This window comes from Rhinoraja longicauda, chromosome 15, assembly GCF_053455715.1.
Source record: "Rhinoraja longicauda isolate Sanriku21f chromosome 15, sRhiLon1.1, whole genome shotgun sequence".
Lineage (NCBI taxonomy): Eukaryota > Metazoa > Chordata > Chondrichthyes > Rajiformes > Arhynchobatidae > Rhinoraja > Rhinoraja longicauda.
In genome coordinates, this window is record NC_135967.1 from 37,125,179 (window position 1) to 37,269,357 (window position 144,179).

At 42.5% G+C, this 144,179-nt stretch overlaps 4 protein-coding genes across 4 annotated transcripts; 3 read left to right on the forward strand and 1 right to left on the reverse strand.

Annotated features, from left to right (window-relative positions):
• Positions 1–251: 251 nt before the first annotated feature.
• LOC144600652 (ubiquitin-like protein 3) lies at positions 252–29,319 on the forward strand. Its single transcript, XM_078412501.1, has 5 exons — positions 252–1,025; positions 19,724–19,832; positions 21,699–21,785; positions 23,045–23,122; positions 23,981–29,319. Exons 1-5 carry the CDS (start codon positions 1,002–1,004, stop codon positions 24,031–24,033), a joined length of 351 nt encoding a protein of 116 aa, XP_078268627.1. The 5' UTR covers positions 252–1,001; the 3' UTR covers positions 24,034–29,319.
• A 6,911-nt stretch (positions 29,320–36,230) lies between these two features.
• On the forward strand, positions 36,231–61,856 carry LOC144600653 (cysteine and histidine-rich domain-containing protein 1-like). The gene is made up of 11 exons (XM_078412502.1): positions 36,231–36,584; positions 42,179–42,228; positions 43,331–43,387; positions 45,881–46,044; positions 47,186–47,289; positions 49,600–49,661; positions 51,007–51,077; positions 54,594–54,699; positions 56,237–56,356; positions 59,988–60,050; positions 61,345–61,856. Exons 1-11 carry the CDS (start codon positions 36,377–36,379, stop codon positions 61,648–61,650), a joined length of 1,311 nt encoding a protein of 436 aa, XP_078268628.1. The 5' UTR covers positions 36,231–36,376; the 3' UTR covers positions 61,651–61,856.
• Positions 61,857–63,698: 1,842 nt separating this feature from the next.
• Positions 63,699–84,391, forward strand: LOC144600655 (ras-related protein Rab-38-like). The gene is made up of 3 exons (XM_078412503.1): positions 63,699–64,419; positions 80,882–81,162; positions 82,833–84,391. The coding sequence occupies exons 1-3, from the start codon at positions 64,218–64,220 to the stop codon at positions 82,986–82,988; spliced, it is 639 nt and encodes a 212-aa protein (XP_078268629.1). The 5' UTR covers positions 63,699–64,217; the 3' UTR covers positions 82,989–84,391.
• Positions 84,392–89,924: 5,533 nt separating this feature from the next.
• LOC144600656 (serine protease 23-like) lies at positions 89,925–114,824 on the reverse strand. The gene is made up of 2 exons (XM_078412504.1): positions 114,532–114,824; positions 89,925–97,554 (listed from the first exon to the last, which is right to left on the reverse strand). Exon 2 carries the CDS (start codon positions 97,533–97,535, stop codon positions 96,411–96,413), a length of 1,125 nt encoding a protein of 374 aa, XP_078268630.1. The 5' UTR covers positions 97,536–97,554; positions 114,532–114,824; the 3' UTR covers positions 89,925–96,410.
• Between the last annotated feature and the right edge of the window lie 29,355 nt (positions 114,825–144,179).

Genomic DNA, 144,179 nt, shown 5'->3' on the forward strand with positions numbered 1-144,179 from the left:
CAATATCTTTAATTCATTTGTTCTATGTACCTTCTAAATCTCTCAGCTCCCTCTCCCCTGAATCTCAGTCCGAGGAAGGGTCTCGACCCGTAACATGACATATTCATTTTTCTCCAGAGATGCTGCCTGACCCACTGAGTTACTCCAAGACCTCGTGACTTGACTATCTATATAATCACCCAGTCCCTTGGCAACCCAGAGGAAGAATCGGGGACTACATTTCCCAGAAACCGTGCGGGCATGAGCGGAAGTGGCGCGATGGTTTCCGGGGTCGGCGGCCGCCATGTCGCTGGCTCTCGGCTCCGGCTATAAACAGAAGGGGGAAGGCAATGGGAGAAGGAGAAGCGATCGGGCGGGCGAGCGTACTGGTCGCTCCTGAGAAGGGCTCAAGCAGCCTGTGACCGGGAGAGGGGAAGGAAGGGGTTTAGTTCTACGGGAGAGGGGCGGGCAGACAGTGCTGTCAGGATGAGCGGGGGTTGCTGAGCTGAGGGAAGGTAGGCGGCGGCGGGCAGACAGTCAGTGCTCGGGGCAGTGGACTGGGACCGGCTGCTCCCTCGTTTTACCACAGCTTTTACCTCGGGTTAACGTGGATTGTATAAGGTTTCCCCCCCTCCCCCCAGAGAAAACAATCCCCACCGATTAAAATCTAGCAACGTCAGTGCAGAGAACACCTACCCACTAGCTGGCCTGCCTGTCTACCTGCCTGTCTACCTACCCACCTATCTACCTACCCACCTATCTACCTACCTACCTGCCTACCTGCCTGCCTGCGGACCTACCTTCCTTCACTGTGAGTGTCCGCAACCAGATTGCTCCCTGGCTGCTAAAGCGCTTCCTTTTATTCCGAAGAAAGAAATATCATAGTCCTTCATAGATTGAATTTGGGTCTGAGACTTGTCTCTCCACGCCCCTACTACCCGCTCTCCAACGTCGCAGTAAAACCCCCTTGCTGCCTTCTCCCTTCTATATTGGCTGCAGCAAAATTTTAAAACATCTGCAAGATGTCAGCGGCACCTATTGATAAGGTAGGTTTCTGTTTTGTGATTTTAATTTGGTTAACTAATTTGGCATTTTTATTCTCGTAGGTTTGATGGCTTCTAATTATTTTGACTAGAGGAAGATAGGGGGGGGGGGGTGTTGGTGTTGGTTGATTGAAGTGATGTTACAATAGAATTATTCAATAGCGTGAATGAGGAAATAGATGTTGTTTAAGGGTGTAATTGTTCCGGGACGGATGAAAATGGAAAGTTATTGTGTTGTTACTTGGGAGGGGGCATCAATATTTATCTTGATAAACCCTTTAGAAAACGTCAATAGCCACATTAAAAAAGTATTTCTCTTCCATTGTGGCTTTGCTGTGTAGTAATGAGTTAGCCCAAGAAGCAATGAAATGTTTATAGATGGGGAGTATATCACTTGAAGGAGAGGACCATACCTGCCTGAAGAGCCCTATCCAGTTATGATATTTGTGTAAATAGAGGTCCTCCTTGGGTTATAATGCCCAATGTATGGACACTCTGTATATGAATGTGCATTTGTTAAACCAGTGGGATGGATGCAGCTAGATTTGTTGGTTGCTGAACAGCTTCCTTTCAGTGGAGAATGGGGGTATTTGGTCCAGTTCAGTTTCTTGCAGAACACGGTTCTTGGTCTCTTAGGAATAGCTTAGGTGCACTGCCTTTTGTACATTCTGGAACAGAAAATGTCAACTGAAAAGTAAGGCCTTGTGAGCTTGTGCTTTCTCTGCTCAAGTTCTGAAACCTGTGGAAAAGAACTTAAGGTGCAGGTTCATGGTTTTATCTTCCTTTCTACAAAGACAAGAAAGTATCTGTGATTTTGGGGAGACTGTAATTATGACTATCTTTAGAGAGGACCCAAGGAATTGTGGTAGTCGTAGTGGGGGAGTAGTTATAGTGGGGGAGTTCCTGCTGTCTGCTGAAGGGAAGGTCATTGCAAGGGTCCTCAATCGCCTCTCACAGTGGCTGAAGAGGTACTGTTGAATCAAAGTGTTATTTCCATCCATTTGAGTTCATGGCTGTGTACTCCACCACACACAGAGAAATTCTGATAGCATGGTGTTCTACTTTTGACGTTGATTCAAAGGAAATGCAGTATTCTTTTAAAATTTAGCAACTGTCAGGGGTTTGTCTATCTCCTTTGCAGCATGATGGTTTTCAAACCACTATTTTAATCAATGGGGCCACAACAGACTTTTTTGGTCAAGGCTTTTGTGTGAAAGATTGCTCATCACCCTATTTCTCTCTCTGTCTTGATTACTATATTGCTGCACTTTCCCCCCTTGTTTATTGCTGGAATGAAACCAATCTACAAGATTCTTGAGGAAACAGTGAATGCCATTTCACTCCTGAATGAAGGTCATTCTAAGCTTACCATTGAAGAGCAATATATGTGTGATGCTTTTATATACATGTGTTCAGAGGCTAAGCTCCAAGTCATTGTCACATGCATTGCAAGCAATATGCCAATGGGGCTTTCATAATGATACACAAAACAAATGTCCTCTACCAACCTCTCCCTATTGTGCAACAATAATCCTGACGATAAAGGTCCATAAAGGAACAAAGGAGGTGGCAGAAAGTGGTAGATGTTGCCTGCTCCATCACAGGTACTGACCTCCCCACCATCAAAAGGATGTACAGGAGACACTTCTGGCAGCTAATATCATCATAGAACCATGTCACCCTTCCTCAGCAACTATGATCTACAATGGACTTTGTTTTGACTGTACCATGTACTTTGGTCTTGCACTACAGTGGTCTGTTAACCTAGTATCACTGATCATTGTATACTTATTTGCTTATTATTGTGTTCATGAGCTTGTAAACCTGTAGCGGGTATGAATTTAATTGTTACTTTGTGATACATATGATTAATGAGTCTTGATTCAATGAGAATGTAGAAAACATGGACCACTTTCCATATCTCAGGAGCCGAATCTGAGTGAAGATGAAATTCACCACTGACTTGTGTTCTGATACAGCAACTGGCTGTTTGAGGGGAAAAGCAATTTGAAGATCGTGCCTTCAAAGCCAGCACTGACCTAATGGCCTTCCGGGTACAGGCATGCTTCCCCCCCCTAAACAGTTTTGACATGAAATACCAACAATGGGTACCTTAAAAACACCCAATGTAGTCTGCACAATCCTCCAAATTCATTGAATCAATGTCTGCATCCTTTCCCAGGCCAACATTGAGAATGTAATTACACTATCTAGAGGTTTGGGAACCCTGTGTCTGGAGTGCAGTTGCTGTGGAATGAACAGGTTCCCATTTATTCTGAAGATTATCTCTACACCAAGAATGAACACAGTACAGGAGTAACTCAGCATGTTTGGAGAACACCAGATATGTGTCTGTTTGGGTCAGACCTTATTTCAGAATCAACACCACGTTTCTGCACCATGAATGTTTTCTTTTGGAGAAGAGGTGTAACATTGTGACGAGGTAGATTGCCCCCAATTTTTTTTACTATGTACAAAACCTGTCTCTCCCCTATTATACTTCTGACACTGGAAACATACCATCAAAAGCTACCCAAAGTCATCCCAATTACGTGAAAAGATGAGCAAACCAATGTCAGCGTCCTCTCTCAATCAACATTCCCAGCATTAAAGTCAAAGTTATTCTATCAGCTGCATTGGGCTAGGCATGGCACTCGCATGGCCAACACCAGAATGCCAAACCAGGCATCCCTATTCTATCATAAAAGGAGGTGTTTTGGTGGTCAGAGATAACAAGGCTATTATCAAAACATAAAGTGCAACATCTCAATTACTCCTGGGAACAACGGGTCCGTGTCCACTCCTGCGTAGAAGAGGCGTTTTAGGTGAAATACTGAGAAACTTGGTCATCAGGAGCACACAGACGTTCTGCAAAAGTAGTCAAAGGAGCATTGCAGCTTTTAAACTACCCAGTTGCCTGTCTTGTTAGTTGCCACCTGCCCTCAACATGGAAAAGTTATCCATTTCAGAATTTACAAAACTAGAATGGAAGCAAATTATGTTTGATCTCAAAAGCTGCCTAATGAGAAGAGGTCGGGGGGACTGAATTGCTGGCAATATAAAGCCATACTATGGAGTGTACACAGCAAAAAGTACAGTCTGAAGAAGGGTCTTGAAATGTCATCCATTCCTTCTCTCCCGAGATGCTGCCTGTCGCGCTGAGTTACTCAAGCATTTTCTGTCTATCTTCGGTTTAAACCAGCACCTGACGTTCCTTCCTACATGCTTACCAGTTTGATCCTTTTTTGAAGCCGTGGTGTTTGGATTCTTTGTATAATGAATGGCACCTTTAGCAGTAATTTGTAGTTATGTAACCAATGCATTAAAATTTGGTGATTCAACCTGACCTAATTGCATATTTTTACTTGCAGATGGAGAAGTAATGTAATCTTGTGTTATAACTTCAAAATGGCCAATGTCAATAACTGTACCACCTCAACACTGAGACTGTACATTAGTGTTGCCTAAGCAGAGGGGAAAATACAATTTATGGCTCAAACTTTTAATGCTGTCTCATAAGGGAGCGGAAAGAGATTCTTCATAACAAAGTGTTCAGTTTTGCTTAATTTCAACTTGAGAATTAATCAAGAGAAAACTGTTATAGTGTATTTTGAAACCTTATTCTTTAATTAGTTGTGGCTTAATGACACTAGTTTTTTGTTTTATTTTTGAAATTTTGTTGAGTACTCACAATTGCGATAATTAAAAGGGCAGGAGTTTCTGTATTCATTGTACTTCAAAGCACGGCTGGATCTAATAGAACAATTCACAAAGGGAATTTTAACTGCTTGCACAATTTGCTGTGCAAGGTTTGTACTCTTCTCACAAGAAATAATGACAAGGAAGGAGTTGCAGAACTTGACATTGTTACAATTAACACCGATAATAGTAAACATTTGTTTTGAACTTGTTCCCTTCTGCACTTTGAGAACAATAACAACATTTCCTTATCCTGTGGTTCCTATTTCAAAAGTATTGGGGGTGGGGATGTTGAAATAAAAGATCAAGGAGGCGCTTAAACTTGTTTGACTGAATTTGCACTTGGCTTTTTCTAAAGCCTAGAGGCAAAACATTGAAGAGATCATGAGACACTTAGACATAAGTAGTCAAATTTCATTATGCTAGAATTTTATCTACCTGATTTTCATGTTTTTCATTCCATTGGATGATGCTTGGGTAGAATTGTTTTCTTTATGAAATACCATCTCATACACATGTTGGAAATTAAAAAGTGTAAGAAGTCCTAAGAGATGCAACTGATCCTTTGAGGTGTCTTGCATCAACCATGAGGTCAACAAATGCCATGCAATCTCGAGTACAGTTGAAGTGTGATTGTTGAATTGGCTCAAATTTTTTTGGGGGGGGCTTTGGCTTTTGCCTTTCCTTCACAAACTGTTGAAAATACTAAACCACTTTCTGATTTACTGTAAATTGCTATGTACAGAAATGGGGAAATGCAAGTGCCATGAGCACTCCATAATGTTTGCCCAATATGTGGTTAAAGGCCCCATAATGCGTGGTGTGCTGTACAGTTCTACATGGGTTATTTTACAATCTGTTAAACAAGATGTCTGGGGAAATTGATTAAATTTGGCAATCAGGTTGGACCACATTTTAGTACGTCTACTTTAGGCTGCGGTGTTGCATTCAAATTTGTTGGAAGATGGTGTTATAAACTGATTACTGGAATCAAGGTGTTTGTCCTTTATAAATTAGGCATTTCAAAAGCTGTCATGGGGGTCATTTTATGGAGATAATGTTTCCTCCATATCCTTTAAATTAACATCCAGTTTAAAATTTGAGGGTAGTACAAGGATTTTCAAATGTTTTAAGCTGGCGAGGTATTTTTCTTTGTTTCAAATGACAAAAGGTGACACGGTGCTGAAAGTAGTTCTGCTGCCTCACTACTCCTGCAACTCTGGGTTGATCTTATTCCTTGTCTGTATGGTATTGGCATGTTCACGGTGTAGGTGCTTGAGTTTCCAATCGCATCCCAAAGATGTACTAATTCTTAAAGGTAATTTACAGCAAGTAGCTGGTGGCAAAACTTAGTGTTCTTAATGGCCATGAGTTGGAGTGAAACAAGTGGGGGAGTAGGATTGCTTTGAGAACCAGCATAAAATCAATCAGTTGAAATTTTGACAAATAGTAATGCATATGGTATGTGCTATACTTTCTTCGAAATACACTTGATTAAGGGAAATGTTTGGAGTATTGTATCCGCTGCTCTACATGTCAACTTCTTTACATTGGCGAAACCAAACGCAGGCTCGGCAATTGTTTCGCTCAACACCTTCGCTCAGTCTGCCTTAACCAACCTGATCTCCTGGGGGCTGAGCACTTCAACTCCCCTCTCCTACTCCCAGTCTGACCTTTCTGTCATGGGCCTCCTCCAGTGCCATAGTGAGGCCCACCGGAAATTGGAGGAACAGCACCTCATATTTCGCTTGGGCAGCTTGCAGCCCAGCGGTATGAATGTTGACTTCTCCAACTTTAGATAGTTCCTCTGTCCCTCTCTTCCCCTCCCCCTTCCCAGTTCTCCCTCTATCTTCCTGTCTCCACCTATATCCTTCCTTTGTCCCGCCCCCTGACATCAGTCTGAAGAAGGGTCTCGACCCGAAACGTCACCCATTCCTTCTCTCCTAAGATGCTGCCTGACCTACTGAGTTACTCCAGCATTTTGTGAATAAATACCTTCGATTAGTACCAGCATCTGCAGTTATTTTCCCCCAGAAGCAGTATGGAGATGATTTCATGCTGTTATTGGAAAATGGTAGGATCTTGTGCAAATTATGCAGTATATCACTACGGAGGATATTTGTAATCATTTCTGTTGCCTTAATGCAGGGGCCTCCAAACTTTTCAGCATGAGGGCCACATTATATATTTGGCACATTTTTGTGGGCCGTAGGAAAAATAAAGAATGGTGAGTTTTATAAGTTTAATGAACTCAAAAAAAGTTTAGACTAGGTTACGTTTGATTAGATTAGGAAAGGTTAAACTAGGTTAGGCTAGATTAGGTTAGTTTACATTAGATTTATATGGCAACAAATAAATAATATTTAATTTTTTTAAAGAGCTTGAAATATTGGAATATATATATACCATAGGTATTCAATTATTTATAAAAACAGAAAAAATACAGCAACCACCACTGGGAGAGAGAGTGGGGGTGGGGGGGGAGAGAGAGTAGGAGGGGAAAGAGTGGGGGGGAGGAGAGAGAGTGGGGGGGGGAAGAGAAAGAGGGGGGGGGAAGAGAGTCGGGGTAGAGGGAGCTGTGGGTGAGAGCTGGAGCGCGCAGAGGGGGAAGGTGTCGGATAAGAACAAACACAAGTGTAGTTGTTGTTCAGAAGCCCCGCATCCCTGGGGTGAGCAGCGGTGAGGAGGAACGTTTCACTTGTGTTTGTTCGTATTTCGCTGCGCTAGAGGGAGACGGGGCCGGGGAAAAGAGTGGTGCAGCGGAGCAGATCTCACTGGCTCTGGGAGAGAGAGGGGGGAGGGAGCAGCCCCCGCAAGTGGCGGCGCTCCTTCACCGGACCTTCTGACACCTTCCCCCTCCCTGCGGGCCATAGTTTGGAGATCCCTGCCTTAATGGGTCTGAATTGCTGCTTCAGATCTTGGTAATTTGCATCTTGCCTTGATTTAGAAAATGTATTCTTTTTTGAAAAGAATGTCATGAGGATTTTGATTTGGGAATTCTGTACAGTTTATTAGTCTATTGCGCTCCTTTCAAATCAGTGGAAAATAGGATTTTGGATTTATAATGGTAACCAATATACAGGGGTTCCCCAGATAACAAATCGCCTGACTTAAAAATCATCTGACTTTTTGAAAATTCTCCTATTCATTTTTAACACATTTTCAAGCCAGTAATAATAGAGAATACAGAATACAGAGCTTTATTTGTCATTCGGTACTGAGGTACCGAACGAAATTACTTTCCAGCAGTCACACAAGTAATAATGTCTCATGATCTGGTATTATTAACTGGATACAGTATATATTTCATTAGTTTAATTATGTTTGTATATTTAAGATATTGGATGGAACCGAGGAACTGCAGATGCTGGTTTAAAGTGCAAAGATAGACACAGTGCTGGAGTGACTCAGCGGGTGAGGTGGCATCTCTGGAGAAAAGGATGGATGATGTTTTGGGTCGGAACCCTTCTTCTTCAGAAGGTTCCCGACCTGAAACGTCACCCATCCTTTTCCTCTAGAGATGCTGCCTGACCCACTGAGTTATTCCAGCACTTTGTGTCTATCTTAAGATATTGGGGTTCATTACTCCAATAAACTAGTATTTTACATTTTTTTGTGTGTGATCTGACCAGTGACTGAATCATTCTGCAAATAACAACTGGGAAAGTGTTGCTTAAAATTTAAGGAAGCTGGAGAGTGAGGCAATATTTGCAGTGAAATCTGCCACATTTTGTTAAGTAAGCTGAGACAATGCTGATACTGGACTTATCATGTGTTTCCTGCCAGTTTTCTTCAGCTGGTCATCAGATTAGAAGGATGGGACATTATTGCAAATAGCGTTTTAGGTACATTGGGTCTGCAAAATCTTTAAAAGCTGAACCTCATGGTCTCGTCAAAGGCTGCCTGTTTAAACCAACTCTGGTCCAACAACTAAATTCCCACTGATTCACGTTTTATTGCCTTATACTTTTGCCCCATTGCTGAAAGAAGAGCTATCAGATGTTGGATCTATGATGTGGAATTCATTTTGCTTAGGATCATTGGGAGTTCATTTAGTATGGTGATGACTACTTGTGGTTTGAAAATGGGATATTTTCAATGTTCATTTGAGTACTGACTGCTCTTTTGATTAAATATAGGGTAATACAATGCCATCTTTTAAATTTTATCCTACTTTATTTGTTAATGCTAAAATTGGAGCAGATGGTACACACAGCCACTGGCCATGTGGAGAATAATTTGCCTGCCAAAATAAGGGAAGTTGAGAATCTCATCTCTTAACATATATACTTTCTTGTATTAATAGTGTTACAAGTCCATGTAAGAATACTGCATAATACTGCACAAAATAAAACAAAGTGCTGGGTAACTCAGCAGGTCAGGCTGCATCTCTGGGGAACATGGATAGGTGATGTTTCGAGTCTGGACTCTTCTCAGTCTACAGTTCCTTGTATCTCCAAGAGTACAAAATATATTGCTTTTACGGTGCTTTTGCCTCGGCCTATTCTAAGCAACAATCAACTGTTATTTTGTGTGGGATTTCAAAGATCTACCTAAAATTGAACAATATCTGATCCTCTAAGTTTTGGAGTCGCTTCATTTTGAATTTCTATATTCTCCTTAGTTGACAAGTCTAATGCTGTACAATGAGACAGTTTGAAATGTGACCTTTTTGATAAAATGGTCAATGCATTTCATCTTCAAATTAAACTATGATCTTCAAATTAAAATATGACTTTACTGTTATTTAAATGTCATGGACAAAAACATCAACAACACGTGTTAGGGAAGTTAAAGGTAAAATAGCTTGTAAAAAAGAGAGGCTGAACAATTTAGATCTATTATTTGGAGTTTAGAAGAATGAGGAGTGATGAAATATTTTCTTTAGCTGGAGAGTCTTAACCAAGGGGCAGTAATTACAAAATAAAGGGCTAGTCATTTTAAAATTAAATGTAAAGACATTTCTTTTCAGGGTGGTAAATCTCTTGGAATTCTCTGCTGTAAAGGGTTGTGGCTAGGTCTTTTATAAGTACTTAAGGTGGAAATGAATTATTCAAAGGATCTTCGAATTGAGGACAAAAAGCATAAAAACATAGAAACTAGGTGCAGGAGTAGGCCATTCGGCCCTTCATGCATGATCATCCAAAATCAGTAACCCATTCTGACTTTTTCCCCCATATCCCTTGATTCCCAAAGCCCCAAGAGCTAAATCCGACTCTTCAAAACATCCAGCGAATTGGCCTCCACTGTGTTCTGTGGCAGAGAATTCCACAGATTAACAACTCTGGATGAAAAAGTTTGTCCTCATCTCAGTCCTAAATGGCTTACCCTTTATTCTTAAACTGTGACCCCTGGTTCTGGACTCCCCCAACATCGGGAACATATTTCCTGCATCTACCCTGTCCAATCCTCTAAGAATTTTATGTTTCTATAAGACTCCCTCTCATCCTTCTAAATTCCAGCCTACATAGATTACCCATGATTATGTTGAATGGTAGGGTAGGCTGGAAGAGTCCGCTGGCCACTTCCAGCACTCAATTTTTCCTGTTTTTGTACAAAAGATGAATGAAAGTTTCTTAGAAAGACTGGTGCTACAGATACTGAGATCTTGAGCAAGAAACAGTGCTGGAAGAACTCAGTAGGCCAGGCAGTATATGTGGAGGGAACGGAAGACAACTTTTCACTTTGGATCCCTTGTTCAGATATACCTAATTCTCCTACTGCACCAAAATTGTGCCTATAACAAAAAAGTCCCACAAAGTAAATGGAAAAAGATAAGGAAATGTGTGAACACTGAATTAGTAATCAAAGGTGAATTTGAAGGTAGGTAGTAAAGACTTTTTTAGGAGTCAAAATGTAACACCGGACAATGTTTCCCCCTCTAACCTCAAGCTCTGTGCCGAATAGCCAGCACCAATCTACACAGACATTTTCAATTGGACCCTGCAAACCTACTCTGTCCCTGCCTGCTTTAAAGTCTCCACTATTTTACCCAAAAAGCCAAGAATTACTGGTCTTAATGACTACAGGCCTGTCGTACTGACCTCTGTAATCATGAAGACCCTTGAAAGACTTGTGCTGGCCCACCTGAAAAATATCACAAACCCCCTGCCGGACCCCCTGCAGTTTGCATACTGGGCAAATAGATCAGTGGATGACGCTGTCAGCCGAGGCCTGCACTTCATCCTCCAGCACCTAGACCGCCAGGGTGCAAGGATTTTGTTTGTGGATTTTAGCTCTGCATTCAACACCTTTGTGCCAGAGATACTACACTCAACTCTCCCAGTTGACTGTGCCTGAACCCCTCTGCCAGTGGATCATCAACTTCCTGACAGACAGGAAGCAGCATGTGAGGCTGGGAAAGCACATCTCTGTCCAGCTGACCCTCGGCATAGGAGCACTGCATAGGAGTACTCTCCCCTCTCTACTCTCTCTACACCAACGATTGCACCTCCACAGACTCCTCTGTCAAGCTTCTCAAGTTTGCGGATGACACAACCCTGATTGGACCGATCCAGGATGGGGAGGAATCTGCTTACAGACAGGAAGTGATGCAGCTGGCGTCCTGGTGCCATCGCAACAATCTGGAGCTCAATGCTCAAGACGGTGGAATTGATTGTAGACTTTAGGAAAGCTCACCCTCCCCTCCCCCCACTTACCATCAACAACACCACAGTCGCATCTGTGGAGTCATTTAAATTCCTTGGAACCATCACCTCCAGGGACCTTAAATGAGGGGAGGGGCATCATCAACTCCACAGTCAAAAAGGCCCAACAGAGCATGTAATTCCTGCGGTATCTGAGAAAACACAATCTGCCACAGGCAACGATAGTCCAGTTTTATACTGCCATCATAGAGTCTGCCCTCACCTTCTCCATCATGGTCTGGTTTGGCTCAGCCACCAAGCAAGGCATCCGGAGACTGCAGCGCATCATTTGATCAGCCGAGAAGGTTGTTGGCTGCAACCTTTCCCCCCCCCCTCCATTGATGAACTGTACACTGCAACGGCCTGGAAGAGAGTGGATAAGATCATCTCTGACCCCTCTCACCCTGGCCACAAACTCTTTGAAGTACTTCCCTCTGGAAGGCGACTCCAGCTTGTCAAAGCCACCACAGCCAGATATAAAAACTTTTTTTTTCCACGAGCAGTTGCTCTACTCAACAGCCAAAAGTCTGTAGCCTCCTTGTGCTCTGGTATTTTATTTCATTCTTCACGTGTTTAAATTATAAATGGGTTATTTTTAATTTACTACTGTATATCGTGTTATTACTTGCGAGCAAAGCAACAAGGCAAATTCTTTGTATGTATACATATTTGGCTAATTTATTTAAAATTTATTCAATTCAATTCAAATTAAAATTCCAGGAAGCGCCAGACAACTGGTTCTGATACGTCTCTGGTGCTGAAACGTATGTAATGATGACTTTGAGGTTTAAAAATCAAATATTTTTATATTATGAAGCAATGATCTTTACAAGATAAATTAGGAAAAAATTGAATCTAAGATGAATGAGTAGCTTAGGTGTGTCCATCATTGTAAATCATGCATGACCAATGTTTTTACAATGACACTTTTGTATCGTAACTGTGATATGGAAAGAAGACATTTTAACTGTTTCCTTTTGAGTTTGAATCCAGAAGAGACAATGGTGCCTACGGATCGTGATCTACAAATCCAGCAACCTAGATTTGATTGTGAGCTCCAGTGCTGTCTGTCTCAAGTTTGCACACATTCCATGTTTGTGTGGTTTTCCTCCAAGTGCACTGGTTTCCCTCCCTCACTCTAAAAATGTTGATTCATAGGTTAATTGGCCACTGTAAGTTTCTTCCGTGTAGGTAAGTGAAGTTAAGTATTCTTAAGGTATAAATTCCCAATGGATTTTTGGGGCTAGTTACGAGAAGAATAAAAAAGATAGGGCAAGATTTCCATGCGGAAAAATTCAGCATATCAAGTGACGACTGAAGAGAAATGGCCTCCATATTTTGGGTCAATGATCATTCATCCACTGTTATAAGAATGCATAATCATTAGTGGTTTTGAGAATGGGTGATGCATGTTTGGTATCTCCTTTACGATATGGAAACAAGCAAAATATTGTGTACATAATTTTCAATGGACTGTTTCAACGGAACGAGAAAAGGTCACTTTCTGATCTTGGTGAAATCAATTACACATCTTTGACATCAAAGATGTGTTTGGTTTTCCAGAGTTTGTTGACAACTCAATGTGTTGTGAACCATAAACGAGTTTGAATGCTTTTTGTATCAAAGTAATTGGATGGTAATTGAGTTGGGTGCATGGTATGTAATTTAAGTATGAATTCCCCATGGATTTATACGTCTCGTTATGGTAATGTCATTGATTGCAGGCTTTTTGGTTTTTTTCTCCTCTGAATTCAACAAATTGTTGCTATTCATTTACCACACAAGTCACCACTATCCCATGGTGATGTACCTAATTGCTGACTGCATTTAAATGCAGCACATAAATATTGATGCGTCCTGCTCTACCAATAGGACAGTTGCTTTTAAATCTGTTTATAAAGGAATGGGAGAAAATGCAAGTAAGAATTTTATTATTGAATCTGGGACACGTGACAATAAAACACTTGACTCTTAAATCTGTGTCCACTACAGCTGTTCAAATCCCATTGGTATAGGTTTTATACACTTACTAGTTTGTTTTTACATTATTGATCATGCTTCAGTAGGTTGAATTATTTATAGCTGGCATTCTCAAGTGTAGAATTTTGGATTTAATCATAAAAGGCACTTGATTAACTTTCTCCTCTTTCCTTCCAGGAGGATCAACAGTTGATAAGATTTGGTGAAGGTTTCTGTGATTAGTGGTACACAGCAGACAGCATTTAACTATTCATAATTTGTAGTTCTACTTGCAGTGAACAGTGTAAATGTATTAGCAGCGTACTGCCAACCACACCATCTTATAGCTACTAACTCATTTTGAGGTTCAACAAATCAACCCACTGTCAAATCTCCAGCATTCCCTTACCAGTAGCAGTAATTTCAAAATCTAAACAGTAGATCAACTCCAGCATGGCATTAACTTCTGACAAACCAGCTGTCATAATATTAGTACAGTTGCTTCTCAATCTTTTGATTTGCCTAGTCACAATGAGAGAACTTTGGTAAAGATGTGTTAAGGCAGATTCAATGACTGCTGAAGAATTTGATTAATATCTGACAATGAAACAGTGTAGTTTAGAGATACAACACAGAAGCAAGGGAAAAAAATGGCCCACCGAGTCCGCACCGACCAGCGATCACTGCACATTAACACTATCCTACACACACTAGGGACATTTTTTTTTCATCTATACCAAACCAATTAACTAACAAACCTGTGCATCTTTGGAGTGAATCTGGATAGCATGCATTTGGACAGAACCCATAGCCTGTCTTATCTGAACAGGTGTAAGTAAGAGAATTTATGATGTTGATTTCTGGTGGAAAAATGTTTTGGATTTTTTTAATTAAGGAGAGACACAAGCATGAGCTTTAATTGACCTCTGATTTGGCAGGTTGCTCGGCTACCACTTTGGTTCTACACGGAACGGTTCTACTTTGCTCCACAAACTATAACATCATTTACCTGCCATTCCCGTCATCCCTAAAAGAAAGAAACTAAAGTTGCACTCTAACAGAAACAAAGAATTTGTCCTGCTGGATATGTAGCATCTGCCATCTGTTAGTGTGAAATGAAATTTGTAAAACAAGGGAAACGCTTTGCCTTAGATTTGTGATTATTTGGAATTGAATATCCCAGCACCCTTTAGTTTGGATATTATAGCTAAGGCTGGATCTAGATCAGGGCATAAACTGAAGTCTGTATTCCAACGCACAGCTGCTTTAAATCTTAATCTTTTGCATGTGATTGGGTGCATGGGACACAGACACTCATTAAAATGCTAGTTGCATTTCCACACTACTGCTGCTGAGATATTTCACCTAAGAATGTGTCATTGTGTTGCAGTTTGAGACTACTCGTTGTCTGCCAGTAACAGATGGTACTGCAAGGACCAGTGAAATGGGCTCTGACTTCGCCTGAACCTATTGTTCCCAGATGCTTTGCTTTTTCGGCTGTCTGCAGTCAATGGTACCAGTTAGTTGGTTGACTATTTCACTTTTTCTTGTATTAGTCAGCTGCTCTCCCATTCTCCTCTTCAGCCATTCTCCCCTCAATCTGAAGAAGGGTCTCGACCCGAAACACCACCCATTCTTTCTCTCCAGAGGTGCTGCCTGTCATGCTGTTATTCCAGCATTTTGTGTTTATCTTCAGTGTAAACCAGCATCTGCAGTTCTATCCTACCCTCCCTGTTAACATGTTAATCCTAACATTAAAGTGAGAGCTGGGTAAGTGTCCTTAAATTTGGAAAATCCTTCTCTCTTGCACCTCCTTGGTAATAACATCTTGCAGCATAAAAGACAGCCATTCTGCCCATCAACAGGTTGTGGCTTTCTGAAAGAAGATGGGTGAAGAAGTTTATAGTTTGATTCCAGTTCTCGGGTGCTCTTTTTCCACTAAACAGACTTTTTTCTTAGTTCAGTATGTTGTGATTCTCTTTGGTTCCCTTTTGTGCATACTAAAGCTATTTCTGGTCTTCAGATCGTGCATTGTAGGTTGTTGAATTTAAATTTGCTTTCTTTGCATCTCAAACAAATCACAGTCACAAGTCAACATTTTGGCGTGCAGAACTACTAACAGTTTGAACCTTGATGACTATTGACTTTTTTCCTCGGGGACACAGAAGGTTAATGGGAGACTTGAACATTTCTTCACATTAAATGTCTATTTATTAGGAGAATTCTAGCTTGCTAACGGTCTCCCGTGACATTTCAGGATATTGCAGTACCAAAATGAAATTTAATGCTTTAAACTTGAGATTTTCATAATGTAACCATTTTTGGCTGCAATTTGTTAACTAATATAAACCATTGTTAAGCATAGTCCATCAATTTGTTAACTTTGCAAGCAGTGCTATTAACCCCTCCGTACTTGGATCCATCTATCACTTGCCAGTTCTTGCCCCAACCCTTCCACTGGTCTTTCTACCAACCATCATCTCTCTACTCTCTCCATCTGAAGGGTCCAGGTCCAATATATGATCTGCCCGCTTCACTGCACATATGTTGTTTGACCTGCTTAGTTCCTCCAACACTTTATTTGTTTGCCATTAATTTGTACTATTTTTGTATACTGTCATGCAGCTTTTCTGATTGTTAACTTGCCCCAAAGCAGACTAAACCTAATACCAAAAGAACACTTCTGATCTTAAAAATTGGATGTTTTTTGGTGCCCCATGTCTGTCATCAACATAGAGCAGCACCACAGCATAGGCAATGGGCTGTTGAACAAAATCAGTAGAATGCATTCATAGGAAGTTTAATTATATTGTAATGCTGGTGGCAGTATATCGAAAAGGCTTGAAATTGATTTAACAAATTTAATTTTGAAAGCATGACATTTTAAACCAGTACTTTATAAATTTTAAAAATACCCAAGAAAATGTTTTGGGGACATAATTTGGAGGTACAACATGGAAACAGCTTATCAGGTCCATGTTGACCTTAGATCACCAATTCCCATAGTTCTATGTTATCCCACTTTTCTCATCCACTCCCTACATATTAGGAATAATTTTATTGGGGTGAATTAACCTGCACATCTTTGGGATGTTGGACATAACTGGAGCACCAGAGGAAACCCATATGGTCACAAGGAAGACGTGCAAATCGTCTTCAGGACTTGATAGAATTGGGGCTTTCAGTTGACTTGGCAAAGTCGACCTCGTACCCATCTGAGGGACGTTTTTTTTAAAGGTATAATTCTGAAAGCTTGGAAGACCAGATTCATTGCTTGTAGATTCCTTACTTATCAGATTCCCTTGCACCATACTTGACTGGCAAGACAAACCAATATGAGTTAGTGGTCGAGTGTATGGGTGGGAAGAAGCCTGAGAGGCCTTGACATCAATTTTAGACTGTATGAAGGCTTGTGAATATTGGTTAAATGTGGGTAAGCGAACCACCACCTGATTGCTATCCATCAGCTGATAAATTGGTGCTCTTGCAATATTTAGAAGCCATGTTGAAAGGAGCCAAAGCACAAACTGGGTTGGCACTTCATTATCTGTCACCAAAGTGACTTGGTAACAGCCAGCTTTCAGTAATGTCCTGAAGGACATGGCTGGCTAACTAGGTCCAGAGAAGGTAGTGAGTAAACCAGAATAAACTTTGACCTCATTGTTGCTAACCTGCCTGTTGCAATGACATTGTCCATGATAGCATTGGCACAAATGGCCAATGCACAGTCCTTTTTGGAACATTGCTCTGTCTTTACATTGAGATGTTCTCCCCAATGTGTAACACCACAATCATAATGTTGAGTGGGAGAATCAACAAGATCTGGCTGTTCAAAATTGGGCATCAGTGAGACATGGTCGACCATCAGCAGCAAAACGTACACCAGTCTAGCTTTCATCTGCAATATCTCTCACCGTGTGATGTTAGATGCCACAATCAGGAATTGGAAGGGCTTACTGGGAGCAGCACAAGGTAGACCTAAAGACAAGGCATCAACCTGGTAAAGCAGCAATGTAAGATGATCTGCAGGAGACAGAATGAAGCGATCATGCAACCAACAAATCTCATTGAACCTTTGTATACCTGTCATGTCTAGGTGTGGTATTTAAATAGTTAATGGGCATCTCCATCATTTAGCAGAGCCCAGCATGGGAGTGCTCGACCAGAATAAAACATTTGGAGTCACCATCAGCCAAAAGTGCTGAGTGGATGATCCATCGGTTTCCTCTTGAGATGCCCAACATAACAGAATTGGCAGAAGATTGCCTTCTAGTTATGAGAGTGTGACTTAGCCAGCTTCTATTCCCTAGAGCATTGAACAATGAGAAGAACCTTATTGAGACATACATTGTCAAGCCCTCTAAAATTGTCTTTTTGTATCCAAATCCTCTTGCAGTAAAAGATGTTTACCCTGGCTGGATGGTCTCAAAATAAGAAGTTATTAAGGACTGAAATAAGGAGAAATGGCTTCAAAGGAAAGTGAGGTTGTGAGTTTTTCTCCTGGAGAGCTAGGAAAGCAAAGTTGTTTATTATGTTGTGATGAAGTCGCCAGTGTGCAAGAGAGGCAAACTTCAAGTTTGGTTATGGAACTTGACTCGCAACTAGACAAGGGCACTCTGAGCTTGATGTCAGGGTGTGATGACTCTGCAGATCCCTACTTGTCAAATAAGGAGGGGTTGTATAGGAAGGAACTGCAGATGCTGGTTTACACTGAAGATAGGCACAAAATGCTGGAGTAACTCAGTGGGTCAGGCAGCATCTCTGGAGAAAAGGAATGGGTGACGTTTTGGGTTAAGACCCTAAAGACAGAATGTTTGTATTTTTGTACGTCAGCAGGCTTCTAAAGCCCTTGCCACTGATTACACTACGGCGACTCATGGATTGAACCAGATTGTTTGAAGGGTGTGTATCCCTTCAGTATGGGCTACTCTGCTCAGAAATATTTGAACATGGCCATTTACCCAAGCATTATATATCTACGTGATGCTGTATAAAATGTAATCGTTGTTGAAGATCTTTTGTTTATTTGGATTATATTTCAGATTAATGTGCCCATTTTATGGTAGTTTCATGTGCACTGTAATCTTTTGATAGCCCAAGATCTATTTCTAAGCTCCTGTGTAAAAGGGACCAGAATTCAGTAATTGGACCAATTCTGAATTTCTTCCAGTCTTGATAGATTTTTGTTTGATTCCTGGCAACTTCCCAAGGGTCAAACTTTATTGTCAGTCCTGATGTATTCTTTGCTCATTAAATTCCATTCAGCATGCTGCAGGAATCATTATATTAATATTTAATACCTACTGTCAGCCTTTTCTGTAAGCATAAATGTAGAATCATTGTCTTGACTTTGAGGTATCCTATTTTATTTAATGTGTTGGTTTCCTGGAAAGCGCATCTGCCCTGAAGTGAAAAAGAAAGCATCAGGGCAACTCAGCAAGCCAGGCAGCATGGAGGGAGAAGGAGAAGGACAGTCAATGTTTCAGCTTGTTGGTCCTCCTTCGATGTCTGAAGAAGAGTCCTGCCTCGATACATTGACCTTTTCCTTCCACAAATCTTGCCTGGCCCGTGAATTCCTCCAGCATTTACTTGCTGAAGATGACGTCATCTGCAATCTTTTATGTCTCCATTTTATTGCTCCATGATGTTTGGATAATGTATTACAAACTATTTCCTTGAATTTTACCTCAGTGAATTCAGTCTGCAGGGAATGGCTGGATGGGTGTTGGGTGCTCTTTGCTTAATTTCAACTTTGAGTGACAAATGGTACAAGTAAATAACCATGATCTGATTGGTGGAATGGTCTTTGGGAATGATGGTAGTGATTGATGCTGTTTCCCCTCTCCATAAATTTACATTGTCCTGTGAATATTATATTAATTGAAACCAGGACGAACAAGAAATGCTGGAAATATATAGCGGGTTAAGTCGAGAGAATCAGTTAACACTTTAGATTGGCAAAATGACAGCCTGACACATTGATTTTTTTTCCACCCTGTCGGTAAAGTCTGGCTGAATGAGGATTTCTCGTGCTCTTTATTCAGATTTCTGTCACCTAAGCTTATTTTCAATTTTGGCTACAAGAATCCTGACTATTCGATTCCTGCCCACAGTGCCTAGCTTGGATTGTTACAGTTGAATTTTAGCTTTGACAGTCCAAAGATCATTTTTGATATAGCTTGATGCATGCAAATGTGCAAGTACACAACACGACTGTCACTGTCTGGTGAGGAATGTCACAGTTTGTTCTTTGACAGAAATGATTGTTAATTTGCAAGAATGTTTAGTGAGGTTTGTACACCTCTGTCCAACATGGAATATTGATTTTGGGCCACATTGGGTTTCTTTGCTTCATTTAGTCACCAGTTAATTTCTGTCCGTTTCTCTGATCTACAGGTAAATCTGCGCCTTATTTTAGTTAGTGGGAAGACTCAAGAGTTTGTGTTTTCACCGAATGATTCTGCCTGGGATATTGCCAAACATGTCTATGAAAACTGGCCCGTGGGTAAGTGTCCCAGATATTCCACCAGGTTTTTATTGTGTTAAATATTCCACATATCTAAATATCATGAATGTGACTTGAAGTAATATTTAAAAATAAAAGCAAGATGATTCATGATCTAACTGAATTGTAATAGATTTTCTGTTTTGTCGTGCTTTTCAGATGAAGAGCTAATTGGTGTGTCTTTTTGAAACCAATGTCACTATGATCCAGTCAACCTTTTTTTTAACTTTAACATTTTAAGCCTAGAATATTACTAAAGCTAATGATATTAGTAGAAAAGGTGAAATAAATTGACAAATACTGCAGTAATAGAAGGTATCACAAAATGCTGGAGTAACTCAGCAGGTCAGGCAGCATCTAGGAGAGGGAATGGGTGACGTTTCGGGTCGAGACCCTTCTTCCAGTGATGTGGCACCACATTTTAGTTTAACAATATTCATGGGAAATGAAATAAAAGTGAATGAAGCATTCCTTTCTTTTCTGATCTGAGTTAAGGTGGCTGATGGGTGAAGCTTTTCAATTTATTTATGCAGTGGGAAGAAGTACACAAAAGGTTTTTGAGTTAAGGGAGGAAATCTTTAGAGAAAGATTAACTTTGATAGCCTAACTACAGTTGGTGAAAATTTAAATTTACAACATGGGTGAAACATTTTATCAAATGGCTTCTATTGATGATGCTGCTTAATGGGTCTGTTTTTTTTTAGGTTAGAAATTTATTGGCATCTGAGTTGAACATATTTACTCTAGATCAATGCATTGCTTGTGATTGATCAGCCAGCTTTCGTTCTGAGAGAATCTAGACATTTGGACTTTTATGGGACTTGGAGTTTTCACCTGTCTGTGCAAGGCGGCAATTTGTCATTTTGCTGTGTGGTGACTGGGCATCAATGGCAATGCTAGCATTGAGTGGCCACTCCTAACTGCACTCGAGAGGGTGGTGGTTGTCCTTGTGCTGGGGGTATTCAATGCGGCGGAGAACAAAAAGGATTTTTTTGGGGGGGCAGGGGGATTTATTTCTTCTGGAGGAATTTGAGGGGCTTTATGGTAATCATTTATTTTTAACTTTAGATGCACTAAATTAAAACTTTTTGTTAATATGCATTGAGCATAAGTTTGAGGTTTGTGTCTCCAAGATTTTGAGCATCCAAGGAAATGAAGCAAACATCAAGGTTGAAATGTCTTGCTCTATGCCTGTGATTGTGCTGTATTACCTTTATGGAGGAATGAGTGGGTCGTTGGAAGAATCCCTTTATAGTGACCATTCTTAATGTGAATACATGATGTTACTGAGAAGATTTAATTGACTTCTACAATCTGCAGGAGAAACTCAGTGGGTTGAGCAGCATCAATGGATGGTAAAGAATGGTTAACATTTTGTGTCAAAACCATCAGAACTGAATTGAGAGGGAAGATAGCTGGTATAATGAGGAGAGGAATTGTGAGAAAGAAGCGAGAGGTGGCCTGGGAAGGGGTTAAGGATGGCTAAGGATGGGGAGGGATGGAGGTGGAGACAGGCAGGTAGATGATGGAGATGAGCAGAGGAAAAACAACTTCATTGTCTCAAACTGTTGCAGTTAACAGATGCAGTGTTATTTAGATTTTCTTCATCAAACTTGTCTTGCAATGGGTTTCCACTGGGACCAAACACCCCAATTTGGTACTGTGGATAAAGGGCTGCATATTTGAGGAGAAAATTAAAGTGTTTTTGTACATTTGCATGAATTATTTTTTGTTTCAGATATTACAGCTTGTATTTTGAAATGGCACCATTCTCTCAATAAATCTTGGATGTGCAATCATGTTCAAAATCCCAAATTTTCTATTGGATGCTTCCTTTGTTTTGATTTTGGTTTGTTTTACTTGCAGGTTGGGATGATGAACGGATCAGCAGCCCCACTATTCTTCGGCTTATTTACCAAGGAAGGTTTTTGCACGGAAATGTCACTTTGGGAGGCAAGTTTATAAACTTCCCCTGCCGCTTCTTGCAATTTGAAAGATTTTAAGAGGATTAGGCTATGTTCATGCAACATTCTGTGCAATTTAAATAAAAAGATAAAATATTAAAGTGTGGACATGCACTGCTACCTTGAAGGTTTATTAAAATCTTAAGTTTATTTTTATCTGGTAAGGGTGGCTGTGGATGGGAGAGTCTTGGAAGTATGATTAAATTGATGATGTATCCTGGTCTTGCCAAGAATATTTGTGTTCCAAGAATGATTTGTACGCATTGGCAACCAAATCTGGTTCCTGTTTTATCAATTAATGAGTACCCTTTTCCTTGTATCTAACATAGGTGACTTGGCCCATACCCCATTTAATTCCTTTTGCCTTTGCCCGATTAGTTAAACTGTCCTCATTCATATAATCTCCTGCTCGCCACACATGTCCACATTCTTAAGTCTATGATAGAGATGGTGACATTTTCATTTGTCAGTTTGCTGGGAGCACTGTGCACAGATGCAATCTCCATTCCCAAGGAAGGCTTTATGTATCTTGGAAATTCATTACATTGATTACTGGGTTCAAATTTCTGTCCTGTAAGTAAAGATTAGGGTCATGGACCTTGCCCTCTCAGGAGTTTAAGAATAAGCTATAGTCTCATTAAAGCAGAAAATTCAGCTCAATAGTTAATAGACAATATACAGCTCATTCCTCTGGCTTCAGAGTCTAGAACAATGTATATGGTTTCTGGAGAACAGTTGGAAAACTAGGACTGATTTTTTGAGTTATAAAAACGGTGCAAAGAAATCTACTTGTTCAGAAGTCCCGATCACTGGGTCCCACCCCTGTTCATGCCATGTAGTCTAATAAACCAGTCTCACTTCCCATGTTCCCTTCAAACCAACTCTGTTCACTGGAAATTTTTATTGTACTACAATGTGTAACATTAAAAAGAATCCTGGATTAAACGTTTTACTGTAATTGGTATCAGTGCCCCGGGGGCTTAACCTATTGATATTTAGAACATTAAGGCTTATGGATATCAGAAAAACGTTAAGCTTATGAATTTGCTATAATCTTGAATTAAAGACAACCTAGAGGGGCTCTATGATCTTCTATTATATACTCATCGGTTGTTATTGCTGCCAATCTTTTAATGACATAGCCTCGTGCCTTTTAACCAATTTTTTCCAACCCACATTGGAAGATTGTGCATGCAATTGAAGGCAATGTCGATCATGCTAATGTATTCTGTAAACCCTCTTTCACAGCCCTTAAGCTTCCTCCAGGAAGGATGACAGTGATGCATTTAGTTGCCAGAGAAACATTGCCAGAACCGAATTCCCAAGGTAAGGTTGTCACCTCATCTGTATTATCACCTTAAATCCATTAGCCTTTTAAGTTTTAATTTAAAATAGATATTTGTTCCTGAGCAGTTTTATCTCCTGGAAGCAATAACCTTTTATGTGATAAGATTTTATGATTCTGGCAATAGTCTAGCTTGTCATTAGAATTTCTTACTGAGTCTTGTCCATGAAGTCTGTCTTATTTGAGCCTTTTTGTCCCATGGAAATGTGTCTGTTGTACCTGCCTCCTTCCAATGATCAGATTTTTCTACTTGCCAGTTGACAGTGAATAATGTCATAGAAACTTGACTGATCACTAATTTGTTGTTGATATTGTCTAACATGGCTCTGGCTGGGGTTTGGACCAAAGGCATAGTCTGACTTGTTGATGACCACACAAAGCAATTTACCTCCAGTGAGGCTGGTGAGTTTAAAGGGAACAGGAAATATACAAGCACTCTGGAACCTGGCTATGGCTGAACATCCACCAATGTTCCTGACCTTTTAGGTATTCCAGATCCTAACCCTGACACTGATACAATACTCTTGCACTCTAGATTCCTGGCTCATATTTCCCGATGCTAAACCATGAGGATTTCCAAACATTGGATGCTGGATTATTGGAGTTTAACTATTGATGTCTGGAACCATGTGGCCCATCAGTTCTGCTCTGGTCTCTTGCCATTTTATTGTGAGGGAGGCAAAGAAAGAGTTAATTTTTAATTTGTGAAGATGGCAAAGCATTTTCTGACCAAAAAGATTGCAAAAAAAAACCAAAACTAAATACTAAATGGAGTTTAAAATGGAGAAATAGGAAATAGAAAAATAATTGTGATAATTTGTTTGCTTTTATTTGTGCAGGTCAAAGAAATCGGGAGAAAACTGGAGAGCGTAATTGCTGTATGATCTTATGAAAACTGCTTGTACCCTGCAAAGGCTAGTCAATGAACACTTTTTAAGGAACAAGAATTTTCCCAGAGACTTTGCTTCCAAGTGACTTGTATTCACTTGATTGACACTAACTTGAGTATTCCTCATCGATTCATAGAGTTATAGTAAGGATTTACCCTATTGAAGATGAACGACTGCAAAAGATCTTTCAATATCAACATCTGTACAAAAGAGAATGTTCCTGCTTTGGAGAAGCAACAAAAACTTGGGAGGCAAATCTTTCCATGCTTTTTTCTAATTATCTTAAACTATTTTTTTTTTCCTTTCCATTTTGAAAGCATTGTCTTATTGGATGCAACCCCCTCTTGTGGCTTATCTAGGTAGCTTCGTCACATGCAGGTCGGACATTGAATCTGAATGGACTGCCCGATCACCATGGAATTGTAGCTCGGCCTGATGCTCTTCTGATCCAATGTCCAATTATAAATCTTGCAACAAAATCACTAGATAGTGATCAGGAGCGGGAACCCTGCTGTTGACTTTTTTCCCCTATTGATCTTGGGAAGGTGAGGCCAATTATAAAATTGCTATTTTGTAGGATAGGTGATAAAATTGCTCGGGGAACTCAGCCTGTCAGGCAGCAAGTGTACATGGAAATGGACATGTTGGGCCCATTCTCTGGACTGATGGAGTAAAGTGGAAATATATGGTAGAAAGGGGCGAGGGGGAGGTGTGTGTGGCAAGAGCTAGCAAGTGATGGGTCGACCCAGGTAAGGAGTTGTCTATCCTTTTCCCTTTGCAGATACTGTCTGTCTTGCTGAGTTCCTCCAGTAGTTTGTTTTTCACTGAAGACTGCAGCGTCTTCAGTCTCTTGTTTCTCCATTTGGTGGGAAGAGGTGTCTATGATCGTTGGGATTTGGATTGATCAGACTAGGATGTTGTGACTGCCATTTTATTTGGGAGACTTTAAATTTAATTTCTTCCAGCTGTATCCTGGGATGGAAAACTTGAGATACTCTTGCTTTTGAGGATAGTTGTGGTTAAAGTAAGCTTCAACAACAATTGCAAATATTTCAGCATGTGCTCTTAGTAATGGGTCCTTTTTAAAAGAAAAACGAATGGTTGGGTAGTGTCCGTGTTTATTAAAAATGCCAGGAAGATACTTGATGACAGGGAAATGTTGTGTTTTGAAATCCATCAATCATGTTGCAGATGCTTTGGAATGTTCCATTTAGAGTTTTGTTAGAGAGTCAAGAAATCTTGCTTTTCTGGCATATGGTTTGCATGCTTGGAGTTTTTCCAAAGAAAAAAAAAAGTTAATTCTTATAGAATGAGATTACTGCTGTATTAAATCTCAAAGATTTGTCTCACCTTTTCCCTTCAATTCAATAGCTTGGAGTAGAAACGCGAGTGATATTGATTCTGCTGTAGTGCATGCGCAACCTTGCTATAGGTTCTTTGATTTAAAAACAACTTAAGTGGCATGTATCTCAAAGTAGTGTAGTACTCCTAATGTTGGCTTGGACTAAGTCATGCTGCAGGGTGAAATTTGTAAGGCCTGAACTGTACATTAGTGTTTGGTTGTTTCGCCATTCAATTTGACTGTGGGTGATTGGACTTCAGTTCATTTGTAGATCTATACTCCTTTATCCTTTATTATCAAAGTTCTATTAGTCTCAATTTTTGAACTTTGACCTAACAATGACAGCTGCTTTTTTGTTTTGTAGCAAAATTGATTTCCATCCCTTTGGTTGTCATTTTAAACTAGATTTCACGGTTGAGTAGGTCGGAATCTACACTAAGATATTCAGTGCTGGTGTAACTCAGTTGGTCAGGCAGCGTCTCTGGAGAACATGCATAGGTGACATTTCAAGCTGGGAGAAGGATCTTGACCCGAAAAGTTGCTATCCATGTTCTCCAGAAATACTGCCTAACCCACTGAGTTGCTCAAATTTTTTTTGTTGTAAACCAACATCTGCAGTTCCTTGTGTCTCCCCTGAATCTACCCTGTCAGATCCATTATTTTAACCACTTCAGATAATTTGCCAATGAACTAGATTTATGGAACCTGTGCTCATAATTTAATCCCTTAAATATTAGTATCATTCTAATAGTATAAATCTATATTGTTCTACTTCCACAAAAGTACCTCAATTAAGATTTGATTGAAACAATGTACAATTGGGAATAACATCTGCTTTCAAACCTTTCAAATTCTATTGACCTTGAGATAAAGGACAACTTTATATCAATGACTATCTCCCATGTGTGCAAATACCTTTGCACAGATAGAAAGGATCAGATTTTGCTGAACTGGTCTACGTTCGGTCTAACCTATGCATATTTGAGGGGGATTTTCCTCCTAACTTCCATCACAAAGAGATTGGCACTTGAAAGTGGGGTTCTTGTACCTCAAAGCATTGATTTTGTTTTTCTAAGTGTGCGTTTAACGCTACAGAGGGTGTGATGATTTCACCTGGTGCAGATGTGGCTTGTATCCAAAGGCAGAGTTTGACTTGACACTAAAGAATTATTCTAATCCTAACTAAACTTTATAAGCCATCTTTATTATTGGGGAGAAGCTGAAGAGCGTTTGAACCATTACCAAACTTGTAGCAACATTGCTGGTCAGTGGTGCTCCAAGTTGGCTTTAAGTACAAAAGATGGACACAAAGTGCTGGAGTAATTCAGTGGGTCAGGCAGCATCTCTGTTGAAAAAGGATAGATGATGTTTCAGGTCAGGACCCTTCTTCAGACTGGCATTAAATACAACTTGTTTAAAATTACTTTTTTCTGGAATAGTGCAATGAGTCCCCTTGATGGCTGAATTAGTTTTCAGCATTGAGCTGTGGTATTTGGTTTGTATCTGATCTGTAAGTCTGCAGCGTGAGCATGTATGGATCATGGTAGAGATGATACAGTTGGTCTCACTTGCCTTTCAATTTACGGAAGGGAACTACAGCTGGTTTCTCGCACTGATCTTTTTGCAGCACAAGGACAGGCTTTATGCCCAAAGACCAATTGCTTTGGTTTTTATTCTTGATGCTCCTGCATTTAATTGATCTTTGCATTCTCAATACTTTCATATCTGGATTTTGTTCACCCCTTTTTCTAACCCCAGTTGAAGTCTGCCCTACAGATGGTCACTAATGAACCTCTTGCTGCATAGTGAACAAATGGAAAGTGGTCTTTAAAGTTTACCAGCTGGAATTCGGAACAAATGTTTCACACTGATTGAGTGGTCAAAACCAGAAGGAATTGAAATTTTGAAATGTTTCCATTTTCTGTAGTTCAGAATTCCTGAAGTAGAGGAATTGTTTAACTAAGGAAAGAAGTACTCTTTAACTAAATCATGACAAATGTATGATATTTAGTAATTGTATGATTCAATTTAACACGGGTATGTGTTGATACAACACTTATTTCTGTCAATGGGTTGGATATGCCTGCTTTAAAAAACTTGTTTAAAGAATTTTTGGAGTTGCTTAAATGTATAAAAGCTTAAAAATATAACCAGTGTAAAACTTGGAGCAAAGACTCAGTGACTTGTCTGTACTGCGGTGTATTGGTCATACTAACATAGATCATAGAACAGTACAGCACAGGAATGGTTCTGTCGGCCCACATGTTTGAAGCCGAACTGATCTCATCTGCCTGCAAGTGATCCATATCTCCATTCCACTCAAATCCATGTGCCTATCTAAAAGCTGCTTAAATGCCACTATCATATCTGCCCTTGGCGATACGTTTCAGGCACCTACCACTATGTGTGTCTGTGTTTTCCATGCATTCATCCTCCCAAAATAAAACATCTTTCACTTGCCCGGGTGAAAGTCCATCTGCCAATTCTCAGCCCATTTCTGCAGCGGATCTGTATCCCGCTGTTTCTTCCGACATCCTTCCTCACTGTCTGCAATTCCTCCTCTAATTTTGGTGTCATCAGCAAAATTACTCACCAACCCATCTACATTTAGATCTGGGTCATATGTATGACAAACAGCACGGATCCCAGCACAGATCCCTGTGGAACGCCACTGGTCACAGACTTCCAGCCAGAATATCTACCTTCAACCACAATCCTCTGTTTTCTATGAATCTTCTTTCTTGCTTCCCTCAATAACCTGGGATTGATCCCCTCCGGCCCTGGGGACTTATCTGTCTCAATGTTTTTCAAGAGTCTGAGCACCACCTCCTTCTCAATCTCAAACTTAGCATATTGGCATTCTCTGCTACTGTCCTCTAAGCCCTTGGTGAATACAGATACAAAGTGCTCATTTAGTACCACTCCTTCATCCTCCAACTCCGGTATAGATTCCCCCCTTTGAGGGTCCTACCTTCTCCTTGGTCACCCTCTTATTTTTAACATACGTATAAAAAGCCTTGAAATTTCCTTAATCCGTCTTGCTAATGACATTTCATGCCCCCTTCTAATTGCCCGCTTGAGCGCTTTCCCACTGACATTATATTCATCGTAAGCCCTGACTGTTGCCACCTTAAACCTGATATGCGCTTCCTTTTTCTTCCTGACCAAGCATACAACTTTGGTCATCTACGGTTCCGTTGGCTTGCTAAACTTATCCTGCCTCTGGAACATACCGATCCTGCACTTTGATCAGCTGACCTTTATAGAAAATAGGTGCAGGGGGAGGCCATTTGGCCCTTCGAGCCAGCACCACCACTTTAAATGACTCCCACATGTCATTTGTAGATTTGCCCAATAACAGCTGATCCTAATGTACCCTCCCTAGCTCCTGCCTAATTATAATCTGCCTTCCCCCCCCCACCCAATTAAATACCTTCCCCCAACATCCAAACCTGTCCCTATTCAAAACAATCTTAAAATTGATGTTGTGATCACAATCACCAAATTCTTCTTCCACCTCAATACCAGTCACCTGGCCAGGCTCGTTCCCCAATACATGGTAAAGTATTGTCCCTCCTCGAGTCAGTCTATCCACATGTGGTTTAAGGAAACCCTCTTGGATGCACCTAACAAATTCTGCCCCATCTAATCATCTTGCCCTGAGTAAGTCCCAGTAAATATTTAGGGAAGTTAAAGTCACCAACTGCAACAACCCTGTGGTTCTTGTATCCTTCTGTAATCTGTCCATATCTGGTGCTCTATCTCCTGCTGGCCTATAATATAATCCCATTAGAGTAATTACTCATTTCTTATTTTTGAGCTCCAGTGATAAACCCAGGAATGGTATGCTTGGGTAAATATTGCTCCTGCAATGAAAATCCAAATTTGAATTTCATTTCAAGTGAGAAGGAAATATTAAGAAGATGGAATCCAATCCTTTATGGGGGGGGGGGGGGGGGAAGAGAAGAGACTTTTAAAGTGAATCTTGTGAAAGAGGATTAGGTTCATTTTGTAGGGAGTGCTATTTAAATTAGGAAGGGAAAATAAATCAAATGCAGCTGTTTCATGAAGTGAAAGTGATTGGAATATTGGCAGAGATGATTATTAAAACAGTACCAAAATGCAGTGAAGATAATCCATGTCTTTCTGGAAAGGGAAACTGCTACAGAATGCATCTAAAGAATATTGAGTACATTTCATAAACGTTCTTATAATTTGAACTACTTATTGGGTATGTGCAACAAGTGGTAAATATGGTAACAATTTTTCAGACCAGTTTAATTTGAGATCAAAAATATTTTGTTGAAATTAACTTTGGCTTTAATTTCCTTCTAATGTCAATTTCACAAATGTGCATTGGACATATCTGGTTACTTTTAATCTGGAGATTTTAATGTGAGTGAAATTGTGTATGTGTGAGGATACCTTTTGAAGATATTTGAACAGGAATGTAGATCAAGAATTGTTTGCAACAGATGGATAACAGCTCTTGGAGAGTTGTCAACATGGTCGTTGCGCTGCAAGGTCTGTTTTGCAATTTTGGTTACAATCAAACAGACAGGTTAGTCAAGTACGTGATGTACAACTACAATGCAAATCTTGCAGCAGTGTCGCAGGCACATGAACTTGCACAACACAAAAACATAAATTCTACATCAATTGCACAATCTCTGCAAGACAACAAAAATAATTGCAAAACACAATACGAAAACAAGTCCATTGTAGTGCAAGAGGTGGTCTATTCTGTTCTGTTCTGGAGGAAGTGGTGGGAATGGTGGTAGGAAAGTAGCTGTTCCTGGATCTGGTGGAGTGACATCTGGATTCTGGGACATCCTGCCCAATGTAGCAGCAACAAGAGGGCCTTGCCCTGATGCCGAGGATCCTTTGAACATTGCTGCCTTCTTGAGGCAATGCCTCGTGAAGAGGGCTTTTGGTAGTAGGGAGGGCTGTGCCTGCAATGGACGGGCTGATATTACCACTCTCTGCAGCATTGTGCATTGGAATTATTTGTACCAGGTCATTAGGTAATCAGTCAGGATATGTTTGACAGTGCATCTGTAGAGTATTCTGTGACATACTGAATATCTCCAAGCTTTAAGTAGAAGCACCAATAACTTGTTTGTGATGTGAAAAGAATAAAAGAATGCAGTTCTGTTTGCCACACTGGAAAGAAGGTAGAAGAGATTTGCATATATAGCACATGGATTGGAGGACTTGTTAGTTAATGGGAGAGATTGGCTAGGCTTCAGTAAAAGAGGCAGAGGAGTGACTTGAGAGGTATACAAGAATATGAATGATATAAATAGTCAATCTTCTATGCTGCAAGTATCAAAAAAATAAGGACAGTTTTAAGATGTGGAAGGAGTTTTAAGGAGGAGCTAAGGCAGTTTTAAGGTAGAGAATGATGATTTATATCTGGAATATTGCCAGAGCAGGTGGGGCACTTTATATAATTGCATTTAAGAGGCATTTTGACAGATATTTCAATAGGCAAAGCATATAAGGGCGGCACGGTAGCGCAGCGGTAGAGTTGCTGCTTTACAGCGAATGCAGCGCCGGAGACTCAGGTTCGATCCTGACTACGGGTGCTGCACTGTAAGGAGTTTGTACGTTCTCCCCGTGACCTGCGTGGGTTTTCTCCGAGATCTTCGGTTTCCTCCCACACTCCAAAGACGTACAGGTATGTAGGTTAATTGACTGGGTAAATGTAAAAATTGTCCCTAGTGGGTGTAGGATAGTGTTAATGTGCGGGGATCGCTGGGCGGCACGGACTTGGTGGGCATAAAAGGCCTGTTTCCGGCTGTATATATATGATGATGATGATGATGATAAGGATGTGATGCCAATGGAGGCAAATGTGTTTTTTGTTTTCCAAAAAATAGGCACTCTTGGAAATGCCCTTCCCACCACCAGATGGCCACAGTTCTGTGGTTAGCTTCTTCTGACTCACTCGGTTACATTGCTCATGTCCCATGTCCTACAACAGGTAAAACACCTGGCAGCATTTTGCTCAGTTTAAAACCAACAGCGTTGCCAACAGTACTTTTTTAATAGGAATTACCGAGGCTGCACATGGATATTGAAGTTCTGAGCCTGGCCCTTTTGCAGATGAATAAAGATGGCATTGAAAACCCTTCCTTGTCTGTCTCTTAAACTTTCTCCTTTTAATGTATGATTTTTCTGACCTGTTTATCTTGCGTAATTTCAGAAGGTACTTAAAGCTGTGGACATTTTATAGTTGTGCACACATGTATGCTGAATAATGAAGAAGAATAGTTTCAACACAATAGGCAGACATCATCTTGAATTCATTTCTATCTCTGATAATACAATACACTTGGTAAAGATTGAAGTCATATCTGGGATGGGGTAATGGGTGACATGATGAGGAGAAAAAATTATACAGCATCAAATAAAATTGTATTTCTTTGAACAATTTAATTCCTTTGGAGAAAGAGGAAAAAGTTATCTGGTTGGAGGTTAGACTAGTAACATGCAATTTACCTTTTGTATTGCACTCTTATCTGTAACCTGGCTGAGAATCAGGATGGTAACCAGTATGGTTTCACGGATCATTTTCAACAGCAGTTTTTACCAACCAAACAGGTATTAAAGTGAAAATAATTGAAACACCTCGTGCATATCAGGGTGTGAGATCAAAAAAGCCCGTGTGAAAACAATTCCGCATGAATACGTTTCTCAGGCTAATTCCCTTCGTTTCTGATCTTAGTTCAAGACTCGTCATTGCTACATTAAAAGGCAACTCAATATCCAGCTGGAAGAGTAATGTCAGTGAAGTTGTAGAAACAACCAATTCAACACTCCAGCCAGTGCAGGCAGAGAGTGTAGTGATGTATTGATGTTAAAGAAATTTGCTGATAATTGAAGATACCGGTTATCCCAGGTCATTGTGTGTTTAGCGTCCTCTACTAAAGGTAAGGTCATGAATGATAGTAGAATTAGGCCATTCAGCCCATCAAGTCCCCTCCAGCATTCAATCATGGCTGATCTATCTCTCCCTCCTAACCCCATTCTCCTGCCTTCTCCCCATAATGCCTGACACCTGTCCTAATTACGAATCCATCTATCTCTACCTTATCCACTGACTTGGCCTCCACAGCCCTCTGTGGCAAAGAATTTCACTGATTCACCACCCTCTGACTAAAGAAATTTCTCCTCACTTCCTACCTAAAAGAACATCTAATTCTGAGGCTTTGACCACTAGTCCTAGACTCGCTCAGTGGAATTAAATTTGCAATCTTTACATGGTCTGACTATTATTTGTCCCCAGACCCATATCAAGGTGGTTGACTCTCAATTTGCCAAAAAAGCCACTGTGATTGGGGGTCATTATTCAGGCGTGGCAGAGATGCATTGTGTTAACTGAGGCCTCGCGGCTCCAGTGACCCAGGTTCAAACTGGATTTTGAGTGCTCTATGGGACCCTTCCCATACTCTTCAGGTCATTTCTTCCAGACTCATCATGGTCTACAAGAGGACATCAGTTGAGTGTCCACATCACTTTAGACCCACCTGCCAGCAAGCGGGTGGCTTTCATTGGCATCATCGACCAGAACTGGACAACCGGCGGATAGTCAGGTGGCACGGTGGTGCAGCGGTAGAGTTGCTGCCCTATGGTGCCAGAGATCCGGCCTCAATCCCGGCTACAGATATTGTCTGTACGAAGTTTGCACGTTCTTCCTGTGACCTGCATGGGTTTTCTTCGGGTGCTCTGGTTTCCTCCCACATTCCAAAGATGTGCAGATCTGTGGGTTAATTCGGTTTGATAAAAATTGTAAATTGGCCCTAGTGGGTAGGATAGTGCGAGTGTGTGGGGAAATCGTTGGTCGGTGCGGATTTGGTGGGCCGAAAGGACTGTGTTCGTGCTGTATCTATAAACTATACTAAATTAAAGTCCCTGCAGTGATGTAAGGAGGCAGACAATCTCATTCAAACGCATGACTTTAGCATTCAAGATACCACACGGTATTTGCTGCAAATTTATGCAAGTACTCCAGTGAAAGAGAAAATCTGGGAAATGGGAAGCAATTCACTCAAATAAAGAAAATTAAATAAAGGGCCAAAACATCTGAATTTAACCACAACATAATCATGAAGGCCAAGAAAATGAACCGCAGTGTCATCAAGCTTGAGTTTTCCATTTCTTCACACAGGGAGTGTCGAGTCTGTGGAATTCTCTGCCACAGAAGGTAGTCGAGCCCAGTTCATTGGCTATATTTAAGAGGGAGTTAGATGGGGCCCTTTTTGCTAAAGGGATCAGGGGGCATGGAGAGAAGGCAGGTACAGGTTACTGAGCTGGATGATCAGCCATGATCATATTGAATGGCGGTGCAGGCTCGAAGGGCCGAATGGCCTACTCCTGCACCTATTTTCTATGTTTCTAAACTGAAGAAAGCTGCCAGCAAAAATGCATTAATGGCCACCTTTGAACACAAGAATAAAGAATGAATGCTAAAAGAAAGGCTTATCTAATGTCCATAAGTGGTTTCCAAATAACCCTTTGCATGAACAAAAATCTCCCAAACCTCTTTCAATAAGCTCTCGCACTAACCTTGATTTAAATCTTATTTGTAACAAGGTCAACAGTGAAAGTCATATTTCACTCAACAACTTTCAAAGACTTGCATAGATAGAGCCAATAGGGGCAGCAAATGGGAAATTAGTGTGGGACTGGGAGAGTGAATAATTCCTTCCCAGGTGAGGAGACAGGAAGGGGGAGGCTGCCAAGCCAGCCTCTACCCGTCCCCCAAAGACCAGAGACTGGGAGGAGGGAGCTGGCAACAAGTGAGGAGCAAGGCCAGTGAGAGAGGGAACGAGGATCTCGCCTACCACACCCTCATGGGCAGCTGCACAAGGTCCCCTCAGGGAACAAAGGTGGATGGGTGAGGAGAGGGACGTCATGTCCCAGGGAGGTGAAGGCTGGAGGCTAGCAACAGCCTGGGGGGGGGAGGGTCATCTGGAATGGGAACCACTCATAAGGACTAGAGTGTGGACTGTACTTTGGAAATGATGCCAAAATATGGTGCCTGTTGCAGTCGGGCTCAGTAGACTATTTCTAGATGTGTTGGAAGGAACTGCAGATGCTGATTTACACCGAAGATAGACACAGATTGCTGGAGTAACTCAGCGGGTCGGGCAGCATCTCTGGAGAAAAGGAATAGATGGTATTTCGGGTTGAGACCCTTCTTCAGACAGAGTCGAGAGAGAGAAACTAGAACTAAAGGTGCAGAACAAATCACATTCCCTGCACGGATGACCAAGGAAAGGATGAACAACCCAAGCTATTCCTACAAACTTGCTAATGGAGGGGAGGGGAAGGGGAGAGAAAGGCAACACTACTATTTGTAAGAAAATAATTTCACTGTGTGTTTGCAATTCACATATGTGACAATAAAAGCACCATTGGGATCTAATAGTGTCTCAGCAACTGGAGTGCAATGCTGAGGCTCCATAAGGAGCTGGTCAGGCCGCATTTGGAGCATTGTGAGCAATTTTGGGCCCCATAGCTGAGGAAGGATGTGCTGGCTCTGGAGAGGGTCCAGAGGAGGTTTACCAGAATGATCCCAGGAATGAGTAGGTGAACCCATGATGAGCGTTTGTCGGCACTGGCCGTCCACCCGCTGAAGTTTAGAAGAATGAGGAGGGACCTCATTGAAGGGTACAGAAGAGTGAAAGGCCTGGATAAAGTGGATGTCATAGCCTCAGAATTAAAGGACATTCCTTTAGGAAGGAGATGAGGAATTTCTTCAGTCAGAGGGTGGTGAATCCATGGAATTCGCTGCCACAGACGGTTCTGGAGGCCAAGTCTGTGGATATTTTTAAGGCAGAAATGGATTCTTGATTAGTACAAGTGTCCTGGGTTATGGGGAAAAGGCAGGAGATAGATCAGCCATGATTGAAGGGTGAAGATCGCCCATTCGTCGCCCATTCCTTCTCTCCTGAGAGGCTGCCTGACCTGCTGAGTTACTCCAGCATTTTGTGAATAAATAAGATCAGCCATGATTGAATGGCGGAGTAGAGTTGATGTGCCGAATGGCCTCATTCTGCTCCTATCACTCATGAACTTATGGTGTGGTCAGGCAGGGAGGTTGCCTTCGCCCAAATGATGTACATAAGATTGTGGACGTTGGAGGAAGAGTGCGCCACCTCTGCATTGTCACACCCCCCCACTCTGAGCTCAGATAACCCGTTACTCGCCCAGAAGCAACACGATGGAGAACATTAACGATCAGCTTGTACTCGCTGGAATTTAGAAGATTGAGCGGGGATCTTATAGAAACTTACAAAATTCTTAAGGGGTTGGACAGGCTAGATGCGGGAAGATTGTTCCCGATGTTGGGGAAGTCCAGAACAAGGGGTCACAGTTTAAGGATAAAGGGGAAGTCTTTTAGGACCGAGATGAGAAAGTTTTATTTTCACACAGAGAGTGGTGAATCTGTGGAATTCTCTGCCACAGAAGGTAGTTGAGGCCAGTTCATTGGCTATATTTAAGAGGGAGTTAGATGTGGCCCTTGTGGCTAAAGGGATCAGGGGGGTATGGAGAGAAGGCAGGTACAGGGTACTGAGTTGGATGATCAGCCATGATCATATTGAATGGCGGTGCGTACAGGCTCGAAGGGCCGAATGGCCTACTCCTGCACCTATTTTCTATGTTTCTAATAAATTGCCAAGGAAAACCAGGCATCTACTATTCCCCAGCGTGTGAAATTGGCGAGCAGTTGAGAGACGGGAAGAGGTGGTGTGAGATTGCAAGCTCGGCCTCTGCTGTGGAGCAACGTGTTTGACTGAGCTCCACCCCCCACCCCCACTCCCACTCCCACCCCCCACCCCTCCAGGGAGAAGCTGTCAGCCTGGCTGTTGCCACTTGTCTATCTCCGGGAGACTGGACGCTGGGAGCATGTGTGGCCTGACTATCTTTGGGCAACACGCAATCAATCCCACGCCTCCTCCTGCATTCCTCGCCACCCTCACCTCGCTTCTTGAATGTCCAGGCCGCAGAAAGACGCTTCTGGAACAGACTGCAGCCATTTAAATAAACCCCAGCCGAGCCGAGCCGAGTCGAGCCGGGCCGGGGATCTGATTGAGATTCCCGAGGAGCAGCGCACGGGGTGGAGTGAAGGTGACGAGATGTCAGAGATGTGTTACAACCGGGGTTGTGGACTCCGCTACGAGGCGCACAGTAACGCGGGCGGTGAGTTAGTCTGACACTAGCATGTTGTACACTCTCTCTAATCCCTTTCTCCCAGCTGTCGGCGAACAGGGGAGCTTTGCACGATTATATCTTCGTTACTTACTGACTTTTGCCCCTGAGCCGTCTCACCGTGTTTTCTTTCGTAGGCCGTTGGGGGAAGTTTGTCTGGAAATATCCCAAAGCGTTTGCCTGGGAGACAGTGTTTCAATCTCATTCAATGCCATGGGGGGGGGGGGGGGGGGAGGGGTTTCAATCTCAGACTCGTGGTCGCTTTAGGTGCTTGGTTTAGTTTAGAGAAACAGCATAGAAACAGGTCTGAAGAAGGGTCTCGACCCGAAACGTCACCCATTCCTTCTCTCCTGAGATGCTGCCTGACCTGCTGAGTTACTCCAGCATTTTGTGAATAAAAACCTTCGATTTGTACCAGCATCTGCAATTATCTTCTTATAGAAACAGGCCATTCGGCCCACCCAGTCCACGCTGACCAGCGGGTCAGGCAGCATCTAGACAATAGACACCAGGTGCAGGAGGAGGCCATTCGGCCCTTCGAGCCAGCACCGCCATTCAATGTGATCATGGCTGATCATTCTCAATCAGTACCCCGTTCCTGCCTTCTCCCCATACCCCCTGACTCCGCTATCCTTAATAGCTCTATCTAGCTCTCTCTTGAATGCATTCAGAGAATTGGCCTCCACTGTCTTCTGAGGCAGAGAATTCCACAGATTCACAACTCTCTGACTGAAAAAGTTTTTCCTCATCTCAGTTCTAAGTGGCCTACCCCTTATTTTTAAACTGTGGCCCCTTGTTCTGGACTCCCCCAACATTGGGAACATGTTTCCTGCCTCTAACGTGTCCAACCCCTTAATAATCTTATACGTTTCGATAAGATCTCCTCTCATCCGTCTAAATTTCTCTGGAGAAAAAGGATGGGTGATGTTTCAGGGTTGACCCTAAACATCACCCATCTTTTCCCCCCTCCCCCCAGAGATGCTGCTTGGCCCTCGAAGTTACTCCAGCACTTTGTGTCTATCTTCACTTAAAAGTAACATTGGAAAATGTCAAGCAGAAAAAAATGCTGTCTTGGAAAAACACTGCGTTCTGTGTGCCGTACCATGGGTATATTTATATATTACTTCAATGCCCCAGAGGTCAGTGCCAGATCATTTATATCCTGACAAATATTTATACCTTGACCAGTGTCATTAGTACACGTTATCTGGTCCACATCTCTGTGGTGGCCTGCTGCATGCAAATTGCCTATCATATTTCCATCAGTACACCATGACTGAAGTTCTACTTCATTGCTGTAAACTATTTTCAGAAGTTCCGAGGAGTTTTCTGGAAATGCAAATCTGCCTTTCATTTGAAAACCATCCTTTCAGGATACATGCAATGTTAAATCAGCCAATATTATGGAAGTGCAAGAAAATAACTGCAGATGCTGGTACTAATCGAAGGTATTTATTTCACAAAATGCTGGAGTAACTCAGCAGGTCAGGCAGCATCTCAGGAGAGAAGGAATGGGTGACGTTTCGGGTCGAGACCCTTCTTCATTATGGAAGCAGATTAATGCTGTCATGCAATAGATTATGACATTAAGAAGTAAATAAAATGTGTACATACGTTATATCATTTTACAGCAACATTCAGATATTAGTTCAATCACCAATTAGTCATATGCTATACAACCTATTTCTAAGCATAATTGTGTTATTTTTATATTATGCGTCTTTCTGGTTTCTAATGTCTGAAGAAGGGTCCCGACCCCAAATATTGTTTAATTATTTCTACCACAGATGTTGCTTAACCTGTTGAGTTCTTCCAACACTTTGTGTTTTACTACTTTATAGATTTTGCCTTTAGTTCATTCTCATAACTGAACTTTTCAATTCACGACTTGCTTTGCCACACCGTCTGCTTTCAGATATATTTAATGAAACAAAACATTTTTTTCAGATTTCCAGCACCTGCAGATCTTTTGATTATCTTATAATATAGATCTATATTGTCAGGCATATATTTAAAACGTGTGAGCAGTTTTCTATAGAAGGCTTACACAATGTATTTCCTGAAAACCACATTTACAGCATGCCCTGTTGCTACACTACTCTGATCACTAACCATTTTCCAAAACTTGAGTCCTCTAAGTCACTGGGATATCCAGATCACACTGTAGCAACACCAAAGAAACTCTTGATTATTATTTCAATAAAAATCAGTTCAAAGAAGTATTGTGATTTTCCACCTGTTAACATTGTTTAGTGCTGATATGCTGCTCTGATGAGGATTCGGATTTACTAATAGTTTAGTTTAGTTTAAGGATACAGCGCGGAAACAGGCCCTTCGGCCCGCCGAGTCCGTGCCGACCAGCAATCCCCACGCACGTACACTATCCTACACACACAAGGGACAATTTTACCAAGCTAATCAGCCTACAAATCTGTACATCTTTGGAGTGTGGGAGGAAACTGGAGCACCTGGAGAAAACCCACGCAGGTCACAGCAAGAATATACAAACTCCGTACAGACAGCACCCATAGTAAGGATCGAACCCAGATCTCTGGCGTTGTAAGGCAGCCACTCTATGGCTGCGCCATTATACCCTCTAGTGTCGCTGAGTGACACAGAATTTAGTTCTTAGATTCCTGAGCTCTAATAACATTAAACTACCGATTGGCTGAAATACAGGCAAACACTTGAAGCTTTAAGTTCTTTGAAAATATGTATTGCGTCCTTATGACAACCTAACGCTAATGAAATACTGCTCGAAGTGCTATGATGTAGGAGACATTGCAGCCAATTTGCACACAACAATCTCCCACAAACTGCAAAACGACTATGTCCAAATAATGTTTTATTAATTTTGATTGAGAAATAGATATTACCTAGTATTTGTGGGAGTCACTCCCCTGCTGCTGGTCTGAATCAGCATTGGTTCTTTTGCATCTGAGCTGAAGAACAAATGAGACCTAAATTAGTAGGAAGGAACTGCAGATGTTGGTTTAAACCGAAAATAGACACAAAGATACCAAGATAGACACAAAAAGCTGGAGTAACTGAGCAGGACAGGCAGCATCTCTGGAGAGAAGGAATGGGTGACATTTCGGGTCGAGTCTGAAGAAGGGTCTCAATCTGAAATGTTACCCATTCCTTCTCTCCAGAGATGCTGCCTGTCATGCTGAATTACTCCAGCTTTTCAAGTCTATCTTGGGACCTCGATTAATTGCCTATCCAAAAGACGGATGCTGGTGCAAAGTAAAGTTATTCCCACTTTGCTGCCCTTTTCCCAAAATCTTGGATTTTCATCTTGTACAATAACAACAGGAACATGGACAGAAAAAGTTTAGAGGGATATAGACCAAATGCACGTAAATGGGATGCATAGATGGGGCATCTTGGTTGGCATGGGCAAGTTGGGATAAACTCTGTAATATTCTATTACCCTACTGATTCCAAGCCATGCAAAACTGATATATTGAGTGATTGACTGATATATTTGACTGATTGTGTAATTCTCTAACTCTAACCCATTCCATATTTTAATAACTGCATAACTACACCTCTACTAATCTTGAAGATAGACACAAAATGCCGGTGTAACTCAACGAGGCAGACTGAGAGATTCAGTCTGAAGAAGGGTCTTAATCCCAAACGTCACCTATTCCTTTTCTCCAGAGATGCTGCCTGACCCACTGAGTTACTCCACAACATTTTGTGTCTATCTTCAGTGTTGTTAACCAGCATCTGCAGTTCCTCCCTACACATTTCCTCTACTAATCTCTCTGAACTCAAATTAAAAATTGAAATGTGTATCTTCTCAAGCCAAATTCCTAAACATATCTATTAAAAGAAACATTGTTTCCTCCTAACCTTATCGGGGCTGTTTATTATCTTATTATTATAACTTTTTTTTCTGCTTCTGTAGAGCTGTTATTGTCTGACTATAATTTCTTATTCCTAACTTCATTCTCTGATATCTAATCTAATCTACCTTATGAAAAGTTATTTATACTTTTCTATGTTCCTGCTTATTAGATGCTGTTAGCTTTATTATGACTACAAACGCTCTTGGGTTCTCTCTTCATCCACACTGAACAATGCCTTTCCATAGCCTGCATTCTTTGGTTTTCATCCTAAAATATGTTACTTTGTACATATATGCATTAAGTTAAATAGATATCTCAGCTTCATACCCATTCCTCAAGGAACCCTAATTCACGTGGAGGGAAGAAACAAAATGATGCACGCAGTTTTGGCGTTCTGGTCTGCATAATGCTGTGTTTTGTTTTCCTTGCACTTAAATATTTTAAATTAGGATATCAGTTTGAAGGTCATGCCAACCATGTTGAATTTTGGTAAGAATGGAATGAAAGTATCAGTAAGTGGGAAAAGGAAAGGGAAACCTAAGGAGTTTCAGGTGGGAGATAAAAGTTAGAATTGAACTATTCAATATATCAGTTTCGCATGGCTTGGAATCAGTAGGGTAATAGAATATTACAAAGTTTATTTCCTCTTTATATGCAGTCTCGTGGTGTTCAATGGTGATTCAAAGTGTGCATTCAATGCAGTCTGTTAAGAGACCATGCACTATTTTTAATCAGAATCAGAATAACCTTTATTGTCATCCAAAAAAACAAGTCTTTTGGACGAAATTCCATTACCCACAGTCCAACAATAAGAGCAATAAAAATAAGCAATAACACTCGCAATCACAAACCAACACAAAACAACAAAAAAAACATCCATTACAGTGAGTCTCCTTCAGTCACCTCCTCACTGTGATGGAAGGCCAGAATGTCTTTTCTCTTCCCCTGCCGTCTTCTCCTGCGGTCAGGCTGTTGAAGTTGCCACGTTCCAGGCCGCGCCAGACGGTGAAAGGTCCGCAGCGGGCCGACCCAAGCCCCGCGACTCGGGGCGGGCGAAGACGCTGCCGCTGCACGTCGGGGCGGTCGTGGCTCCCGACATTGAAGCAGAGAAAAATCCCGTGACCCACTTCAGGCCGCGCCGGACGGTGAAAGGTCCACAGTGGGCCGACCCAACCCCCGCGATTCGGGGCAGGCGAAGACGCTGCCGCTGCCGGAGCTCCCGATGTCAGCCCCCACCCAGGGCAGGGCCTGCGAGCTTCCGATGTCCACACGGCCTGCGGCCCAAGCCTCCGGAGCCTTCGAAGGCGAGTCACAGCTGCTCTCGCAGTGCCACCACAGTCTCCGAAGGCAGCCAGCACTGCAGACGGTGAGTCCGGTCTGCAGCTTTTGCGAACCAGAGCCCAGGTGGTCCCAGGTGGAGGCCGCCAGCTCCAGGTGTTTGACCGATGGTAGGCCGCAGCAGGAACGGAGACACCACCCAGAAAAAAAAGGTCGGGTCTCCGTTTGGAAGAGACAATTTTACAGTTCCCCCCCCACACATAGTACACAACCACAAAAAACACTACATCACATCTACACATTACAATTAAGACAAAAAACAACGAAAAAGACAAACGGAATGCAGGTGAGCCGCAGCTGCTGCGCAACGCCGCCATTTTGAGCACCTTATTGCATCCTTATCTCCATTGCAACCACACCATATTAAATATTTGATGTTTTTCTCCACAGATGCTTGCTGTTACCATCCAGGAGTTCCAATATTCCACGATGCACTCAAGGTAGGTACAAAAGCAAAACTTTTTCTAGATACAATTAAAACACACGGGTCTAGAAATTGCCCTGAATTTGAAATGGGAGCAATCTGACTACCTTTCATGCATATAATTTCTGTTGTTTTGCAAGTTTTCAGTCAGTGCGGTATTGCTGGCAAAGATGCTACATAGCTGCTGCACAACAGAACGACAAGTGTTAACAGCATCTGCCATCACTCAGTGTCCAAGATCTACCACCTCTCCACATCCCTCGGTCTGCAAAGCCCCGTATATAGTTAAACAGGGACAGATCAGTCTGATTTCACACATGTCCAGCTGCGCAACATGGTATTTTATTGGTAATTAATGTTGCTGAATATTTTTAAGGGAGAGATGGATAGCTTCTTGATAAGCAAAAATGTGACATTGAAATGTACAGTTGAATTTAGGTATATCTTCATCTGGTATCCACGTGTGTTTGTCCTTGCACAAGTCATGTGAGAGTTATCATGAGGTTAGTTTGTACCCTCCCCAACGTGCTAAGGGTATACAGAAACAATGATTGAGGAAGGTCTGAAGAAGGGTCCTGACTCGAAACATCACCAATCCATGTTCCCCAGAGATGCTGCCTGACCCGCTGAGTTACTCCAGCACTTTGTGTCTTTTTCTGCTAAAGACATGTGTCGTGCTTCTGTCAGGAACTTATATGATTTAGTATCTCTGATCCATAAGGGAACTACATGGTCTGACTTTGATTGACTTCTCCTCCCTTTATATCAAGCTCTTTTGTCTTCTTTTCACCTATTAACTTTGCCACTTACTCCACCCATTTCCCCCCCACCTGTATTCACCCATTACTTGCCAGGTTTTGTCCCTCCCCCACCTCTCTTTTCCAGCTCTCTCCTTCCCCCCCCCCCCCCCCACCCCTTCCCTAACTCCTATCGGTCCGAAGAAGAGTCCTGACCAGAAACGTCGCCTATCTATATCCCTCCCTAGATGTTGCCTGACCTGCTGAGTTCCTCCAGCACTTTTGCGTTTTAGCCACAAGACCTGCAGTCTTAATGGTTATCAGATCGGGCTGGTAGTAAAAGAAAGGGCGACTGATTGTAATTGTTTCCTGTTTCACTAGGGATGGTCATGCTGCAAAAAGAAGACGATTGACTTTTCAGAATTCATGGCAATCCCGGTAGGTGGACCTCACTGTTTCAATAAAAATATAATCACCAAATGAAATGTCATTATCTTATTTTAAGAATTGGTGGGTTCAGTTTTCCTTCCTCACTGAGTGCGTGGACTCTGCTCAATGGGTTGGGTACTGCTACATTTGTGGGTAGGGCAATTATTATTGTTTTAATGCACAATAACTTTGAGGGTTCTCAACTCCTCATCCTTTTGCCCTTCAGTCAATTTGCCGATGGCTTGATACTTGTCCCACTGGACACAAAGGGCTAAAAACAGGACTGCAAACATTTGTGGTGGCTTCAGGATTTGTGGTCACCCCCTCTTCTGTTCAGTTGGAGATGTTGTCCTGCTGTGGACAGTTTAGTTAAGAAAGGATATAGTCGCATTGGAGGCAATTCAGATGAGATTTACAAGGCCAATTCTTGGAATGAGAAGGTTGTTCTGCCACGATCAACTAAATAAAGGTTCGACCTACCTTTGTTGGAGTTTACAGGATTGAGGAGTCTTGTTATTGAAGCATACAAGATCTGAAGGAGGCATGACAAGTAGGTGTTGAGATGTTTCACGAGTTCTAAGTCTTAAATGGGGGACTTTGTTACAAGAAAAGAGGATGGACATTCAAAACTGAAGGGGCATAGCTAGGAATTTCTTCTCACAGAAGGTGGTGAATCTCTGGAATTCCTTGTCTCACATGGTTGTGGAGGCTAGATCACTGAAGTTACTGAAGGAAGAGGAAGGCAGACGTTTGAAAGATCAGGGAGTGGAGGGGTCCGTGTAACTAGCACAGAGGAGGAGGTGAGGCTGAGGGCAGTGCTGCTACAATGGTATTGAATGTCGGGGTAGGGTCGAAAGTTAGTTGACCTGCAGTACTTCATTTTTTTGTGATATTAATGACATTTAAATTCCTTGTTATTGTTACCTTCTTGTCCCCTCCATTTCTGCTACATTTATTGTGTTTTCTACAGTGATGAATACTAAATATTTGTTTAATATTGCTGTCTTTTCTTTATTTCTATGATTTCTCCTGTTATTGCCTGCATGCTTGATTCTTATTTATTTCTGTAAATATTGTTCTTCATTGCCATCTGCTTTTTATCATTCATGCTTACTTTTACTACTTAGAATTGTTTTTATTTAAAGTGACATAGGTTTAAGGTGCGGGGAGAAAGATTTAATAGGAACCTAAGGGGTACCTTTTTTCATACAATGGGTGGTGGGTGTATGGAACGAGCTGCCAGAGGAGGTAGATGAGGCAGGTACTATCCCAACGTTTCAGAAACATTTACATGGGTACATGGATAGGACAGGTTTAGAGGGATGTGGGCCAAAAGCTGGCAGACAATAGACAATAGACAATAGGTGCAGGAGTGGGCCATTCGGCCCTTCGAGCCAGCACCACCATTCAATGTGATCATGGCTGATCATTCTCAATCAGTACCCCGTTCCTGCCTTCTCCCCATACCCCCTGACTCCGCTATCCTTAAGAGCTCTATCTAGCTCTCTCTTGAAAGCATTCAGAGAATTGGCCTCCACTGCCTTCTGAGGCAGAGAATTCCACAGATTTACAACTCTCTGACTGAAAAAGTTTTTCCTCATCTCCGTTCTAAATGGCCTACCCCTTATTCTTAAACTGTGGTCCCTGGTTCTGGACTCCCCCAACATTGGGAACATGTTTCCTGACTCTAATGTGTCCAACCCCTTAATAATCCTATATGTTTCAATAAGATTCCCTCCCATCCTTCTAAGTTCCAGTGTATACAAGCCTAGTCACTCCAGTCTTTCAACATACGACAGCCCCGCCATTCCGGGAATTAACCTAGTGTACCTACGCTGCTCGCCCTCAATAGCAAGAATATCCTTCCTCAAATTTGGAGACCAAAACTGCACACAGCAAGAATATCCTTCCTCAAATTAGGAGACCAAAACTGCACACAGTACTCCAGGTGCGGTTTCACTAGGGCCCTGTACAACTGCAGAAGGACCTCTACTCAACTCCTATACTCAACTCCTCTTGTTATGAAGGCCAACATTCCATTGGCTTTCTTCACTGCCTGCTGTACCTGCATGCTTCCTTTCAGTGACTGATGCACTAGGACACCCAGATCTCGTTGTACGTCCCCTTTTCCTAACTTGACACCATTCAGATAATAATCGGCCTTCCTATTCTTACCACCAAAGTGGATAACCTCACACTTATCCACATTAAACTGTATCTGCCATGCATCTGCCCACTCACACAACCTGTCCAAGTCACCCTGCAACCTCGTAGCATCTTCCTCACAGTTCACACTGCCACCCAGCTTTGTGTCATCTGCAAATTTGCTAATGTTACTTTTAATCCCTTCATCCGTCATTAATGTATATTAATGGTGAGACTAGTGCAGATGGGACATGTTGGTCGGTGTGGGCAAGTTAGGCCGAAGGGCCTGTTTCCACGCTGTATGACTATGAAGTGCTGATTTGGCTTGTTTAATAAAACATTCATGTTGTGCCCCAGGGATGCACCAAAGGCCACCACTCCAATGTGAAGCAACCAGAGCCCCAGAAAACAGAGATAACATGTACCAAGGATGGAGCAGATAACACAAAGCCAGGGACTGCCACTGAGTACATCATGAAGGGTCTCAAGTCAGCAGAGGAGATGAAGAAAGAAAGACCAAGGTACCAAAAGAACTGGTTACATACTATAATTAGCTTAAAGCACAGAGACCACTGGCCATTATTTCCAAAATACTGGAGTAACTCAGCAGGTCAGGCAGCATCTCGGGAGAGAAGGAATGGGTGACGTTTCGGGTCGAGACCCTTCTTCAGACTGAAGAAGGGTCTCGACCTGAAACGTCACCCATTCCTTCTCTCCCGAGATGCTGCCTGACCTGCTGAGTTACTCCAGCATTTTGTGAATAAATACCTTTGATTTGTACCAGCACCTGCAGTTATTTTCTTACAAGACCACTGGCCAAGTATGCAAATCCCTGCTTGACTCTTGGAACTCTTCAGCCTGAAGAAGGATCCTGATCTGAAACGCCACTCACCCATTTTCTTCAGAGATGCTGCCTGACCCACTGAAGTTACTCCAGCACTTTGTGTCTATCTTTGGTATAAACCAGCATCTGCAGTTCCTTTCCACACACTTATTCTAGCTAATTGGTTTTAGTTCTACAGTGGAAGTGTCAATGGATCAGTGGAAATTTCCTCTGCATGGAATCTCTGCAGTAGCTATTTTGGGAACACTTTAGTTTAGTTTAGAGATACAGCATAGAAACAGGCCCTTCGGCCCACCGGGTCCATGCCGACCAGCGATCCCCGCATCTTAACACTCTCCTACACACAATAGGAACAATTTTCACATTTACCAAGCCAATTTACCTACATACCTGTATGTCTTTGGAGTGTGGGAGGAAACCGAAGATCTTGGAGAAAACCCACGCAGGTCATGGGGAGAACGTACAAACTCCGTACAGACAGCACCCGTAGTCGGGATCGAACCCGGATCTCTGGCGCTGCAAGCGCTGTAAGGCAGCAACTATACCGCAGCGCCACCATGACCGCCCACCTTTTGACAGACGATGCATGACAAGATAGCATTGTAATTATTCTCAGACTCCGAGCACTGTCAGAACAATTTAGACTGAGATTAATCTCTAGCCAAGACATAATGACCTTAGTAGGCAGGGTAAGGGGGTCTCTGCTTCTAGCACAGTAATTCATTGTTTTGAAAAGCGCATAATTACTTGTTAAAAACGGTAGGTCTGAATATCTTTCCTTATGTTTCCACAATTTATTGATCCCTTGATTCTAATAGTTCTGAAGAACCCACGGTAAAATTGCCTCAAAGAGTCTCCAAGTCACTGCAAGAGTCTCTGGACAAACTCAGTGCATCTTCCCGGAAAACAGACACAAGTAAAGGTAAATAGTTTAGCACCGGTGATGAAAAGATATAGCAATTGGATCTGAATTCCCCAAAACAGGCATCCTCTCTACACAGGGGTGATTTATTTCTTTGGGAACACCAGTGGATGGCAGGGGTTTGTGCTGGCCACAGCAGAAGCCAGCAGTAGTTTAGTTTAGTTTAGAGATATAACATGGAAACAGGCCCTTCAGCCCATCGGGTCCACGCCGATCAGCGATCCCCGCACATTAACACTATCCTACACACACTAGGGACAATTTTTACATTTGCCAAGCCAATTAGCTTACAAACCTGTACGCCTTTGGGGTGTGCGAGGAAACCAAAGATCTCAGAGAAAACGCAGGCGGTCACGGGGAGAACGTACAAACTCCTTACGGACAGCACCCATAGTCGGGATCGAACCCGGGTCTCCGGCGCTGCAAACGATGTAAGGCAGCAACTCTACCGCTGTGCCACCGTGCCAGTAAGGAGGGTGATGTTTCCAGGCTTTTTCCCAGCACAGCAGCATGCAACTCAAACTGAGACAGAACAAGAGGGTGCACACCAATGAATGTCCGGTCTGGAGGACCAGGAGCACTGTAACAAAATTGTGCACTGCGGGGTAGCTTAGTGCGTAGAGGGAAATTCCTGTTGCTTCGGAAGGGGACAGATATTCAGTAAATACAGGTCCACCACCGATTTTCTGGCCCCCTTGGTTCCAGAGCTCTTCTGGATTGTCCATTTTACTGGACAAACAGAGGTCACGGCCTCCGGGAGGAGTCCAACGGCACCGGAACAGTCCGCTGAGGAGCCAAGATACCAGCCCGCAAAGTCAAGTTTGGAAGTCGGCTATGGGAGTGGATCGGCCGGCTCCGGCCGGGATGCAGTTCCTGAGCCTCGGCCACAGGGGCACATTGGACCCGTCGGTCGGCCGCGGAAGCCCCGATGAGGTAGGGATCGGCTGCCCCACTCGGCCTGGAAGCCGCATTTGCGGTTGGACTTCTGGGAGGGATTTCAAGTTTTGTCCGGATTGAAGGAGGTGACCGACCACCAGTTGCCAGAAAATCAGTGGTGGACCTGTAGTTGTTGAAAATTGAGGAAGTGTACAAAGGATGCCTGTCGTACAATCATTGAATGTGAACAGTGTAGGTTCAGTGATATCAGTTACATTTTCTCCTTCTAGCCTTTGTTATTTGCAGAAGGTTAAGAGGTCAGAGTCTTGTTGGATTTTCTATGGGGATCAATAAAACTATAGGAGTTGTTCCATAGGGTGAATAAATGGATCCATGATGTCCTTTAAATTGTGTTGATTGATTGTAAGATTCAGCATGGAAGCAGGCCCTTTGGCCCACCCGTGTCCATGCCAACCATCGATCACCCATTCAAGCTAGTTCTTATAACTAGTTCTTATAGCTAGTTCTTATAACTAGAACTAGTCCCTAGTTCTTTGTTATTCCACTTTTCCATCCACTCCTACACTCTAAGGGCATTTAACGGACTCCAATTAACCTACAAACGCACTCATCTTTGGGACATGGGGGAGAACGGAGCATCCAGAGGAAACCCATGTGATTGCAGGAAGAATGTGCAAACTCCACACAGACAGCACCTGAGGTCAGGATTGAACCTGAATCTCTGGCGCTGTGAGACAGTAGCTAAACCAGCTGCACCACTATTCCACCTTTTAACTGTGTGTCTGCGTTAGTTGGAAGGAATTGAATGGGAAGCCTAAAATGGGCGGCACGGTGGCGCAGCGGTAGAGTTGCTGCCTTACAGCGAATGCAGCGCCGGAAACTCAGGTTCGATCCTGACTACGGGCGCCGTCTGTACGGAGTTTGTACGTTCTCCCCGTGACCTGCGTGGGTTTTCTCCGAGATCTTCGGTTTCCTCGCACACTCCAAAGACGTACAGGTATGTAGGTTAATTGACTGGGTAAAATGTAAAAATTGTCCCTAGTGTGTGTAGGATAGTGTTAGTGTGCGGGATCGCTGGGCGGCGCGGACCTGATGGGCCGAAGGGCCTTTTTCCGCGCTGTATCTCTAAATCTAAAAAATCTAAAAGGGCTTTTCTCTTTTATGTTTACTTTTGCTCATATACTTTTCTGCCAGCATTTATTAATTTAGACCGGAGTGCTGCATCATAGCATTACTAAGCATTTGTAAAATAACAAGTATTTACAAAGAATTATAATTGTTCAATGTACTGTAATGATTGATCATTTATCAAATCAGCCAATATTGTAAATCTTTAGGAGCAGAGTTTTAGCATAACTCTTAACCAGGTTGTGCTGGCAATGGATTGACCTGAACCTATACTGCCTTTTTCAGAGGATAACGTCAATGGTGGAGTTAAAGTGGGCACCGTGTGTAAAAACAATGCCTGTAAGAAGGTGGGTCACTCGCACTAGCTTACTACTATTGAAGAGAACCTTTTCTTCCCTTTGATAAGGAATTTATCCGTACAGTACTGTTGTGTTGCTTTCACGGTTAGACTAGAGTCACCCACTGATAAACCGGTGAATAGTCTACTTGGCTTTATTCAATCTCTTAATTACCCAGTACAAACATTCAGAGCTTGCATTTCTCTCACCTGAGAATCACGGGGTGATCAGAAGCAATCAGACTGTTAGCATCCCTCAGTTTTCTGAGCACCCGACTCCGTGTGAGTGTTGGTCCGAGGATCTCTCTTCAAACCCAGGTACTTGTGGTTTTCCAGGATTTGCTGAGGAGCTAAATCTTGTTTCCAAGATTCATCTCCCTTCTACTCCTGTTCTTCTCCGGTGAGGTGGTAACGTATTGTTAGCCCAGTCCATTTTTGTGCAGGAAGGAACTGCAGATGCTAGTTTAAACTTCAGGTCCGAAGAAAGGTCTCGACCCGAAATGTCACATATTCCTTTTCTCCAGAGATGCTGCCTGACCCGCCTTTTGTGCCTATCTCCAATACATTTTTGGCACCTTTGTCCTTTCACAGATGGCCATAATATCCACCTCCATTTTCTACACAACCAATTGTGCAGCATCTGCATTATTGACACTGCACCAATCAGATACAGTGGACATAGACATAAAATGCTGGAGTAACTCAGCGGGGCAGGCAGCACCTCTGGATAGAAGGAATGGGTGATGTTTTGGGCTGAGACCTTTCTGCAGACTGAGTGTCGGGAGAAGAAGTTACAGAGATAAGGAAGTGTAAGAGATCAAAAGAGATGCAGATCAAGGAAAATGTAGAATAGACCATTGTTAGCTCGGAGAAGGTGACAACGAAGCTGACAGAGATACAATGTAATCAGAGGGACAATCAGACTGGTCCTAGAAATGGGGATGGGGGAAGGATGGAGAGGGAGGGAAAGCAAGGGTTACTTGAAGTTAGAGAAGTCAATATTCATACCGCTGGGGTGTAAGCTGCCCAAGCAAAATCGGATCAAAGCGACTATTGGATTGCTTATTGATTCCTGACAGTTTATACATGGATCATACTCTCCATGTGACTAGTCATCATCTCTTAGATATTTTCCCTGTGTTAGTCGAGGCCTCTGTTTTTCTCTTGCAATGCTCCCTTCTGTTGATGCTCATTGACTATGCCTTAGAGGGGAGCCATTGTTTCACTTCTCACTGCACCTAGCTGGTTACTCTCCAATTTATTAGGCTTCTGAGACCTTGGCTCTTGGTAAAATGAGCAAGGACAAGCATTTCCATAATTGTGAAATGTCTTTCTCTGTGATTTCTCTCCGACAGGCATTTCTCGGGCCGGAGAGTGATCGGGAAACGTGCAACCTTCATCCTGGGATACCCATCTTCCATGAAGGGTGAGGCTTTTAAACATCACAATGCTGCTTAACCCATTCAAATGTGTGGTTTCCACTTCCATGGTCATTACCAGTCCTGCAGCATCTTAGATGCACTTTCCTTGATATGTAAAACCATAAGATAGAAGAGCAAAAGTAGGCACTTCGGCCAATTGAGTGTGCACTGCCAGTCGACCATGGCTGATCTAATTTTCCCTCTCAACCCTAGTCTCCTGCCTTCTCCTCACAACCATTGACCCCCTTACTGTGGAACAGCATCCCTCTCCCCATCAGAACTGCCCCCTCCATCGATTCCTTTAAGTCCAGGCTCAAAACCTATTTCTACTCCCTAGCGTTTGAGGCTCATTGAGGAGGTGCTGTGAACTGTTTGCGTGCTACTGTATGTTTCATTTTTTTTCCTTAGTTCCTAATCAGATGTACAGCACTTTGGTCAACGTGGGTTGTTTTTAAATGTGCTATACAAATAAAATTGACTTGACTTGACTTACTGATCAATCTTCACTTTAAAAATACCCAATGACTTGGCCTCTACAGCCGGCTGTGGCATTGAATCCTACAGATTCACCACCCTTTGGCTGAGACACAGAGTAACATCGATGAGTCTGTGCAGCAGGGGATAGAAGCAGGGGGTATTACCCCTTTCTCTGAATAACCGTTGACAAAAATGGAAATGTGAAATTCTGAATGTAATTTCATTCACTCATTCTATAATATGAAGAGAAAATGCAAGGTTTGTCCAAAAGCTGACAAATTTAAAGTTCTGCATATGCCCCCTTTCAAACCCTCTTCCCCCCCTTCCTCCCCCCCCCTTCCCCTTCCCCTTCCCCCCTCTTCTCCACTAAAAGTCTGTCAACTAGCTTCACAGTTCACAACTATGTATCCCTTTTGTGCTCACACCTGTCTCAATCCAACAATCTGCCTATCAGGGAACCTCTTTGCCTGAGCTCAGCCTTTGCCGCCCTGATTTGTCCTGTATCTTTCGCTTCCAGTTTTTGTTTCCCACTCTCCCAACTACAATCATTCTGAAGAAAGGTCCCGACCCGAAATGGCACATCCATTTTTCTCCAGAGATGCTGCCTGACCCGCTGAGTTACTCCAGCATTTTGTGTCTACCTTCTGTATCACATTCTTTTAACTGTAGAGGGCGTCACAGCCATGTTTGATCCTATTCTTCTCATTATATATGTGTCCACTTTTCAGCAGAATGAGGAAGCTTGATAACATTCACCTCCCTTTCCCAGAGATGGGGAAAATTGGTTATGATCACAATTTGTTAACTAAATCTGATAAACTCAGCATTGGCTGAAGTAAGAGTTTAGAATCTTTCTGCATGTTGATGTTTGTCAACTTGTAGTCTAATAACTAATTGAACCAACGGGAGTTCTCTTGGTAGACACAAAATGCTGGAGTAACTGAAGGTCTGAAGAAGGGTCTCAACCTGAAATGTCACCCATTCCTTCTCTCTAGAGATGCTGCCTGTCCCGCTGAGTTACTCTGGCATTTTGTGTCTACCTTCGATTTAAACTAGCATCTGCAGTTCTTTCCTATGGAGTTCTCTTTTGCACAGGTACTTTTCCACCAATTAACATTGGTGCATATTTTGGAGACTGTCGATGCATGATGCAAACAAGAGTTCAAAATGTATAATTGAAATATGCAAAAACAAGGAAAGCAAAGGCAAATGTGGAGTTAAGAGTATTTCAGAGTTTAGTGATACAGCGCGGAAACTGGACCTTCGGCCCACTAGTCCACACTGACCAGCAATCCCTGTACACTAGCACTATCCTACACACTAGGGACAATTTACCATTTTTACCAGAGCCAATTAACCTACAAACCTGTATGTCTTTGGAGTGTGAGAGGAAACCAGAGCATCCAGAGAAAACCCACGCAGTCACGGGGAGAATGTACAAACTCCGTACAGTCAGCACCCGGAGTCAGGATCGAACCTGGGTCTCTGGCGCTGTAAGGCAGCAACTCTACTGTTATGCCACCATGCCACCTGAAGAACTAAAGGATATAAATGACCCTATGGCATTTGTCATTCTCAATGTGGGTTAGTGAATGGGAACTATAAATACTCCTCCAGGGAACAACTCGATGCTGGGGTATGTTTCCATGTGTTCATCTGCAATCTTTAGCACTTCAAATAAACTGTGCCACTCTGTCACACGCAAGGGCTTATTCCACTGCTCTCTGGTAAGCCATGTTATAATGGGCAAGTATTAAAAGGGAGATAAAGATTGATGAGGATCACTGAAAGGCAAGAGGGAAGCGATAATAGAGAGTTACTGAGGAAAGGGACCTTGGAGAATAAATGTTTGCAAGATGGGACATTCTGGGGCAGTTCACTGCAGGTGGAGATTGGGGGTACAAAAGAAATACTGAGAGTGAAGAGGGAAAGGACATTGAGGGATGAGCATTACAGTAACGAAGGCTGAGAACATCAGGTCAGGCTTGCACGGGGGTGGGGGGGGGGGGGCTGGATGCTGGCAGAAACATTTGTAGACCTGTTTAGTTTAGTTTAGAGATACAGCATGGAAACAGGCCCTTTGAGTCTGCGTCGACCAGTGATCCTCATACACCAGCACTATTCTACACACTAGAGGGCAATTTTACCAAAGCCAATTAATGTACAAACCTTTGGATTGTGGGAGGAAACTGGAGCATCTGGAGAAAACCCATGTGGTCACGGGGAGAACGTACAAACAAAGTACACATAGCACCTGTAGTCAGGATCGGACCTGGGTATCTGGTCCTGTAAGGCAGCAACTCTACCGCTGCACCACCTTTTATCTCCCTTTTAATGCCCTGTTATAAGCTATTATAGAACAGCACTAAATTGAGGATTAAAAAGTGGCATAGTGTGTAATAAATACTTAAGTGGAGAATTTAAAAATATAAGTGAATCCTAATGTTATTTTACGGAAAGGGAACAAACCTTTTATATATTTTGTTAAAAATATTACAACAGAGTTTTGGGCCATTGCATGTTCCAGCAACATTTTTCCAAAGTTGGACAAAGATCCACAAAAGCTGAGGTACAAAGTTGTAAGAAAATAACTGCAGATGCTGGTACAAATCGAAGGTATTTATTCACAAAATGCTGGAGTAACTCAGCAGGTCAGGCAGCATCTCAGGAGAGAAGGAAACGTCACCCATTCCTTCTCTCCTGAGATGCTGCCTGACCTGCTGAGTTACTCCAGCATTTTGTGAATAAATGAGGTACAAAGTTGATCAGTGGAAATATTATGTAAAGAAATAAAATTGTTTAATAGATACACTAAAATGTGATACAATAAAATATACCTTCCCGAAATACCTGGCTCCTTGCCTTTATCGACGCGCTACAATGTCAGCATTTTCAGAGTTTAGATTGATTTACATTTTATCAGCAATTGATAACTTTGCCACAAATTTCACTTCCCTCCAATTAAGAGGTTAAGTCGATTGTGCAGGCTGGAGGGTTGGAAAGCCGGTATCTTTTTTAATGATTTTTTTCTTTACTTCCTAAAGAATGAAGTACTGGAGCTGCTGTAGGATAAAGACTACGGAATTTGATGAATTCCTCGAACAGCCTGGCTGTGCCAAGGGCAAGCACCTCTGGACCAAGATAGAATCGGTAAGGTGGATATGGATTCCATTAGACCTTTGCAATAAGATGAATATATTGGAGGTATCATCATAGACTTAAAGTTGTAGATTCAGTCTGATCTGTGGTCTCTTTCGGACTGGCCCAAGAGTTTATTATTTTATTGGTGCTGTTGGGCGGAGAGGTTTACCAGAATGATGCCTGGATTAGGAGGTATTAGCTAGAGAGAGAGGTTGGACCGATTTGGATTATTTCCTCTGGGACACTGGACTCGGTGGGTCGAAGGGCCTGTTTCGTGCTGTATCTCTAAACTAAACTAAAGTGACAACCTACTTTCTACATATAAAGGCATTACCATGTTGACCATTGACATCCTGTGGTTAGCATTGACCAGAACCTCAACTAGACCAACCACATAAACACTGTGGTGACAAGAGCAGGTCTGAGCTGGTTATTCTGTGGCAAGTGAAGCAACTCTGACGCCTCAATGCCTTTCTGTTATCTACAAGGCATAAGTTAGGGATGTGATGGAAAATGTTTCACTTGCACGAACGAGTGCAGAATATCAGTGATCATACTCATTGCTATCCAGAAAAGAGCAGCATGCTTGATTTTACCTAATCAACATAAACATTCACTTCCTTCACCACCAACGCACCTGGATCACCATGATACCATTGCAAGTTGCACTGGGATATCCCCAAGGTTTCCTCAATAACTTTATAACCCCCCCCCACCCTGCCCTGCCCTGCCCCCACTGGGAGGTTGGCACCTGGGAATTGAACTACATAGGAGTTGCCGTCTAAGTCATTCCACAATACTGACAAGGAATATATAACCTGCCCAATGATGATGGATCTAAATTACTCCTGACCAACAGCACTGTGGGGGTGGACGGGGACGGGACGGGACCCTCACTGGTTCATTAAGGAGGTCTACCACCATTTACACGAGGGAAATTAGGGAAGGGTAATGATCATTGGCCTTGCCAATATGCCAACATCCCAAAAGGGAATGGTAGACAGAACCTTTTCCCAGGTTGGAAATGTCAAATACCGGAGGGCTTTGCCTTAAGGTGAGAGGACCAACGTGCAAAGGACTTGTGTGAGGCAAGTTTCAGAGGGTGATGAGTGCTTAGAATGTGCTACCAGGGGTGGTGATAGAGGCAGATACGACCGTGGTATTTTAGAGACTTTTGTACAGGAACATAGATATGCAGGGAATGGAAGGATATGCATTGATGAGAGTTGGTATTGGCATCATGTTCAGCACAGATATTGTGGGCCATAGGGCTTGTCCTTGTACTATTTTGCTGCATGTTCAATGAATGAAAATATCCATTGCCAAGAGTTTGAAATTATACTGGTATTTGATTTTTTTAAACTTTTAATTCCCCCAACTGATCCAATCCAAAGAAGGGTCCCAACTTGAAACATCACTTTTCCATTCCCTCCACAGATGCTGCCTGACCCGCTGAGTTACTCCAGCACTCTGTGCTTTGCTCAAGGTTGCAGCATCTGCAATTCCTTGTGTCTCTTGCTTAAGTGCTTCTCCCTCTCTGTTTTAGGATAAAAGGCTAGTTGGCTGCCGGCAAGACTGGCACCAGACTGGCACCATGGTGGTCCTCACAGTCTATGCAAAAACATCCAACCCAGAGCACAGCTATGTGGATGCTAACCAGACAATGGTAAGTGTGGCATTATTGAAATATTAGAAGAATGAGAGGAGATCTTATCGAAATGTATAAGATTATTAAGGGGTTGGACACGTTAGAGGCAGGAAACATGTTCCCAATGTTGGGGGAGTCCAGAACAAGGGGCCACAGTTTAAGAATAAGGGGTAGGCCATTTAGAACTGAGATGAGGAAAAACTTTTTCAGTCAGAGAGTTGTGAATCTGTGGAATTCTCTGCCTCAGAAGGCAGTGGAGGCCAATTCTCTGAATGCATTCAAGAGAGAGCTAGATAGAACTCTTAAGGATAGCGGAGTCAGGGGGTATGGGGAGAAGGCAGGAACGGGGTACTGATTGAGAATGATCAGCCATGATCACATTGAATGGCGGTGCTGGCTCGAAGGGCCGAATGGCCTCCTCCTGCACCTATTGTCTATTGTCTATTGAAATCTGAAGTTTTAAAATCTCCCACCAAACGTAATCCAGAATTTTCTATTTGTTTTTCAGACAATTTGATGAGAGCTATTCAAATTAAAAGATACTGTAGGAACATTATGATATTATTTTGTTTAGTTTTTTAGTTTAGTTTATTGTCATGTGTATTGAGGTGTAAACCTTTTTTTAGTTGTGTGCTATCCAGTCAACAGAAAGACTATACATGATTACAATCAAGCCATCCACAGTGTACAGATACAGGATAAAGAGAATAATGTTTAATGCAAGATAAAGCCCAGTAAAGTCCGATTAAAGATCATAAGATCATAAGAGATAGTAGAATTAGGCCATTTGGCCCATCAAGTCAACTCTGCCATTCAATCATGGCTGATCTATCTCTCCCCCCTAACCTCATTCTCCTGCCTTCTCCCCATAACCTCAGACACCCGTACTAATCAAAATCTATATCTTAAGAAATTCCTCCTCTTCTCCTTGCTAAAAGAACGTTAGTGAATTCTGAGGCTATGACCTCTAGTCCTAGACTCTTACACTAGTGGAAACATCCACTCTGATTGACTCTATCGAAGCCTTTCACTATTCTGTACATTTCAATGAGATCCCCCCCACAGTCTCCTAAACTCCAGTGAATATAGGCCCAGTGCCGCCAAACGCTCATCATATGTTAACCTACTCATTCCTGGGATCATTGTTGAAAAACCTCCTCTGGATGGTCCGAGGTAGATGGTGGATGAGGACCGCTGTATAGTTGGAGATGGTATGGGTCAGTTACCCGATAACATGGAAACCTGCCCACTCTGCTCTGGTTGTTGGGAATGGTGCAGAAGTAATAAAGCTTGGAAGATGCAAAACTGCAGAGAAAAGATTGTTCGGAACTAATTCAACATTGATCCCACCGGTGCATCCACTGCCTGGGACCTAGTGAGCCGCAGAAAGTGAAAGGATTGTGCCTTGTTGTAGATCTGTAGCAGCTCCTAGAATCTGTCTGAATCAGTACTTTTTTTTAGAATTATGCAAATACCCCTTCCCTTCTTCCCGTTATTCCCTTTATCATGCATCTGTACATTGTGGACGGCTCGATTGTAATCATGTGCAGTCTTTCCACTGGCTGGTTAGCAGCAAAAGCTTTTCACCTTTATTGTACATATGACAATAAACTAAACATAGCACAAAAAGTAAGGAAATTTGTGTTTGGTAGATTATTTCTTTGTTGTAACAATGCTTCTTGGCAATAAATCTTATTCCGCTGGAAAGCCTGTTTATTTCCCTTTTAAATGGTGCCACATTTGTAAGGAACATGCATTTGTGGGATGAGCAGCAGAGCTGAGTATATGGGTTGTGCCCATGAAAAATTTGCCAAATCTTCTCTACCAATGCCAAACAGCTTATTCTGCTGTTGCTATTGACTCTTGTTTTGAGCTTCTGGTACCCCCAGGTGCTGACAATCAGGTGCCTGATTGGCACCTGATTGGCAACATCTGTGAGCATGGGCCCTGCTACAGTGGTCAGTAGGTGTCTGCTCCAAGAATCGGCATGCCACGTTTGACTGATCTGGATAGGGCCCGTGCGATAGGGCAACTTCAAGCTGGTGTTCCGCAAAACCAAGTTGCGGCATTATTTGGAGTGAGCCCTAGTATCATCTCCAAAGTGAAGGCCAAGTTCCATATAACGGGGGATGTCAGAGACAGGCCGCGAAGTGGGCGTGCCAAGAAGACGACACCCGAAGAAGACCGTTTCCTCACCCTGTCAGCACTTAGGAACCGTAGGCTGTCTTCTACAGATTTGCAGTCAAGGTTTGCAGGACGATATGGCCGACGGCTCTCTGCCCAGACAATTCGGAACAGACTGCACACAGCCGATCTCCGGTCTCATAGGGCTGCCAGGAGGCCTGCCATGACTGCCCTTCACCGTCAGGCCCGTTTGCGCTGGTGTCGGCAACACGTACACTGGAACCTGAACATGTGGAGGAACGTTATGTTCAGCGATGAGTCCAGATTCTGCCTACGGCAGTTGGATCATAGGGTCAAAGTGTGGAGAAGACGCGGAGAACGCTATGCTGATTGCTGCACCGATAGAGTAACATCTTTTGGTGGAGGCAGTGTGATGGTGTGGGGCGGCATCTCCCTCACTGGAAAAATGAGGCTTGTCATCATTGGAGGCAATCTCAATGCAGAGAGATATCGAGATGAGATTCTGCAACCAGTGGCAATCCCATATCTCCACAGTCTGGGACTGAACTCTATCCTCCAAGATGACAATGCTCGCCCCACAGAGCAGGGTTTCTCAGAGACTACTTCCAGAATTTGGGAGTGGAGAGGATGGAATGGCCTGCCAGCAGTCCTGACCTCAACCCCATTGAACACTTGTGGGATCAGCTTGGGCGTGCTGTTCGTGCCAGAGTGACCAACACAACCACGTTGGCTGACTTGCGACAAATGCTGGTTGAAGAATGGGATGCCATCCCACAACAGTGTGTGACCAGGCTGGTGACCAGCATGAGGAGGAGGTGCCAGGCTGTTGTGGCTGTGTATGGTTCTTCCACACGCTACTGAGGTTCCTGTTTATTAAATGAATAAATTGTTAAATTGCCAATATGTCTTGTTTCTTCAGACTTTAATCATCCAATCCACCAAACAACACCGAACAAGAGTCAATGGCAGAATAAGCTGTTTGGCATTGGCAGAGAAGATTTGGCAAATTTTTCATGGGCGCAACCCATATACTCAGCTCTGCTGCTCATCCCACAAATGCATGTTCCTTACAAATGTGGCACCATTTAAAAGGGAAATAAACAGGCTTTCCAACGGTATAAGATTTATTGCCAAGAAGCATTGTTACAACAAATAAATAATCTACCAAACACACATTTCCTTACTTTTTGTGCTATGTTTATATTAACTAATAACTTGATGTGCAAGTAATTAATTTCTTGTTAATTTATATATGTCTACTTGTTGCAAGCAAGATAATGGTTAGTCAGGGACTCCATTCACACATGTATAATGTAGATTTGTAGGAAAGTCAGTGTAAATATGATGCACTAGTCCAGCCGATAAGAGAAATGTGTTATGAAACGTGTAATTGACTGTGACCTTTGCATTAATGCTCAATTAAAATTGATTTGCACTGAAGTTGAACCTATCATCCTGCAACTAAATTGTAGTATTTACTCATTTTGTATTTTGTCTTTAACAGTTAACTATCCACATCATGTTTGAAAAGGATAAAGTTTTTCACAAAGCATTAAACCTATGGGGTGTAAGTACTTTTTGAGACTACGTAGTCTTCCTGCTTGTCATTTATAGCTGCTGCAACTCACAGGGTATGATCTTTCTGATTAAAATGTGAAAAAAGATACTGGCAAAGAGGTACTACTGTCTATTTATTACATGACCCTTTGGTGGATTAAATACAATGATCCAGGTCTGAGTTATCATTGAATTGCAACTGGGCAGCAGAGGGTGCTCTTATGAAGTGGTTTCAATGTACAGTGAAATTCCGATAACCTTGTACCCTTGAGACTTGAGTGTTGCTGGACTAACAGATTTTCCAGACTGTTGGATGAATCTCCAATTATTACCCACACATGCCTTTATTTCACTTTTGTTACATACTACATAATAGTATAATACATTTTCCAATGTACTCGGAGAGTTGAGAGGGAGTGGGATATATACATACAGAGCAGCACGGTGACACTGTAGTAGAGTTGCTGCCTCAGTGCCAAAGACCCAGATTCGATCGGCAACAGGGTACTGATTTTGGATGATCAGCCATGATCATATTGAATGGCGGTGCTGGCTCGAAGGGTCGAATGGCCGACACCATCTATTTTCTTTTTTTTTATGATCCTGACTGTGGGTGCTGTCTGTACGGAGTTTGTACGTTCTCCCTGTGACCACATGGGTTTTCTCCGGGTGCTCCGGTTTCCTCCCACACTCCACAAAGATGTACAGGTTTGCAGGTTAATTGGCTTTGGTAAAATTGTAAACTGTCCCTAGTGTGTAGGATAGTGCTGGTGTACTGGGATCGCTGATCGCCATGGAATCAGTGGGCCGAAGGGCCTGGGTTTCCGTGCTGCCCAGTCTGCAGCTCGAACCACACACCCAGCCCAACAGTTCAATCCTCATATTCTGGACCAGAGAATGGGCCAGATAACAGACCACCAGGGCAATCTGAACAATTGGATGGCAGGTTATTGGAGTTTTACTGTTTGCTGAAATAGAAATTAAAGATCCTTTAAGTATTTGGTCAATCTTTTTGATTGTGGAATTTGTGTTGACGTGACAACCTTCAGGTGTTTGCGTTTTGAGAGTAAGTATCAAACAGGATAAAATAATTGTCAGGGGAAATAATTATGTGGGAAAATAAGCAATCAGAAGGTATGGTACTGCAGATACTGGGAAAATGGTGGAAGGTCTCAGCAGATCAGGAAGCATCCATGGAGGGAAAGAATTAATGCTTCAGGTTGATGATCTTTTTACCAGAAGATTCAACTGATTTTATATCAGTAAATAAGACTAATTCAGATTTAAATCTCTCCCACCCTCAGGTTGTAGACACAAGTAAAAGCTTTGTCAACATGGGCCCAACGAAAGTGGAAATCAACCTTCAGAAACTGGTCCCTGTGACCTGGGCCAAACTTGAACTGCCACCTCAGAAAGTTGAAGGGAAGGATGAAAAGAGAGAGAAAGAACAGAGAGAAGAAACCCAAAAAGAAGAGAAAGTAAAGGAAAATGAATCGTTGGCCCAGAAGTTAAATGAAAAGTACTTGGGAGATGAACCGCCACCTCTGGAAGAAGACGAGTCTGATGATAGTTTAAGACTATCTGACACCGATGATGAAGATTTTGATTGATGATTCTTTACATGTTGGGTAGCAGCATTCAAGATCCAACCACGTACATACCAAAGTACTGCAATTCTATGCAGTTTAACTTTTCTCATAGTGTCCATGTGATTATCTTTAGTCAGCTTGAAATACAGCTTGCAGTGTGGATTATTCTCTGAAAACTAAAATATTTGAAGAATGTAAAGAAAAATAAAATATGCAAATAAATGATTCTTGACCATACCCTGAATGCAGTCTGACTACGTTTTCAATACTGAATTCCCATATAGACCTTTCTGTCCTGGGCCTCCTCCACTGTCAGCACTTCATATTTTGCTTGGGCAGCTGACAACCCAGTGGTCTGAATATTGATTTCTCTAATTTCAGGTAGCCCCTGCATTCCCTCTCTCTCTCTCTCTCTGCCTCTCCCCCACCCTTGTCATTCTGCTTGTTCCACTGTTCGCATCCACATATCCCTTCATTATAAGGTCATGAGTAATAGGAGTAGAATTAGGCCATTTGGCCAATCAAGTCTACTCCGCCATTCAATCACGGCTGATCTATCTCTCCCTCCTAACCCCATTCTCCTGCCTTCTCCCCAGAACTTCTGGCACCTGCACTAATCAAGAATCTGTCTATCTCTGCCTTAAAAATATCCACTGGCTTGGCCTCCACAGCCTTCTGTGGCAAAGAATTCCACAGATTCGCCACCCTCTGACAAAATACATTTTTCCTCATCTCCTTCCTTGAAGAATGTCCTTTCATTCTATGACCACTCGTTCTAGGCTCTCCCACTAGTGGAAACATCCTCTCCAAATCCACTCTACCCAATCCTTAAACTATTCTGTATGTTTCAATGAAGTCCCCCCTCATTCTTCTAAACTCCAGCGAGTACAAGCCCAGTGCCGACAAATGCTCATCACAAGTGAACCTACTCATTCCTGGGATCATTCTTGTAAACCTCCTCTCGACCCTCTCCAGAGCCAGCACATCCTTCCTCAGACACAGTGCCCAAAATTGCTCACAATATTCCAAATGTGGCCTTACCAGCGCCCTATTGAGCCTCAACATTACATCCCTGTTTTTGTATACAAGCCCTCTTGAAATAAATGCTAGCAATGAGTTTGCTTTTATTATCACTTCTTATCACCACTGTGGGCTCCACCTTTCCTTGGTCATCGGTGCCGGCTCTGATTTGTTCTGAACCTTTTCATACCACTAGTTTCCCTCTCCCACTGACTCTCAGTCTGAAGAAGGGTCTCTAACTGATATTGGGGAGACTACACCAGATCACTCAGTGCTTTGCTGTGATGTTCCTTCATCTGAGATCCACTTCTGACGACTTATCTGTCACCAAACCAGCTGCTTCAGATTCTGCCTCCTCCCTCAGCTCGTCTGCTCTGAAATCTTCACCTGTCTTTTGGTACAGGATTTAAGAAACATTTAGACAGTACATAGATAGGATAGGTTTATAAACATAGAAAATAGGTGCAGGAGTAGGCCATTCGGCCCTTCAAGCCAGCACTGCCATTCAATATGATCATGGCTGATCATCCAGAACCAGTACCCTGTTTTCCTGCTTTCTCCCCATATCCCTTGATTCCATTAGCCCAAAGAGCTAAATCCAACTCTCTTGAAAACATCCAGTGAATTGGCCCCCACTGTCTTCTGTGGCAGAGAATTCCACAGATTCACAACTCTCTGGCTGAAAAAAAAAAAATCTCATCTCAGTCCTAAATGACCTGCCCCTTATTCTTAAACTGTGACGCCCTGGTTCTGGACTCTCCCAACATGGGGAACATTTTTAGAGGGATATGGGACACACGTGAGACTAATGTAGATGAGACATGTTGGTCGGTTGGGGCGAGTTGGGCCGAAGGGCCTCTTTGCACGTTGTGTGACTCTCTGACTCTAAGATATTAAAACATCCTTTTTTATTTAGGTTCCACTAACTCGTACTCAAGGATCACCGGCTCATCGGGCAGATAACGAGCACGTGTAAGTGCAGCAGGCAATTAAAAAGCGGAGAGGCGTTGGTTGAAGTCGTTTCCCTTTTAAATAGTTTGGAGGTGGGAAGAGGCCAGAGAGAGAGACGCTCTGGGAACTGTACATGCTCGACAGAGAGCATGCGCCGCAACTAAACAGCGAGTAAAAAGTTTGTTTCGAGACTTCAGAATAGTTTAAAGTATAGAGTATCTAGGGAGCGAGTGGAATAGGTTACAGTGCAGAGTATCTAGAGAGTGAGTGGAATAGGTTATAGTGCAGAGTAGAGAGTGAGTGGAATAGGTTACAGTGCAGAGTATCTAGAGAGTGAGTGGAATAGGTTACAGTGCAGAGTATCTAGAGAGTGAGTGGAATAGGTTACAGTGCAGAGTATCTAGGGAGCGAGTGGAATAGGTTACAGTGCAGAGTAGAGGGTGAGTGGAATAGGTTACAGTGCAGAGTATCTAGAGAGTGAGTGGAATAGGTTACAGTGCAGAGTATCTAGAGAGTGAGTGGAATAGGTTATAGTGCAGAGTAGAGAGTGAGTGGAATAGGTTACAGTGCAGAGTATCTAGAGAGTGAGTGGCGCGGGGAGATTGGCCGCGGCATCAATGGAGAAAGCTCAGAGAGAATATCTGTTCAAGGTCTTGGTGATTGGGGACCTGGGCGTTGGGAAGACCAGCATCATTAAGCGCTACGTCCACCAGATCTTCTCCCAACACTACAGGGCCACCATCGGGGTGGACTTTGCCCTAAAGGTGCTGAGTTGGGAGGAAGACACTGTGGTAAGGTTGCAGCTTTGGGATATTGCAGGTAAGAGGCTACGCTAACGGCGCGGGGTAACTGTGAGTGATTTCATATCAAACTGGAGTGCATTTTTTTAAAATTTAAAGTTGGGTAATTGACTGATATTGGTACGAACCCAGGTCTTACAATATGGTTTATATTGTGGCAATACATAAAATTTGGAATTTTATTAAATATGGAATTAATTTAAAAAATGGAATTAATAATTCAGGGAGGATATCAGTCAATTAAGTTGGGTAATTGACTGATATTCTCCCTGAATTATTAATTCAATTTTTTTAAATATTGTTGTAATGTACGACGACCCTTCTCGTATAACAAATGTTATGTATTGCCACAATATAAACCATAGTGTAAGACCTGGGTTCGTACCAATTACGAAATGTGCCCCTTCTCTGAGCATTAATCGTGGAGTTAGCGGTGACTGGGGCTTGAAGGCTCGGACATGCAAGGCTTGTTTGCTCATCTGCCGTCACGACGCCAGGAGCGACTGTTTTAAAAGTAGCCCTCCAAACAAACAGTGAGTGGCTTTATTCACAAAATGCTGGAGTAACTCAGCAGGTCAGGCAGCATCTCGGGAGAGAAGGAATGGGTGACGTTTCGGGTCGAGACCCTTCTTCAGACCCGAAACGTCACCCATTCCTTCTCTCCCGAGATGCTGCCTGACCTGCTGAGTTACTCCAGCATTTTGTGAATAAATCGATTTGTACCAGCATCTGCAGTTATTTTCTTATAAACAGTGAGTGGCAACGAGTTTGCAGCTGTCTGCGAAACTTCACATCTCCTATCTCAGCATCGGCTGTGTGTGGGGGTTCTTTTCGGTTCGCCGTCTAAAACGTCAGCGGGAATCAAATACAACCCCCCCTCTCCCTCCTTTTCTTGAATACAAGACATACCCAGGCAGGCAATTCTCAGCACGACTAGGCACACTTCAGTTCGGTTAAAGTTGTGGCCAGTTCCGGAGTGCATGTTTCTTTGAGTCTTCCAACTGGGATGTTGTCTGGACTGGTAACCACAAGTAGTCTCCAGACTTCATCAAACTGTCTTCATCACGTGGAGTCCTCTGGCTTCTACTACGGTCTGGGGGAACATAGGTAGGCGCACCCACACAGCTGCCCCACACAGACACAATGTTGGAGTAATTCAGCGGGTCGGGCAGCACACCTGGAGAAAATCAATAAGCGACGTTTTGACATTTAAATTCTCCTTCCCATTTCCACACACTGACCTTTCTGTTCTGGGCCTCCTCCATTGTCACAGTGAGGCCACACGCAAATTGGAGGAACAGCACCTCGTATTTTGTTTGGCTGGCTTACAACCCAGGGGTATGAATATTGATTTTTCTAATTTCAATTAACCCTTTCATTTTAAGAAAGGAGGGTGAGAGAAAGCAGGGAATTATAGAAACATAGAAACATAGAAAATAGGTGCAGGAGTAGGCCATTCGGCCCTTCGAGCCTGCACCGCCATTCAATATGATCATGGCTGATCATCCAGCTCAGTAACCTGTACCTGCCTTCTCTCCATACCCCCTGATCCCTTTAGCCACAAGGGCCACATCTAACTCCCTCTTAAATATAGCCAATGAACTGGCCTCAACTACATTCTGTGGCAGAGAATTCCACAGACTCACCACTCTCTGTGTGAAGAAATGTTTTCTCATCTCGGTCCTAAAAGACTTCCCCCTTATCCTTAAGCTGTGACCCCTAGTTCTGGACTTCCCCAACATCGGGAACAATCTTCCCGCATCTAGCCTCTCCAACCCCTTAAGAATTTTATATGTTTCTATAAGATCCCCCCTCAGTCTTCTAAATTCCAGCGAGTATAAGCCTAGTCTATCCAGTCTTTCTTCATATGAAAGTCCTGCCATCCCAGGGATCAATCTGGCAAACCTTCTCTGTACTCCCTCTCAGGCTGGAATGTCTTTCCTCAGATTAGGAGACCAAAACTGTACACAATACTCCAGGTGCGGTCTCACCAAGACCCAAGGAATTATGGACCAGTTAGCCTGACATCGGTGGTGGGGAAGATACTGGAGTCGATTATTAAAGATGTAATAGCAGCGCATTTGGATAGCAGTAGCAGGATCAGTCCAAGTTAGCATGGATTTACGAAGGGGAAATCATGCTTGACTAATCTTCTGGAATTTTTTCGAGGATGTAACAAGTAAAATGGACAAAGGAGAGCCAGTGGATGTCGTGGACCTGGACTTTCAGAAAGCCTGTGATAAGGTCCCACACAGGAGATTAGTGGGCAAAATTAGAGCACATGGTATTGAGGGTCGGGTATTGACATGGATAGAAAATTGGTTGGCAGACAGGAAACAAAGAGTAGGAATTAACAGGTCCTTTTCGGCATGGCAGGCAGTGACCAGTGGGATGCCGCAAGGCTCGATGCTGGGACCACAGCTATTTAGAATATACATTAATGATTTAGATGAAGGAATTAAAAGTAACATTAGCAAATTTTCAGATGACACAAAATTGGGTGGCAGTGTGAACTGTGAAGAGGATGCTATGAGGATTCATGGTTATTTGGATAGGTTGAGTGAGTGGGCAGATGCATGGCAGATGCAGTATAATGTGGTAAAATGTGAGGTTATCCACTTTGGTGGCAAGAATAGTAAGGCAGATTATTATCTGAATGGTGCCAGGTTAGGAAAAGGGGAAGTACAACAAGACTTGGGTGTCCTTGTACATCAGGCACTGAAAGTAAACTGAAAGTTTTACCTCTCTCTCTCTGTCCCTCCCCCACACTAGTCATCCTGCTAGTTTCACTGCTTGTATTCCTCTGTCCTCGCCTCTCCCACAGCAGAGGGATCCAACCTTTCTTTGGTTATCAATGCTGGCTCTGATTTGTTCTGTACCTTTTAATTCCCTCTCCTGACTGGTCTGAAGAAAGGTCTTGACCTGAAAGGTCACTAATCCATTTCGCCATAGATACTTGCTGAGTTACTCTAGCTTTTGTTTTGTCTACCATTGGTGTAAACCAGCATCTGCAGTTCCTCCTTGCATGCAGCTGTTTGAACTGGAATTGGTTAGAAATGTTTCTGCCTTTCCTGAACCTCTTTGTGCTGCCATTCAGGATATCCTTGGAAAAGCTTCTTCGTGTCATCCACTCAATTGTCTATCATCATTGCTGCCTAGATGTGGACAGCATGGTGTGTAAAATGCAAAGTGTTGGAGTAACTCGGCGGGTCAGACAGCATCTGTGGAGGGGATGGATGGGTGCCATTTTGAGTTGGAATGCTTCAGATGAGATGGCTGTGTGTGTCCCGAGCTCTGTGTATTGGATGCTGTTTTATTTTGCTGTTAAACACACTTGGAATGTATTCTGGAACTATGAGCTGTAACTGGGTTAGTATTATTATGAAATATGAAACGGTCTCAAATACAGCTGTGTGGAAAGGAAACTGCAGATGCTGGTTTATACTGAAGATCGACAAAGTGCTGGAGTAACTCAGTGGGTCAGGCAACATCTCTGGGGTAAGGATGGGTGACTTATCAGTTTTGGATTGAGGAAGGGTCCCAACCCAAAATGCCATCCATCCTTTTTTCGCCAGAGATGCTGCCTAACCTGATGAGTTGCTCCAGCACTTTGTGTCTATCCTTAAATGCATCCATTCATTTAGATTTGTGCAGATCTTGCTGTGATATTGGTTTAATGCTTGCATCTGATATGATGCCATGAGTATTCTTTAGAAGAGAAAAACTGAGAATCTTTTGGACATTTTGTCCACTTTTGTTAGGTTTGGGGCAGGAAGTAGATTTAGTGTCATAGTGATACAGGGTGGAAGCAGGCCCTTTGGCCTAACTTACCCACACCAGCCAACATGTCACAGCTACACTAGATCCATGTGCCTGCTTTTAGTCCATATCTGGGTAAGAGACTCTGTGTCTACCCAATCTATTCCTCATGATTTTTTTGTACACCTCTAAGATCACCACTCATCCTTGTATGCTCCAAGGAATAGTGTCTGAACCTACTCAACTTCTCCCTATAGCTCAGACCCTCTAGTCCTGGCAACATCGTCGTAAATCTTCTCTGTACCCTTTCCAACCTTGAGCTTTAATGGTTAGTTGATCTGTAAATTGGTGAACTTCTCTTTTTGTGCTGTGTCAAAAGAGGAAATGGCTGGAGGTCTGCAGATTATATCCTCTCAACCACAGGCATGAGGTAGTTTTCCATTCCTATTGGGATGGTTGGGCAACTGGAGCTTCAGGTATGTATGGTTCAACAGCTCATAAGGTCGTAGGTGATCGATGCAGAATTGGGCCATTCGGCCCATCATCTACCCCACCATTCAATCATGGCTGATCTATCTCTCCCTCCTAATCCCATTCTCCTGCCTTGTCCCCATAACTGTTGACACCCATACAAATCAAGAATCTATCTCTGTCTTAAAATATCCATTAACCCGGTCTCCTCCGCCTTCTGTAGCAATGAATTCCACAGATTCACTCCCCTCTGACTAAATAAATTCCTCATCTTCCCAAAGGAATGTCCATTAATTCTGAGGCTATGACTAGTCCTAGACTCTCCCACTAGTGGAAACATCCTCTACACATCCACTCTATTACCAGCCTTTCCCTATTCGGTGTGTTTCAATGAGGATCCCCCCTCATCCTTCTAAACTCCAGTGAGTGCAGGCCCAGTGCTGACAAATGCTCATCATATGCTATCCTACTCATTCCTGGGATCATTCTTGTAAGCCTCCTCTGGCCTTCGTAACAAGAGGAGTTCAGTATAGGAGCAAAGAGGTCCTTCTACAGTTGTACCGGGCCCTGGTGAGACCGCACCTGGAGTACTGTGTGCAGTTTTGGTCTCCAAATTTGAGGAAGGATGTTCTTGCTATGGAGGGCGTGCAGCGTAGGTTCACTAGGTTAATTCCCGGAATGGCGGGACTGTCGTATGTTGAAAGGCTGGAGCGATTGGGCTTGTATACACTGGAATTTAGAAGGATGAGGGGGGATCTTATTGAAACATATAAGATAATTAGGGGATTGGACACATTAGAGGCAGATAACATGTTCCCAATGTTGGGGGAGTCCAGAACAAGGGGCCACAGTTTGAGAATAAGGGGTAGGCCATTTAGAACAGAGATGAGGAAGAACTTTTTCAGTCAGAGGGTGGTGAAGGTGTGGAATTCTCTGCCTCAGAAGGCAGTGGAGGCCAGTTCGTTGGATGCTTTCAAGAGAGAGCTGGATAGAGCTCTTAAGGATAGCGGAGTAAGGGGGTATGGGGAGAAGGCAGGAACGGGGTACTGATTGAGAGTGATCAGCCATGATCGCATTGAATGGCGGTGCTGGCTCGAAGGGCTGAATGGCCTACTCCTGCACCTATTGTCTATTGTCTATTGTCTATTGTCTATTGACCCTCTCTAGATCCAGCACATCTTTCCTTTGATACGGTGCCCAAAATTACTCGCAATACTCCAAACGCGGCCTGACTCGTGCCTTGTAGCGTCTCAGCAATACATTCCTCTTTTTGTATTCAAACCCTTTTGAAATAAATGCTAGCATTGCGTTTGCCTTCCTTACTACCAATTCGAGTTGCAAATTCTCTGCCCACTCTCCCAACCTGTCCAAGTCCTTCTGCAGAGTCTCCACTTCCTGCCCCTCCACCTATTTTTGAAGTCCTGTGTGGACATTGACCATTGAAGTGTTTGAAGGCTTCAATTGTAAAACGGTTTCTTGTCACACAGATGAGCCTTAAAATATGCTGTTTTGTGCAGTTCCACTGCTCTGTTGCCTAAATAAGCTTCTACATGGGTTTTAAAAATAATATGATTGCTGACCCAAATAAACAGTAGTATTTAAGTGTTTGAATTCATGCCAGATGAAGTCCCTTCATCTCAATTGCATGTTTGAAATGAGCAGGCGATGCTAAAGATTATAGGGCTGATGTCATCATGCTGGCATGGACATGATACATTTTAAAATGGCTTCTGAAATTCCAAAACTCTAACTCTGTGGAGAGGTTTTTGGCTGCTGTGAATGGGTTACAAGTCCTGTGACTGCTGTTGCCCCAGGTTACAGAATCTCCTCCTCCCCATCATTGTCCTGTTACTGATTTAGAAGGGCGGGGTGGGGGGGGAAGTGTTTTAAAATCCACTTGAAATCTCTTCCAATTCTAATGCTCTGTTTAATGTCGAGATCAGCACTTATTTAAAAACACTTTCTTAATTGGGCATAAGTCCATGCAGACTCTTTCTCTGCATCGCCTGCAACGATTTGAGTAATGTTAGAACAAGTATTAGTGAGATGTCACTATTGGGTAAAGTAGAAGATGCTCCATAGAAAACTCTTAACATGTTAACCATTCCCCTTTAACTGTTGTACATGCTTGTGTATCGGTGTGCCCTGAGGATTGTAGCATGTGGTCGGTGGTGTGTGCTCAGTACAGTTGCAATGGTATTTGGGAGAAGCTTCCAGAACGTCTCGGGAGAGGCTCTCTGCCCGAGTCTGAATTGGATGCACAGCTGAAAGAAATGCTTTGTGCCTCAGTTTCAAACTTAATAAAGCAATTTGTTTGTTCAACTTTATCTGAATGACCTCCATCTTGGAAAGTGCTATCAATAGAGCCTTGCCTAATTGGGAAGATTAAAAAAAAACTTGAATCTATGAAATTTAAGTGGAGTGACAGTCTTGTTACTTTGATTATATCCCAGTTAATGAAACCGAAGGCAAAATACAGCAGGTGATGATCTCGGATCAAGGTCCACGCTAGCTCTTTAAACGAGTATCCTAGTTTCTTCCTCAACCACCATTTCCTTGCATTGTTTCACTCTGTATTTTTAAAGTTAGTTCTCTGCAGAATATCAGCATTTGGTAGAACATTGAGCTTTACCTTTGGGGAAAGGAAAATATTGTGTGAAAAGAAGCCATTTTGCAGGAGCCATTTCTTTCTGACAAGACATAATTTTAGTTTGAGCTGGAGATCACCAAACTCTGTTGCCCACAGGCTAAATGTATTGCAAGGCAACATTTGGCTTGGCCCATCAAGAGGAAAGTCTTAAAGGTGGGTTAAATTCTTTGTCCATGGTAGAAAAGGCCTTTCCTATGATGATCCTCTTTTGTGAAATGAGTTGGAGAAATTTACTCCTACAATAGGCTCGGTAATGTTGAAGGGGTGTAGGAAGCATCTGCAGATGTTTTGTCTACCTGCCAAGGGTAGACAAAATGCTGGAGTAACTCAGTGGGTCAGACAGCATCTCTGGAGAAAAGGGATAGATGTAATTTCGAGTCAAGACTGTCTGAAGATGAGTCTCTACCCAAACGTCGCCTATTTTTCTCCGGAGATGATACCTGACCCGTTGGGTTACTCCAGCGTTTTGTCGATTCTAGGTAATGTTGAACTTGGATCCTCTTGTGTTTCTTTTCAATGCACAATGGTATTTTGAACAAACATCAGGAAAATAATTTGTGCTGATTGATATCACTATGCATTTGGCAGCCTTTACGCAAACACAACTGCAAAGATGGCAGCAATAATGTTGGCTTATGGTCATCTTCCCTGACTGGGAAAGGGCCCTTCAGACCCATTGGGCACCCTATACCAAATTCACCTGAAATTGATTTGACCTGGTGCTGCATATTTGAGAGTGTAACATACTATTCTTTCAAATGATATTCTGTCCACCAGTCTACTGACATGCTGATAAACATCAGAGGTGAATTTGTTTCACCCACTCTTGTAAAATTCAGTACTGCTTGTAGAGTGATGGTTTGCACATAATTGCTGGTGAGTGACTTGCCTGGATAAAGGGCCCAAGAAACCTGAACCACCGATGGGAGATTGGCACTTGTGCAAATTTAATTTTGGCATATGACTTTCACACAAACCGCATTATATGTGAAAATCTGACACTTCAGAAACTTGAGTCAGTTTTTGATGCCCCCGAATCAATTCTGTTTCAGTTTGACTTGTCAAAACTGAAACAAAAATTAAACGAGTTTCAAAATTGTTCTGGGAGTTTTCCTGGCCTAAAAATGTTAGATTTGTTTCCTAAATATGATCTTGTATACACACGAGTGTCTGAAAATTTCATACTGCTGCGATGAGCTTTTTAAATGAGGATGTAGCTAGGAATGCGGTCAGCTGGCACAAATTACCTTCCAATCCTCTTCATAAACTCTTGTTTTTGTGAGCTGACAACTCGAGCTTCCCAGAATCTGTGTTACTTTAACATTTCTCTTCCAACATTCATTCTGCCCATCCTGCTAATCTCTTGTCAAGTGGCAATGGTGCTTTAAATTCCACCCCAAGATGGTGGCAATGTATCTGTTGCTGAATATTCATTTTTGGAGACGGCCATTGACATTTAAATTGCAAGTAAATTCACACTGTGCATCAGCCCATCTTAAAGTAGCGCAAGCCTAGTGCAGTATTTGCAGATTTGCAAATGAAACTGAAGGTTATATGATTTTTAGCTAATGCCTTGACCGACACCACAAAATTGTATGGGTGGAATGTCATTGCAGCAATAAAAGACTATCTTGAAAGCCACCTGGAGTTAATGATATTTTGTGTTTTCTGATTTTAAAAACAATTAGACCTGCAACACTTGCAAGCGAATCTTGCAATCTATCTATTTAATGTTGCTATCTCCCAAGCCTTTGTGGAAAGGATCCTACAGCAAATTGGTTTTAAATCTATGGCTTATTTTAATCGTTTCTAAAAAGGTTTTGATCACTAGCCAGACCTCTCTGGGATTAAAGCTCCAGTGAAGATGCTGCACCTCAGAAATTGTACTTTCAGCATCACTTGTAATCTGTCCCAAAGCACCTTGCAGCTAACTTGACTTCAAAAACACAGCCACAAAATGCTGGAGTAACTCAGTGGGACAGGCAACATCTCTGGAGAGAAGGAATGGGTGACGTTTAGGGTCGAGACCCTTCTTCAGATTCAAAAACACGTCCCTGCAGATAATTACTTGGTAACTATAGTGACTAATAGATATCTGCTAAACAGGATGCAAGGGGAAAGAAAAATCGCATCTCAGAAATGGGATCCGGTTTATTGTTGGTTTGCATAAATAAAAAGGCTTGAATCCTGCAATCTCCAGCCAGCTGTTACACCTGGAATTGATGGAACTTGCAAGCATGGCATCCTGTTTCCAATCCTCCCTTTAGACCAACACCAAGCACATCAAGTATGTCTTGGGGCTGATTGCAATTGAAGTTAATGCATTCTCCTGCAAGGAATTTCATTCTTTTTACAGGTAATAGTTTGCATAATGATTAATTTCAAACGGCTCAAGGGTACAAAATCTAACATGTGTGTTGACCTTTGTCTACCTTTGGTTTATAATGGCAGTGAGAGCAATAATAGTCCCTGCAAAATGCTGAAAAGGGAGGAGGGGAAGGTGTGGCTCGAGTTGAAATCTCTTTGAAGATGGTGGAAATTGCAGATGATCATCTATTCAATATTGAGGCTGGTGGGGTAGAAGCAGAGAACCAGGGGAGCTTGATCCTTGTTCTGCCTTGGAGAAGGGGGTGAGAGAAGGGACGTGGGAAGGAGATGAGAAGTAGATGGGGATTTGTTAGCAATGATAGAGGGAAAACAACTGTTCAGAGCACTTCAGAGGGACCAACACACAGTCCCATTGGAGCAAATAAGTTGATGAGGAAACCAGGAGAATAGTATCATTATTGCAGGCGGTAGGGTGCAATTGAAAAGTAGTCAATGATTGCTGTGCTTCTCGTGGATAATGGATGTTAGCAGCTAATCTTCGTGAGATGGAAGGGAAGAGGGCAGCGTGCACCTAGCCCAGAGTGACCTCTGTTACTCCCCTCGGCTTCCTCCAGTGTCATCATCTTTAATACTTTGAACTGCAGAAACCACTTGAACTATTTAGAATGGATTTGACGAATCTCTTGTTCTGAGTATGGGTTAGGGAGCATCCTTTGGATTTGCCCATCCTTTCCAATAATTGCAACCTTCTTTCATGTGGCTACACTGTAGCCTTGTGAAAGTAACAAGTAGAATGGTTAAGGGAGAGCCAGTGGATGTGGTGTATCTGGACTTTCAAAAAGCCTTTGACAAGGTCCCACACGAGATTAGTGTGCAAAATTAGAGCACATGGTATTGGGGGGTAGGGTATCGGCATGGATAGCGAACTGGTTGGCAGACAGGAAGCAAAGAGTAGGAATTAATGGGTCCTTTTCATAATGGCAGGCAGTGACTAGTGGGGTGTTGCAAGGCCCTGTGCTGGGACCCCAGTTATTTACAATTTATATTAACGATTTAGATGAGTGAATTAAATGTGATATCTCCAGGTTTGCAGATGACACAAAGCTGGGTGGCAGTGTGAGCTGCATTGAGGATGCTATGAGGCTGCAGGGTGACTTGGATAGGTTGGGTGAGTGAGCAGATGTATGGCAGATGCAATATGTGGATAAATGTGAGGTTATCCACTTTGGTGGTAAGAACAGGAAGGCAGATTATTATCTGTATGGTGTTGGATTAGGAAAAGGGGATGTGCAGTGAGACCTGGGTGTGCTTGTGCATCAGTCACTGAAAGTAAGCAGGCAGGTACAGCAGGCAGTGAAGAAAGCTAATGGCATGTTGGCGTTCATTGCGAGAGGATTTGACTAAGGGAGCAAGGAGGCCCTACTGCAGTTGTACAGGGCCCTGGCGAGACTGCACCTGGAGTATTGTGTGCAATTTTGGTCTGCTAATGTGAGGAAGAATATTATTGCTTTTGAGGGAGTGCAGCGTAGGTTCACTAGCTTAATTCCTGGGATGGCAGGACTGACATATGATGAAAGAATGGGTCAACTGAGCTAATATTCACTGGCCTTTAGATGGATGAGAGGGGATCTTATAGAAACATATAAAATTCTTAAGGAATTGGACAGGCTAGATGCAGGAAAAATGTTCCCGATGTTGGGGGAGTCCACAAGCAGAGGTCACAGTTCAAGAATAAGGGGTAGGCCTGAGATGAGGAAACACTTTTTCACCCAGAGAGATGTGAATCTGTGGAATTCTCTGCCACGGAAGGCAGTGGAGGCCAATTTACTGCATGTTTTCAAGAGTTAGGTTTAGCTCTTGGGGCTAAAGGAATCGAGGGATATGGAGAAAAAGCAGGAACGGGGTACTGATTTTAGATGATCAGCCATGATCATATTGAATGGCATTGCTGGCTCGAAGGGCTGAATGGCCTACTCCTGCACTTATTTTTCTGTGGCTCATGGGATTGTCACGCACAAAACCTCCTGTCATTCATTGCTTCGTGGGAAAATTCTTTAGCCCTCTGATTCACATAATATGACTTTGTTTGATGAACAAAGAAGCATCCTATTGCACCATGGACATGCTTCTTTGGGAAGAATTCTGGTCAACTTGATTCATGGATCACTAAAACAAAACAGCTACAAGGTGATTCCAATCACTGCTGAGTGTGAATCCAGTGATGTTCATACCACCTTATTTGATCTTGCATCGACTTGGAAGATTTTTAATTGCATAGCACTGCAAAAAATGTCAATGTTGATTGCGCTTAAATTTGTACCTCCTGCTTCTAATTCAGGCTTGGCTTCACAAGCCAAAGATGATTTGGCTACCTGTGTTCCCTCTTCATTTGGGCTGGTGCCAGGTTGTGCTAGATGTAATCAGATGGATGGTGGGAATGTTGACTTTACAACGAGCAAATAACTCCCCTTGTAGAAACCAAGAACTGCAAAAACTGGTTAATACACAAAGGATGCAAAGTGCTGAGGTAACCAAGCAGGCCAGGCAGCATCAAGATGTGACGCTGCTTCAGACTGCCTGAAGAAGGATCTTGACCTGAAATGTCACCCATTCAGTCAATAACCAAGTTTCTTTATTTGCCAATGTATTCGAGCAAATGCAAGGAAGTCATCAAGGGATGCATGATCATTAAAACAATTGTAATGGGTACAGTGATTCTTGTAGCCATCGCATCAGACTGGGTCTGAAGAAGGGTCTCAACCCAAAGTGTCGCTCATTCCTTCCCTCCAGAGATGCTACCAGTCCCGCTGAGTTACTCCAGCAATTTGTCTATCTTCAAATATTGTGTATGGGTTTGGTCTCCCTACCTACTCTCTGCAAATGCTCACCATTGATTCCTGTGATTTGAGTTTGGCTAAAGGAAGGATTTGCCAAAGTGGCTCAACCTCAACAGGCAATGCTGGAAACTCTGCAGATGGGATGTTTTCCAAGGCAGGACTGATCTTTAATACAGGACTGGTCACTCGGGACAGAAGAGAATGCATGTCTTCAACTAGAATTGTGAATCTTTGGAGTAAGATTAGTTATTCAAGTTATTTGATAATGGAATGGAGGAATAAAAGGTTAGTGCTGAGAATGTAGCCAAGGTAAAACAATAAGCAATGAACTTTTCCCAACATGGGAACAATTGGAATAGCTCACTCCATCTTGAACATGTATTTTCTCCTTGGCTTGTCAAGAAGATGGTCCTTACTTGCTATTATGTTCTGTATATATCTTAAGTTGACATCTCAAGATTATGGGACATAAATTTTTTTTCTATACTGCTCCAAATCTAACTCTTCTTGCCAAAGTGTTCAGTTTGGCTAATGTAGTGATCTCCAGCCAACAACCTAGACAACTATCCCAATGTTCCAAGAGTGCCGAAGATAGATGCAAAATGCTGCAGATACTCGGCAGGACAGGCAGCATCTCTGGAGACAAGGAATGGGTGATAGACAATAGACAGTATTGCCATTCGGCCCTTTGAGCCAGCATCACCATTTAATGTGATCATGGCTGATCATTCTCAATCAGTACCCCGTTCCTGCCTTCTCCCCATATCCCCTGACTCTGCTATCCTTGAGAGCTCTATCCAGCTCTCTCTTGAATGCATTCAGAGAATTGGCCTCCACTACCTTCTGAGGCAGTGAATTCCACAGATTTACAAATCTCTGACTGAAAAAGTTTTGGGTCGAGACCCTTCAGTCTCCAGGAGTGCCTCTAGCACAGTGTGCAACAATCCAAGAATATGGTAGATCTGCAATTAAGGCTGCCTTTGAATAAAATTCCAAATAGCCATTCCAATTCTACACATTTTATAGAAGCCAAGACCATTATAGTCTGTAAATTGCTACATTGCACATTTTAAATGACTTAAATTCAGAAAAGAGCACTGTTTAAATTCCTGTAAAGAAATGTTCAACAAAATGTATAAACTCTTAATACAAAGGAATACACTCGCATTACACCAAATGTTAGCAGCTGGAGGTTTAATGGCCTGGAACTGTAAAAAATAGCATCAGTTTAGTTGCATCCCACCAAGATCCCACATGGAATGTGTCTAGAAACATTGGCTTGCTGTTTGCCAAATCTGGTTCGATGCTGAACTCTATTTTTAAAAAAAAAATGCTTTCTAAGCCTGTGCTTGATTAAAGTTTTAAATGGCAGCAAATAACCCAGGTGAGCAAACACTGAATTTGCTTTTGAGTTCTCCATTTATTTTTAGTATTTTTTGATCTCCAGAAACTAAACGGTGACTGCTTGGACAGTCAGTCAAGCTAGTTGTGGCTGTTTGTTTTGGGACAGGATTTGTATTTAGTAACTCGCCCTCTCAAACAAAATCTGTGCATACTAAACCACTCTCCATCTTGCAGCCCTGACATAGACATGCTGTTTTGAGGTGGGTGTGGGGTACAGCATTGCTACCTTCGTATCTCAATGTTGTGATTTTTAATGCTGCACACATGGAAACTGGAGTATATCAGGTGACTGCATCACCTAAAGCTCTGGAATATCGGTGATCATTTATTCTTGTAAATGTATTTTATTGTTTCTTCTCCCACACCATGCTAAAATGCTGCTGACCTGGACTTTAGTTGTTTACTGGGACATTCACTGTACTTCTGTTAACTTGCCACATCATGTTGCTTCAGAGCAAACTAGTAAAACAGTCCATGCATTTTTTTCCAAAAGTCTTGTTTCATTTGACAGTAGTTTATTTTTGTTTTTTTGTCACATGTACCGAGGTACAGTGAAAAACGTTTGTGCGCTAAGTAGTCAGTGGGGAGCGTGAGATCAGCTATGAGTCAATGGTGGAGTAGACTTGATGAGCTGAATTACCTAATTCTGCTCCTCTCACTTGTGTCCTTATCATTATAATCAAGTAATCCAGTGTATATATAGATGATAAAGGGAATATCGTGAATAACATTTAATGTGAGGTAAAGTCCGAACAAATATAGACTCAGTCTGCAATGAGATAGATAGTACTCCAGGATTACTCTAGTTGTTAGTCAGATGGTTCAGATGCCTGATAACAGTTGGGAAGAAACTGTCCCTGAATCTGGTAAAGTAAAGATCAAGTATATCTGAAAAGATGGTAATTTATTGAACTTGTTTGCCACATTATTGCAAACTGTCTCTAGCAGTTTTTAATTTGCTTTGAGATTTGTCCAGCCTAAAATCTGTTATAAATAAAATATTTTAAGTATTAATCAAAGGCCTTGTTTGAGGCAGCCATTTAGCTTTGTCTTCAGTAATTCTATGATCACTTTCTAGCAGCATGCCTTGTGTTCTGTTGGGTGGAATTAGTTAATCTTGTTGAGATCTTAGTCCCATGATCTGGGATCCTATGATGACACTGACTGTTTCATTGGGGAATGTTTCAAACCAGTATTGCTTCAAATCAGTAATTTAAAAGGGCAACTACCACCAATAATGCATGCAGTTTTCTATCCTGATGGTTATCTAAGTTTTAGAAAACCTTAACAGTACCTAAATAAAGACCAACATTATGTTCTTAACCTTTTAACTAGCTTGGCTATAATAAATTTATTTTTTCATTCACTATGCATCCCCACCACAAACCTATCTTTAATCTTCACTCATGTGTGCTGCAAATATCTGCAAACTGTGTAACCATAAAATCGGCTTAATATTGAATACCTTCCTCTGATTAGCTGTATACGTTGCTTGACCATAATATCTCGATGCCATGAGACAGAAATATATTGCAAGTTTATTTTTAGGAGGGTATTTTTTTACATACTGAACCTTGCTGCAAATTAAATTTTTTGGGCTGTCTAAAACCTTTGCAGCAAAGCAGCAGGCTCACAACTTGACACAGAAAACAGCATCTTCCCATGTCTGAAGGTACCTTTAAAGAAATCTGGCTCCAGAGTTATATCTGCAAACCAATTCCGGTGTGATAAATCTGCTTGGGTGCCATGTCATTAAAAGTCATATTGACTCTAGACAATGTGGACAACAGCCAGAGAAAGCTGATATAGTACATTGCACATTTGTCAGGTGATGGTGACTTGAGAAAACAAAATAATTATATTGAAGTCTGATTTTGGTTTTGACTGATGTTCTGACCTTAATACTATTGTATTTTTACTACCTGTACTACAGTTGAATTCCCTTGAGCAAGGGTAATTGTAGCCAAGTCTAATCCTGTATTGGTAACATAGATTTCTAGCAAGGTTTGTGACCTCGAAATATTTCCATTTATCCTTTGTCATGGGTTTCCTTTTCTCCATCCAAGCCAAAGTACTTGTACGTCTGCTGTGGTGGATGATCATGCTGTCAGTTGACCAGAGTTGATTTGGGCTTTACCCAATGTTATCATCTTGTGTGAATGCCATTGCTCAGGCCAACCACCTGTGGTGTTTACTGCTGAAATACTGCCCTCCAGAATTGTAGGTTTAAGCTTGCCTTGATACATCAAACACATGCCCTATGAGACCTTGTGCAATTTATTCACCTTAATTGACTTTGGGTTTTCTAAATTGAAATTATGACATTTAAGACACTTGAATAGTGCACACAGATGGGCAAGATTTGTAGGGATAGGCCAGATGGAACTTACTTGGCTAAGAAATTGATTCAGAGGGCCAATTTGGGCCAAAGCACTTGTTCCTGTGTTGTATGCCTGTTAGGGTGTCATAGTGGTAGTTGTTGCCTTTTAGGATCCGAGACCCAGGTTCAATCTGCTGTCTGTACAGTGTTTGTACGATCTCCCTGTGAATGTGTGGGGTTTTCCCAGGTGTTTGGGTTTCCTTCCACACTCAAGATGTACAGGGTTGTAGATTAACTGGCTTCTGTAAAATTGAGTGTGACAGTGTGAGTGTATGGCTGATCACTGGTCAACATGGACTCGGCATGGGCTGAAGGGCCTGTTTCCACGCTATCTCTGTCTAAAGGCTGATTCTATAACATGTAAGTGATCTACATGCTGATTACGTTTATAATTGATCACCAGCAGGCAGTGTAGAGTCATAATTCCCAAAGGGTTCTTTGCTAATTCATTTGTAAAGTGATTGTGTCTTGTTTAGATCATAAGGGATAGCAGAATGAGGCCATTCTGCCCATAAAGTCCACTCTCCCTCCTAACCCCATTCTCCTGCCTTCTCCCCATAACCTTTGACAAATCAGTTAAATCTTAGTGGTTAGTGTTTTTTCAGTTTGGGTGAAAAGGAAAAATGTGATTCTTTAAAACTTGTCTTTCTAGGGCAGGAGAGGTTTGGTAACATGACCAGAGTTTACTACCGGGAGGCAGTCGGAGCATTTATTGTCTTTGATGTATCCAGAGCGTCGACGTTTGAAGCCGTCTCGAAATGGAAGAATGATCTTGACTCTAAAGTGAGGCTGCAGAATGGCAGGCCGGTGCCTGCAGTCTTGCTGGCAAATAAATGTGACCAGGCAAAGGATGGGCTGACCAACACTTTACCCAAGCTGGATCAGTTCTGCAAAGACAATGGCTTCATCGCCTGGTTTGAGACGTCAGCAAAGGTAAGCAGGTTTTGTAATTTGGTAGGCGTACCTTGAGTCTGAAGAAGGGTCTCGACCCAAAAGGTCACCCATTCCTTCTCCAGAGATGTTGCCTGTCCTACTGACTTACTCTGTGTCTATCTTTTTATATTTTGGTGTCGATGATACTTGGAGTTTAAATATAGACCCTCGGTTCCTGGGAATGAGTTTCTCAGGAGACTTTTCAAGTGCAACTCCAGGGAGCTGCATTCAATTCTGACCTGTTGTGCAGAGTTTACAAGTTACCCTTCTGATTGGAGGCAGACTGCCAATTATTATCTGAAGCAAGAAAATGCATGCGAATCCATGCGCCTATCTAAAAGTCTCAAATGCCGCTATCATAACTGCCTCCACCACGACCCTTGGCAGTGTTCCAGGTCCCCACCATTCTCTCGGTGGGTGGTGGGGGGGAAACTTGCCCTATACCTCCATTAAACTTTTGCTTGTAATCATTGTTGTCTTTCCATTGATTGGTTAGTATGCAACAAAAACCTTTTTCAGTACCTCTGAACAGTGACCATAAACTAAACATAACCCTCTCGCCTTTATGACTATACCCTGTAGTGTTGGATATTTCCACTCTGGGGAAAAAGGTTCTGTGTCTCATGACTTTATAAACTTGTATCAAGTTTCCCCTCAACCTCTGACGTTCTAATGACAAAAATTCAAGTCGATCCAACTTGTCCCTGGAGATGAAACCATTTAATTGGGGCAGCATTCTGGTAAACCTCTTACTCTGGACCCTCTCCGAAGCTTCCACCTCTTTCCTGTAATGGGGTGACCAGGACTACATGCAATCAAGTTTATTCTACTGTTTAAAATAGTTGATGCTCATTTTGCACAGTGAGGAGTTCCAGAATAATTCAAGTCACAAGATGGTGCTGCAGTTTTAACATTTGTGGATCGCAAAATGAGAGCAATACAATCCTATATTGTAATTGATTCTGATGGGGAACCAAAGCAGCCTACGTTTTCACTGTGTGGTGATTATTCATTATTGAGCGCACATTCATGTTTTCCCTTTCTTACTGTAATGGAACCTCTGAAATGTGCACAAATTCATGAAATGCCTGCATTTCATTCAATATAAACACAAATTTTGCTGTACCACACTGCTGTCATCTGTTAAAATGTCATTTTCAGCTCCCACAATTTTCTTGTGGTTGGGCAAATTTTCTCAAAGGTGACTTTCCATAATCGGAGCTTTCATTTGTACCAGCTATCTACAAGTTTAGGATGGCTGGCAGGTTGGTGTATTGAATCACATCTAATCTAATCTCCATGGTTTGCTATTCTCCTTCTGGGTCCCTGGAGAATAATCATGGGTTTTTAAACTTTATTATGTGGGTAACCCAGAGACTAAATTAACAACAGAATGCTTCAAAAGGTGAACCTGGAAGTAAGACTTATTGGATGATGTACCATTCATGGTGATCTTCATTAGAATTGGTATCAACAGATCTTTATGTAGTCTTTATTCTTGGCTTATATTGAACAGTTGGTTGTTTGGCTGCCTTGAAGGATCAAAGATGGATATTTTTTTAATCAGTTAATCATTTAGGAGATGTTGGAAGTTTGTTTATTAAAATGTGTTTGGTTTTTGTAATGTCTGTGCTTTCTTTAATCTTCCTCTGTGCTTGTTTTTGTTTTAGGACAACATCCGCATTGAAGAGTCTGCTCGCATGCTGGTGGAACACATCATTAGTGCTGAAGATGATGATGGGGCTCCAGCAGATCCTGAAATTATTTCCTCCCAGCAACTCTCGCAGCACAGTAACCATTCCGGCTGCACTGCTTGTACAAAGTAAAGCTGGATCACTGCCGTGGGGAAGGCAAGGGGGTGGTGGGGAAATAATGGGCCTGGCGAATGTGATGTAGAGGGTGGAAAGGCCAACCAACTTGCCTGGAGAGCCCTTGCAGAGGGACCACTGCATGTACTCAATGACTTGAACCAGCTGCAGAAACATCTGGGTTAGTAATTGCACTCCTCCCATAGACAGTTCTTTATTGATCATGTCTTGTTCCATTAATGTCATCTGACTAAAATTGATCTTTTTTCTGGGTTGAGTTTGAGGGCAGCCTTTTTCAGCTGACAGAGTATTAATTTTAATGGATCCAGGCATTTTGCTGGTAATGGGAGTTCTGAACATTGGATTCTGGGCACTGGTTCTTTGGGAAGAAAATTGGTTTTAAAGTGGGTGCATTTAGCTTTGATCCTTTTGCCCCATGCTCGCTCCTCTCCAGTCTTCCAGACCTATTCTTAATGTGAGCAGTTTATTGCTGACCATCTTTCTTTTGTGGAGATCTTGGCAGCAGGTACAAGAACTACTGCTATGAACAACTGCAATCTAAGAGAAAATAATTCCAATGTCCAATGCGTTTTGCCTAATGGACAAATACAATCCTTTTGCAATTATTGTGACTCTGAGCTCGGTTCATTTATTTGTCTCCACAAATTGCTTGCATCCAGTTGCTTTTGTACAGCACTTTTATAGTGTCTTGTTTTTTTCAATCATGTGCAATAAGGAATGGTACCTCTTTGGCAAGAAACAAGTCTATTTTTCCGTCTAAGACTTTCTGAGAACCTTCACTCCAATGCCAGATTCACATTTTTGTGCTGTTGCCAACATCTGCCGTTTTTCTATTTTTTGTTAGTGTGATCAAATAATGGATCCTGAAATAGCACCAGAGTTTTTTTTGCTCTGTCCTTTTGCTTACTTGCCACTTTGTTCTTGCCCGTGAATTGGATGGGGAGGGGTGAGCAGTAATGGCAAAGCTGTGGAATTTCTGAGATTGAGAGTTCATGCTGAAGACACACAAATAGAATTGTAAGTTCAGTGGTTGCAAGTTCACACCTGTCACCCATTATGAATATTCCACATGTGAATTTCATTATGGTTTAATATTCATGCTGCTTCTCAACACTTTACTGTTGGGTTACATTGGGTATAATCAGTGCTAATATGGGTGTCTGTTCCTGTTTCAATTGTCACTCCTAATTCTTCCAGTGTTGGGGCTATGTCAGTGTTAAATTGTATGTATATGGTCTTATTTCCTCACACAAACTCTCCTCTGCACATGTATTGGATTATTTGGGACTTTGGAATGTTTTGGGATGGTATGAATTTTGATATCCACCACATTCTCCTGATTAGGTACCAGGAAATTGACTGTATTAGTGCCACTTATTTATTAATAAACTTCCTCTGCCCAAACGCACTTTGAGTTGGTCCAGCTTCTACTTTTGTTAAGCATTAGTTTTGTTAACCTTGAAAGCTAAAAATTACACCTTGAAAGCTGCACGGTGGCGCAGCGGTAGAGTTGCTGCCTTACAGCGAATGCAGCGCCGGAGACTCGGGTTCGATCCTGACTACGGGCGCCGTCTGTACGGAGTTTGTGCGTTCTCCCCGTGACCTGCGTGGGTTTTCTCCGAGATCTTCGGTTTCCTCCCACACTCCAAAGACATACAGGTATATAGGTTAATTGACTGGGTAAAATGTTTAAAAAAATAATAAATTGTCCCTTGTGTGTAGGATAGTGTTAATGTGCGGGGATCGCTGGGCGGCGCGGACTCGGTGGGCCGAAGGGCCTGTTTCCACGCTGTATCTCTAAATCTAAGCAGCACTCTCCACGCTATCGTCCTTAATGACGGTTATGCCATGGGGTGTGAAGGTCCAAACTACATTGCAAGTCAAGTCTACTTTATTTGTCGCATACACATACAAGATGTGCAGTGAAATGAAAGTGGCAATGCCTGCGGATTGTGCTAAAACTACAAACAGAATAGAATTTTTTTTTAAAAGACAAAAAATAAATTAATACTGTAAATTAGTCCCTGGTGACACGAGTTAACAGTCCTGATGGCATGTGGGAAGAAACGCCATCTCATCCTCTCTGTTTTCACAACGTAACAGCGGAGGTGTTTGCCTGACCGTAGCAGCTGGAACAGTCCGTGGCTGGGATGGTAGGGGTCCCCCATAATGTCGCTGGCTCTGGATCTGCACTTCCTGATGTATAGGCCCTGCAGGGGGGCGAGTGTAGTTCCCATAGTGCGTTCAGCTGAACGCACTACTCTCCACAGAGTCTTCCTGACCTGGGCAGAGCTGTTCCCAAACCAGATTGAGATGTTGCCGGACAAGATTCTTTCTACAGCCCCAGAGTAGAAGCACTGAAGGATCCTCAGAGACTCTGAATTTCCTCAGCTGTCTGAGGTGGTAAAGGTGCTGCCTTGCCTTACTCACCAGTGCGGCAATGTGTGTTGTCCATGTCAGATCCTCTGTGATGTGGACTCCCAGGTATTTAAAGCTGCTCACCCTATCCACAGTAATCTCATTTATCTCCAGTGGCATGTACATCCTCGGATGTTGAGCCCTTCTAAAGTCCACAATCAGCTCCTTAGTTTTTGTGACATTCAAGAGGAGGCTGCTGTCCTGACACCAGAGTGCCATGTTGCAATGTTGTGATTTATCAATCTTTTGGTGTTAAAATCTGAGGTATCTCAAGTTGGACTTATTTGATTTGCACCAAATGATGTGGGGAAAAAACAGCTTATTGTGCTGGACTCAGCAAGAACACCAGGATGAGACCTCTTCGACCTTGGTCTAGATATGCCAAAGGAACTCTCTTCTGGAGAAGAGTTTCAAATGCCAGTATGAGTGCAATCCGAAGAAGAACTTTTGAAAATGAATCCTCTGGGAGTTCCACTAGCTGGAATTAAAGCATCAAAATCTAGGATATCAGTGTTTAGCACAGGAATAGGAGTAGTCGTAAAGCACAGTAATAGGCCATTCAGCCTATAGGGTTCATACTGACCACGCATCCATTCACAATAATCCTATTGTATCCTTCCACATTTCCTTAACGACCCCTCCCCTCATCCATGTGGTGGGGACAGTTTGTCGAGTCCAAGTAACTACCGATGTACTTTTTGGGGGATGTTGGAAACTAGAAAGCCACAGACACTTGGAGAACTTAACCTTTGGGCACAACCTAGAATTTTGAAATTCAATGTGTTGTTGCTATAACTGAGGCAGCAGTCATATCCTCTGTAGTGACACCACAGCAAAAGGATGTGAGTTAATCAGTGGTTCCTTCTACAGTGAATCCTTCAATTTTGTGCATGACTTTACTTTAGTTTAAAGATGCAGTGCGGAAACAGGCCCTTCTACCCACTGAGTCCACACCGACCAGTGCTCACCCTGTACACTAGCACTGTCCTACACACTTGCAACAATTTACTACTTGTCTTTGACAATAGAGGAGGCCACACACTTCAGATACTGGCACTAGAGAGTGAAAGCTAGCTTCAAAAGCTTAACACATCTTGTGGGAGAAACAAGTTTGGGGCCTTTGCAGCTGAAACTTTGGTTGCCTTTGGCAGAATGGTTAGGTTAGGAAGAATTTATACTCGGAATCTGAATTCTGCATGGGGGAAAACCTTCAATCCATTCATGAATTTGTTGGCTCATAGAAACATAGAAAAATAGGTGCATCTGTGGCAGAGAATTCCACTGATTCACAACTCTCTGGGTAAAAATCCCTTTCCTCATCTCAGTCCTAAATGGTCTACCTTTTATTCTTAAACAATTCCCCTGATTCTGGATTCCCCCCACATCGGGAACATTTTTCCTGCATCCAGCTTGTCCAATCCTTTAAGAATCTTATGTTTCTATAAAATCCCCCCTCATCCTTCTAAATTCCAGTGAATACAAGCCCAGTGGACCCATTCTTCATATGTCAGTCCCGCCATCCCGGGAATTAACCTGTTGAACCTAGGCTGCACTCCCTCAATAGCAATAATGTCCTTGTAATTCCTTTCAGTTAATAAATTTCTGACCTCTTTTGTCTGTTAATGGCAATAAACTGTTGCATTGCATTTAGTGATCAATATAGAACAGTATACAACACAGGAAGGGGCCCTTCGGCCCTCAATGTTTGTGCCATGCACTATGCCCAGCTGCACTGATCTCAGTTCTGGTGGGGTTGAGCAAATGTATAGTGATATGATGCCGATATAAGGATTGCACCAGGATCTGCAGTTCCCATAATCTGGAGATTAGTGACACTGAGCACAGGGATTGATGTCTCCTGGTACAAAGGATTGTTAAAGACGACAGGGAGGGATTTAACTGCTCGGCAGCTTCATTACTGCCTGTAATGCTGAGGCTTAACGATGGGGGATTGAGACTTTCTGGAAATAGTTTTATGCCTTCTGCAATTCTAATGTGTTTTTGTCCTGAATCAAATTGTATATGTAAAGGAACTTTCAAGAGAAATTTCCAGAAGTCTTCAATGTGGGGCAATAGAAGAACTGCCCTGGAACTTCGTAAAATTTACAAATAATACTGAGACCAGAAAATAATCCTTATTGGACGTGAGAGTATTGGATCAAAGAGAATTTCACCCTCCTGTTTCGTAACCAAAATATCCTAACATGTCGGCATGGTGGCGTAGCAGTGCTGCCTTATGGTGCTAGAGACCGGGGTTCGATTCTGACTATGGGTTTTGTCTGTACAGAGTTTGTATGTTCTCCCTTTGGGTTTTCTCCAGGTGCCCCAGTTTCCTCCCCACTCCAAATTCGGACAGGCTTGTCGGTTAATTGACTTCTGTAAACTGTGCCGAGTGTGTAGGATAGAGCTAGTGTACAAGGTGTTTGCTGGTCGGCAAGGACTCAGTGGGCCACAGGGTCTGTTTCCACGCTGTGTCCCTAAACTAAACTAATGTACTTTATCCAGAACCTCTTCTCATACTGGTGCCATTACATTGTTCACAATCATACCATGAGAGCTGAAATTTTACATATGGTGTTAGTTGTAAAAAGCAATAGACAACGCTGTGGAATTCATTGGCTGTGGAGGCCAAGTCAATGGATATAAAACAACCATAATGTGATGGTGATGCAGGATCTTTGCTCCTTTTTGTGTGAATGTCTTTTAACAGTCGTCGACAATGACATTCTTCAAGATTTTAATCAAAAGAGTGATGAAATCATCTGAGTAGTTTTTAATTGCTTTGTGCAAAGCGATTTATTTGTGGAAATCCAACAGATGTCATTTGTACTTGGGAACAAAAACATTTCCTTTGGATATATGTTAGTGCAAGTTTCAAAATCCTGACTACATTCACTCAGTTTATTAAAGTTGTATAACTGGGGAAAAATACATTGGAATAAGTTCAAAATATTTATTGTCTTTGACTATATGCATTTCTGGAAGAAGGGGACTGATACTCATTTTGGGTGTAGTTTGATTAGAAAATAAGAACTACTTGAGCCAAACAACCTTTATTCCTGAAAGTGCTGTTCCATCATCTAATGACCTTAATATGTTGTTATCACCATTCTTTGTGCTGGCAGTTTAGTCTGTGCCTGAATTTTAGAGGTTCTCTACTCACGGTTATAATTAATTGTTGGCTTCAGTAATTTATAACTATGTTTTCCAGGTAAGGTTTGACATTAGCAACAAACAAAGCTGTGGAATTCATTGTCACAGAATGCTGTGGAGGCCAAGTCAATGGATATTTTGTAGGCGGGGTCTGATAGATTCTTGATTAGTATGGGTGTCAGGGGTTATGGGGAGAAGGCAGGAGAATGGGAGAGATAGATCAGCCATGATTGAATGGCGGAGTAGACTTGATGGGCTGAGTGGCCTAATTCGGCTCCTAACACTTATGAAAGCTCAGTATTGACCAACACTGATTCAGTTTGCAGTTTTGTACAGCATTCTCCAGGTCAGCTCATTGGCTGGCAGCATCATTTAGGAACTAACATTTCTCTTGATATTGGTTGATTTTCCACTTAAGTTAAAAAAAACTGACGGGCAAAGATGGGTTGTGTGTTTATATTTTTAATTTACGTCTGACCCGAACCCAACCTATTTTTGTCTTAATTTCTTTTTAAATTATCCAGACTTTTACTAAAAATCATACTTCCTTGAACAAAGTGAAGATTTCTTACCACCAACGATAACAATGTCCAAGACAAAGCAAATCAAACATTGTGCAAAACCCACAGTGGTAAAAATGTTTTTCTTTCAAGGAGTGATATATAAACATAGCACAAAAAGTAAGGAAATTTGTGTTTGGTAGATTATTTCTTTGTTGTAACAATGCTTCTTGGCAATAAATCTTATACCGTTGGAAAGCCTGTTTATTTCCCTTTTAAATGGTGCCACATTTGTAAGGAACATGCATTTGTGGGATGAGCAGCAGAGCTGAGTATATGGGTTGCGCCCATGAAAAATTTGCCAAATCTTCTCTGCCAATGCCAAACAGCTTATTCTGCTGTTGCTATTGACTCTTGTTTTGAGCTTCTGGTACCCCCAGGTGCTGACAAGAATGGGATGCCATCCCACAACAGTGTGTGACCAGGCTGGTGACCAGCATGAGGAGGAGGTGCCAGGCTGTTATGGCTGTGTATGGTTCTTCCACACGCTACTGTGGCTCCTGTTTATTAAATGAATAAATTGTTAAATTGCCAATATGTCTTGTTTCTTCAGACTTCAATCATCCAATCCACCAAACAACACCGAACAAGAGTCAATGGCAGAATAAGCTGTTTGGCATTGGCAGAGAAGATTTGGCAAATTTTTCATGGGCGCAACCCATATACTCAGCTCTGCTGCTCATCCCACAAATGCATGTTCCTTACAAATGTGGCACCATTTAAAAGGGAAATAAACAGGCTTTCCAACGGTATAAGATTTATTGCCAAGAAGCATTGTTACAACAAAGAAATAATCTACCAAACACAAATTTCCTTACTTTTTGTGCTATGTTTATATATATGTAATAATTTGCAAGGCTAGAACGGAGTTGAAGATGAGAATAGACAATAGGTACAGGAGTAGGCCATTCGGCTCTTCGAGCCAGCACTGCCATTCACTGTGATCATGGCTGATCGTCCACAATCAGTACCCCGTTCCTGCCTTCTCCCCATATCCCTTGGCTCCGCTATCTTTAAGAGCAAAATTTAACTCTCTCTTGAATTGGCCTCTACTCCCTTCTGAGGCAGAGAATTCTACAGATTCACAACTCTCTGGGTGAAAAAGTTTTTCCTCATCTCTGTTCTAATTGGCCACCCCTTATTCTTAAACTGTGGCTCCTGGTTCTGGACTCTCCCAACATCAGGAACATGTTTCCTGCCTCTAGCGTGTCCAATCCCTTAATAATCTTAATCTTATGTTTCAATAAGATTCCCTCTCACCCTTCTAAATTCCAGTGTATATAAGCCCAGTCGCTCCATTCTTTCAACATATGACAGTCCCGCCATCCCAGGAATTAATCTTGTGAACCTACGCTGCACTCCCTCAATAGCAAGAATGTCCTTCCTCAAATTTGGAGAACCAAACTGCACACAATACTCCAGGTGTGGTCTCATCAGGGCCCTGCACAACTGCAGAAGGACCTCTTTGCTCCTATACTCAACCCCTTTTGTTATGAAGACCAACATGCATTAGGTTTCTTCACTGCCTGCTGTACCTGCATGATTACTTTCAGTGACTGATGCACAAGGACACCCAGGTCTTGTGGTACTTTGCCTTTTCCTAACTTGACTCCATGCAGATAATAATCTGCCTTCCTGTTCTTGCCACAAAAGTGGATACCCTCACATTTATCCACATTAAACTGCATCTGCCATGTATCTGTCCACTCACCCAACCTGTCCAAGTCACCCTGCATCCTCTTAGCATCCTCCTCACAGTTCACACTGCCACCCAGCATTGTGTCATCTGCAAATTTGCTAATGTTACTTTTAATCCTTTCATCTAAATTATTAATGTACGTTGTAAATAGCTGCAGTCCCAGCACCAAGCCTTGCGGTACCCTACTAGTCGAGCCTTGCGGTACCCCACGACACCAGCTCATTGCCAGTCGACTAGACAGTGCTGGAGGAACTCAGCGGGCCAAGCAGCATTTCAGGTGAACATGGAGAGGTGACGTTCCGGGTCATTTCCTCAGTCCCTCAGTTTAATTTATTGTCACATGTACCGAGGTACAGTGAAAAGCTAGGTCAATCAGTCTGAAGAAGGGTCCTGACCTGAAATGTTGCCCATCCATGTTCTCAGAATGCTGCCTGACCTTACTCCAGAGCCTTGCCTTCTTTGGTAAACCAGCGCCTGCAGTTTGCTATTTTCACTCTTCTCTCATATCAGCTACTTGTTTTAATGGTTTTGAATACTGGAGTTAAGGCTGCAAATTTTTTTTGTTCTTCAGTTTTTATCTACTTTTGTAAAGTGTAAATTTGCACGCTGCATTCATATGACTAAATATCTTTTCAGTTACCATCCTTGCTTTAATGAAAGGTGCATTTACAATATTTGCTTTCCAAAGTTCACTTTCTCTCTACAGCAGGAACTTTAAAAGTAAGCTCCCGAAAATACAAATTTGTACATAATTTCATCAAAAGAACCTTCACAACTAGACGTTAGAGGGAAAACAAGTTATGGATTTGAGTCAGTTTGAACTTTCCTCATGCAACTTGCAATGCCTTGGAGGCAATATTGTCTTTGTCTTTTAGTTTCTAGATTGAAACAGCAAATTAAGAAACACTTAATCAGAGAAAGAATCCAAAGGCATAAAATCAATAAGCAATAATCAATTAATCAATCGGTCCTGTGAACACTCCCGAGCACCGCTGTACATTTTGAGCAAAATTTTGGAAATCCAACTTTTTTTTCAGTCTTGATTGAATATTTGAAGCAAATTTTGGAGTACCCGCTGTTTCATTTCATCTCAAACAAACCCATTTTAATAAGTTTATGGCAAATCAAGTGATGTAACAGATGAAATGGATGAAGAAAATACCTTCACTAGCAATATTTCTAAATTAGTCTGGCTGTGTTATAGTGTGGAAAGTAAATGATTAAATATCACCCATCTCTAAACTGAATTTCATTTGCCACAGACGGCTGTGGAGGCCAAGCCAGTGGATATTTTTAAGGCAGAGATAGACAAATTCTTGATTAGAATGGGTGTCAAAGGTTAGGGGGAGAGGGCAGGAAAATGGCAAAGATCAGCCAATGGCGGAGTAGACTTGATGGGTCAAATGGCCTAATTCTACTATTCTTCTCTACAATAAACAAATTCCTCAGCCCCCTGGACACTATCTCCCAGTCATTCACAGTCGACAAATGCACCTCTTTCCTTTCATTCTTCCAAAGCAAAATAGACAACATCTACAGCTCCTTAACCACCAACGCACCTGCTCCCCCTCAAACCACCTGCTCCCCCTTATCCTGTCAACCCCTGTCTCAGTTCTCCCCAGTCTCCACCACCGACCTCTCTGACCTCTTCACAGGAATGAAAACTGCCACCTGCTCTCTAGACCCCATCCCCTCCAGCTTTGTCAAGGCCAGCCTTCCTACTCTCTCTCCACTTATCACTGCAACAATAAACTCCTCCCTGTCCACTGGCATCGTCCCGCCATCCCTCAAAATCGCTGCTGTCACCCCTATTCTGAAAAAACCTGGACTCAATCCTGACACCCCAAACAACTTCAGGCCAATCTCCAACATAGCCTTTCTGTCCAAAGTTTTGGAACGCGCTGTAGCTTCTCAACTCAAACATCACCTCTCTACCAATAACCTGTATGAAACATTCCAATCCGGATTCCGCTCCAACCACAGTACTGAAACTGCACTCCTCAAAATCACCAATGACCTCCTCTCCTCTGACGCTGGCAACCTCAACATTCTCATCCTACTCGACCTCAGCGCCGCCTTTGACACCATAAATCACTCCATCCTCCTTACCCAACTTGAAACCACCTTTAACATCACCGGCGCAACCCTATCCTGGATCAAATCATACCTCTCCGACAGGCACCAGTTCATCTCCATTAATAACTGCAAATCCCCCACCGCTCCCGTCCCCCAAGGTTCAGTTCTTGGCCCCCTCCTCTTCATCCTGTACCTGTTCCCCCTTGGTCAATTAATCCGCCGTCATGGTCTCAAGTTCCACTGCTTCGCCAATGATATCCAGCTCCTCATCTCCACCAAGTTCAATCTCCACCACTACGCACGCTACCCTGACAAACTGCATCACTGAAATCTTGGCTTCAATTCAATTTTCTCAAACTCAATTGCGAAAAATCTGAAATCATCATCATTGGACCAAAAACCCTCACCAAATCCACCCACAACTTCACCCTCAATATTGATGGTTTCCCAGTATCCACCTCCCCTCACATCCGGAATCTTGGAATCATCCTTGATCAAACCCTCTCCTTCGACAAACACATCAAGCACATCACCAAGACAGCCTTCTTCCACCTCAAAAACATCGCCCGTCTCTGTCCATCCCTCTCCTCCACAGCTGCTGAAACCCTTATCCACGCCTTCATCACCTCCCGTCTGGACTACTGCAACAGCCTCCTCTATGGTTCACCCTCAAAAATCATCAACAAACTCCAACACATCCAGAACTCCGCTGCCCGTCTACTCACCCACTCCCCGATCCGTGACCATATCACCCCCGTCCTTTACAAGTTCCACTGGTTCCCCATCCCCCAGAGAATCCAGTACAAAATCTTCCTCATGACATACAAAGCCCTCCATAACCTGGCCCCATCCTACCTGACTGACCTCCTCCACAGACACACTCCCACCCGTACCCTCCGCTCTGCTGCTGCCAATCTCCTGTCCCCCGCCATCCGGATCAAACTCAGATCCTGGGGGGACAGGGCTTTCTCCATCGCTGCTCCCTCCCTCTGGAACTCACTACCCCAAACCGTCAAAGACTCCTCCTCACTCACCACATTCAAAACATCACTGAAGTCTCATCTGTTCAGCACTGCCTTCAATCAGTGACCGTTACCTCACCTTCTTTTTCCTTTTCTCTTCGTTTACTCATTTATCTATTTATTTTCTTTTATGTTTTAGTAAACCTTGTTAAGCGTCTTTGAGTGTTAGAAAAGCGCTATATAAATGTAATGCATTATTATTATTATTATAACTTATGAACTTGTGAATTCTCATATCTCTTAGGTGGGGGGTTTTAATTAACATTAGGTTTCAGGTGGGCAAGCTTCAAAGATGACAAACTTCCCAATCTCTATATCGCCCTCCGTGGGGCAGTGTTGGTTCTCACCAGCTGCCTGCTTAAAATGGGCATCTGCTGATCAACTCAGTGGCAACCCAATGGCCACATTCCAGCACTTGACAGGTAGAGGGCGCTATTGTCATCTCGGTCATCTTGGCAAAATCCTGGGCAGCGGAGCCTCGCGTGTCTTGGCTGGCAAGGATTTGAGTCGATCCATCTTGGGAGATGATTTTTATTGCTGGTAAGTAATTTTCCTCCAGCCACCCTAAATGTTTAGGCCCAGAATAAGCACTATGATCTATAAAGAATTTTGTACAAAAATATGATTATATTTCCAAGACAGAAGTTGGGAAACTATTGAAGAAACATTGTTTCTTAATGAAAACATCCTTATCATTGCTTGGTAAATGACTACACATTGGTGCTGTTGGGTCTCAGTACAAACTCCTTGTGGGTAAACTGGCTAGCCCTACCATGCTACTGGCTAGCCCTACCAGGTTCAACACCAATAATAGACAGCAATAACTGTGCCCAATTACTGTGATAGTACATGAATTTGATCATCCAATATTGAATTAAGACTAATTAGAGGCAGTTGTGGGTAGGACTATAGCTTTAAAGTCATGGAGTAACTCAGTGGGTCAGGCAGCATCTCTGGAGAAAATAGGTGATGTTTTGGGTCGGGACCCTTCAAAAACCGTCACCTATCCATTTTCTCCAGAGATGCTGTCTGACCCGCTAAGTTACTCCAGCAATTTATGTCAATCTTCGGTATCAACCAGCATCTGCAGTTCCTTCTTATTACTATTATAGCCTTGTTAATTTAAGTCCAGATTTCCCCTTTCTCCTTTCCTCTATTTTGACCATTTTCCACAATGCAGGAACCAAACCAAAAAAGTGATTTGTTATGCTGCACCTATTTGGTATGTCACACAATGATGAGTAAGCCTCATTAATCATGTGTTACTGGTCTCAGACGAGCCGCTGCAGGTAAAGTTAGGAAGGAATTCAACTTGCATTTTGTGGCATTAGTCTGCTGTTGCTGCCTCATTCCACATTCTTAATATTTTGTAAAAAGTAATTGCAGGAATAATCCCTGTCCTTCCATACAGATACTGTGTTGATTTCCGCTGTAACACCAAAGTTCTGTTTCCCTCTGTTAACTCATCTTGTATCTTGCATTGTCTAAAGGCCTCAAGGTTTGGAAACTGCAGCTATAAATGCTATCAAAACAGTTCCTAAAATGGACGAGGTGCTGTGACCAAACTGGTGCTAGTACTCTTTCCTAAGGCAATAAAATTAACATTGTGTAGTTGGCACTTGTTACACCGTAGATGGAAGATGGTAAACGCTTTGGAGCAAAATGGAGGGCCGTGGCTTAAGTGACATTGGGAAAATGGCCTTGGAAGAGATATGGTGACATTCAGTTCGAAGAAGGGTATCGACCCGAAACGTCATCCATTCCTTCTCTCCTGCCTGTCCCGCTGAGTTACTCCAGCTTTTTGTGTCTACCCACTGTTGTACTTCGTGGTCCGGTATCTGTTGTACTTTTGCAATATCACAACACCCACTATCTCGCCATGTTCTTAACATATTTCTCTGCCTGTTTTCCTGGCTTTTCCCTTTCTCCATCTCTTTGCAATTTACATCACAAAATCTGTCCAAATTAGAACAAGAACTGTTTTCTGCAAACCGGACCCAATCAGTGCATGAACTATTGGAGAGGGGGAAATGGACAACTTCAGCGAACAGATTTTGCAGGACAAGGGTTGGTACTAATGTGTTTCTTTAACCTGAACATCCCATTTACTTGGTGACTTTGAGTATGTTTTTTTAAACAAGTATCAAGCAAATGTTAGATTTTTAAAACTTTTTAACACCAATTTTCAATTAATTGCTATCATCAACTGGAAAATGTTAGGACTTGAACTGTGCCGTGCTGTTCAGTTGCGAACTTGGCAACCTTAACCTGAACGAACCAAGCGTCGATGTATTTAAAATTTCCCAACCTCAGCTTTAGCCTAGATCTGTGAGGAATGCTTTTACGGGTAGCCCTACCCTCTGTAGTTTTATACTAGTCGTCTTGTTGAACAAACCAATGTGTAGGGAATGAAATCTTTTTTTTTTTAATTGAACATTGGAATTGGAAGGGACGTTTTGCTTTTCCTTGTAGAGCTTTTTAAAATTGGGTTTCAATTGGAATGGCATTCACGGTAATCCCCTGTGATCCAGTAGCAGATCTGTGCGTACTTGAGTGGTGTGATGCGGACTGCCACGTTATAATCCCGCTGGACCCCATTGAGGTCGACCCACTGGTGTCCCGAAAATATGCCGACGATTTTCCTTTCCCAGCGGTGTTTCTCGGGCAGCCACAGCTTGGCGTACACGCCGGAGCCGCTGGAACCGGGCTGGGCATCGCAGTGTTGGTAAATGAGATGGGGTGTCTCGTTGATGATGGGGCAAAACCGATACACCAGTTGGCCCGGCCGGTCACTGTCAAATCCAGAGAAGTGGATCCTGTTGCCAGCCACATGGGCTGGAGATGGCATGATTGTCAGCTCCATGTAAGCCTTACCATGAGGCCTCTTCAGCTCCAGCAGGGCATAGTCATAGTCCATACTGAGTTCATTCTGGGACCGTATCCAGCCCCTCGGGACCTGCGTGCGCTTGACCCGAGACCACCTGATCAGGAGTTTTGTTGGAGGCCTCGAACTTGTGGGCAGCTGGGCTTTGGGGTTCTCTGTTAAAAACCCAACCTTCAGCTTTCTGGCTCCTTTGACGTAGTCTCTGCCGTCGTGGATGCAGTGGGCGGCGGTCAGCACGTGCCTGTCCGACACCAGGATGCCCGTGCACCCGGTGGAGATCTTCACCGTGGTGGAAAAGGGAAAGTTGAGCGGGAAGTCCTTCCCGCGGATGTCGAACCTGCCGTCCACACCGAAGATCTGCCTCTTGCGCCTCGCCCTGCGCCGCGGGTTGGGGGCCAGCCAGAGGCGAGGGTCGGAGTCCAGGCCGGAGATGTCCACTCGGGTGAGGGTCCGGGTGCCGTTGAGGTAAACGGTTTCGTACGCCAGATCTTCCTTCAAGTCCTCCAAGGTCGGGTGCGCCTCTCGCCACATGCACTCCCCGTCGCAGTGTGTGACCAGCTCCGGCCCGCCTTTGGCAGAGAACCGCGGCTTGGCCAGCTCCACTGTGTCTTGTGGGCGGAACACTGGCACCTTCTGCCCACCCCAGCTTGTGTCTGGGCGGGTTCCCCATGCCCGGGTTGGCTGGTTGGCAAAACACACAATAGCCAGCAGCGTCTGCAATCGGCGGCCCATCGTGAAGAAACCCGGTGCCCTGTTCAAACACAAGAAAACATCAGACTTTTCGTCAATACACTACCTGAAAATGAAATGATGAAGTGGAACAATTCTCTGCCACAGAGAAGGTCAATTCACTGGATGTTTATTTAGAGTTAGATTTAGCTATATAAGCAAATAACTGCAGATGCTGGTACAAGCCATGGGAACTACTTGAAGGGAATTATCTGAGGTCAAAAACTCCAAAATGCTGGAGTAACTCAGCAGGTCAGGCAGCATCTCGGGAGAGAAGGAATGGGTGACGTTTCGGGTCGAGACCCTTCCTCAGACTGATTTAGATTTAGCTCTCAGGGCTAACGGAATCAAGGGATATGGGGGGAAAAGCAGCATTTCGTGTCTATCTTTGGTTTAAACCAGCATCTGCAGTTCCTTCTTACACAATGAAATACTTTCCTGTTATGAAGCCTAGTTATTTTTGGCTGCAGCAAAATTGTCAGAATACACTTGGTTTCCAAAGGTCTCCCAAAATAACCTTTGGATCCGTTAGTAAACTAATGCATAGGAAGGAACTGCAGATGCTGGTTTAAACCAAAGATAGACACGAAATGCTGGAGTAACTCAGCGGGACAGGCTGCATCTCTGGAGAGAATGAATGGGTGGCGTTTCGGGTCAAGACCCTTCTTCAGTCTGATGAAGGGTTTCGACCTGAAACGTCACCCCATTCCTTCTCTCCAGTAAGCTAATGTGTTTCTCTTTTTGTTCCCTGTAAAGTCTTTGCTTTCCAGTAGATGGGAGTAGAGTTCTGGGAGAGAAGGTGGCAGCCACACTGCAAAGACAACTCGATACCAAATACAATGTCTGAAGAAGGGTCTCGACCTGAAACGTCACCCATTCCTTCTCTCCACAGATGCTGCCTGTCCCGCTGAGTTACTCCAGCTTTTTGTGTCTATCTTCAGTTTAAACCAGCATCTGCAGTTCCTTCTTACACAATGAAATACTTTCCTGTTATGAAGCCTAATTATTTTTGGCTGCAGCCACTTGGCTGTTGCTTTTAAGAGATTAGAGATTAGAGATTAGATAAATTAAATATTTTGTACAATCAGACCAAGCAAGCATTCTTTGGAACTAATGGAGCCAATGAGGGGTGTTTAAACATTTATTTTGCTCATCACCCCCGTGTGTTAAATCGCAACCCATAGCCAAAATAGTGGCAAATGCAGGCAGTCTTAGTGCAGGAATGTATATATATTTAAAAAACAAATCATGAAATAGCTGTGAGGTATTTACCAGTGTCTTCATTGGCTGTGGTGCGATTGCATGCGTCTTAATGCACCAAGAGAATAGTGTGCCTGCTTCTCTCCTTATTTTGAGAATGCAAATCTGTCTTTAAGAACAGAGTCTGTCCAACCTCTCCTTGTGGCTGAAACCTTCTAATCCAGGCAACATTCTGGTAAACCCTCCTTTACACCCTATCCAATGCCTCCACATCTTTCCTGGAATGGGGTGACCAGAACTCTATGCAATACTCCAAATGCGGCATTTTGAAGTCTTTTGATGCAATATTGAATGAAATGTAGGTTTACAAGCCTCCTTCAGTTTATGCCACCATTCTACAAGATCGTAGCTGATGCTGTCGACCTCGACACCACCACCCTGCCCTCTCCACATATCCATTGGATGTAGAACAGTGCAGCACAGGAATGGGCCCTTCAGCCCACAAAGACTGTGCCGAACATGATGCCGTTAAACTGATCCCATATGTCTGTATATTATTCATACCCCTCTATTCCCTGCACTTCCATGTGCCTATCCAGAAGCCTTTTAACGCCATTATCATATCTGCCTCCACTACCACCCTGTTAACACTTTCCAGCCCCCCACCCCCCCCCCCCCCCCCCACCCTCCCCAAATCTCCATTAAACTTTCTCCCTCTCACTTTATAACTATACCATCTAATGTTGGACATTTCCACCCTGGGAAATGGTTCTGACTCATTACCCTATCTATGCCTCTCATAATTTTATGTACATCTGTCAAGTCTCCACTTAACCTCTGATGTTCCAGAGAAAACAATCCAAGTCTATCCAACCTCTCCCAATAGCTGAAACCCACTAATCTGGGCAACATTCTGGTAAACCACCTCTGCATCCTTTCCAATGGCTCCACATCCCTTCAGTAATGGGGTGACCAGAACTGCCGCAATACTCCAAATGTGGCTTAACCAAATCCAAAAGAGCTGCATCATGACTTCCTGACTTTTATATTCAATGCCCCTTGCATTCCATGTGCCTTCTTAATCACCCTATCTCGTGGTGCTGCCACCTTCAGTGAGCTACAAACTTGGACTTCAAGATCCCACTGCGCATCAACGCTGTTAAGGGTCTTGCCATTAACTCTATACTCTCTCCTTACATTCAACCTTCCAAAGTGTAACACCTCACACTTGCTCGGGTTAAACTCCATCTGCCATTTCTCCGCCCATTTCTGCAGCTGGTCTATATCCCTCTGTATCTTCTGACAGCATTCCTCATTGCCTTGTAAGTCTTCCAATTTTGGTGTCATCAGTAAATTTACTCACCGACCCATCTACATTTATAACCAGGTTATATATAGTGAAGGAAAAAAACAGCAGATGCTGGTCTAAACATCAGTCTGAAGAAGGGTTTCGACCCGAAACGTCACCCCTCTCCCAAGATGCTGCCTGACCCGCTGAGTTACTCCAGCATTTTGTGTCATAGTGAAATCCAGTGAAGAGTTCTGTGATGAAAAACAGCAAGTGAGTGAATGAAAAATAGTTTTTGTTGAGTTGTTAATTATAATTATTTGCTGGTACTCGTTACTTTAAAGGGAAGAAGTGCAGTATATGCAAGTGTATATATTTATAAGAACTATATCACATGATATGACATTTGGTACATTGTTGTAGCAGATATCGTGGTAACTCGAAAATCTACTGCCTTACTCTTGATAATTTAACTTGTTATTTGCCTTTGCAAGCAACTTTCTAAAGAGTCAATAGATACCACACTTGTACTCTCCTTTGCAGTTTAAAAGTAGTTTATAGCTCCAATTTTTTTACAAGAATTAATTGAAGACATCCTGAAAATGGCTCGCATTTGGTGAAAGGTGTATCTGCCCCTTGCCACATTCCCAATCCCTGCATTAAGAAGGCTCTTTGCTCTTTGGAAGCATGTCTTGGAACAACATGGACTACTGTCTCAGAGGAAGAAGGCACAGTTGCTGAGCAACTTGAAGAATAAATAACATGTTCGTGACTGGGTCTTTGGCTACTGTTAACTGCTGGAAGGTGGACATTCGAATTGGATTACTGATCTGCTGCTCGGTCCTGTAGTGTTAACAATGAACAGACCACTGATATGCTGACTGGGAGTCTGAAAAAGGGTCTCAACCCAAAATATCACCCATTCCTTCTCGCCAGAGATGCTGCCTGTCCCGCTGAATTACTCCAGCATTTTGTACCTCTCTTCTTGTCTGGAATATGGGTGTTTTCCAACAAAGGCTGGATTAAGTGGGTTTATAAAAAATTGTAAATAGCCTTTTAAGAAATAGTTTGTAATTTGTAAATAAAGCATTTTCAGCCCTCATGTAAACAGAAAGGAGTGGTGTTGCAGTCTGTCATGATTTGAGAGTGGTGTTATTGCTATCTGTTCCAGTTGAGACAGTGGTGCAGCTGAGGGGCAGCACAGTGGCACAGTTGCTGCCTTACAGCGCCAGAGACCCGGGTTCGATCCTGACCATGGATGCTGTCTGTATGAAGTTTGGATGTTCTCCCTGTGACCGTGTGGGTTTTCTCTGGGTGCTCCAGTTTCCGCCACACTCAAAAGACATGCAGGTTTGTAGATAGACACAAAAAGTATGAGTAACTCAACGGGACAGGCAGCATCTCTGGAGCGAAGGAATGGGTGATGTTTCGGGTCATGGCCCTTCTCCAGATCGGTTTGTAGGTTGATTGTAAATTGTTCCTCGTCTGTAGAATAGAACTAGTGTACGGGTGATCGCTGGACGGCGTGAACTCAGTGGGACAAAGCGCCTGTTTCCATGCTGGAAATTAAACTAAACTAAGTACATATACATGTAGTGTAAGAAAATAACTGCAGATGCTGGTACAAATCGAAGGTATTCACAAAATGCTGGAGTAACTCAGCAGGTCAGGCAGCATCTCGGGAGAGAAGGAATGGGTGATGTTCCGGGTCGAGACCCTTCTTCAGACATATACAATATAATATACAATACAATATGTATATTGTATATACATATATGTATACATATATATACAAGTACATATACAAGTTAGTTGTCAATATCCTGGAAAGACACACTCTAATGAAGACCTGCTGATTATGGAGATCATGTTGTTAGTTCTGGCTGACCACTAGCAAAAATAAGGTTTAACAATTGTGTGGGTGGGCTGGTGCTGGTGGGTGGGCAGTCTTTCTTTGATGCAGCCTAATAGGAAGGAGCATTTCGAATGGGGAACCCTTTGTGATATTGTCTTGTTTTACAATAAAGCTTCAACAGAGGATTTTGCACGAAGCCTCCTGACTAGTTAAATGGAAGTGGAAAAGAAAGAAAACAAGTAAAGCTGATTGACGATGGCACCAAGATGCTGTAACCAACCTTGCTACAGGGCTGTTTAAATATTAATTTGGAAACAACAGCCTTTAATACCCATTTTCTAGGGATGGGTAGATACAAGTGCCAAATTGGCACAAATATGTGGAAAGTTTGCCTGGACAATTGAATAGTGTAATTTTGGTGTAATTAACTGCAAGCTGCTAAACAATTCCATTGGCATTACAAAACCTGATCAAAAAATGACATGGGCAATGATACAGATAGAAATCTCACGTTACAAATTGTCCTCTTATTTTTCCAAAGTTAATTTTTCCATTAGCTTGGCATCACTAATCACACGCAACCAATGAAAGATGTAATTATCTTTAATCATGACTTCAGTGGAGCCACCCTTGCACCACAAGGATGAAGTAACTGTTTCCTATGCCAGCCGGCATGTGTGGACATTTGATACAAATGAAACAAATTAATGCCAGTAGTTTTGAATAGTGGCAAATGCTCTGCTGTGTTCGCTGCTCAAGGAGAACTGGCTTCATATCACTCGTACTTGTTCCACTTGGAACCACCAGGAACTGTCATAGAGTCATGGAAACAGACCCTTTGGCCAAACTCCCCCACGCCGACCAACATGTCCCACCTACACTAGTCCCACCTGTCTGCGTTTGGCCCATATCCCTCTAAAGCCGTCCTATCCATGTACCTGTCTAAATGTTTCTTAAACGTTGCAATCATACCTGCCTCAACTTCCTTCTCCGGCAGCTCAGTCCATAAATTAATAGATACGACACCCTTCAGACTAGAATTGGACCCATGTCAGAGTGATAAAATGTCATTTGTTTTGTTGACTTGAGTTTCTTCAACGTGTGGGAAAAAATCCCTTTCTGCTTTCCATCCTTTAATTTTCACACGGCGTTTGATCTTGCCATATGTTTTGCAATCTGTGTTGTTGAGAGGCTGTGTTTTAGCTGGGGAATGCACACAATGCACTAGAGATGAGTTGCTAGTTCTCTTCTCTGCATGGTTTTTTTGTGGCCGATTGAGGAACTCTGCCTGGCAAAATGTCAGCACAATGGAATGAAGGATAAGTTGCCATGGTTGTGCTCTCCTTCCTTTGAAAAAGTTATTAAATCTAGTTAATCTAAAATGTGCAAGTGGGCTGTTGCCCGTTAATTATTTCAGTAAGCAAAACAAGGCAGGAAGGATTAAAGAATGATGCTTTTAGTGGGAGACATCAATGTTATTGTAATAAATGTTTAGAATATTGCATAGTTGCAAAGTTAGAGCCTTACCATAGACCAGAACCAAATCAATCATTTACTTTGACAGAGTAATTATGGGATATTTTTCTTTGGTTGTTTTGCAATGAGAAAGAAATGAGTATTTTATAATAGGAAAGTTTTAGAATTTGATGAAAATGTAGCATGGAACTGAGGGGAGACCTGACAGAAGTATATAAAATGATGAGAGGCATAGATTGGGTAGACAGTCAGAACTTTTTTTCCCAGGGTGAAAATGTCAAAGAGTAGGGGGCACTGCTTTATGTTGCAAGGGACAAAGTTTAAGGGAGATGTGTGGGGCAAGTTTTTTTACACAGAGGGTGGTGGGTGCCTGGAACATGCTGCCAGGGCTGGTGGTGGAAGCAGATATGATAGTGGCATTTAAGAGTCTTTTAGATGGGCACGGATATGCAGGGTATGGAGGGATATGGATCATGTGCAGGCCATTGAGATTAGTTTAGCTTGGCATCATGTTTGCCACAAACTTTGTGGGCCGAAGGGCCTGTTCCTGTGCTGTATTCTATGTTCTATGAACTGTGACAAGGTGGTAAGTTGAATAATGCTGGATCAGCAGCAACGGTTACTCAGCAAGTTGATGACCGTAGATTGTATTTATTTCACAATTGTTTTCATTTTTAGCTTTTAGTTTAGATCTACAGCATGGAAGCAGGCCCTCCAGCCCAATGAGTCCACACCCTTCAGCCCACTGAGTCCATCGATCATCCTTTCACACTAGTTCCACTTTCTCATCCACTCCCTATATATATTCAGGACAATTTTTACAGAGGCTATTTAACCTACAAACTTGCGTGTCTTTGGGATGAGAGAAGAAACCAGAGTACCTAAAGGAAACCCACGGGGTCAACGTTATGGAAAATTTCCCCGTTGGGGAAACAGCCCCAACACAGATCAAGCAAGTGTCTGAGTTGTACTGGGACCAGTTTGCTGCCTGATCACGATACCATCAGGATTACAACGCTAAGAGATTAGGAGATTCCTGTGATCTTTCCATAAAATGTACATTCCATGATATTGGACATGGTGGGAACAATGTCTGTCATCCATGCGTGTTCTTTTATTGGAGGGACAACACTTTAGCCTATAGCGTTGGTCATCTCAATTTCCTCAAAGTATCAGGGCTTTTCCTTTGAATGAGCGAATTTCCTAACCTTTTAATTACGTGCATTTTAAGCAGTGCCGAAAAGTGCATTTATTTTCATGCTGAAAATAGAAAACTACAAGAAACATGAAGAAAAAAGGTGGAGGAAATAAAATGCTAGGCTTACATAAGGAGCTGTAGTATGGTAAATAACTGGATTGTATTTTTACAACAGGCCATCGCAGGATTCCTGGGCTATGCAGCTTCACAACTTTAATTAGTACAGGTGTCAGGGGTTATGGGGAGAAGACAGGAGAATGGGATGGAGAGAGAAAGATAGATCAGCCATGATTGACTGGCGGAATAGACTTGATGGGCCGAATGGCCTGATTCTGTTCCTATCGCATGGAATTTACGATTCTATATTGTAATTGAATGTGTGATTTTCTTTCCATAATTATGTCCACTACTGCAGAGTTGCCCTCAATAGTGACAAAGTTATATATATTCTACTTTTAGTTAATTGAGCAAACTTTGCTATCCTACCTATTGGATTGCAATTATATTGGAAAACAATATACAAATTCTCCGAAGATACTCACAATTAGGAAATGAATTTGAATGAACTTTTGCCGCTGGTACAGTGGTGCAGCATCGTTGCCTTACATTGCCTGGGACCCAGGTTCGATCCTGACTATGGGTGCTATCTATATGGAGTCTGTACGTTCTCCCTGTGACAGGATGGATTTACTCTGGGTGCTCTGGTTTCCTCCCACACTACAAAGACGTACAGGTTTGTAGGTTAATTGGCCTCGGTAAAATTGTAAATTGTCCCTACTGGGTAGGATAGTGCTAGCTTATGGGGATTGCTGGTCAGCGTGGAATCGGTGAGCCAATGGGGTTGTTTCTGTGCTGTACCTCATGTCTAAAATAAAGTATTTTGCGAAATTGGGCCTTTGAAGATTATTTTTAGCTGCTTTACTGGAGGCATAGTTGAGGGAATTTTATTCTGCATCTATTTCATTGAATTTCCGACCCTGGGCCTGGATGATGTGGCAGCTAGCAGCTAATTTACGATGACTTGATCCAGCTGTGATTAATGCAGATACTGTATGTTTGGATTTTTTTACCTCGGGAGGTGATAAATGATTCGCTGTTGAGTATATTTAAGACAGAGATCAATAAATCTTTGAGCTTCGGGGAAATCAAAGAATTTGAGGATCGGGTTAGAAAGTGGAGCTGAAATAGATCAGAGTTGATACTATAAAATGAAGTATGCTTTACGATAAATGAGTTTATAAAACTTGCCTTCAAATGTGCAATGGAGCTGTTGTGAACCATCTGGTGACACGGGCTGATTTTGCAGTTCCTTTGGTGCTTTATGAACTAAACATTGCCAGCTGGGAGAATTGGAACTCTAGCTTTGTTTTCTGTTTGCGCTTCAGTCTGTTAGCTTGGTGGTGAGGAAGTTCTGGTGTGCCAGTGTTGTCTTTCGTGTGAGATATTAAACAAATGCCACATCTGCAGCGATAATATTCCAAGATACTTTTTCAAGAAGACCAGGGAAAGGTTCCCAGTCATTGCCAAAATATTTCTGATGTACATAGATCCAGAACTGTGACTCTGCACTGTTTATTAAGGGGGGAGAGAGGGGAGGGGGTAGTGAGGCAGGAGTGGTTTGGGCCCAACGGGTCCACTTGGTCTAGTAAATATTAAATTCTTCACTTTTAAGTAACTAACCAATAACTTCCCTCCCCCCTTTTCCTCTTCACTTTCTTCCCTACCTGTTTGTCCACCTATTTCTCCCATTCTCCCGCCGCTCTCTTCCCCTCTACCATTCTCTCATTCCCTTTCTCTGGCTTCACATTTTGTGCCTCTTTCACAGCCTGTTGTCTTCTTTTCAGCTCTGGCATTTGTCTACACATCTACCAAACCAACCTCCTTTACCTGTATCCACCTTTCACTTGCCTGGCTATTTCCCCCCTCCCTCACCCCCCCCCCCCCCACCTCCCTGCCAGCATCCCCCCCCCCTCTTACTGCTATCAGTCTGAAGAAGGGTCCTAATGTCATTCAGAAAAGGATTATTCCAAAGATTCACAATTAGGATTATTTTTTCACACAAAAGGCAGTGAATTATCTCTGATGTACTCAAGGCAGAAACCACAGCACCGAAGACATGTGGGTTTGTAGGTTAATTGGCCTCTATATTGCAACTAGTAGGCAGAAGATGGATGAGAAAGTAGGAAAACATAGAACTAGTGTGAACAGGTGATGGATGGCCGGCAGAGACTTGGTGGGCCAAAGGGCCCATTTCCATGCTGTGTCTCAAAACCAAAGCAAAGACTGAAGGTCTTTAATGTACTGAGCCTGAGGCAGTGCATCTCTCACCTCTGGAGGTTTCTACTCTGATCCTGAATCCATGATTTTTATCATGCCTTCTAATATGATGTTAGTCATATCAACTGGTTGTAATAAGGTGACCCTACTCTGATCCTAAAACCCCTTGTGTGAAAAGTTCCTTTGAAGTTCGCCATAATGTTTCCAAGCTGTTCCTTGGATGAAACCCCAGTATTTATCATCTCAAACTACCTCATCATTTTTCATTTGATCCTTTTACTAGATTAAAAATATTATTTTAACAACACAAGTGTGAAGAGGAGTGCGAGAAGAGCTGTGGGCAGAGTATAAATCAGGAAACTACTCGTGCAAGAATAATGATTTTATAACACTACAAAATATCTTTAATTAAAAAAAAACTGTCAGAACATATGAAATAAAAGCAGGAGAAAGCCATTTGGCCCCTTATGTCTATTCCATCATTCAGACACATCTTTTACCTCAGTGCCACTTACTTACGCTGAATCCATCTGTCTGGTTTTCCTTAACATGTAAAAATGTATTGGTTTCTGCCTATCACTGCTTTTTGTATGAAAAACAATCTTAATTATGAATCTTTGGAATAATCCATCCCAGAAGGTTGTTATATTGTGCATCCAAGAAATACTCTAATTTTGAAAGAGGGGGCATTTGATGATGAAATCTTTGATTGTGAATCTTCTAATTGTCGACCTGAATTTCAGACATTTTCCAGTCCTGCTAAACTGATATAGCTGACTGGCAAGTTTTTTTGTTTCATCAAGGCTATAAGATGTCAATATTACATACGTGCAAACAAAAGGTTTAAAAATATATATTCTTTTCATTCTTTGGTGGGGAAATTATTCTCTGCACGACTTCTATTACCCCTCAGGTTATGCTTGGCATGATGACCAGCTTGGCGGATGCACCATGATAGGTGATTGTTAACAGTGTAATGCCTGAGGTTTTAAATCATTCTGATGAACAGAGGAAGCTTTATTTTTCATGTGACTCATCGTTCACCTGAAAGTACCTGACAGGCTAGCACACATCCAGCATCACCTCTCATTTACAATGTGCAATATCTAACCTAAAGGTATGTTGGGGTGATAGAGATACCCAGTATGCTAGTGAAACTGGATCAGATTACAAAACCATCTTAATGCTTCAAGTTACTACACTTTCATCAAAACTGGGGTAATGGGGTCATTTACTTGGGGTAATTTACATGGGGTAATTTACTTGGTATTAACTCTGCCATTCTCTTCATAAATACTGATTATTTCCAGCATTTATTTTGTTATTTCAGATTTCCATTATCCATTGTAAAGGATAGATAGTCGTTTAGTTAACCATGATTTCATAAGTTCATAAGACATAAGAGCAAAATTCATGTCATTGAATAGGTAATGTGGGCCACAGCTAGTAAGGTATAAGTTCATAAGTTATAGGAGCAGAATTAGACCATTTGGCCCATCTGATCTACTCAACTTTTCAATCATGGCTGATCTATCTTTCCCTCAACCCCATTCTCCTGCCTTCTCACCGTAATCTTTGCCACCCTTACTAATCAAGAACCTGTCAAACTCTGCTTTAAAAATACCTAAATGATTTGGCCTCCACAGCCTTCAGTGGCAATGAATTCCACAGATTCACCACCCTCTGACATCTACATTTCACTCCATTTTTCTCCATCTGACATCCCTTTTGTCTCCTTTTCATCTCTAACCTTTGTCCACTCATCTGCCAATCAAATTCAATCAAACCCCCCTCCCCGTATCTAATCTACCTACCTCAATCAGTCTGAAGAAAGGCCCCAACCCAAAACCTCGCCTGCCCATTCCTTCCACAGATGCTGCCTGACTTGCTGAGTCACTCCAGCTCTTTGTGTTTTACTCAAGACATACAACAATGTAGAGGTGGGAGGGGACTGTGGAGCTGGAATGAGTTACTCACACATGAAACATTTTTGATAAACACAGTTTTGATCACCACTGATATATCAGCAGAGGGAGAAGGGTTGATAGTAATTAAGTTTCCTTGTCTGTGTCCTACCTGAAGTCACGAGGCTTCATGGATCAAATGACAACGTTGATGATGCACAGAGGCACACCTACCCTGACAGTATTCCCAATTGCCCCAACTCCAGTGGGCGCACCCAGCAGGTAGAAGTGGATACACCTGGAGACGGTGATGGAAGAGTCAACCATGCCAGTGTTACAAGTGTAACTGCATTAAACTGCTGTCAACAGTAGGACCGTTCTCCCTAGTTTGATGTCATCTCTAGATTGTAGGGAGAAATAATTTGCAGGGTCCACTGGCAGAAACAAAGAACTGAAGATACTGGTTAATACACAAAAGGACACAGAGTGCTGGAGTAGTTCAGCAGGTCAGGCAGCATCTCTGGAGAACATGGATAGGTGACTCTTCCTGTTCTGACCCTTCTTCAGACTCAAACTGTTACTCTAGCTCGTTGTCCCTTAAATGTGTTTTGTTGTGTCCTGCTTCTATCCAGGTTGAAATTTATAGGGCTGTTGATTCGTTTTACCTATAACATTATAATGGATTGAGGGCCACTTCAGGGGCAATCAAAAAATAATCATACCGGAGTCACACATAGATCAGGCTGGTGAGGGCAGCAGATGTCCTGCCCTTCAGACCAACTTTGACAATCGGATATTTCAGGATAACTTCTCCAGATACCATTCCAGATTGTATAACTGAATAAATATTCTCTTATTTACAATGAAATTTGGACTAGAAGAGTAATTCAAGTTATATAAATTACTAAAGGAGGATACAAAATGCTGGAGTAATTCAGCGAGTCAGGCAGCATCTCTGGAGAAAAAGAATAGGTGATGTTTTGGGTTGGAACCCTTCTTCAGACTGAAGTACTAAGTTATTAGTTCAACAGCATGACCACCATGGTCCAGGAATTTATGTCACTTGACCCCTATAATCATACCAAATGGGGCTATGGCTGGAATGGGAAGTTAGGACAGATCAATGACCAGCTCTGTTAACGATAGTTGCAGATGGAGTCCTGGTTCAAATAGGGTAGTGAGGACTAGAATACTGTGTGAGGGCAACTTTAAAGTAAACCCAATAACTTGAAACATTCATTCTTAAGTATGCTCTACCAGGTACAACTATTGAAAGATACAGCATGGAAACAGGCCCTTCAGCCCACCAAGTCCATGTGGACCATCACGCACTCTGTTCACACCAGTTCTATACTATCCTACATTCACATCCACTCCCTCCACACCAGGGGCAATTTACAGAGAGCAATTAACCTACAAATCTGCGCGTCTTTGGGAAGTGGGAGGAAAACAGAGCACCCAGAGAAAACCCACGCGGTCGCAGGGAGAACATGCAAATTTCACGCAAACAGCATGGAAGGTCGGGGTCAAACCTGGGTCTCTGGTGCTGTGAGGCAGCAGCTCCACCAGATAATGCAATCTTAGATGTAGTAAATAAATCAATCCCATTGGAACATTGACACTGTTTTCTGGTTCTATGCGAAGCTTTGATACCACTTTAGGCATTTATCTATTAACCGCTGTGTTAAGATGAGAATGATGGCGTGGTCACTTACAGTCAATTTGCTATCCAAGTATATTCATAAAGTTCTATCGTATCGTAGAAAGATTTTGACCCAAAATATCAACTAACCATCCCTCTGCCTCCACAGATGCTACCTGACTGATGATCTTACATGATCTTATAGAGGTGTACAAAATCATGGGAGGAATAAATCGGGTAGACGCAAAGAGTCTCTTGCCCAGAGTAGGGGAATCAAGAACCAGATGGCATGGGTTTAAGGTGAGGGGAGAAAGATTTAATAGGAACCCGAGGGGTAACGTTTTCACGCAAAGGGTGATGGGTGTAGAGAACGAGCCACTGGAGGAGGCAATTGAGGCAGGGACTGTCACAACATTTAAGAAACATTTAGACAGGTACATGGATAGGACAGATTTAGAGGGATATGGGCCAAATGAAGGCAGGTAGAACTAGTGTAGGTAAGGCATGTTGACCAGTGTGGGCAAGTTGGGCCGAAGGGCCTGTTTCCACGCTGTATGACTCTATGAGCTGCTGAGTTCCTCCAGCAGTTTGTTTCTTGCTCAAGAGTATTTGTAATATCATTGCCACATTGTTTATATTTGATGCTTAAAGGGCTTCTATCTGTGTTGAAATTACCTGGTAGTTGTGCTGCCAAACCACAGAGGTGCAAGTTTACATTTCAGCCACAGGATCTTGGTGGAGCCAAAGCTCCAGGAGAGGGGAAATAAACTGGAAAGGTTTGTCTGTAGATTACAATTATTCATCTCCAAGCAGCTGTTCAGAGCAGCCATAACAGAGCCGTAGCACTGGTCAGGCACCTGCGTTCCCAGATGCGGTTTGCATGTGACGTTGGGCAACGAGGGACTCGGGAGGAAATAGAGGAAGCAATAGTTGTAAAGTAAAAATTAACAATTGACGTTTCAAAAGCAAAATTCAAAGCACCACCGGATACTGAGTCATACTGTACAGAAATGCTCACTGTCTGCCTTCAGTCTACACTAAATTAGTTTATCTTAGTCAAAAGAGCATTAGCAAAGAACAGGCTGCATTTGGTGTCCCTGGGCTGAGATCAGACTGGAGGTCCAGATCACCTTCAAGTAACTCTGGCTGAATAGTGCATTCTGTGGGTGTTGCATGAGAATTGGAACAGTCTTGACTCCATAAACAAAATAGGGATGTATTGCTGATTCTCTATCAGGCGCTGGTCAGGCTGCATTTGGAATATTGTGGGCAATTTTGGGCACCATATCTGAGGAAGGATGTGCTCGCTCTGGAGAGGGTCCAGAGGAGGTTTACAAGAATGATCCCAGGAATGAGTAGGTTAACATATAATGAGCATTTGACGGCACTGGGCCTATATTCGCTGGAGTTTAGAAGAATGAGGCGGGATCTGATTGAAATGGATAGTGAAAGGCTTAGATAGAGTGGAGAGTGGATGTGGAGAGGATGTTTCCACTAGTGGGAGAGTCTAGGACTGGAGGTCATAGCCTCAGATTAAAGGATGTTCTTTTAAGAAGGAGATGAAGAGGAATTTCTTTAGTCAGAGGGTGGTGAATCTGTGAAATCCTTTGCCACAGTAGGCTGTGGGGGCAAAGCCAGTGGATATATTTAAGGCAGAGATAGATAGATTCTTGATTAGTACGGGTGTCAGAGGTTATCGGGAGAAGGCAGGAGAATGGGGTTAGGAGGGAGAGATAGCTCAGCCATGATTAAATGGCGGAGTAGGCTTGATGGGCCGAATGGCCTAATTCTGCTCCTATCACTTATGATCATTTGCAATGGCTCACTATTCCTTCTTATTTAGACTTGTACACGAAGAATGGAAGTTTGGATATGTAACAAATTGCTGTTTGGCATTTGTGGAATGTACCCAGAACAGTTTCATTTTTTAAGGTGGAGATTGACAGATTTTTGATTAGTATGGCCGTCAGGGGTTATGGGGCGAAGGCAGGAGAATGGGGAGAAAGATAGATTAGCCGTGATTGAATGGCGGAGTAGACATGATGGGCCGAATGGCCTTATTCTGCTCCTAGAACCTATGCAAAACGGTAAATAAAATTGGGAACCGCCCTATCTCACCACTCACCCACTTCACTTCATTGACAAGAAGTGAAAAGAGAAGGTGCATTTGGAGCACATGGATGGTGTGAGCTCGCAGCTGCTGCTATGATGGCTCCACCACACACTGAAATTCTCAGAGCGTTCTGCTAATAAATGGCCCAGAGCGACATGATCCAGGACAGAAACTCTTCCAAACCCCACCATGAGGCAACAACCCTCCTTTCATTTGAAGAGACGGTCTCTTTGTGAAGAAAGGGGCAATAAACTCCTTGCGGGAAAAGTTCACGTTGGCATTCATTCATTTTGGCACAATGATCCCAAACAATCATCCAGAAATATTTACTGAACAGCTTTCTTTAATGAGAAAATTGTTAGTATTTCTATTAGTCATAAACAAATAATAGCACTGTTGGTTACTGATGTGACCTAATCAGATGAGATAAACGGTGTATGAATCATTTTGACTGCGTGCTAAAGCACATTTCAAATTAAACCGAAAAGCTGGGAAATGTAAACTAGCATCATTTCAGTATGTATTCATCATTGCGATTTGTGATGACATTGTGTTAAGAGCACTCCAGTGAAGAAGTTAATTTTTGTGAGTTATTTTATTTGAGATGCTGATGTGCATTTCCTATTTCAGAACTTTTTAAACTGAGACCAGTAGAATGCACCAGGAAAAGAAAAGGAAAGAAAATATTGGCAGTTTTAGAACAGCTTGTAACTTGAGAGGTTTAATACTGCAACTTATGAGTTGTCTAGAATATGTTTTACTCTATTGTTTTATTTCTGTGCAATCCTCACCAATTTTGAAAGATACGACTTTCGTTTCAATAAAACCCGGGTGGAATCAAATCCTGAGCTCATAAGGACCTACTCTGGGAAACATTTGCCAGATTCGTAAGTGAAAATGGCAGGTGAGAGAATGAGGTTTAGAAGCACAAAACCTGCACAGTGGAGAGTAGAGCTATCGGGGCAGGCGCTGCAAGCAAGACAACACTCATAGCAATCACACGTATAATTCAGAGGTTAGATTAAACAGAACAAGTCTCTCTTTCTCATTGTGTGAATTTAGACAGGCCAGGTTGTCTCTTCTCCCATTTTAGTTCGGTTTTTAGTCTAGTTTAGTTTATTGTCACTTATACCGAGGTACAGTGAAAAGCTTTTGTTGCATGCTAACCAGTCAGCGTTAAGACTACACATGATTGTAGAAGATTACAACTGAGTCATCTGTAGTGTACAGATGCATGATAAAGGGAATAACGTTTAGTGCAAGATAAAGTTTAGTAAAGATAGTCCATGGGTCTCCAATGTGCAGATTACAAATGACCCTCCAAATTTGTTCCAACTTCAACTGGGCCACTGTCCAATTCCTAATTGAACAACTTAAATAAAATACAAGTATTATCCTGGTACAATTCTTTTTTTGTGGGGAAGGATTTGACCAGGAGGGATAGGATGGAGATTTTATCCTGGTATTCAATTGTCAACCAGTTTTTGTGTTTAAATATCACTTGATGAAATATGTTTGATCCACTTGATATCACTTTGGAGTCAACAATACAATTGAAAAGATTAATTACTTTTACGTTTGAAATTTGTTTATTCCTGTTTCCATTCCAAACTCTCCTCAATTTTCTAATCTTTATGCAGTTTGGAAACATTTGAAAAACTAGTTTAGCATTTTCCTTGATTTAATCTTACCTTTCCTTCTACATTTGTAATTATTACTGGTGCTTTGCACAATTCTTCTGAGGTCTTCACTTGGGCTTCTCAAGTGGAAAAATGTGTAATATCATCATCATTAAATGTTTCATTTTAGGATAACTCTCTTAATAATTAGGATCAACTAGGAACAAGAAGTGAGGTTTTCTCCCTCAAGTTTTATATTCATCTGAATTATATTGCCTGCTTCTTCGTAAACAGACTTTGATTGTTCTCAGAATTCAGCCGTGTAAAACATTAGCAACAGATGTTACAACCAAGTGACTGTGATCCATATTTTGATTTTTCAATGCATACACTGCATTCAACAGTACAATAAATCAAAATTCCTTACCTCAACCTTAAAGGAAACAGTATCACTAGTCTTTGTTCAACTCCAGTTTGGGTGTCTGAAGATTTAAACTCAAATCAATTTCCATTTCACAATGCAATTGCCTCCTGTCTCTCTGTTGCTTTAAGTTCATATCACTTGCATTGCACACAGCCAGCAAAAGACCTCTGCATCTGGGGTTAAATCAGTCGCACTGTGTTGGATCCCGACTGCTGGAATCTCTCTATTTCTGTGCTCGTGAACTCTAACTATGTTTGAATACTTGTTCCTTGCTGGCTGTGTGGGAGTTTGCATTTTAAATCGCAGTTCCCTGAAATGGGTTTGAAAGGTTTCCCCTATGGTCCTAGTGCCCGATAGCTCTGATCTGAATTATAAATACAGTCTCAACTATAGACTCGTCACTCCTCATTGTTACAGTCATCCATATTTTGTATATTCCATATATTTTGACAGGCAGCTTGTGATTTGTACTGCGTTTAAGGAACTATATCTTTGTGAGTTATTTTATTAATTTTGTCTTGACTTAATTTATGCTGGTGTTTCCATAATTGGATATTCTGCAAATTTAAACATTCAATGTATATGAAAGCATGTTTCAAATATCCTTTACTTAAAGAAAAAACAATTAAAAAAACTTCTGCATCACGTATTTTGGCACTTCAGGTTGACAATAAACTGCCAATTCTGAGGAATTTAAAGCTCTGTAATACTTTTCCAAATAGTCTGAGTTACTTAAGTGCCCTGTAAGATGTGGTAATTAATTTTGGCCTCTAAATTGATGTTCACATTCACCTTAGTGTTGGAAAAATTGATTTGCTGAGCAATTGGTGATAAAATATTTGGCACATTGTAGGACTGGAGATGATGAGATGAGAGTTCTATTTTTTTGATGAACAAAAATAGACTGGCAAATGTAGAAGGGTGGCACGGTGGTGCAGCGGTAGAGTTGCTGCCTTACAGCGCCAGAGATCCTGGTTCGATCCTGACTTCGGATGCTGTCTGTCCGAAGTCTGTACGTTCTCCCCGTGACCACGTGGGTTTTCTCTGGGAGCTCTTGTTTCCTCCCACACTCCAAAGACGTACAGGTTGGTCGGCTAATTGGTTTGGTATTAGTGTAAATTGTCCCTAGTGCGTAGGATAGTACTACTATATGGGTTGGCACGGACTCAGTGGGCTGAAGAGACTGTTTCCACACTGTATTTCTAAACCGAACATAACTAAAAAATAGACTGAAACCTGATCCCAGGACAGATGTCAAGAGAAATTTTGCGCTTTTCATTAGATTTCTATTTTTGCCACAATCTTTCCACTTTTGGCCTTGCTACAGTATAGATGGATGGATCCTTGGCTTGCAAAGTATGGACTACTGATGAATATTCCAGTCTAAGCAGTTACAATGGACTGTGCAGTTATATACATTGACATGGGTCATTTCTTTATTATGTAATCTTTTATTTGCAGTCTTTGTTTCACACAAATAGCATGAAAGTTAATTGAATTGAATTGAATTGAATTTGTCATTCAAAAAAGTTTGAACAAAATGTCGTTACCATAGTCAATAGACAATAGGCAATAGGTGCAGAAGTAGGCCATTCGGCCCTTTGAGCCAGCACCACCATTCAATGTGATCATGGCTGATCATTCTCAATCAGTACCCGTTCCTGCCTTCTCCCCATACCCCCTGACTCCGCTATCCTTAAGAGCTCTCTCTTGAATGCAATAGTCATAATAATAAAAAGCAAACAAAACACACAATTGCATAAATTTCCATCACAGTGACTCTCCTCCAGGCAGCTCCTCACTGTGATGGATGGTAAAAAAAAGTCTTATCTCTTCCTTGCTTCTTCTCCCGTGGTCAGGCAGTCAAACTGCTGCGTCGAGGCGATCGTGGTTATATTAGTTTTATCCAGGTGCATATTTACATGTGCACTAGAATAAAAGTCACCCAATGACACCATACATTCACATAATCTCCATAGAACTAAAGAGAAATTGAATTCAAATGTAAGAATACTGCAGATCAAATATACTATTGAAACTTATTTGGAATAGTTTTGAACCCACATTAAATTTAATAAGGGAAATGGATCTTTAGCAGGATCTTTGAAAGGTTCAGTATTCTAGCTTTGGCAAATCGCACTAGATCTTGATAAGATCTGAATAACCTTCACCAATGACTAAAAAGATAGGTGCAACTGTTTATTTAATAAAGGTAGGTCCCGAGTCCACCTATGTGAAAAAAGTGTACTTTGTTTCTGTATTGAATTCTATAATTGATACGAGCAGCATTTTGTTGAGAAAAGATTAAACTGACTGGAAAATGAATGACTTTTCAGTGGGACAATGAATGATTAATGAAAATGTTTGCAACAGAGAACTCCAAATAACAAAATAGCCTTGAAGGATCGTGTCTTTTTTTCTTTTCTCTTTTCCTATGTGCTTATTTTACCTTGGGAAACCTCTTGGCCTTTTTCTCGCCATTGGGAGGCTTGGAGAAAACCACGTTCTTCATTCTCCGGTTGCAAAATGAAGGTTCTCTACCCTTGGGCAAAAATTAAAAAATCCTGATGTATGCTGGATTTATGAATGCAGATCTGGTTACCAGCAGGTGTAGCTCAGTATTCGAGCAGCGTTTACACTCTCCTCAGCGACTCACACCAGTCTTAAACGCGAATGGCTGTGGGAATACCTGCCTCATCATTTTAATTCTTTTTCCAAGGCAAGGTTTGTTTTCACTGTGACACAATACATTAGTGACAGGCTGGATTCCCTGAGAATGACTAGTATTTAACTTCAGGTTTACAGCTCTTCAGCTTAAAGAAATCTCCTCCAAAATCCCTTACTTTGTTGGGGGGAAGAATTTCTTTGTTCACCAAAACCGGGCATTCCATGTAAATGATTTTCTTTTGTTAGCTTGCTCTTTCCTCAGCAAGAAACTGAAACATTGATAATTGTTTTGTTCAAAGTTAATGCATCGAGTCTGAAGTCAGACTCCTCAAGTTAGTGTGTGTGTGTGTGTGTGTGTGTGCGTGCGTGCGTGCGTGCGTGCGTGTGTGTGTGTGTGTGTGTGTGTGTGTGTGTGTGTGTGTGTGTGTGTGTGTGTGTGTGTGTGTGTGCGTGCGTGCGTGCGTGCGTGTGTGTGTGTGAGATTTATCTTTGCTGTGTCTTGTTTTCTTTATGTGCAAAATGTGCTTGATATGATTAACCATTCACAGTTAGTGCTGCAACCCATCTTTATGCACATTGAATTCACCAATTTTAGGTAACTACGACCCCTTTTTTAACAGGGGCAATTTTACAGAGGCCACTTAACCAGCACATTGGGATGTGGGAGGAAACTGGAGCGCCCGGAAGAATACAATGTGGTCACGGGGAGAACGTGCAAACTCTACACAGAAAGCTTCCAAAGTTAGGATCAAATGGGGATCGCTGGAGCTGTGAGGCTGCAGCTGTACCAGCCACGCCGCAGTGCGACCCTAATGCTGTACAGCAGTTGTATCCCATTGTCAACTCCTGTGCAAATTTGGACCAAGTCTCACCTGGCTGTTTAGTTTAGAGAGCGGAAGCAGGCCCTTCGGCCCACTGAGTCTGCATCAACCAGCAATCCCCGCACATTAACACTACCCTACACACACTAGGAACAATTTTTTTAACATTTTACATCAAACGATTAACCTACAAACCTGTACGTCTTTGGAGTGTGGGAGGAAACCGAAGATCTTGGAGAAAACCCCTGCAGGTCACGGGGAGAACGTACAAACTCTGTACAGACAGCACCCGCAGTCAGGTTCAAATTCTGGTCCCTGGAGCTAAGCCACCGTGCTGCCCCAAACAGCTGTAATTTATGCTAAATTGCAGTAAGTCTGCAGTAAGGACTGAGATGAGGAAAAACTTCTTCACCCATAGAGTTGTGAATCTGTGGAATTCTCTGCCACAGAAGGCAGTGGAGGCCAATTCACTGGATGTATTCAAGAGAGAGTTAGATATAGCTCTTGGGGCTAATGGAATTAAGGGATATGGGGAGAAAGCAGGAAAGAGGTACTGATTTTGGATGATCAGCCATGAACATATTGAATGGCGGTGTTGGCTCAAAGGGCCAAATGGCCTATTCCTGCAGCTATTTTCTAAGTTTCTATGTTTCTAAGTCCAAACTTTTCTGTGAAGCTACCCACCACTTGGATATCACCAGAGAAGCAGCAAAGCTTTGCAGATTGGGTTTCCATTTCTGGTAATGTTACAGTACAATACAGCTTCACTTGGAATTTCTGGCCTAAGTGAAATATGCTATGATCTGTATTCAGTGTGAAATTTGTATGAGCCCCACAGTACCAGAATGGTACAGCAATGGGGCGGCACAGCAGTAGAGTTGCTGCAATACAGTGCCAGAGGCCCCGGTTCGATCTTAACTATGGGTGCTCTCTGTGCGGAGCTTGTACGTTCTCCCTGTGACTGCGTGGGTTTTCTTCGGGTGCTCCAGTTTCCTCCCACAGTCCAAAGACGTACAGGTTTGTAGGTTAATTGGCTTCTGTAAATTGTAAATCCTGGTGTGTAGGATAGTACTCGTGTACGGGGTGATCGCTGGTCGGCACGGACTCAGTGGGCCGAAGGGCCTGTTTCCACACTGTATCTCTAAAGTCTAAAGTCTCAAAGCATGTGTGTCCATATGTCTTAGTCTCACTTCTACTTGCTTGGGTAATGGGCAACAATTGAACTTCAGTGCAAATCCATTCAGTGTGTGTCGCACTTCAGGGTCCACCTGCCATGGAATGAAAATGCTTTCAGAATGTGTTCAGAAGCACAGGGGTTAACTTTAGCTCCCCAAGAGATATTACAAACTTGCTCAGCCTACAGGGTATAATTTATATTTTCGTCAGTATCTAAAAGCTCTGGCTGTGAACAATAAGAACAGTTTGGTATTCAATTGATCATTCAATGTCACTCTTGCTGCATCAACTCCTCATTTGAATTCAGCAGGGCCCTTTGCCAAGATGAGCCGAGACTAAGACTCTTGAAATGGGTGTGCTGAACACTTCTACTAAAAGCTGGGCCAGATACCTAGCTTTCCGAAAAGAAAAGAGCTGTAAATACATTGAATAAAATGTATTCAGTCAGTTGCGTTTGTTAATTTAAAGCTGAGGTAGTAGAGCTAGGTTATTATTTTTCTGTTCAAAAATTCTGGACAAAAATAAGTGAAACTCTACATATAAAATAAAAAAGAGTGTTTCAATTTAGTGTAAATAGATTCATGTTTCAGGCTTCACCCAGCCGTTTAGTGAAATATTTTGAAATCTTGTGTTAAATTTAACGGCCTTACAGGTATAAATTATATTTTAGACTGAGGTCGATAACAATGCTTAATTGACAATGAGGGTGATTGACCATTCAAGTGATCACTTAAGTTCACTGCTGCTGCATTACCTCACTCTATTTGAATTTAACAGGGCAAATATTCAGTTTCACTGTGAATTAAAGCATCTTAATGGCTTGTTACAAGCCTTAAATGTTATTCAAGACATTGACAAAAGATGTGTCCAAGATGGTGTTTATGTGCGGGGATCGCTGGCCAGCGCAAACTCGGTGGGCCGAAGGGCCTGTTTTCGCACTGCATTTCTAAATTTAAAAAATAAATACATTTTGTATTTTTAAGGCGGAGATTGACAGATTCATGATTAGCAAGGGTATCAAGGGTTATGGGGAGAAGGCAAGAGAATGGGTTTGAGGAAAGATATGATTGAATGGCAGAGTAGACTCAATAGGCCGAATAGCCTAATTCGATTCCAATGACTTCTGAATTTGTTACTCCGGGGATGCTGCCTGACACACTGAGTTACTCCAGGATTTTGTGTCTTTCCTTCGTAAACCAGAATCTCCAGTTCCTCGTTTCTGCGCTACGATACATGGCGATTTGCTATTGCACATCTGTCGAATCTCAAAGATAAAACTTTACTATTTAGTGCAATGTTTGGACATGAAATTCTTGTTTTTATTCTTACCGGCCAGAAACATAATCTGATCACAAAACGTGTCCAGGATTCAGGTCAAGTGCGGCCTGGGTGAGTAGAGCTGTTATTACTGGCTTTGTGAGTGCTTGATGTTGACAGTAGAGGAAAGATTTACCTCTGAGCAGACTTTGGGCAGTGGGTCTGGGCAGTGGAGCAAGCCAGCTGGCTGTTCCCTATTTCCAGCATGAGAACAGATCCTTGCTGAACGCTGGGCCCCATTAGCATTTGGCTGGCAGAAAGTGAGCCTTGGATTGATTGTCAGTGCTTCAGCATCACACTGCAGTCTCCAGGAATTACAGACTGATCTCCAACACACTGCTGTAAATTCAATTTAAGTTGCACTGGGGATCCTGAATCTGGCTGTGAAGCTACTTCTAAACCTGAGCATTCAACTGCGATTTCCTATAAACTCAGGAGAAAACAAATTGTAGGAGCAAAAATGAATATTCACAGAGGAATATCTTTGAACATATTTTGCAGCTAAAATATAGAATGAGGGGTTATAAAAACATTGAACATGGGGAAGGAGGTACTGCTTCAATATATTTGAGTTGCTTGTTAAGGGGTGGCACAGCAGAAGAGTTGCTGCATTATTGCGCCAGAGACCTGGGTTCGATCCTGGCTACGGGTGCCATCTGTATAGAGATTGTACGTTCTCCCCATGGCAGCTTGGGTTGTCTCTGGTTGCTCCGGTTTCCTCCCACATTCTAAAGACGTACAGGTTTGTACGTTAATTGGCTTTGGTAAAGATTGTAAATTGCACCCAATGTGTAGGATAGTGTGCGTGTACGGGGATCTCTGGTTGACCCGGACTTGATGGGTCAAAGGGCCTGTTTCTGCACTGGATCTCTAAATGAAAACTAAACTAAATATCATGACTGTCGGTCAGGTGGAAAGCTATAAAACATAGAGCAGAGAACAATATGGCACAGGAACGGCCCTTCGGGCCACAATGTCTATGCCAAACATGATGGCATGTTGATCTCATCTCATCTGCCCGTACATGATCCATATACCTCTATTCCCTGCACTTCTAGATGCCTATCTAAAAGCCTCTTAAATGCCATTATTGTATCTTATATGGGCACTTTCTGATTTATTATATGGTCACTTTCTGATTACCGTGGGCAGGCGAGATGGCCTGAGATTGGGTTTGACAGGAAACATCTGGCAACAGGGTGTGAGGCAATTTGGACGTAGGAGATGAGGAAAAATGAAACTTCTAGGAACATGTCCAAAAAATCTACCTGGATTGGGTCCAACAAAGGGTTTGTGGTCAAGCCAGCCTCAGGCAATGGAAGTGCTCCGATGTCCGGAGGAGATTGGTCAGAATTAGGGAGGATTCATTACATCCACGACTGGTTTTTGTAGCTCCACAGAGGACTGCCTCTTCTCTGAGTCCCATCAAGATAAGCGTAAAATGACTTGTGCTCTTCAGTATAAGTTTAGTTTAGAGATACAGCGCGGAAACAGGCCCTTCAGCCCACCAAGTCCGCGCCGACCAGCGATCCCCGCACACTTACACTATCCTACACACACTAGAACCAATTTACAATTTTACCGAAGCCAATTAACCTGTATGTCTTTGGGATGTGGGAGGATACTGGAGCTCCTGGAGAAAACCCATGCGGTCTAAGGGAGAACGTACAAACTCTGTACAGACAGCACCCATAGTCAGGATCAAACCCGGGTCTCTGGTGCTGTAAAGCAGCAACTCTACCGCTGCACCACCGTGCCACCCTCTTTATAGGCAGTCGGAAAATATATTGTGAGGCAGAACATTTGCACAGTACTCAACATTGAGTATTACCGTGAATTAGGAAGCAGAACCCTGCCTACATTAGATTCTCTAATATGTACTTTAAATAAACCTAGATCCAAATTTACAGACACTCTGGCTGCCCAGCAGCAGCTACAGAGGAAGATTTTCACGTCAACTCAAGTCAACTGAGATTGTTACTGCCACCGTGCCAGGGTTTAAGTCACACCCTGATATTTTGGGGCTGTTACCAATCCTGTCAGCTGGGAAAGGCTTGAGAATGTAGCCCAAGGTGTCTTATGCAGAGAAATGGTTTGCTCAGTAGCACTGACCTTTGCTCTGTCCTCAGTGCAAAATCCACAAGATTATTACTGATATCAGTAACCAATCTTATTAATAAACAGGAATTTGTTTAATTATGAAGGGAATTCAAAGCAATTTCAGAAGGTCAAAAATTAGTAGAAGTGAAATGGCGTTCATGTGACAATCAACGTTATCAGTGAGGGAAAAGGGCAAATAAATTTCAAGAGTAAGAAGAGAACTTGGGTTCGACAAAACTTTAAATGGGACAGTGGAACTGAGAAATTGTGGGATTGGTATAGAAATTCTTAGAAGTAGTTTAATTTATTGTCATGCGTACAAAGGTACAGTAAAAAGCTTTTTTGTTGCGTGCTATCCAGTCAGCGGAAAGACAATACATGATTACAATCAAGCCATTCACAGTGTACAGGTACAGGATAAAGGGAATAAAGTTTAGTGCATGATATAGTCCAGTAAAGTCCGATCAAAGATAGTCTGAGGGTCTCCAATGAGGTAGATGGTAGGTCAGGACCACTCTTCAGTGAGATAGGATGGTTCAGTTGTTTGATAACAGCAGGGAAGAAACTGTCCTTGAATCTGGACCTCTGTACCTCCTGCTTGATGGGAAAGGCTTGAGAATGTAGCCCAAGATGTCTTATGCAGAGGGAGTGTCCGGGGTGAGACTCGTCCTTGATTGTGTTGATGGCCTTCCGACAACATCCACTGCACTGCCCTCATCAATCACCTTCATCACCTCCTCAAAAAAATTGATCAAGTTAGTAAGACACAACCTCCTATGTACAAAGCCATAGTAGCAACATGAGCTAATCTCCAGTCCTCTGGGACCTTGCCTGTGCCTAGAGAAGACAGAAAACTATTAGCTACTCCCCCATACTCTGGATCTCGTCTATAGCTAGAGAAGACATAAAGATCTTCATCAATTCTCCCGCAATCTCCTCTCTTGCCTCTCTCAATATCCTGGGATAGATGCCATCAGGTCCTGGTGATTTATCCACCTTCCACTTTTCAAGATCCCCAAAACCTCCTCTCTCTTAATCTCAAACTGCCCTTACATAATTAGTATTCTCAAAGATAAAAGCAAGAGAGTTACAGTCAGAGTCATAGAGTGATACAGTTTGGAAACAGGCCCTTTGGCCCAACTTGCCCACACTGGCCAACATGTCCCAGCTACACTAGTCTCACCTGCCTGCATTTGGTCCATTTCCCTCCAAACTTGTCTTATCCATGTACCTGTCTAACTGTTTCTTAAACGTTGGGATAGTCCCAGCCTCAACTACCTCCTCTGGCAGCTTGTTCCATACACCCACCACACCTGTGAAAAAGAGAAAATACTAAAACTGTACAAAACAGATAGTCCACACATCATGTTTAAAGTTATGTGTGCTTTTATTAGATCAATGAATTCGTAACTAAAGGGCAAAGAGTTAGAATCATCAAAAAAAAAAGCTGATGAGTAATAGTGTGAAGTAGAAGATTATTAAAGGCTTGGACTGCCCTCCCAGAAATAACGCTGGAGGCAGATTCCATAATGGGATTGGAAAGGAAAATGGATGAATATATTAAACTTGCAAATCTGTGGAAAAAGTAAACCATTAGGGATGGAGTCAGGCTAGTTACTATGGTAATCTGGAATATTTATGTACTTGACACAATTGGAGTTTAGTCAGATTGAATAGTAAATTAGCTATGACTCAATGGGAACACCTTAACCCAGAAGATTGTCGGCTTAAGATTCTCCTCAGAGTCATGGGACCAAACATCTAGGCTGAAGGTAGAGATTTGGACCTTCACTAATCTCGCTGGTGCTACACGGGCTACTTTATTTCAGATCTGTGTGTGCTTGCAGCCACATTGTCTAAAGCCAGTGCCAGAGCAGGAATGAGGATGTATAATTCTCCCCATTAGAATCTCTGTGCATGTTGGTTTGCCAATATCTGTACTTGTAACTGAAATGGTGCAGGTCTGGATTGGGTGTGGATCTGAGTGGAGTTAAGCTTCACATCAGCCTCTGAGTTTACCCGGAGTGAGGTGAGAATCACAATGACCTCTGATATTCGTCCAACCCCTGCCTCACTGTTGTTTCTCATGGAGCACCTAATGGGAGCATTAGCTTGAGAGTAAGAATTTATATCACGCATTAGTCAAAGGATGGGAGCTGTGATATGTACTAGGCACACACAGAGAATATCTTAGGCCAGTGTCATTTATTTGTAGCCTAGGAACATTGGGAGGTGAGGGGAGAGGGGGGGGGGGGGGGGGGAGGGGGGTGGAACCATAGCTTATAATGCTGATGCCACCAAGATAAAAGCGGATCAAGAGATAGATCAGGATTTCGGTCAGCTTTCAAAATTTGCCTTTAATGCTGTTAATGAGAAAAGCATTTCATTTAAACACATCAAAGTATTCCTCATTATCATTGCACAACGTAATATGTCTCCCTTGAAGGCTTGTTTAAAAGATACTCCCACTTCCAATTGAATAATAGCCTTGAATTGTATCCTTTCCTTCTCTTCCTGAGTAAAGACAGATGGGAATTACATAAGTCTAATGTTCCTTTGTTCATGGATTTGAGCTTCCCATTATCATCTTGTACTGGGACATTACTTCCTTTTGACCTTCATAATACATGCATTTGGAAGACCTTTTTGTTCTTGGCAACCTTCCATTCCATGCTTCTCCAATTAGTTCATCTTAATTACTTCCATCTTGCTGAAAGAGCGTTAATAAAAGAATTACAGAAAAAAATGCAAGTTTTATTGGTAAATCATATATTTTATCAAAAACTCTTCCATGATTTATAAATTGCTTAAATATGTTGTTTAGTATAGGTATCGTTTCTGCCTGAAACAGAAAACAGTGAAGTGCAATATGTCTCAAAGGACTCTCTCGCTGCCTCCAGCTGTAATCACCATTTTATCAGAAACCAAATGTCACGTGGGATGCAACCACCACAAATTTATCCTATGTTCAAAGTAAAAGGGCTGACGTTAAACTTCCCCTGCAACACCAATCTCACCATCACCACCATGTCAAGTCAAGAGTGTTTAGTTGTCGAACGGACACAAAGTACTCAGGTCAAGACACTTCTTCTGACGGCCCAAAATATCACCTATCCATGTTCTCCAGGGATGCTGCCTGACCTACTTAGTTACTCCAGTCCTTTGTGTCCTTTTGACAATTAAACACTCATGATTTACGCCAGCACTTTGTGTCCTTTTGTGTATTAACCAGCATCTGTAATTTTTTGTTACTACTATTGTTTAGTTGTCATATGTACCGACAACTGAACAATACAATTCTCAGTTTCGGTGGCATAACAGGCCTGTAACCAAAATACTCATAACATAACAAAAAAAAAAGCTATGTATTACAAACCCCAATATTGGTGCAAAAAGCCTAAAGTCAGTGCAAACTAGATAGATCATAGTTTAGTTGGTATTTTGTAGCGTTCAAGAGCCTTTTGGTTGTTGGGAAGAAGCTGTTCCTTATGCTGGAGGTCACGGCTTTCACCATGGTTTTAAACCTTCTTCCTGATGGTAGGAATGAAATGAGAGAATAGCCAGGTTGGTGTGGATCTTTGATGATGCTGGCTGCCTTTTGAGACAGTGCCTCCAATAGATGTATTTGCTAGCGGGGAGGTCAGTACCATGTCTAACTCGAATGGGGAGCGTAGCAGGGTTTTAAATCTTCTGTCCCAGAGTCTGGTACTGCATTTCCACCGGTCAACATCTAAACTATTGTACTGGGATGCAGGATTTTTCAACCTCTGAAGTGCAATGCTTATAGCCTGTTGATGTAATCAGAACCGGATGGTATTTTAACACTGTCCCACAAGATCTTGATGTTGGCCTTACTAGAGAAGGTGGGACCAGAACACTGATGAGATGCAAGTTTATTCATGATAACTAGTTAAGACTATAGGTACATTTTAAAGTCTGTGTTGGTTTTGCATATGACCTGTAACTTGGGCCTTGGAATTAGGGTTACGGTCAAGACTTTAGTCTGCTTTCTCTACAATGTCCCTCTCTAATCAAAGGCTACAATGAAAGTAGATTGAATGTCATAACATTATAAATGTATTCTCATTACATTGCAAGGTTATAATGTAAAGGTTACATCGCAAACCACTATGAAAGTATCTCCGAATGACATAACTGTTACAAAATCCAAATGTTGACATTTTAAAATTTGTTTTCCAATGCTGTGAGCCCAACAAAGGGACTTCCCGTTCATTTTGAAATGGAATATTGGGCCTCACTTAAAACAGGGATATGAGTTGGAGCGTCTCAGTGTTTCATCCAGAAGTGAAGGGGGGGGGGGCAGGACTCAGCTCAAGTAGATTTAAAGGGTTGAGAGTCATTTGGAGTTAAGCGGGGTGTGGAGAGGGGAAGTACCAGAATGATCGAAGGAAGAAAGAACAGAAGGAGAACGCTGTGGTCAGAATAGACCAGAGAAGGGGAGGGAGGGAGAGGGAGAGGGAGAGGGAGAGGGAGAAAAATGCCAAAGGGGCTGGATAGAGGAAGGAATGATTGGGGGATGGGAGTAGTCAGAGAAGGACATCAGGAGACAGAGGTGGAGCGACACAGATATTTCATGATCATGGTATGTTGGCCAATTGATTGGTGTAGACATCATATGGATGTTTTTCAGTCAGGTCCGTTGTATGTTCAGGAAGGGTCTGTTGAGGCAAGTGGCTGGGTGTTGGGAGTTGCCATGTCAGAAAATGAACAAACTAAATGTTAGTAAGATGTATTGGATTCATTGTGTTGAATTGTGTAATTCAGTGACATTGGGAAGACTGTTTTCAGGTTTGACTGATTCAACACTGACTTTACCTGACTGATGAGAGAGGGACTCGGTGGTCATTTGGCCACATAATAACATTCCATCTAATGCTCCTGGATGGAATATGCTGTTTAATTTATAACTGGTACAGCACCCCTCTGTATTCAATGTTAAGGCTCTTCTTCATTGTGACAACATGGCAATAGAATTAAGAAAATATTTAAACTAGAATTTTGTGGTGAGTCGGTATTTTAATGTCTGGATACCTGTTGTTACATTCACACTAATAACATGAGTGAGTGAGTGAGTGAGTGAGTGAGTGAGTGAGTGAGTGAGTGAGTGAGTGAGTGAGTGAGTGAGTGAGTGAGTGAGTGAGTGAGTGAGTGAGTGAGTGACTGAGTGAGTGAATACACGATCAGGAGTTCGTCCATCATGTGCCTGCCGAACATAATGCCAATTAAACTAAACTCCTCTGCCTGCATGGGATCCATAATCCCTCCATATCGATATGCCTACCTAAAGACAGGCACAAAGTGTTGGAGTAACTCGACGGGTCAGGCAGCAGCTCTGGAGAAAAAGGATGGGCGACGTTTCAAAGGATGGGCGACGTTTCAGGTCAGGACCCTTCTTGAGACTCGTGATGAGATTAGGGTAGCTAAAGGGAGTGGAAAAGTCAAGATGGTTGATATCTCGCCGGCAGTTAGAAACAAAAAAGGTCCAGACAGCGTAAGTTGGTCATCTGGGGGAGTCCAAGAGGAGAAGGAAAGTTGGAGAAGGGAGAAGGAGTCATCATTGGGCGGCAAGGACTCCTTCTCACATATGAAGGGCGGCACGGTGGCGCAGTGATAGAGTTGCTGCCTTACAACTGGAGACCAGGGTTCGATCCCGACTACGGGTGCTGTCTGTACGGAGTTTGTACGTTCTCCCCGTGGCCGGGTGCGTTTTCTCCGAGATCTTCGGTTTCCTCCCACACTTCAAGGACGTACAGGTATGTAGGTAAATTGGCTTGGTAAATGTAAAATTTGTCCCTAGTGTGTGCAGGATAGTGTTAATATGCAGGGATCGCTGGTTGGCGTGGACCCGGTGGGCACTGTATCTCTAAACTAAACTAAACTAAACTAAGAAAGTGGAGGCGGTGGGAGGAGACAGAGGTGGCATCTATCTATAAGCCCCTTAAACACCACTATAATATCTACCTCCACCACGAGGCATTCCAGGCACCCACCACAATCTGTAAAAAGAAACTTGCACTTCTATTTTATACTATGCCCCTCTCACTTTAAAACTATGCTCTTTAATCTTGGACAATTCAATCCAGGGGAAAAGATTCTGACTGTCTATCCTACCTATGCCTCTCATAACTTTATATGCGCAATAGCTAACTCTTCTGAAATTATGTCTTCATGAGATCAACATTAGCAGTCCAAGATAAGTGAAGTATATCTAAAGTAAATGTGAGTAAAGATTATATAAAGCTTTACTCTACTTTCCACTTTGTTATATCTGACAGTAATTATTGCCATCTTTGGGTACCTTTGAAACGGGAACATGTAGGAAGGAACTGCAGATGCTGGTTTACACTGAAGATGGACATAAAATGCTGGAGTATCTCAGCGGGACATGCTGTATCTCTGGAGAGAAGGAATGGGTGACGTTTCGGATCCCGAAACGTCACCCATTCCTTCTCTCCAGAGATGCTGCCTGTCCCGCTGAATTACTCCAGCATTTTGTGTCTATCTGCTTTGAAATGGGAACATCCTATTCCCCATCATCAACACCTTCTTGAGCACGTACTGTGTAACTTTGTTTCCCAAAGTCAAACAATAACATAATTTTTTCTCTTGCTGAAACACGTTCCGTTTACAGTTTGCCCTGCAGCAATCCACTGGGCTTGTTTATACAGCACCTCGCAATTCTGAGTCCTCTACAATCACGAAGGAAAAGAGCAAGGGGACCATAGGAACACGATCACCTCTTAGGTTTCCTTTCACATCTTGCATTATTCTTTGATATTGAACAATTCCTTTGTTGTTCCTGGGTTGAAATCCAAAAATACCTAGGCTTAAAAATGTGTTGTGCAAATGAAAATCACATTGATATGCATTAACCAGTTTTGTGCAAGTTTCCAATGTAATTAATGCCTGTTGTTAATAAGGTTTGGACTTTATAGCGCCACACTTTTGTGTACCCTGGCACAGGCACGGTAGTACACTGCCCAAAATTAATTTCTGGGGAGATTTCCAACAACAGTGGTCCAAATCATAGTTGCTTAGAAGGTTTTAATAATACTGAGAGCTCAAAATGAGGTTTAAAACCTTAGACGTATCTTTCCTACAGCCGTAGGTGTAGTTTAGTTCAGTTTAGTTTAGTGTTACATGTACCAAGGTACAGTGAAAAGGTTTTATTGCGTGCTAACCAGTCAGTGGAAAGACAATACATGATTACAATTGAGCCATTTGCACAAGGTACAGATACATGATAAGGGAATTATGTTTAGTGCAAGATAAAGCCAGCAAAGTCCGATCAAGGATAGTCCAAGGGTCAGATGAGGTAGATAGTAGTTCAGCATTGCTCTCTGGTTGTGGTTCAATTGCCTGATACCAGCTGGGAAGAACTGTCCCTGAATCTGGAGGTGTGCATTTTCACACTTCTATACTTTTGCGATAAGTATAGAGGATGCGAGAGAGGAGAAGAGGGAGTGGCCAGGGTGCGATTCGTCCTTGGTTATGCTGCTGGCCTTGCCGAGGCAGCGCGAGGTAGAACCTACACATCGCTGTGTAAAACCGACCTCAAGCTGACTGGCCCAAACTGTGATTCGTAATCCCCTGGTAGTTTCAGCAGCTGGTCTCTCAAAATGAGGTGGAGCAAAATAAAAGAAAAGTCATGTGATTCCATCAAAATATTAGAAATGTGTAATTAAACTCGGTGTAAGACCAGTTTACACCCTTGGTCTTACACCCAATACTGCAAAGACACAGGTGATGAAGATCCACTCTAAAACCAGCAACCCTATCCTCATGCACAGCACTGCCCTGGAGGAGGTAGAAACATTCACATACCTAGGCAGTGTTGTGGACACCACCGGAGGGGCAGATGCAGACATAAAAAGCAGAATCAATAAGGCTAGGGTGGTGTTTAACATGTTCAGGAAGATCTGGAGCTCAAAACACATCCCAATCAACACCAAAATACGCATCTTTAACTCAAATGTGAAGCAGGTGATGCTATATCAGAGACATGGAAAACAACAAAACACACAACAAACAGGCTGCAAACATTCATTAACACCTGCCTCAGGAGAATACTAAACGTCTGGTGGAGACAAAGTAAGCAATGTGGACCTGTGGAAAAGAACAAGCCAGGATCCCATTGACTTACAAATTCAAAGGAGAAAGTGGAGTTGGATTGCACACACCCTCAGAAAACCTGCCACAAACATCACCCGGCAAGCCCTGAAATGGAACCCCGAAGGAAAAAGGAAAAGGGGTCGTCCCAGGAACAGCTGGAGAAGAGGTGTCCAAGCAATACTGTCTGGGAGTGGGCTCAACTGGGGAGATCTCGAAAGAAACGCCAACAACCGAGTGAGGTGGGGGACATTTGTCAATGGCCTATGTTCCCCAGAGGAGCAAAGGGCTTAAGAAGAAGAATTAAACTGGAGAAAACCCTCTGACAAAACTGGTGCCAGTCACAAGCACCACTACCAGAGTGCAGTGAATGTAAAAGCATGAGTCTGCAATGTCCCGATCTGAAATGTCCATTTCCTCCACAGATGCTGCCTGACCCGCTGCGTTCCTCCACCATTTTGTGTTTTGTTGCAAGGGCATGAGTATCCTCTATGAATGCATGCATTCCTGGGACCCCTGCAATATAGCTAACTGTGAATGCAAAAGTCACTGTTATCAGAAATGTTCCCACTTTTTATCTGTTATCCAGATGGCATCAAAAGTATTCTGTCACTTGGATAGTGTGGTCCTCCATCCTCTCCCAGACATCTCCTTTGTTGGCTCCATTCCTCACCCCTTACAACATTTTCCATTAAGATCAAGATTTCATTCTCTTTTCCCACAGATACTGCCTGACCTGCGGAGTATTTTCAGCACATCTCAGATTTCCAATATCAGCAGTATTTTGGCTTCAGAAAAATGTTACAGCAAAGGAAGTGCTACGTTGATCCTGCTTGTAAGTGAGTTCATTGATCGCCTCTTATCTACCTTCTAAAATGATCTATCATTCTATTTGAACAACTCTTTGTGCCACTCTGCATTATCCCAGCCAAGGGAGTTGGGCATGGCAAATGTTCCTCCCAATCCAGACAATCAGTAAAGCTCCTACACATAAAGATGAGGGAACTGGAGATTAAAGTAGGAATGTTATCATGCATTGATCTGACTCACGGAATCACATCATAAAGCCAACATCACAATCTAACCACCAGCAGGATAGTCCCACCAGAGGGGGGGAAGTACAAGTAGTAGCAGATAAGATTTCATGACCCAGTGTATCTCCAAATTGATCCAGGTCTCTCAGATTCTCATGGTTTCAAGGCAAACACAGGGAAAGAGCAAAATGGCTCTGGGAACAATGATAGTGGTACCTGGAACATAATTGGAAGGTAGAAATCTGTTACCAGGCAGCATCCCTGGAGGACATGAATCGGTGATATTTTGGGTTGGGGCCAGAAGGGTCTTGACCCAAAACATTACCTATTCATATTCTCCAGATGTGATGCTGCCTGACCTACTGAGTTACTTCAGCACTTTGTGTCTTTTGTTGTAAACCAGTTCCTTGTGACTAGGAATCAATATGGCTGTGTTAGCATATTGGTTAGCTACTTTACTGGTAACTCTTCCTTTTAAGGCATTTGTCCCCATCTGTTTCCGTGGAGGATTTTGCGGTTGACTGGGCAGGATTGTCTTCTCCAAATCTGTTGCCTCCATCGAAGCTGTGTGATCTATCTGGTTTCATTTGGAGTATGTTTGTAATGGCAGTTTGCTAACAACTTCAAAAACCCGTTACAGTGATCCACATTGCTGGGGGTTTGAGGTCACATACAGACCAGGATGGGAAGCTAAAGAACATGAATGAATAAGGGAGATTTTGTTTTAAACAGGAGTTAAGTAGTTGCATGATATCACAAATGGAAGCATAAATGTTCCTGTTCATTTCAATGAAATAAAGATATTCAGCTGCTGAGGTGAAGTAATTTGAACTCTGTTCTCTAATTTATTGGTCAAGCTTCTGAATAAACACAGAATATAGAATATCGCAGCATAGGAACAGACCTTTCAGCCCACAATAGTTGTGCTGAACATGATACCAAGTTAAACTAATCTCTGCCTGCAATAGAACACAGAACTAGTACTGTATCATAATCACTTTGATGCTGTATTCTAATGAAGATGAATATGAGAATGAATATGAATTTGTTCATAAGATGAATGAACAAATGCTGAATAAACTTGCAATGAAAAAGGTCAAGCATTGGTTGACTAAGTCTTTCACCATGGAAGTTCACCTAGTCTACCACATCTTCTTACCCCACCTCCCCTCCCGATATCATCACCCAGTCAGCTTCAAAGGAAGGGCATATCTTCCCTTGATTATGGACATACAAGGCACAGAGTCAAAACTGTACTTATGATGCTTAAAGCTAAACACAACAAACCCCACACCTCCTTGGTCCAGACAAGACCTACTGTCCCGTCTCACCCCTCCCCCTCTCCTCTTTACATTCGCTCTCAAGTCAATGATGCCATTATGTTGAAAATGAATCATAATATCGCTTTTACCTCAAAAAATGTCAAGTATGTTTTCATATGCACCTTAAAGAAGGATCAAGTTAGTTTTCAAATTGAATGTATAGCTACTTTCTTGTAAGTTAAAGCTAATGATTGGCATAATGAAATAATAAGAATTGCAACTTGTCATCTGTTAGTGCTAAAGAATGTTTTTGTTTTAGCTGTTAAAAATGAATGGAATTTAAGGCCAGATTTGAACCCTTAACATGGCATTACTGTTCAAATGTTTGGCCAATCTACAATTTTTTAGTTTAGTTTAGTTTAGAGATACAGCGCGGAAACAGGCCCTTCGGCCCACCAAGCCCGCACCGACCAGCAATCCCCGCTCATTAACACTACCCTACACACATTAGGGACAATTTTATATTTATACCAGGCCAATTGACTACAAACCTGTACGTCTTTGCAGTGTGGGAGGAAACCGAGAATCTCGGAGAAAACCCACGCAGGTCACGGGGAGAACGTACAAACTCCGTACAGACAAGCAGCCGCAGTCAGGATCGAACCCGGGTCTCTAGCGCACTGTAAACAAAGCTTGTTTATGTCATTTTGAAGAACCTTGGCATCTTCAGCAGCTTTGATCTCTCGATACACAATACAGTCGTCTGCGAAAAGTCTCACTCTCGAAGACAGGTTGTCAGGCAGATTGTTGAGGTAGATCAAGAACAGCAAGGGTCCCAACACCGTTCCCTGTGGCACGCCGGACTCAACTGGAGATTGTTGTGATGACTCACCATCTACTACAACCTTTTGATGTCGTTCAGTGAGGAATGAATCAATCCAGGAGTAGATGCTATTTCGGATGCCAAAGTGGTGAAGCTTGGCCATCAACCTAAGGTGGGGAACGGTGTCGAAGGCCTTGCTAAAGTCCATTATAATAAGATCGGCCTGCCCTCTGTTATTCAGGATTGTTTGCAGATCATTAACCAAGACAGGGAGCTGGGTCTTGCATGACTTGCCTTTGTGGAATCCATGCTGCTGATCAGCTAGTATATTGAGTATTTCAAAATGCCTCATCACATGGCCATGAATAATATGTTCAAGGAGTTTGCAGACAATTGAAGTCAAGGATACCGGACGACAATTGGCTGGATTTGAGCGATCGCTCTTTTTGTAAATTGGAGAGATGTTTGCATTATGCCAATCACTCGGTAGTTCTCCAGTAGAAATTGATTTCTTGGAATAATATCTGGAGGATTGGAGCAATGCTTGAAGAACATGATTTCAAATGTGTAGTGATTTTGCTGCATAAGCCAATGGTTTAAATCTGGAATTTGAAACAATTTACATGAGTCACAACAAATGGTTGTTGTACATAAACATCATTAGAAAAAGGAATTTATTTAAAGGGTAGAGAGAGAAAAAAGATCTACAACAATCTCTCCCAGTAGAGTCAGGGTATCGTCAGAAATATACAGTGAGAGGAATGTAGTTACATATAACTCATGGAACTATTATCAATCTCAGGCACTTGCACAATCTCATTACATTGCATTTTTGGAGAAGTTATTGATGATACAAAGAATCTCTATGTTTAGAGAGGAATATAGAAACAAGGAACTACAGATGCTGGTTAATACACAAAAGGACACAAAGTGCCGGAGTAACTCAACAGGTCACGCAGCATCTCTGAAGAACATGGATAGGTGACATTTTGGGGTTGAGACCCTTCTTCAGACCCATCCTGACCTGAAACCGCCTATCCACGTTCTCCAGATGCTGCCTGGCCTGCTGAGTTACTCCAGCACTTTGTGTCCTTTAGTGAGAACAGGTTTCTTATCTTTATCATATGAAGAGAGCAATTCTTCAGCATACTTATCATCCTGTGGTATTCTGTTGATTTACAATCCTTTCTTACTTTTGTCTTCTTGCTGATACTGATCGAAGAATTGTTCATCTATTCTTTTCAATTACTTGTTTAAATTGCTCGGTAATTTCATCGAACCTGGTTATTATCTTTGGCTTTGCCTCTCTTACTTACTTTTCACAAACAGAAAGACTTAGCATTCAGAATGTTTAACTTCATCATTTCTATGTGAAAAACAAAGTGTTGGAAAGGGATTTGGTGATAGCCACAAAAGGCAACATCTCTGGAGATAAATCCCGTTGGGGGTTAGTGAATTTTATTTAGTGAATCTGTACACAATTTATCTTAGGCAATGGCAAACGAGGGAGTTCATGAAACTCTTGTTGATTTGGAAGGAGATATATGACAATTTACAACATTGCCCAGATATGCGTTTCTTTAATTTTACTGACTCAAGAGGGTTTAGAGTTTCTGTTGTTTTAATCTGGGTGTGATCTTGGCTGAGATACTGCTGCTGCATTCATCACCATTTAAACATGAGCCAGATGGATATTTTCCAATCTGTTTTGCACCACTCTAGACTCAAATGCCAACAACTGCCAGCTTATTATTATGGATATGATTGTGGTGATTAAAATGCACATTCTGATTAAAGCACAAATTGGCCAGAAATGTTTGTTCAGAAAAAGATATTTCATGAATTACAAATTGCCTCTGATTGTTGGACAATTTCCTCCATTCCACTGTCAGCTTTACAAAAACAGCATTACACACATAATGTTAAGTTTCGCAACATGCTGTAAATACTTTAGGCCATATGTCAATAGCTTAATTGAACCACTCAGGCCCCGAAGATGTATGATTCGTCATTCTCTCAGAAATGTAACTGTGACTGGAGATTTTGAAACAATAACCTCATTTGTTCAGCAGGCCCTGCAAAAATTCAATTGTCCTGTGTAATCAAGCATATCTTTATTTCCCAAACTTCTACTCTCATGTCCTCTCCTGCCCGTTAGAGCAATGATAGGATTTCCCTCTGGAATAAAAGGAATAGGTGGCGTTTCAGTTTGGAAACCTTCTGAAGAAACATCACCTATTCCTTTTCTCCAGAGATGTTGCCTGATCTGCTGAGTTACTCCAGAATTTTGTGTCAATCTTCGGTGTAGACCAACACCACAATTCCTTCCTACACATAAGATTCCTCTCTACCTTTCAGCCTACCAGCCTGTTCATTCAATTACTCATCCTCGGTGTTTTCTGCTGCATTCACTGAGATTTCACACCCGATACACCTTCCCTTCTCCTGCCCATTCAACTGACTAAAGGAATTGTTCCCTTCATGACTCCCTGGTTCGCTCCTCCACCTCCACCAATTGTTCTTCTTAAGGCACTTTCCCTTGCGACCACAGGAGATGCAGTACCTGCCCCTTTTCCAAACGTTTGACTCTAGGAACCCAAACATTCCTTCCAGGTGAAGCAAAAATCAATTTAGACTTTTAGACCTCAGAGATATGGTGCAAAAATAGGTCCTTCGACCCACCGAGACCACGCCGACCAGCGATCACCTGGTACTATCCTACACACTAGGGACACTTTGCAATTTTACCGAAGCCAATTAACTGTAAATTGGCCCTAGCTTTTGGATAATACTAATATACAGGGTGATCACTTGTCGGCGTGGATTCGGTGGGTTGAAGGGCCTGTTTCCATGCTGTAGCTCTAAAGTCTAAAGTAAAGTCTGAAGGATCTCTTGCTCCTGCCTCTTTCAGAGGCTATTGACTCCATGTTCACATTTAGGAAAACTGAAATGTATGTTAAGTATCTGGAAAAAAATCTGTTTTCGATAACTGGTTGAGCTTAATGCATTTGCTCACCTTTTGTTTCTACAATTTGTGTTAGCAATTTGAAAATAGCTGGCAGTAGATTAGAAATCTTACGGAAGTGGTAGAGCAAATTGGTCAGAGAATGGAAAGTGAAATCTCATCTTCCCTTTAAATAACGCAAAGTGCTGGATTAACTTGGTAGGTGAAGCAGCACCTCTGGAGGACATGGATAGGCAACATTTCGGATCAGAAGAAAGGTCCTGATCCAAAATGTTGCCTACCCATGTCCTCTAGAGATGCTGCCTGACCTACCAAGTTACTCCAGCACTTTGCCTTCTTTGGTAAACCAGCATCTGCAGTTCCTTGTGTCTCTCATCTTCCCTTTCTCTGCTACGTGCCTGCCAGGTGAGGGAAGGGTTGACAAAGAACGTTAAACTTGTTCTCTGTATTTCAGACCGCCATAGAATTGGTAAAACATAGCAAACAATGATATTCCACGTGAAAGGGTTTTGTGGATTAAAAATATGGCAAGACGTGAATGAAAGCGCAAAGCTGAGCACAGCACCCAGCTGCCTCTTGACATTTGTGAAGGAATTAAAGTGCATGTGAGGAGAACTCACATGCAGATATTGGGTGGCACAGTGGCGCAGCGGTAGAGTTGCTGCTTTACAGCGCTTGCAGTGCCGGAGACCCGGGTTCGATACCGACTACGGCTGCTGTCTGTACGGATTTTGTATGTTCTTCCCGTGACCGTGTGGGTTTTCTCCGAGATCTTTGGTTCCCTTCTCCGAGATCTTCGGTTTCCTCCCACACTCCAAAGACGTACAGGTATGTAGATTAAATTGGCTTGGTAAATGTAAAAGTTGTCCTTAGTGTGTGTAGGATAGTGTTAATATGCTGAGATCGTTGGTCGGCGCGGACATGGTGGGCAGAAGGGCCTGTTTCCGTGCTGTATCTCTTAACTAAACTAAACTAAACTCATTATAGGTGCCAGGCATGCTTGGTAGAGTACAGTCTCGGGTGTTGTTGGTGCTCCTTCTTACATTCATCAGCAACATTTTCGATCAGGACCTTTCTTCTGATCCGAAATGTTGCCTATCCATGTCCTCCAGAGGTGCTGCCTCACCTACCAAGTTACTCCAGCACTGTGCGTTATTTAAAGCGAGGATGAGATTTCACTTTCCATTCTCTGTCCAATTTGCTCTACCACTTCCGTAAGATCTCTAATCTACTGCTAGCTATTTTCAATGATGACAACTGTGTTCGATTTTTTTAGAGATACAGCGCAGAAACAGGCCCTTCGGCCCACCGGGTCCGTGCAGCCCAGCGATCCCCGCACACTAACACTATCCTACACTCACTAGGGACAATTTTTACCTTTGCCCAGCCAATTAACCTACAAACCTGTACGTCTTTGGCGTGTGGGAGGAAACCGAAGATCTCGGAGAAAACCCACGCAGGTCACGGGGAGAACGTACAAACTCCATACAGACAGCACCCGTAGTCAGGATCGAACCTGAGTCTCCGGCGCTGTATTCGCTGTAAGGCAGTAACTCTACCGCTGCGCCACCGTGCCGTCATGGTGTTGAGCATATATCAGCTGTCCCTTGGTTGCTAGCATTCCTACCTTTGAGGGCAGAAAATTATAGGTTCTAATCCCACTCTAGAGACCTAAGCACAAGTTCAGCGCTACATTAAGAGCATTCTGTACAATTGGAAGTGGTTTTGTTGTGCTTGCATTTTTCAACCTCTGTAGCAAAAAATAATATTTTTACACCTGATTCCCATGTTTGCCATTCCCTTATCCAAAGTCTGTTTTTCAAGTCAAATCTTAAATAATACCATAGTTTCTGGATCAAGTTTGTGCATGTTGAGTCATGAATGATATCCAAGTTTGAGATAGATTTCTGGACTATGAAGGAATCAACAATTACAGGAATTAGCCAGGAAAATAGATTTGAGGACAAAGAGCAGATCTCATGTTTCTAATAGTAGGAGAGTCTAAGACCAGAGGGCACAGCCTCAGAATAAAAGTACATACATTTAGAATAAAGATGAGGAGAAATTTCTTTAGCCTGAGGGTTGTGAATCTCTGGAATTGATTGCCACAGACAGCAGTGGAGGCCAAGTCATTGGGTATTTTTTAAATGGGGATTGATAGGATCTTGATTAGTAAGGATGTCAAATGTAATGGGGAAAGGGCAGGAGAATGGTGTCGAGAGGGAACAATAGATCAGCCATGATCGAATGTTGGAGCAGACTCGATGGGCTAAATTGCCTAATTCTGCTCCTATGTCTTATAATCTCATGATCTTAATTTTGCATTGAATGGTGGTGCAAGTTCATGGTATTGTGTGGTCTATTCGTGCTCCTGTTTCTTATATTCGTATCATCCACTAACTGTGGGAATTAATCCTCCAGCCCTACAACTTACACCCGAATGAAGTTGCCTGTGCTAAATTATTGTTATTTAATCTTGCTTCTGCTTCTATCTATCCCTACTCCATTCTTGCATCATTTAAACTCTACCCACGAATCTCCACGCTTCTGACAACATGAGACCCGCAACATGCTTTGTTAAGTTGACAGCTCCCTCTGCACGAAGTTAAAATAGCCAGCTTACACATCTTTTGTTTGTGATCAATTAAACACAGTACATGGTGTACAAAATTGGAAAAGGCATGCACTGATTCTACCAGCATGTTTAGTAAGAGGTCCATGAGAGGGGAACAAAGATACCACTGGAAGCCAGATTAGCTGGCTTCCTCCAGCTGCACATTTTTTGGCCAAATATTCCAAACACATACAGATTCTCATTGCCTTATGGAAAAGCTGCAAGAGAATTTGGAACAAGTATGGTAATTGCCTCACATTGCATTGAATTATATAAAGCTGTCACAACTACTAAATATTATGGTTTATTGAAAAGCCTTGAAAATACTTGGCAGTCGGCAATTGAAAGAATTAAAAATAAAAATTAAAAATAAAACTGAGGTTCAGGTTGGGCCCTGTGGTCCCACCTACTGGAATTCTCCCTCTGATCCTGCCAAACTTCATTGGATGTGTAAGAAGGAACTGCAGATGCTGGTTTACACCAAAGATAGATACTAAAGAATGATGAAGGGTCTCGACCCGAAACGTCACCTATTCCTTTTCTCCAGAGATGCTGCCTGACCCACTGAGTTACTCCAGCATTTTGTGCCAAACTTCATTGGATGTTGGATATTGGAACCACCAGCACTATCTCTCGCTCGATTATCTCGTCAAGCTTTGCAAAGACCACCTATCCTCAGCCTCCGTTTTGCCCCGAGCTTGGATCATTTTCAATTTTCTCTTATTTCCCCTCGAGCTTTCTCCAAGGTCACATCACCCATGAACCCCACCATCTCATCCTCTGTCAACAATTCCTTTGACATTGTTGATAGTTGTCCCTCCTATAAAAACACCTTTTTCACTCTAATAGCTACTGTTATTCCTCTCTTTCTCAAAACTCCAATCCACAACTGCAAAGTCTTGGTAATCTAGTCCTCTCTTCCACTTTGAATTCCCATTGAAACTCCTTGAATTTGTTTCTGCTTCCAAATTGGTGGCTACTTTTGCGGCAATTCCATATTTATATCTACAATCAGGAATCCACCCTGTCAAATTACAGAAACAGACCTCCTCAAAGTGATTAGAAGCAGTCACATAAAACCGTTGGAAAGTGGAAAAGTTACTTGGTCCAAATGGGGCCACACCCAAAGTTACAAATAGCAGAAATAGAAGAAACACTTGTCGCAAGAGTTGAATCCTCTTTAGATGTTGGGTGTGGGGGAAGATGTGGGAGAGGAATGGAGGATTACAAATATAAACCTTCCTTTTGAAAGGGGAGTGGGTTAAATCCAGCAACTTCAAGCCAATCAGGCTGACGTAAGTAGAAAGAATGTTATTAATACTCAGTATGTATACAATATTCAAGGGAATTAATGTTTCAAGCAAGTAAATGTTCATGGGAAATGAGGTTTAATAAACTGAGTGAAAATGAATTACCATTTAAGAAAACGCAGGTTTTGGTTCATTATTGTCACATGTACTGAGGTACAATGAAAGGTTTTATTCTGCATACTATCCAAACAGATCAGATATACTGTACAGAAATACAATCAGAACAAACTCAAGTACAGCATATTGAGTTAAGGGGGAAGAGCGTTTGCCGGCACTGGGCCTATATTCATTGGAGTTTAGAAGAATAAGGGGGGACCTTATTGAAACATACAGAATAGTGAAAGGCTTGGATAGAGTGGATGTGGAGAGGATGTTTCCACTAGTGGGAGAGTCTAGGACTAGAGGTCATGGCCTAAGAATTACAGGACATTGTTTTAGGAAGATGAGAAGGGATTTCTTTAGTCAGAGGGAGGTGAATCTGTGGAATTCTTTGTCACAGAAGGCTGTGGAGGCAAAGTCAGTGGATATACTTAAGGCAGAGATAGATGGATTCTTGATTAGTACGAGTGTCAGAGGTTATGGGGAGAAGGCAGGAGACTGGGGTTAGGAGGGAGAGATAGAGCAGGCATGATTGAATGGCAGAGTAGAATTGATGGGAACATGGCCCAATTCTACTCCTATCACTTATGATTTTATGAAGATGCAGAATTTAGGTCTCAGCATTGTAGCGCATCAGTTCCTTAGAGAGAGTCCAATGTCCACAATGGGGTAGAGGTGAATTGAACAGTACCCTAGCTTATGGAAGGACAATTCAGAAGCCTGAAAGGGATGAAGCTGTTCCCTAGTCGGGTGGTGCATGGTTTCAAGCTTCTGTACCTTTTGCCAGGCGGGAGTTGGGAGATGAAGGAATGACTGGGGTGGGAAAAGTTTTTGATTATGTTGGCTACTTTTCCAAGGCAGCATGAAGTAGCGTGCACAGACTTCCTTTAAGCAACCTTATCATTAGAACCTTGGCATTATAAAGGACATTGCAGATGACCACTTGACTGCCTGAATATGGGTAGCAGAATGGTACTGAATGGTTGTTTTTCAGACTGGGATATCCCCTTGAGGTTAGTATGCGGACAATGGTCTGATTATAAAATAATCATCTGACCTTAAGTGTGTAAGGGGTTTCTGCGCCGAGCTTTCGCCCGACCTAAGGTCCCCGTGCCTTGCTCTGGTCCCTCGACCAGGCCGCGCACACTGGTTCCCCGTGAGTGGTTCGACCCACTCACCCCCTACGGTTCAACCAGACCAGATTTGAAGACCAGGGTTTAAACGGAGTAAGGCTTTTATTGAGCGCTTGGGACTATGGTACATGAATGCTTTGACACAGTTCTATAAGACATATACATAATTACACGAATACTTTGACACAGTTCTATTAGACATATGCATAACTACACGAATACTTTGACACAGTTCTATTAGACATATACTTGACTGTAAGATGGGGAACGTACGACACATCGTAAACTTGGCCAACACATATACACTTACACCCACGTTAATTAAACCACCCTCCCCTCTACACTAAACTATGTCCAGGATGTGCAGGATTGGGGTACATGCTCACCATGGGGCTATTACTGGGGTTACTGGCTGTTCGTGCTGCTTCCTCTGATTAGGTAGCTGTGGAAGGGTCGTCGGCGGTCGTCTCGGTCTTTCGAGTGGTCCCGGGCTTCACCTTGCCCAGGGGTCATTCTCGTTCGCGATCGCCTCTGCTCAGCGCAACCCGACTACGCTGCCTGTGTTCCTGTCCTTGTCCTTGTGCTCCTGTTGTGTCCGTGTTGTGCTTGTGCCTGTTCCTTTAAAAACCCAAAAATCGTGGCCAGTGATGGGTTAACTGGTTTCTGCCAGGTAGGTTTCTATGGGCTATTGTGCCCCCTTAACGAGATTAACTGTGTAGGTCGGCTTGGGGCATTGTGAAGCATGCTGATGTCAGCGTCCCAGTGTCTGGACTTCGACCTGCGGGTTTCTGCACGGCCAATATCCATCTATTGTTCTGGCCGTGGCTTTGCAGAAACCTAGAGACTGGGCTGTGGGGTTTTCTTGGTTTTGTGGCTGGTCACGAGGTCCCGCGGCCATCTTGGGACCCACTGATTGTGACATCCCTTGTTAAAAACTGACCGCAGCCTTTCTCTGCTATCAGCCCCAGTCCCGTATAAAATGTCCAAACTGCAGCTCTTTGGTTTTGTTGATTGCAGAATGAGGGAAAACTTCTCAAATCTTACAAGTGTAATTTCAAACTCTGAAGATGGCATAAAGTGCATAAATATAGCAAGTGATTAGAAGGATGGTAACAGACTTTGAGAGGACTCAGGCAGATTGGTGGAATGGGCTGACATATAACAGGTGAGATTTAATGTAGAACCAATGTACTCTTGATGTAGACGCAAAAAACTGGAGTGACTCAGCGGGTCAGACAGCATCTCTGGGGAAACGAAATAGGTGACGTTTCGGGTCGAGACCCTTTCTTCAGACTAATCTTTGGTTTAAACCAGCACCTGCAGTTCCTTCCTAGTCTTGATGCATCCTGGCTAATAATGAGTCACGTCAAGTTTGTCCGCAGATTCGTGGGGATTTCACTGGGACTCCACTGTTCCGGGAGTTCCTGGTGCAGTTTGTGGAGTGGAGTGCCTTCATCCAGCACATGAAATGTAAATCAGCAATGTTGATGGTGGACTCTCTTTGCTGGGAACTCTGTCCAGTTTGATTCATTCAGAAGTTCACATATCTCTGCAATCAACTTGTATTCTGAGCTGAAGTATACTTTCTTTACAGTGGAAAAGATGGACACAATTGGCAAAATCCAAACCAAGCTGATTGTTGTTGTAAGAAGGAACTGCAGATGCTGCTTTAAAACGAAGATAGACACGAAATGCTGGAATAACTCAGCGGGACAGGCAGCATCTCTGGATAGAAGGAATGGGTGACGTTTCGGGTCAAGACCCTTCTTCAGACTGAAGAAGCGCCTTGACCCGAAATGTCACCATTCCTTCTATCCAGAGATGCTGCCTGTCCTGCGGATCCTCCAACATTTTGTGTCTATCTTCTAATAAAACATAGGCTATTTCTCACTGGATATCTTTAACACAAGGCTGACAGGGACTGCGATGGTGACTACTGGGGTGGCAGAGTGGTGCAGTGGTAGAGTTGCTACTTTACTGTGCCAGAGACCCAGGTTCGAAGCTGACTACGGAGTTTCCTCCAGGTGCTCCAGTTTCCTCCCACACTGGAAAGACGTACAGGTTTGTGGGTTAATTGGCTTCAGTAAAATTGTAAATAGTCCCTAGTTTGTAGGATAGTGTCAGTGTGCGGGATGATCACTGGTTGGCGCAGACTCGCTGGGCTGAAGGGCCCGTTTCCACGCTGTCTAAAGTAAAGTCT

Coding starts and splice junctions, on each gene's coding strand:
- LOC144600652 (XM_078412501.1), top strand. CDS start 1,002: ATGTCAGCGGCACCTATTGATAAG. Junction 19,833..21,698: donor CTATGAAAACTGGCCCGTGG/GTAAGTGTCCCA, acceptor TTTTACTTGCAG/GTTGGGATGATGAACGGATC. Junction 23,123..23,980: donor GCCAGAACCGAATTCCCAAG/GTAAGGTTGTCA, acceptor TTATTTGTGCAG/GTCAAAGAAATCGGGAGAAA.
- LOC144600653 (XM_078412502.1), top strand. CDS start 36,377: ATGTCCAGGCCGCAGAAAGACGCTTCTGGAACAGACTGCAGCCATTTA. Junction 47,290..49,599: donor GAAAACAGACACAAGTAAAG/GTAAATAGTTTA, acceptor TGCCTTTTTCAG/AGGATAACGTCAATGGTGGA. Junction 49,662..51,006: donor AAAACAATGCCTGTAAGAAG/GTGGGTCACTCG, acceptor TCTCTCCGACAG/GCATTTCTCGGGCCGGAGAG.
- LOC144600655 (XM_078412503.1), top strand. CDS start 64,218: ATGGAGAAAGCTCAGAGAGAATATCTGTTCAAGGTCTTGGTGATTGGG. Junction 64,420..80,881: donor GCAGCTTTGGGATATTGCAG/GTAAGAGGCTAC, acceptor TTGTCTTTCTAG/GGCAGGAGAGGTTTGGTAAC. Junction 81,163..82,832: donor GGTTTGAGACGTCAGCAAAG/GTAAGCAGGTTT, acceptor TTTTTGTTTTAG/GACAACATCCGCATTGAAGA.
- LOC144600656 (XM_078412504.1), bottom strand. CDS start 97,535: ATGGGCCGCCGATTGCAGACGCTGCTGGCTATTGTGTGTTTTGCCAAC.